We start from the raw sequence: 140,318 nt of genomic DNA on the forward strand, positions 1-140,318 counted from the left end.
TGTGGAGGCAGGCATGTGGTGGTACTTTTGTGCTCTTCTTGGGTAGTCCTTCGCAGCTGCTGTGTTCTTGGAACTCAGGGCTTTCAGGTTAAAAGAACACTAACCATAGGCCTAACTCAAAACTCAACGCTAGGAAGGAAAACCAGCCTAAGGTTGGGGATGGTCTCATGGAAATAGCAGTGGAGGCAGCCAAGTTGTGTCACTTTTGCGCTCCCGTTGGGATGCCTTGAACAGCTGCAGTGTGCCTGGAGCACAGGGCTTCCTGGTTTTAAAAGTCCTTGGCCCAAGCCTAACAGTAACCCTAGGAAGGTAAATCAGCCGGGTATTAGGGTTCTTCCTAAGGAAAAAGCTGTGAAAGCAGCCATGTTGTGGCACTTTTGCACTCCCTTTTGGATGCCTTTCACAGCTCCAGTGTGCCTGGAGGTCTGGGCTTCCTGATTTTAAAAATCCTAGCACAAGGCCTACCTAACCCCAACCCGACGACGAGAAAGGCAAATCAGCCAGGAATTAGGGATGTCCCCAAGGAAATAGCTGTGGAGGCAGGCATGTGGTGGTACTTTTGTGCTCTTCTTGGGTAGTCCTTCGCAGCTGCTGTATTCTTGGAACTCAGGGCTTTCAGGTTAAAAGAACACTAACCATAGGCCTAACTCAAAACTCAACGCTAGGAAGGAAAACCAGCCTAAGGTTGGGGATGGTCTCATGGAAATAGCAGTGGAGGCAGCCAAGTTGTGTCACTTTTGCGCTCCCGTTGGGATGCCTTGAACAGCTGCAGTGTGCCTGGAGCACAGGGCTTCCTGGTTTTAAAAGTCCTTGGCCCAAGCCTAACAGTAACCCTAGGAAGGTAAATCAGCCGGGTATTAGGGTTCTTCCTAAGGAAAAAGCTGTGAAAGCAGCCATGTTGTGGCACTTTTGCACTCCCTTTTGGATGCCTTTCACAGCTCCAGTGTGCCTGGAGGTCTGGGCTTCCTGATTTTAAAAATCCTAGCACAAGGCCTACCTAACCCCAACCCGACGACGAGAAAGGCAAATCAGCCAGGAATTAGGGATGTCCCCAAGGAAATAGCTGTGGAGGCAGGCATGTTGTGGTACTTTTGTGCTCTTCTTGGGTAGTCCTTCGCAGCTGCTGTGTTCTTGGAACTCAGGGCTTTCTGGTTAAAAAACTCTAACCCTAGGCCTAACTCAAACCTCAACGCTAGGAAGGAAAATCAGCCTAAGGTTGGGGATGGTCTCATGGAAATAGCAGTGGAGGCAGCCAAGTTGTGTCACTTTTGCACTCCCGTTGGGATGCCTTGAACAGCTGCAGTGTTCCTGGCGCCCAGGGCTTCCTGGTTTTAAAAGTCCTTGGCCCAAGCCTAACAGTAACCCTAGGAAGGTAAATCAGCCGGGTATTAGGGTTCTTCCTAAGGAAAAAGCTGTGAAAGCAGCCATGTTGTGGCACTTTTGCACTCCCTTTTGGATGCCTTTCACAGCTCCAGTGTGCCTGGAGGTCTGGGCTTCCTGATTTTAAAAATCCTAGCACAAGGCCTACCTAACCCCAACCCGACGACGAGAAAGGCAAATCAGCCAGGAACTAGGGATGTCCCCAAGGAAATAGCTGTGGAGGCAGGCATGTGGTGGTACTTTTGTGCTCTTCTTGGGTAGTCCTTCGCAGCTGCTGTGTTCTTGGAACTCAGGGCTATCTGGTTAAAAAACTCTAACCCTAGGCCTAACTCAAACCTCAACGCTAGGAAGGAAAATCAGCCTATGGTTCGGGATGGTCTCATGGAAATAGCAGTGGATGCAGCCAAGTTGTGTCACTTTTGCGCTCCCCTTGGGATGCCTTGAACAGCTGCAGTGTTCCTGGAGCACAGGGCTTCCTGGTTTTAAATGTCCTTGGCCCAAGCCTAACAGTAACCCTAGGAAGGTAAATCAGCCGGGTATTAGGGTTCTTCCTAAGGAAAAAGCTGTGAAAGCAGCCATGTTGTGGCACTTTTGCACTCCCTTTTGGATGCCTTTCACAGCTCCAGTGTGCCTGGAGGTCTGGGCTTCCTGATTTTAAAAATCCTAGCACAAGGCCTACCTAACCCCAACCCGACGACGAGAAAGGCAAATCAGCCAGGAATTAGGGATGTCCCCAAGGAAATAGCTGTGGAGGCAGGCATGTGGTGGTACTTTTGTGCTCTTCTTGGGTAGTCCTTCGCAGCTGCTGTGTTCTTGGAACTCAGGGCTTTCAGGTTAAAAGAACACTAACCATAGGCCTAACTCAAAACTCAACGCTAGGAAGGAAAACCAGCCTAAAATTGGGGATGGTCTCATGGAAATAGCAGTGGAGGCAGCCAAGTTGTGTCACTTTTGCACTCCCGTTGGGATGCCTTGAACAGCTGCAGTGTGCCTGGAGCACAGGGCTTCCTGGTTTTAAAAGTCCTTGGCCCAAGCCTAACAGTAACCCTAGGAAGGTAAATCAGCCGGGTATTAGGGTTCTTCCTAAGGAAAAAGCTGTGAAAGCAGCCATGTTGTGGCACTTTTGCACTCCCTTTTGGATGCCTTTCACAGCTCCAGTGTGCCTGGAGGTCTGGGCTTCCTGATTTTAAAAATCCTAGCACAAGGCCTACCTAACCCCAACCCGACGACGAGAAAGGCAAATCAGCCAGGAATTAGGGATGTCCCCAAGGAAATAGCTGTGGAGGCAGGCATGTGGTGGTACTTTTGTGCTCTTCTTGGGTAGTCCTTCGCAGCTGCTGTGTTCTTGGAACTCAGGGCTTTCAGGTTAAAAGAACACTAACCATAGGCCTAACTCAAAACTCAACGCTAGGAAGGAAAGCCAGCCTAAGGTTGGGGATGGTCTCATGGAAATAGCAGTGGAGGCAGCCAAGTTGTGTCACTTTTGCGCTCCCCTTGGGATGCCTTGAACAGCTGCAGTGTGCCTGGAGCACAGGGCTTCCTGGTTTTAAAAGTCCTTGGCCCAAGCCTAACAGTAACCCTAGGAAGGTAAATCAGCCGGGTATTAGGGTTCTTCCTAAGGAAAAAGCTGTGAAAGCAGCCATGTTGTGGCACTTTTGCACTCCCTTTTGGATGCCTTTCACAGCTCCAGTGTGCCTGGAGGTCTGGGCTTCCTGATTTTAAAAATCCTAGCACAAGGCCTACCTAACCCCAACCCGACGACGAGAAAGGCAAATCAGCCAGGAATTAGGGATGTCCCCAAGGAAATAGCAGTGGAGGCAGGCATGTGGTGGTACTTTTGTGCTCTTCTTGGGTAGTCCTTCGCAGCTGCTGTGTTCTTGGAACTCAGGGCTTTCTGGTTAAAAAACTCTAACCCTAGGCCTAACTCAAACCTCAACGCTAGGAAGGAAAATCAGCCTAAGGTTGGGGATGGTCTCATGGAAATAGCAGTGGAGGCAGCCAAGTTGTGTCACTTTTGCACTCCCCTTGGGATGCCTTGAACAGCTGCAGTGTTCCTGGAGCCCAGGGCTTCCTGGTTTTAAAAGTCCTTGGCCCAAGCCTAACAGTAACCCTAGGAAGGTAAATCAGCCGGGTATTAGGGTTCTTCCTAAGGAAAAAGCTGTGAAAGCAGCCATGTTGTGGCACTTTTGCACTCCCTTTTGGATGCCTTTCACAGCTCCAGTGTGCCTGGAGGTCTGGGCTTCCTGATTTTAAAAATCCTAGCACAAGGCCTACCTAACCCCAACCCGACGACGAGAAAGGCAAATCAGCCAGGAATTAGGGATGTCCCCAAGGAAATAGCTGTGGAGGCAGGCATGTGGTGGTACTTTTGTGCTCTTCTTGGGTAGTCCTTCGCAGCTGCTGTGTTCTTGGAACTCAGGGCTTTCAGGTTAAAAGAACACTAACCATAGGCCTAACTCAAAACTCAACGCTAGGAAGGAAAACCAGCCTAAAATTGGGGATGGTCTCATGGAAATAGCAGTGGAGGCAGCCAAGTTGTGTCACTTTTGCACTCCCGTGAGGATGCCTTGAACAGCTGCAGTGTGCCTGGAGCACAGGGCTTCCTGGTTTTAAAAGTCCTTGGCCCAAGCCTAACAGTAACCCTAGGAAGGTAAATCAGCCGGGTATTAGGGTTCTTCCTAAGGAAAAAGCTGTGAAAGCAGCCATGTTGTGGCACTTTTGCACTCCCTTTTGGATGCCTTTCACAGCTCCAGTGTGCCTGGAGGTCTGGGCTTCCTGATTTTAAAAATCCTAGCACAAGGCCTACCTAACCCCAACCCGACGACGAGAAAGGCAAATCAGCCAGGAATTAGGGATGTCCCCAAGGAAATAGCTGTGGAGGCAGGCATGTGGTGGTACTTTTGTGCTCTTCTTGGGTAGTCCTTCGCAGCTGCTGTGTTCTTGGAACTCAGGGCTTTCAGGTTAAAAGAACACTAACCATAGGCCTAACTCAAACCTCAACGCTAGGAAGGAAAACCAGCCTAAGGTTGGGGATGGTCTCATGGAAATAGCAGTGGAGGCAGCCAAGTTGTGTCACTTTTGCGCTCCCCTTGGGATGCGTGAACAGCTGCAGTATGCCTGGAGCACAGGGCTTCCTGGTTTTAAAAGTCCTTGGCCCAAGCCTAACAGTAACCCTAGGAAGGTAAATCAGCCGGGTATTAGGGTTCTTCCTAAGGAAAAAGCTGTGAAAGCAGCCATGTTGTGGCACTTTTGCACTCCCTTTTGGATGCCTTTCACAGCTCCAGTGTGCCTGGAGGTCTGGGCTTCCTGATTTTCAAAATCCTAGCACAAGGCCTACCTAACCCCAACCCGACGACGAGAAAGGCAAATCAGCCAGGAATTAGGGATGTCCCCAAGGAAATAGCTGTGGAGGCAGGCATGTGGTGGTACTTTTGTGCTCTTCTTGGGTAGTCCTTCGCAGCTGCTGTATTCTTGGAACTCAGGGCTTTCTGGTTAAAAACTCTAACCCTAGGCCTAACTCAAACCTCAACGCTAGGAAGGAAAATCAGCCTATGGTTGGAGATGGTCTCATGGAAATAGCAGTGGAGGCAGCCAAGTTGTGTCACTTTTGCACTCCCGTTGGGATGCCTTTGGCAGCTGCAGTGTGTCTGGAGCACAGGGCTTCCTGGTTTTAAAAGTCCTTGGCCCAAGCCTAACAGTAACCCTAGGAAGGTAAATCAGCCGGGTATTAGGGTTCTTCCTAAGGAAAAAGCTGTGAAAGCAGCCATGTTGTGGCACTTTTGCACTCCCTTTTGGATGCCTTTCACAGCTCCAGTGTGCCTGGAGGTCTGGGCTTCCTGATTTTCAAAATCCTAGCACAAGGCCTACCTAACCCCAACCCGACGACGAGAAAGGCAAATCAGCCAGGAATTAGGGATGTCCCCAAGGAAATAGCTGTGGAGGCAGGCATGTGGTGGTACTTTTGTGCTCTTCTTGGGTAGTCCTTCGCAGCTGCTGTGTTCTTGGAACTCAGGGCTTTCTGGTTAAAAGCTCTAACCCTAGGCCTAACTCAAAACTCAACGCGAGGAAGGAAAACCAGCCTATGGTTGGGGATGGTCTCATGGAAATAGCAGTGGAGGCAGCCAAGTTGTGTCACTTTTGCACTCCCGTTGGGATGCCTTGAACAGCTGCAGTGTGCCTGGAGCACAGGGCTTCCTGGTTTTAAAAGTCCTAGGCCTAAGCCTAACAGTAACTCTAGGAAGGTAAATCAGCCGGGTATTAGGGTTCTTCCTAAGGAAAAAGCTGTGAAAGCAGCCATGTTGTGGCACTTTTGCACTCCCTTTTGGATGCCTTTCACAGCTCCAGTGTGCCTGGAGGTCTGGGCTTCCTGATTTTCAAAATCCTAGCACAAGGCCTACCTAACCCCAACCCGACGACGAGAAAGGCAAATCAGCCAGGAATTAGGGATGTCCCCAAGGAAATAGCTGTGGAGGCAGGCATGTGGTGGTACTTTTGTGCTCTTCTTGGGTAGTCCTTCGCAGCTGCTGTGTTCTTGGAACTCAGGGCTTTCAGGTTAAAAGAACACTAACCATAGGCCTAACTCAAACCTCAACGCTAGGAAGGAAAACCAGCCTAAGGTTGGGGATGGTCTCATGGAAATAGCAGTGGAGGCAGCCAAGTTGTGTCACTTTTGCGCTCCCCTTGGGATGCCTTGAACAGCTGCAGTGTGCCTGGAGCACAGGGCTTCCTGGTTTTAAAAGTCCTTGGCCCAAGCCTAACAGTAACCCTAGGAAGGTAAATCAGCCGGGTATTAGGGTTCTTCCTAAGGAAAAAGCTGTGAAAGCAGCCATGTTGTGGCACTTTTGCACTCCCTTTTGGATGCCTTTCACAGCTCCAGTGTGCCTGGAGGTCTGGGCTTCCTGATTTTCAAAATCCTAGCACAAGGCCTACCTAACCCCAACCCGACGACGAGAAAGGCAAATCAGCCAGGAATTAGGGATGTCCCCAAGGAAATCGCTGTGGAGGCAGGCATGTGGTGGTACTTTTGTGCTCTTCTTGGGTAGTCCTTCGCAGCTGCTGTGTTCTTGGAACTCAGGGCTTTCAGGTTAAAAGAACACTAACCATAGGCCTAACTCAAAACTCAACGCTAGGAAGGAAAACCAGCCTAAGGTTGGGGATGGTCTCATGGAAATAGCAGTGGAGGCAGCCAAGTTGTGTCACTTTTGCACTCCCGTTGGGATGCCTTGAACAGCTGCAGTGTGCCTGGAGCACAGGGCTTCCTGGTTTTAAAAGTCCTTGGCCCAAGCCTAACAGTAACCCTAGGAAGGTAAATCAGCCGGGTATTAGGGTTCTTCCTAAGGAAAAAGCTGTGAAAGCAGCCATGTTGTGGCACTTTTGCACTCCCTTTTGGATGCCTTTCACAGCTCCAGTGTGCCTGGAGGTCTGGGCTTCCTGATTTTAAAAATCCTAGCACAAGGCCTACCTAACCCCAACCCGACGACGAGAAAGGCAAATCAGCCAGGAATTAGGGATGTCCCCAAGGAAATAGCTGTGGAGGCAGGCATGTGGTGGTACTTTTGTGCTCTTCTTGGGTAGTCCTTCGCAGCTGCTGTATTCTTGGAACTCAGGGCTTTCTGGTTAAAAACTCTAACCCTAGGCCTAACTCAAACCTCAACGCTAGGAAGGAAAATCAGCCTATGGTTGGAGATGGTCTCATGGAAATAGCAGTGGAGGCAGCCAAGTTGTGTCACTTTTGCACTCCCCTTGGGATGCCTTGAACAGCTGCAGTGTGCCTGGAGCACAGGGCTTCCTGGATTTAAATGTCCTAGGCCTAAGCCTAACAGTAACCCTAGGAAGGTAAATCAGCCGGGTATTAGGGTTCTTCCTAAGGAAAAAGCTGTGAAAGCAGCCATGTTGTGGCACTTTTGCACTCCCTTTTGGATGCCTTTCACAGCTCCAGTGTGCCTGGAGGTCTGGGCTTCCTGATTTTAAAAATCCTAGCACAAGGCCTACCTAACCCCAACCCGACGACGAGAAAGGCAAATCAGCCAGGAATTAGGGATGTCCCCAAGGAAATAGCTGTGGAGGCAGGCATGTGGTGGTACTTTTGTGCTCTTCTTGGGTAGTCCTTCGCAGCTGCTGTGTTCTTGGAACTCAGGGCTTTCAGGTTAAAAGAACACTAACCATAGGCCTAACTCAAAACTCAACGCTAGGAAGGAAAACCAGCCTAAGGTTGGGGATGGTCTCATGGAAATAGCAGTGGAGGCAGCCAAGTTGTGTCACTTTTGCGCTCCCGTTGGGATGCCTTGAACAGCTGCAGTGTGCCTGGAGCACAGGGCTTCCTGGTTTTAAAAGTCCTTGGCCCAAGCCTAACAGTAAACCTAGGAAGGTAAATCAGCCGGGTATTAGGGTTCTTCCTAAGGAAAAAGCTGTGAAAGCAGCCATGTTGTGGCTCTTTTGCACTCCCTTTTGGATGCCTTTCACAGCTCCAGTGTGCCTGGAGGTCTGGGCTTCCTGATTTTCAAAATCCTAGCACAAGGCCTACCTAACCCCAACCCGATGACGAGAAAGGCAAATCAGCCAGGAATTAGGGATGTCCCCAAGGAAATAGCTGTGGAGGCAGGCATGTTGTGGTACTTTTGTGCTCTTCTTGGGTGGTCCTTCGCAGCTGCTGTGTTCTTGGAACTCAGGGCTTTCTGGTTAAAAAACTCTAACCCTAGGCCTTACTGAAACCTCAACGCTAGGAAGGAAAATCAGCCTATGGTTGGGGATGGTCTCATGGAAATAGCAGTGGACGCAGCCTAGTTGTGTCACTTTTGCGCTCCCCTTGGGATGCCTTGAACAGCTGCAGTGTGCCTGGAGCACAGGGCTTCCTGGTTTTAAAAGTCCTTGGCCCAAGCCTAACAGTAACCCTAGGAAGGTAAATCAGCCGGGTATTAGGGTTCTTCCTAAGGAAAAAGCTGTGAAAGCAGCCATGTTGTGGCACTTTTGCACTCCCTTTTGGATGCCTTTCACAGCTCCAGTGTGCCTGGAGGTCTGGGCTTCCTGATTTTAAAAATCCTAGCACAAGGCCTACCTAACCCCAACCCGACGACGAGAAAGGCAAATCAGCCAGGAATTAGGGATGTCCCCAAGGAAATAGCTGTGGAGGCAGGCATGTGGTGGTACTTTTGTGCTCTTCTTGGGTAGTCCTTCGCAGCTGCTGTGTTCTTGGAACTCAGGGCTTTCTGGTTAAAAAACTCTAACCCTAGGCCTAACTCAAACCTCAACGCTAGGTAGGAAAATCAGCCTATGTTTGGGGATGGTCTCATGGAAATAGCAGTGGAGGCAGCCAAGTTGTGTCACTTTTGCGCTCCCGTTGGGATGCCTTGAACAGCTGCAGTGTGCCTGGAGCACAGGGCTTCCTGGTTTAAAAGTCCTAGGCCTAAGCCTAACAGTAACCCTAGGAAGGTAAATCAGCCGGGTATTAGGGTTCTTCCTAAGGAAAAAGCTGTGAAAGCAGCCATGTTGTGGCACTTTTGCACTCCCTTTTGGATGCCTTTCACAGCTCCAGTGTGCCTGGAGGTCTGGGCTTCCTGATTTTAAAAATCCTAGCACAAGGCCTACCTAACCCCAACCCGACGACGAGAAAGGCAAATCAGCCAGGAATTAGGGATGTCCCCAAGGAAATAGCTGTGGAGGCAGGCATGTGGTGGTACTTTTGTGCTCTTCTTGGGTAGTCCTTCGCAGCTGCTGTGTTCTTGGAACTCAGGGCTTTCTGGTTAAAAAACTCTAACCCTAGGCCTAACTCAAACCTCAACGCTAGGAAGGAAAATCAGCCTATGGTTCGGGATGGTCTCATGGAAATAGCAGTGGAGGCAGCCAAGTTGTGTCACTTTTGCGCTCCCGTTGGGATGCCTTGAACAGCTGCAGTGTTCCTGGAGCACAGGGCTTCCTGGTTTTAAAAGTCCTTGGCCCAAGCCTAACAGTAACCCTAGGAAGGTAAATCAGCCGGGTATTAGGGTTCTTCCTAAGGAAAAAGCTGTGAAAGCAGCCATGTTGTGGCACTTTTGCACTCCCTTTTGGATGCCTTTCACAGCTCCAGTGTGCCTGGAGGTCTGGGCTTCCTGATTTTAAAAATCCTAGCACACGGCCTACCTAACCCCAACCCGACGACGAGAAAGGCAAATCAGCCAGGAATTAGGGATGTCCCCAAGGAAATCGCTGTGGAGGCAGGCATGTGGTGGTACTTTTGTGCTCTTCTTGGGTAGTCCTTCGCAGCTGCTGTGTTCTTGGAACTCAGGGCTTTCAGGTTAAAAGAACACTAACCATAGGCCTAACTCAAACCTCAACGCTAGGAAGGAAAACCAGCCTAAAATTGGGGATGGTCTCATGGAAATAGCAGTGGAGGCAGCCAAGTTGTGTCACTTTTGCACTCCCGTTGGGATGCCTTGAACAGCTGCAGTGTGCCTGGAGCACAGGGCTTCCTGGTTTTAAAAGTCCTAGGCCTAAGCCTAACAGTAACCCTAGGAAGGTAAATCAGCCGGGTATTAGGGTTTTTCCTAAGGAAAAAGCTGTGAAAGCAGCCATGTTGTGGCACTTTTGCACTCCCTTTTGGATGCCATTCACAGCTCCAGTGTGCCTGGAGGTCTGGGCTTCCTGATTTTAAAAATCCTAGCACAAGGCCTACCTAACCCCAACCCGACGACGAGAAAGGCAAATCAGCCAGGAATTAGGGATGTCCCCAAGGAAATAGCTGTGGAGGCAGGCATGTGGTGGTACTTTTGTGCTCTTCTTGGGTAGTCCTTCGCAGCTGCTGTATTCTTGGAACTCAGGGCTTTCTGGTTAAAAACTCTAACCCTAGGCCTAACTCAAACCTCAACGCTAGGAAGGAAAATCAGCCTATGGTTGGAGATGGTCTCATGGAAATAGCAGTGGAGGCAGCCAAGTTGTGTCACTTTTGCACTCCCGTTGGGATGCCTTTGGCAGCTGCAGTGTGTCTGGAGCACAGGGCTTCCTGGTTTTAAAAGTCCTTGGCCCAAGCCTAACAGTAACCCTAGGAAGGTAAATCAGCCGGGTATTAGGGTTCTTCCTAAGGAAAAAGCTGTGAAAGCAGCCATGTTGTGGCACTTTTGCACTCCCTTTTGGATGCCTTTCACAGCTCCAGTGTGCCTGGAGGTCTGGGCTTCCTGATTTTAAAAATCCTAGCACAAGGCCTACCTAACCCCAACCCGACGACGAGAAAGGCAAATCAGCCAGGAATTAGGGATGTCCCCAAGGAAATAGCTGTGGAGGCAGGCATGTGGTGGTACTTTTGTGCTCTTCTTGGGTAGTCCTTCGCAGCTGCTGTATTCTTGGAACTCAGGGCTTTCTGGTTAAAAAACTCTAACCCTAGGCCTAACTCAAAACTCAACGCTAGGAAGGAAAACCAGCCTATGGTTGGGGATGGTCTCATGGAAATAGCAGTGGAGGCAGCCAAGTTGTGTCACTTTTGCGCTCCCGTTGGGATGCCTTGAACAGCTGCAGTGTGCCTGGAGCACAGGGCTTCCTGGTTTTAAAAGTCCTAGGCCTAAGCCTAACAGTAACCCTAGGAAGGTAAATCAGCCGGGTATTAGGGTTCTTCCTAAGGAAAAAGCTGTGAAAGCAGCCATGTTGTGGCACTTTTGCACTCCCTTTTGGATGCCTTTCACAGCTCCAGTGTGCCTGGAGGTCTGGGCTTCCTGATTTTAAAAATCCTAGCACAAGGCCTACCTAACCCCAACCCGACGACGAGAAAGGCAAATCAGCCAGGAATTAGGGATGTCCCCAAGGAAATAGCTGTGGAGGCAGGCATGTGGTGGTACTTTTGTGCTCTTCTTGGGTAGTCCTTCGCAGCTGCTGTGTTCTTGGAACTCAGGGCTTTCAGGTTAAAAGAACACTAACCATAGGCCTAACTCAAAACTCAACGCTAGGAAGGAAAACCAGCCTAAGGTTGGGGATGGTCTCATGGAAATAGCAGTGGAGGCAGCCAAGTTGTGTCACTTTTGCGCTCCCGTTGGGATGCCTTGAACAGCTGCAGTGTGCCTGGAGCACAGGGCTTCCTGGTTTTAAAAGTCCTTGGCCCAAGCCTAACAGTAACCCTAGGAAGGTAAATCAGCCGGGTATTAGGGTTCTTCCTAAGGAAAAAGCTGTGAAAGCAGCCATGTTGTGGCACTTTTGCACTCCCTTTTGGATGCCTTTCACAGCTCCAGTGTGCCTGGAGGTCTGGGCTTCCTGATTTTAAAAATCCTAGCACAAGGCCTACCTAACCCCAACCCGACGACGAGAAAGGCAAATCAGCCAGGAATTAGGGATGTCCCCAAGGAAATAGCTGTGGAGGCAGGCATGTGGTGGTACTTTTGTGCTCTTCTTGGGTAGTCCTTCGCAGCTGCTGTGTTCTTGGAACTCAGGGCTTTCAGGTTAAAAGAACACTAACCCTAGGCCTAACTCAAACCTCAACGCTAGGAAGGAAAATCAGCCTAAGTTTGGGGATGGTCTCATGGAAATAGCAGTGGAGGCAGCCAAGTTGTGTCACTTTTGCACTCCCGTTGGGATGCCTTGAACAGCTGCAGTGTTCCTGGAGCCCAGGGCTTCCTGGTTTTAAAAGTCCTTGGCCCAAGTCTAACAGTAACCCTAGGAAGGTAAATCAGCCGGGTATTAGGGTTCTTCCTAAGGAAAAAGCTGTGAAAGCAGCCATGTTGTGGCTCTTTTGCACTCCCTTTTGGATGCCATTCACAGCTCCAGTGTGCCTGGAGGTCTGGGCTTCCTGATTTTAAAAATCCTAGCACAAGGCCTACCTAACCCCAACCCGACGACGAGAAAGGCAAATCAGCCAGGAATTAGGGATGTCCCCAAGGAAATAGCTGTGGAGGCAGGCATGTTGTGGTACTTTTGTGCTCTTCTTGGGTAGTCCTTCGCAGCTGCTGTGTTCTTGGAACTCAGGGCTTTCTGGTTAAAAAACTCTAACCCTAGGCCTAACTCAAACCTCAACGCTAGGATGGAAAATCAGCCTATGGTTCGGGATGGTCTCATGGAAATAGCAGTGGAGGCAGCCAAGTTGTGTCACTTTTGCGCTCCCTTTCGGATGCCTTGAACAGCTGCAGTGTTCCTGGAGCACAGGGCTTCCTGGTTTTAAAAGTCCTTGGCCCAAGCCTAACAGTAACCCTAGGAAGGTAAATCAGCCGGGTATTAGGGTTCTTCCTAAGGAAAAAGCTGTGAAAGCAGCCATGTTGTGGCACTTCTGCGCTCCCTTTGGGATGCCTTTGGCAGCTGCAGTAAGCCTGGAACTCAGGGCTTCCTGATTCAAAAAATCCTAGCCCTAGGCTGAACCCTAACCCTAACCCTAGGCAGATAAATCAGCCTAGGTATAGGGATGGTGCCAAGGAAAAAGCTGTGAAAGCAGCCATGTTGTGGCACTTTTGCACTCCCTTTTGGATGCCTTTCACAGCTCCAGTGTGCCTGGAGGTCTGGGCTTCCTGATTTTAAAGCTCTAGGCCTAAGCCTAGCACTAACCCTGGGAAGGTAAATCAGCCGGGTATTAGGGTTCTTCCTAAGGAAAAAGCTGTGAAAGCAGCCATGTTGTGGCACTTCTGCGCTCCCTTTGGGATGCCTTTGGCAGCTGCAGTAAGCCTGGAACTCAGGGCTTCCTGGTTCAAAAAATCCTAGCCCTAGGCTGAAGCCTAACCCTAACCCTAGGCAGATAAATCAGCCTAGGTATAGGGATGGTGCAAAGGAAAAAGCTGTGAAAGCAGCCATGTGGTGGCACTTTTGCACTCCCTTTTGGATGCCTTTCACAGCTCCAGTGTGCCTGGAGGTCTGGGCTTCCTGATTTTAAAAATCCTAGCACAAGGCCTACCTAACCCCAACCTGACGACGAGAAAGGCAAATCAGCCAGGAATTAGGGATGTCCCCAAGGAAATAGCTGTGGAGGCAGGCATGTTGTGGTACTTTTGTGCTCTTCTTGGGTAGTCCTTCGCAGCTGCTGTGTTCTTGGAACTCAGGGCTTTCAGGTTAAAAGAACACTAACCCTCGGCCTAACTCAAACCTCAACGCTAGGAAGGAAAATCAGCCTATGGTTGGGGATGGTCTCATGGAAATAGCAGTGGAAGCAGCCAAGTTGTGTCACTTTTGCCCTCCCTTTCGGATGCCTTGAACAGCTGCAGTGTGCCTGGAGCACAGGGCTTCCTGGTTTTAAATGTCCTAGGCCTAAGCCTAACAGTAACCCTAGGAAGGTAAATCAGCCGGGTATGAGGGTTCTTCCTAAGGAAAAAGCTGTGAAAGCAGCCATGTTGTGGCACTTGTGCGCTCCCTTTGGGATGCCTTTGGCAGCTGCAGTAAGCCTGGAACTCAGGGCTTCCTGATTCAAAAAATCCTAGCCCTAGGCTGAAGCCTAACCCTAACCCTAGGCAGATAAATCAGCCTAGGTATAGGGATGGTGCAAAGGAAAAAGCTGTGAAAGCAGCCATGTGGTGGCACTTTTGCACTCCCTTTTGGATGCCTTTCACAGCTCCAGTGTGCCTGGATGTCTGGGCTTCCTGATTTTAAAAATCCTAGCACAAGTCCTACCTAACCCCAACCTGACGACGAGAAAGGCAAATCAGCCAGGAATTAGGGATGTCCCCAAGGAAATCGCTGTGGAGGCAGGCATGTTGTGGTACTTTTGTGCTCTTCTTGGGTGTACTTTCGCAGCTGCTGTGTTCTTGGAACTCAGGGCTTTCTGGTTAAAAGAACACTAACGCTAGGCCTAACTCAAACCTCAACGCTAGGAAGGAAAATCAGCCTATGGTTGGGGATGGTCTCATGGAAATAGCAGTGGAGGCAGCCAAGTTGTGTCACTTTTGCCCTCCCTTTCGGATGCCTTGAACAGCTGCAGTGTGCCTGGAGCACAGGGCTTCCTGGTTTGAAAAGTCCTAGGCCTAAGCCTAACAGTAACCCTAGGAAGGTAAATCAGCTGGGTATGAGGGTTCTTCCAAAGGAAAAAGCTGTGAAAGCAGCCATGTTGTGGCATTTCTGAGCTCCCTTTGGGATGCCTTTGGCAGCTGCAGTAAGCCTGGAACTCAGGGCTTCCTGGTTCAAAAAATCCTAGCCCTAGGCTGAACCCTAACCCTAGGCAGATAAATCAGCCTAGGTATAGGGATGGTGCCAAGGAAAAAGCTGTGAAAGCAGCCATGTTGTGGCACTTTTGCACTCCCTTTTGGATGCCTTTCACAGCTCCAGTGTGCCTGGAGGTCTGGGCTTCCTGATTTTAAAAATCCTAGCACAAGTCCTACCTAACCCCAACCTGACGACGAGAAAGGCAAATCAGCCAGGAATTAGGGATGTCCCCAAGGAAATCGCTGTGGAGGCAGGCATGTTGCGGTACTTTTGTGCTCTTCTTGGGTGTACTTTCGCAGCTGCTGTGTTCTTGGAACTCAGGGCTTTCTGGTTAAAAGAACACTAATCCTAGGCCTAACTCAAACCTCAACGCTAGGAAGGAAAATCAGCCTATGGTTGGGGATGGTCTCATGGAAATAGCAGTGGAGGCAGCCAAGTTGTGTCACTTTTGCCCTCCCTTTCGGATGCCTTGAACAGCTGCAGTGTGCCTGGAGCACAGGGCTTCCTGGTTTTAAAAGTCCTAGGCCTAAGCCTAACAGTAACCCTAGGAAGGTAAATCAGCCGGGTATGAGGGTTCTTCCAAAGGAAAAAGCTGTGAAAGCAGCCATGTTGTGGCATTTCTGAGCTCCCTTTGGGATGCCTTTGGCAGCTGCAGTAAGCCTGGAACTCAGGGCTTCCTGGTTCAAACAATCGTAGCCCTAGGCCGAACCCTAACCCTAACCCTAGGCAGATAAATCAGCCTAGGTATAGGGATGGTGCCAACGAAAAAGCTGTGAAAGCAGCCATGTTGTGGCACTTTTGCACTCCCTTTTGGATGCCTTTCACAGCTCCAGTGTGCCTGGAGGTCTGGGCTTCCTGATTTTAAAAATCCTAGGCCTAAGCCTAGCACTAACCCTGGGAAGGTAAATCAGCCGGGTATTAGGGTTCTTCCTAAGGAAAAAGTTGTGAAAGCAGCCATGTTGTGGCACTTTTGCACTCCCTTTTGGATGCCTTTCACAGCTCCAGTGTGCCTGGAGGTCTGGGCTTCCTGATTTTAAAAATCCTAGCACAAGGCCTACCTAACCCCAACCCGACGACGAGAAAGGCAAATCAGCCAGGAATTAGGGATGTCCCCAAGGAAATAGCTGTGGAGGCAGCCATGTTGTGGTACTTTTGTGCTCTTCTTGGGTAGTCCTTCACAGCTGCTGTGTTCTTGGAACTCGGGGCTTTCAGGTTAAAAGAACCCTAACCCTAGGCCTAACTCAAACCTCAACGCTAGGAAGGAAAATCAGCCTATGGTTCGGGATGGTCTCATGGAAATAGCAGTGGAGGCAGCCAAGTTGTGTCACTTTTGCGCTGCCCTTTCGGATGCCTTGAACAGCTGCAGTGTGCCTGGAGCACAGGGCTTCCTGGTTTTAAAAGTCCTAGGCCTAAGCCTAACAGTAACCCTAGGAAGGTAAATCAGCTGGGTATGAGGGTTCTTCCTAAGAAAAAAGCTGTGAAAGCAGCCATGTTGTGGAACTTGTGCGCTCCCTTTGGGATGCCTTTGGCAGCTGCAGTAAGCCTGGAACTCAGGGCTTCCTGGTTCAAAAAATCCTAGCCCTAGGCTGAAGCCTAACCCTAACCCTAGGCAGATAAATCAGCCTAGGTATAGGGATGGTGCCAAGGAAAAAGCTGTGAAAGCAGCCATGTGGTGGCACTTTTGCACTCCCTTTTGGATGCCTTTCACAGCTCCAGTGTGCCTGGAGGTCTGGGCTTCCTGATTTTAAAAATCCTAGCACAAGGCCTACCTAACCCCAACCCGACGACGAGAAAGGCAAATCAGCCAGGAATTAGGCATGTCCCCAAGGAAATAGCTGTGGAGGCAGGCATGTAGTGGTACTTTTGTGCTCTTCTTGGGTAGTCCTTCGCAGCTGCTGTATTCTTGGAACTCAGGGCTTTCAGGTTAAAAGAACCCTAACCCTAGGCTTAACTCAAACCTCAATGCTAGGAAGGAAAATTAGCCTATGGTTGGGGATGGTCTCATGGAAATAGCAGTGGAGGCAGCCAAGTTGTGTCACTTTTGCGCTCCCGTTGGGATGCCTTGAACAGCTGCAGTGTGCCTGGAGCACAGGGCTTCCTGGTTTGAAAAGTCCTAGGCCTAAGCCTAACAGTAACCCTAGGAAGGTAAATCAGGCAGGTATTAGGGTTCTTCCTAAGGAAAAAGCTGTGAAAGCAGCCATGTTGTGGAACTTCTGCGCTCCCTTTGGGATGCCTTTGGCAGCTGCAGTAAGCCTGGAACTCAGGGCTTCCTGGTTCCAAAAATCCTAGCCCTAGGCTGAAGCCTAACCCTAACCCTAGGCAGATAAATCAGCCTAGGTATAGGGATGGTGCAAAGGAAAAAGCTGTGAAAGCAGCCATGTGGTGGCACTTTTGCACTCCCTTTTGGATGCCTTTCACAGCTCCAGTGTGCCTGGAGGTCTGGGCTTCCTGATTTTAAAGTCCTAGGCCTAAGCCTAGCACTAACCCTGGGAAGGTAAATCAGCCGGGTATTAGGGTTCTTCCTAAGGAAAAAGTTGTGAAAGCAGCCATGTTGTGGCACTTCTGCGCTCCCTTTGGGATGCCTTTGGCAGCTGCAGTAAGCCTGGAACTCAGGGCTTCCTGGTTCAAAAAATCCTAGCCCTAGGCTGAACCCTAACCCTAACCATAACCCTAGGCAGATAAATCAGCCTAGGTATAGGGATGGTGCAAAGGAAAAAGCTGTGAAAGCAGCCATGTTGTGGCACTTTTGCACTCCCTTTTGGATGCCTTTCACAGCTCCAGTGTGCCTGGAGGTCTGGGCTTCCTGATTTTAAAAATCCTAGCACAAGGCCTACCTAACCCCAACCCGACAACGAGAAAGGCAAATCAGCCAGGAATTAGGGATGTCCCCAAGGAAATAGCTGTGGAGGCAGCCATGTTGTGGTACTTTTGTGCTCTTCTTGGGTAGTCCTTCGCAGCTGCTCTGTTCTTGGAACTCAGGGCTTTCTGGTTAAAAGAACCCTAACCCTAGGCCTAACTCAAACCTCAACGCTAGGAAGGAAAATTAGCCTATGGTTGGGGATGGTCTCATGGAAATAGCAGTGGAGGCAGCCAGATTGTGTCACTTTTGCGCTGCCCTTGGGATGCCTTGAACAGCTGCAGTGTGCCTGGAGCACAGGGCTTCCTGGTTTGAAAAGTCCTAGGCCTAAGCCTAACAGTAACCCTAGGAAGGTAAATCAGCCGGGTATGAGGGTTCTTCCTAAGGAAAAAGCTGTGAAAGCAGCCATGTTGTGGCACTTCTGTGCTCCCTTTGGGATGCCATTGGCAGCTGCTGTAAGCATGGAACTTAGGGCTTCCTGGTTCAAAAAATCCTAGCCCTAGGCTGAACCCTAAACCTAACCCTAGGCAGATAAATCAGCCTAGGTATAGGGATGGTGCCAAGGAAAAAGCTGTGAAAGCAGCCATGTTGTGGCACTTTTGCACTCCCTTTTGGATGCCTTTCCCAGCTCCAGTGTGCCTGGAAGTCTGGGCTTCCTGATTTTAAAAATCCTAGCACAAGGCCTACCTAACCCCAACCCGACGACGAGAAAGGCAAATCAGCCAGGAATTAGGGATGTCCCCAAGGAAATAGCTGTGGAGGCAGCCATGTTGTGGTACTTTTGTGCTCTTCTTGGGTAGTCCTTCGCAGCTGCTCTGTTCTTGGAACTCAGGGCTTTCTGCTTAAAAGAACCCTAACCCTAGGCCTAACTCAAACCTCAGCGCTAGGAAGGAAAATCAGCCTATGGTTGGGGATGGTCTCATGGAAATAGCAGTGGAGGCAGCCAGATTGTGTCACTTTTGCCCACCCCTTGGGATGCCTTGAACAGCTGCAGTGTGCCTGGAGCACAGGTCTTCCTGGTTTTAAAATTCCTAGGCCTAAGCCTAACAGTAAGCCTAGGAAGGCAAATCAGCAGGGTATTAGGGTTTTTCCTAGAGAAAAAGCTGTTAAAGCCGCCATGTTGTGGCACTTTTGCACTCCCTTTTGGATGCCTTTCACAGCTCCAGTGTGCCTGGAGGTCTGGGCTTCCTGATTTTAAAAATCCTAGCACAAGGCCTACCTAACCCCAACCTGACGACGAGAAAGGCAAATCAGCCAGGAATTAGGGATGTCCCCAAGGAAGTAGCTGTGGAGGCAGGCATGTTGTGGTACTTTTGTGCACTTCTTGGGTAGTCCTTCGCAGCTGCTGTGTTCTTGGAACTCAGGGCTTTCTGGTTAAAAGAACCCTAACCCTAGGCCTAACTCAAACCTCAACGCTAGGAAGGAAAATCAGCCTATGGTTCGGGATGGTCTCATGGAAATAGCAGTGGAGGCAGCCAAGTTGTGTCACTTTTGCGCTCCCCTTGGGATGCCTTGAACACCTGCAGTGTGCCTGGAGCACAGGGCTTCCTGGTTTTAAAAGTCCTAGGCCTAAGCCTAACAGTAACCCTAGGAAGGTAAATCAGCCGGGTATGAGGGTTCTTCCTAAGGAAAAAGCTGTGAAAGCAGCCATGTTGTGGCACTTCTGCGCTCCCTTTGGGATGCCTTTGGCAGCTGCAGTAAGCCTGGAACTCAGGGCTTCCTGGTTCAAAAAATACTAGCCCTAGGCTGAACCCTAACCCTAGCCCTAGGCAGATAAATCAGCCTAGGTATAGGGATGGTGCCAAGGAAAAAGCTGTGAAAGCAGCCATGTTGTGGCACTTTTGCACTCCCTTTTGGATGCCTTTCACAGCTCCAGTGTGCCTGGAGGTCTGGGCTTCCTGATTTTAAAAATCCTAGCACAATGCCTACCTAACCCCAACCCGACGACGAGAAAGGCAAATCAGCCAGGAATTAGGGATGTCCCCAAGGAAATAGCTGTGGAGGGAGCCATGTTGTGGTACTTTTGTGCACTTCTTGGGTAGTCCTTGGCAGCTGCTGTGTTCTTGGAACTCAGGGCTTTCAGGTTAAAAGAACCCTAACCCTAGGCTTAACTCAAACCTCAATGCTAGGAAGGAAAATTAGCCTATGGTTGGGGATGGTCTCATGGAAATAGCAGTGGAGGCAGCCAGATTGTGTCACTTTTGCCCACCCCTTGGGATGCCTTGAACAGCTGCAGTGTGCCTGGAGCACACTGCTTCCTGGTTTGAAAAGTCCTAGGCCTAAGCCTAACAGTAACCCTAGGAAGGTAAATCAGGCAGGTATTAGGGTTCTTCCTAAGGAAAAAGCTGTGAAAGCAGCCATGTTGTGGCACTTCTGCGCTCCCTTTGGGATGCCTTTGGCAGCTGCAGTAAGCCTGGAACTCAGGGCTTCCTGATTCAAAAAATCCTAGCCCTAGGCTGAACCCTAACCCTAACCCTAGGCAGATAAATCAGCCTAGGTATAGGGATGGTGCCAAGGAAAAAGCTGTGAAAGCAGCCATGTTGTGGCACTTTTTCACTCCCTTTGGGATGCCTTTCACAGCTCCAGTGTGCCTGGAGGTCTGGGCTTCTTGATTTTAAAAATCCTAGCACAAGGCCTACCTAACCCCAACCCGATGACGAGAAAGGCAAATCAGCCAGGAATTAGGGGTGTCCCCAAGGAAATAGCTGTGGAGGCAGGCATGTTGTGGTACTTTTGTGCACTTCTTGGGAGGTCCTACGCAGCTGCTGTATTCTTGGAACTCGGGGCTTTCTGGTTAAAAGAACCCTAACCCTAGGCTTAACTCAAACCTCAACGCTAGGAAGGAAAATCAGCCTATGGTTGGGGATGGTCTCATGGAAATAGCAGTGGAGGCAGCCAGATTGTGTCACTTTTGCCCACCCCTTGGGATGCCTTGAACAGCTGCAGTGTGCCTGGAGCACAGGGCTTCCTGGTTTTAAAAGTCCTAGGCCTAAACCTAACATTAACCTGAGGAAGGTAAATCAGCCGGGTATGAGGGTTCTTCCTAAGGAAAAAGCTGTGAAAGCAGCCATGTTGTGGCACTTCTGCGCTCCCTTTGGGATGCCTTTGGCAGCTGCAGTAAGCCTGGAACTCAGGGCTTCCTGGTTCAAAAAATCCTAGCCCTAGGCTGAACCCTAACCCTAACCATAACCCTAGGCAGATAAATCAGCCTAGGTATAGGGATGGTGCAAAGGAAAAAGCTGTGAAAGCAGCCATGTTGTGGCACTTTTGCACTCCCTTTTGGATGCCTTTCACATCTCCAGTGTGCCTGGAGGTCTGGGCTTCCTGATTTTAAAAATCCTAGCACAAGGCCTACCTAACCCCAACCCGGCGATGAGAACGGCAAATCAGCCAGGAATTAGGGATGTCCCCAAGGAAGTAGCTGTGGAGGCAGGCATGTTGTGGTACTTTTGTGCTCTTCTTGGGTAGTCCTTGGCAGCTGCTGTGTTCTTGGAACTCAGGGCTTCTTCGTTAAAAGAACACTAACCATAGGCCTAACTCAAACCTCAACGCTAGGAAGGAAAATCAGCCTATGGTTGGGGATGGTCTCATGGAAATAGCAGTGGAGGCAGCCAAGTTGTGTCACTTTTGCGCTCCCGTTGGGATGCCTTGAACAGCTGCAGTGTGCCTGGAGCACAGGGCTTCCTGGTTTTAAAATTCCTAGGCCTAAGCCTAACAGTAACCCTAGGAAGGCAAATCAGCAGGGTATTAGGGTTTTTCCTAGAGAAAAAGCTGTTAAAGCCACCATGTTGTGGCACTTTTGCACTCCCTTTTGGATGCCTTTCACAGCTCCAGTGTGCCTGGAGGTCTGGGCTTCCTGATTTTAAAAATCCTAGCACAAGGCCTACCTAACCCCAACCCGACAACGAGAAAGGCAAATCAGCCAGGAATTAGGGATGTCCCCAAGGAAATAGCTGTGGAGGCAGCCATGTTGTGGTACTTTTGTGCTCTTCTTGGGTAGTCCTTCGCAGCTGCTGTGTTCTTGGAACTCAGGGCTTTCTGGTTAAAAGAACCCTAACCCTAGGCCTAACTCAAACCTCAACGCTAGGAAGGAAAATCAGCCTATGGTTGGGGATGGTCTCATGGAAATAGCAGTTGAGGCAGCCAGATTGTGTCACTTTTGCCCACCCCTTGGGATGCCTTGAACAGCTGCAGTGTGCCTGGAGCACAGGGCTTCCTGGTTTTAAAAGTCCTAGGCCTAAGCCTAACATTAACCCTAGGAAGGTAAATCAGCCGGGTATGAGGGTTCTTCCTAAGGAAAAAGCTGTGAAAGCAGCCATGTTGTGGCACTTCTGCGCTCCCTTTGGGATGCCTTTGGCAGCTGCAGTAAGCCTGGAACTCAGGGCTTCCTGGTTCAAAAAATACTAGCCCTAGGCTGAACCCTAACCCTAGCCCTAGGCAGATAAATCAGCCTAGGTATAGGGATGGTGCCAAGGAAAAAGCTGTGAAAGCAGCCATGTTGTGGCACTTTTGCACTCCCTTTTGGATGCCTTTCACAGCTCCAGTGTGCCTGGAGGTCTGGGCTTCCTGATTTTAAAAATCCTAGCACAAGGCCTGCCTAACCCCAACCCGACGACGAGAAAGGCAAATCAGCCAGGAATTAGGGATGTCCCCAAGGAAATAGCTGTGGAGGCAGCCATGTTCTGGTACTTTTGTGCACTTCTTGGGTAGTCCTTGGCAGCTGCTGTGTTCTTGGAACTCAGGGCTTTCAGGTTAAAAGACCCCTAACCCTAGGCTTAACTCAAACCTCAATGCTAGGAACGAAAATTAGCCTATGGTTGGGGATGGTCTCATGGAAATAGCAGTGGAGGCAGCCAGATTGTGTCACTTTTGCGCTCCCCTTGGGATGCCTTGAACACCTGCAGTGTGCCTGGAGCACAGGGCTTCCTGGTTTTAAAAGTCCTAGGCCTAAGCCTAACAGTAACCCTAGGAAGGTAAATCAGCCGGGTATGAGGGTTCTTCCTAAGGAAAAAGATGTGAAAGCAGCCATGTTGTGGCACTTCTGCGCTCCCTTTGGGATGCCTTTGGCAGCTGCAGTAAGCCTGGAACTCAGGGCTTCCTGGTTCAAAAAATACTAGCCCTAGGCTGAACCCTAACCCTAGCCCTAGGCAGATAAATCAGCCTAGGTATAGGGATGGTGCCAAGGAAAAAGCGGTGAAAGCAGCCATGTTGTGGCACTTTTGCACTCCCTTTTGGATGCCTTTCACAGCTCCAGTGTGCCTGGAGGTCTGGGCTTCCTGATTTTAAAAATCCTAGCACAAGTCCTACCTAACCCCAACCCGACGACGAGAAAGGCAAATCAGCCAGGAATTAGGGATGTCCCCAAGGAAATCGCTGTGGAGGCAGGCATGTTGCGGTACTTTTGTGCTCTTCTTGGGTGTACTTTCGCAGCTGCTGTGTTCTTGGAACTCAGGGCTTTCTGGTTAAAAGAACACTAATCCTAGGCCTAACTCAAACCTCAACGCTAGGAAGGAAAATCAGCCTATGGTTGGGGATGGTCTCATGGAAATAGCAGTGGAGGCAGCCAAGTTGTGTCACTTTTGCCCTCCCTTTCGGATGCCTTGAACAGCTGCAGTGTGCCTGGAGCACAGGGCTTCCTGGTTTGAAAAGTCCTAGGCCTAAGCCTAACAGTAACCCTAGGAAGGTAAATCAGCCGGGTATTAGGGTTCTTCCAAAGGAAAAAGCTGTGAAAGCAGCCATGTTGTGGCATTTCTGAGCTCCCTTTGGGATGCCTTTGGCAGCTGCAGTAAGCCTGGAACTCAGGGCTTCCTGGTTCAAACAATCGTAGCCCTAGGCCGAACCCTAACCCTAACCCTAGGCAGATAAATCAGCCTAGGTATAGGGATGGTGCCAACGAAAAAGCTGTGAAAGCAGCCATGTTGTGGCACTTTTGCACTCCCTTTTGGATGCCTTTCACAGCTCCAGTGTGCCTGGAGGTCTGGGCTTCCTGATTTTAAAAATCCTAGGCCTAAGCCTAGCACTAACCCTGGGAAGGTAAATCAGCCGGGTATTAGGGTTCTTCCTAAGGAAAAAGTTGTGAAAGCAGCCATGTTGTGGCACTTTTGCACTCCCTTTTGGATGCCTTTCACAGCTCCAGTGTGCCTGGAGGTCTGGGCTTCCTGATTTTAAAAATCCTAGCACAAGGCCTACCTAACCCCAACCCGACGACGAGAAAGGCAAATCAGCCAGGAATTAGGGATGTCCCCAAGGAAATAGCTGTGGAGGCAGGCATGTTGTGGTACTTTTGTGCTCTTCTTGGGTAGTCCTTCGCAGCTGCTGTGTTCTTGGAACTCGGGGCTTTCAGGTTAAAAGAACCCTAACCCTAGGCCTAACTCAAACCTCAACGCTAGGAAGGAAAATCAGCCTATGGTTCGGGATGGTCTCATGGAAATAGCAGTGGAGGCAGCCAAGTTGTGTCACTTTTGCGCTGCCCTTTCGGATGCCTTGAACAGCTGCAGTGTGCCTGGAGCACAGGGCTTCCTGGTTTTAAAAGTCCTAGGCCTAAGCCTAACAGTAACCCTAGGAAGGTAAATCAGCTGGGTATGAGGGTTCTTCCTAAGAAAAAAGCTGTGAAAGCAGCCATGTTGTGGAACTTGTGCGCTCCCTTTGGGATGCCTTTGGCAGCTGCAGTAAGCCTGGAACTCAGGGCTTCCTGGTTCAAAAAATCCTAGCCCTAGGCTGAAGCCTAACCCTAACCCTAGGCAGATAAATCAGCCTAGGTATAGGGATGGTGCCAAGGAAAAAGCTGTGAAAGCAGCCATGTGGTGGCACTTTTGCACTCCCTTTTGGATGCCTTTCACAGCTCCAGTGTGCCTGGAGGTCTGGGCTTCCTGATTTTAAAAATCCTAGCACAAGGCCTACCTAACCCCAACCCGACGACGAGAAAGGCAAATCAGCCAGGAATTAGGCATGTCCCCAAGGAAATAGCTGTGGAGGCAGGCATGTAGTGGTACTTTTGTGCTCTTCTTGGGTAGTCCTTCGCAGCTGCTGTATTCTTGGAACTCAGGGCTTTCAGGTTAAAAGAACCCTAACCCTAGGCTTAACCCAAACTCAATGCTAGGAAGGAAAATTAGCCTATGGTTGGGGATGGTCTCATGGAAATAGCAGTGGAGGCAGCCAGATTTTGTCACTTTTGCGCTCCCGTTGGGATGCCTTGAACAGCTGCAGTGTGCCTGGAGCACAGGGCTTCCTGGTTTGAAAAGTCCTAGGCCTAAGCCTAACAGTAACCCTAGGAAGGTAAATCAGGCAGGTATTAGGGTTCTTCCTAAGGAAAAAGCTGTGAAAGCAGCCATGTTGTGGAACTTCTGCGCTCCCTTTGGGATGCCTTTGGCAGCTGCAGTAAGCCTGGAACTCAGGGCTTCCTGGTTCCAAAAATCCTAGCCCTAGGCTGAAGCCTAACCCTAACCCTAGGCAGATAAATCAGCCTAGGTATAGGGATGGTGCAAAGGAAAAAGCTGTGAAAGCAGCCATGTGGTGCCACTTTTGCACTCCCTTTTGGATGCCTTTCACAGCTCCAGTGTGCCTGGAGGTCTGGGCTTCCTGATTTTAAAGTCCTAGGCCTAAGCCTAGCACTAACCCTGGGAAGGTAAATCAGCCGGGTATTAGGGTTCTTCCTAAGGAAAAAGTTGTGAAAGCAGCCATGTTGTGGCACTTCTGCGCTCCCTTTGGGATGCCTTTGGCAGCTGCAGTAAGCCTGGAACTCAGGGCTTCCTGGTTCAAAAAATCCTAGCCCTAGGCTGAACCCTAACCCTAACCATAACCCTAGGCAGATAAATCAGCCTAGGTATAGGGATGGTGCAAAGGAAAAAGCTGTGAAAGCAGCCATGTTGTGGCACTTTTGCACTCCCTTTTGGATGCCTTTCACATCTCCAGTGTGCCTGGAGGTCTGGGCTTCCTGATTTTAAAAATCCTAGCACAAGGCCTACCTAACCCCAACCCGGCGATGAGAACGGCAAATCAGCCAGGAATTAGGGATGTCCCCAAGGAAGTAGCTGTGGAGGCAGGCATGTTGTGGTACTTTTGTGCTCTTCTTGGGTAGTCCTTGGCAGCTGCTGTGTTCTTGGAACTCAGGGCTTCTTCGTTAAAAGAACACTAACCATAGGCCTAACTCAAACCTCAACGCTAGGAAGGAAAATCAGCCTATGGTTGGGGATGGTCTCATGGAAATAGCAGTGGAGGCAGCCAAGTTGTGTCACTTTTGCGCTCCCGTTGGGATGCCTTGAACAGCTGCAGTGTGCCTGGAGCACAGGGCTTCCTGGTTTTAAAATTCCTAGGCCTAAGCCTAACAGTAACCCTAGGAAGGCAAATCAGCAGGGTATTAGGGTTTTTCCTAGAGAAAAAGCTGTTAAAGCCACCATGTTGTGGCACTTTTGCACTCCCTTTTGGATGCCTTTCACAGCTCCAGTGTGCCTGGAGGTCTGGGCTTCCTGATTTTAAAAATCCTAGCACAAGGCCTACCTAACCCCAACCCGACAACGAGAAAGGCAAATCAGCCAGGAATTAGGGATGTCCCCAAGGAAATAGCTGTAGAGGCAGCCATGTTGTGGTACTTTTGTGCTCTTCTTGGGTAGTCCTTCGCAGCTGCTGTGTTCTTGGAACTCAGGGCTTTCTGGTTAAAAGAACCCTAACCCTAGGCCTAACTCAAACCTCAGCGCTAGGAAGGAAAATCAGCCTATGGTTGGGGATGGTCTCATGGAAATAGCAGTGGAGGCAGCCAGATTGTGTCACTTTTGCCCACCCCTTGGGATGCCTTGAACAGCTGCAGTGTGCCTGGAGCACAGGTCTTCCTGGTTTTAAAATTCCTAGGCCTAAGCCTAACAGTAAGCCTAGGAAGGCAAATCAGCAGGGTATTAGGGTTTTTCCTAGAGAAAAAGCTGTTAAAGCCGCCATGTTGTGGCACTTTTGCACTCCCTTTTGGATGCCTTTCACAGCTCCAGTGTGCCTGGAGGTCTGGGCTTCCTGATTTTAAAAATCCTAGCACAAGGCCTACCTAACCCCAACCTGACGACGAGAAAGGCAAATCAGCCAGGAATTAGGGATGTCCCCAAGGAAGTAGCTGTGGAGGCAGGCATGTTGTGGTACTTTTGTGCACTTCTTGGGTAGTCCTTCGCAGCTGCTGTGTTCTTGGAACTCAGGGCTTTCTGGTTAAAAGAACCCTAACCCTAGGCCTAACTCAAACCTCAACGCTAGGAAGGAAAATCAGCCTATGGTTCGGGATGGTCTCATGGAAATAGCAGTGGAGGCAGCCAAGTTGTGTCACTTTTGCCCACCCCTTGGGATGCCTTGAACAGCTGCAGTGTGCCTGGAGCACAGGGCTTCCTGGTTTTAAAAGTCCTAGGCCTAAGCCTAACAGTAACCCTAGGAAGGTAAATCAGCCGGGTATGAGGGTTCTTCCTAAGGAAAAAGCTGTGAAAGCAGCCATGTTGTGGCACTTCTGCGCTCCCTTTGGGATGCCTTTGGCAGCTGCAGTAAGCCTGGAACTCAGGGCTTCCTGGTTCAAAAAATACTAGCCCTTGGCTGAACCCTAACCCTAGCCCTAGGCAGATAAATCAGCCTAGGTATAGGGATGGTGCCAAGGAAAAAGCTGTGAAAGCAGCCATGTTGTGGCACTTTTGCACTCCCTTTTGGATGCCTTTCACAGCTCCAGTGTGCCTGGAGGTCTGGGCTTCCTGATTTTAAAAATCCTAGCACAATGCCTACCTAACCCCAACCCGACGACGAGAAAGGCAAATCAGCCAGGAATTAGGGATGTCCCCAAGGAAATAGCTGTGGAGGCAGCCATGTTGTGGTACTTTTGTGCACTTCTTGGGTAGTCCTTGGCAGCTGCTGTGTTCTTGGAACTCAGGGCTTTCAGGTTAAAAGAACCCTAACCCTAGGCTTAACTCAAACCTCAATGCTAGGAAGGAAAATTAGCCTATGGTTGGGGATGGTCTCATGGAAATAGCAGTGGAGGCAGCCAGATTGTGTCACTTTTGCCCACCCCTTGGGATGCCTTGAACAGCTGCAGTGTGCCTGGAGCACACTGCTTCCTGGTTTGAAAAGTCCTAGGCCTAAGCCTAACAGTAACCCTAGGAAGGTAAATCAGGCAGGTATTAGGGTTCTTCCTAAGGAAAAAGCTGTGATAGCAGCCATGTTGTGGCACTTCTGCGCTCCCTTTGGGATGCCTTTGGCAGCTGCAGTAAGCCTGGAACTCAGGGCTTCCTGATTCAAAAAATCCTAGCCCTAGGCTGAACCCTAACCCTAACCCTAGGCAGATAAATCAGCCTAGGTATAGGGATGTTGCCAAGGAAAAAGCTGTGAAAGCAGCCATGTTGTGGCACTTTTTCACTCCCTTTGGGATGCCTTTCACAGCTCCAGTGTGCCTGGAGGTCTGGGCTTCTTGATTTTAAAAATCCTAGCACAAGGCCTACCTAACCCCAACCCGATGACGAGAAAGGCAAATCAGCCAGGAATTAGGGGTGTCCCCAAGGAAATAGCTGTGGAGGCAGGCATGTTGTGGTACTTTTGTGCACTTCTTGGGAGGTCCTACGCAGCTGCTGTATTCTTGGAACTCGGGGCTTTCTGGTTAAAAGAACCCTAACCCTAGGCCTAACTCAAACCTCAACGCTAGGAAGGAAAATCAGCCTATGGTTGGGGATGGTCTCATGGAAATAGCAGTGGAGGCAGCCAGATTGTGTCACTTTTGCCCACCCCTTGGGATGCCTTGAACAGCTGCAGTGTGCCTGGAGCACAGGGCTTCCTGGTTTTAAAAGTCCTAGGCCTAAACCTAACATTAACCTGAGGAAGGTAAATCAGCCGGGTATGAGGGTTCTTCCTAAGGAAAAAGCTGTGAAAGCAGCCATGTTGTGGCACTTCTGCGCTCCCTTTGGGATGCCTTTGGCAGCTGCAGTAAGCCTGGAACTCAGGGCTTCCTGGTTCAAAAAATCCTAGCCCTAGGCTGAACCCTAACCCTAACCATAACCCTAGGCAGATAAATCAGCCTAGGTATAGGGATGGTGCAAAGGAAAAAGCTGTGAAAGCAGCCATGTTGTGGCACTTTTGCACTCCCTTTTGGATGCCTTTCACATCTCCAGTGTGCCTGGAGGTCTGGGCTTCCTGATTTTAAAAATCCTAGCACAAGGCCTACCTAACCCCAACCCGGCGATGAGAACGGCAAATCAGCCAGGAATTAGGGATGTCCCCAAGGAAGTAGCTGTGGAGGCAGGCATGTTGTGGTACTTTTGTGCTCTTCTTGGGTAGTCCTTGGCAGCTGCTGTGTTCTTGGAACTCAGGGCTTCTTCGTTAAAAGAACACTAACCATAGGCCTAACTCAAACCTCAACGCTAGGAAGGAAAATCAGCCTATGGTTGGGGATGGTCTCATGGAAATAGCAGTGGAGGCAGCCAAGTTGTGTCACTTTTGCGCTCCCGTTGGGATGCCTTGAACAGCTGCAGTGTGCCTGGAGCACAGGGCTTCCTGGTTTTAAAATTCCTAGGCCTAAGCCTAACAGTAACCCTAGGAAGGCAAATCAGCAGGGTATTAGGGTTTTTCCTAGAGAAAAAGCTGATAAAGCCACCATGTTGTGGCACTTTTGCACTCCCTTTTGGATGCCTTTCACAGCTCCAGTGTGCCTGGAGGTCTGGGCTTCCTGATTTTAAAAATCCTAGCACAAGGCCTACCTAACCCCAACCCGACAACGAGAAAGGCAAATCAGCCAGGAATTAGGGATGTCCCCAAGGAAATAGCTGTGGAGGCAGCCATGTTGTGGTACTTTTGTGCTCTTCTTGGGTAGTCCTTCGCAGCTGCTCTGTTCTTGGAACTCAGGGCTTTCTGGTTAAAAGAACCCTAACCCTAGGCCTAACTCAAACCTCAACGCTAGGAAGGAAAATCAGCCTATGTTTGGGGATGGTCTCATGGAAATAGCAGTTGAGGCAGCCAGATTGTGTCACTTTTGCCCACCCCTTGGGATGCCTTGAACAGCTGCAGTGTGCCTGGAGCACAGGGCTTCCTGGTTTTAAAAGTCCTAGGCCTAAGCCTAACAGTAACCCTAGGAAGGTAAATCAGCCGGGTATGAGGGTTCTTCCTAAGGAAAAAGCTGTGAAAGCAGCCATGTTGTGGTACTTCTGCGCTCCCTTTGGGATGCCTTTGGCAGCTGCAGTAAGCCTGGAACTCAGGGCTTCCTGGTTCAAAAAATACTAGCCCTAGGCTGAACCCTAACCCTAGCCCTAGGCAGATAAATCAGCCTAGGTATAGGGATGGTGCCAAGGAAAAAGCTGTGAAAGCAGCCATGTTGTGGCACTTTTGCACTCCCTTTTGGATGCCTTTCACAGCTCCAGTGTGCCTGGAGGTCTGGGCTTCCTGATTTTAAAAATCCTAGCTCAAGGCCTGCCTAACCCCAACCCGACGACGAGAAAGGCAAATCAGCCAGGAATTAGGGATGTCCCCAAGGAAATAGCTGTGGAGGCAGCCATGTTGTGGTACTTTTGTGCACTTCTTGGGTAGTCCTTGGCAGCTGCTGTGTTCTTGGAACTCAGGGCTTTCAGGTTAAAAGACCCCTAACCCTAGGCTTAACTCAAACCTCAATGCTAGGAAGGAAAATTAGCCTATGGTTGGGGATGGTCTCATGGAAATAGCAGTGGAGGCAGCCAGATTGTGTCACTTTTGCGCTCCCCTTGGGATGCCTTGAACAGCTGCAGTGTGCCTGGAGCACACTGCTTCCTGGTTTGAAAAGTCCTAGGCCTAAGCCTAACAGTAACCCTAGGAAGGTAAATCAGGCAGGTATTAGGGTTCTTCCTAAGGAAAAAGCTGTGAAAGCAGCCATGTTGTGGCACTTCTGCGCTCCCTTTGGGATGCCTTTGGCAGCTGCAGTAAGCCTGGAACTCAGGGCTTCCTGATTCAAAAAATCCTAGCCCTAGGCTGAACCCTAACCCTAACCCTAGGCAGATAAATCAGCCTAGGTATAGGGATGTTGCCAAGGAAAAAGCTGTGAAAGCAGCCATGTTGTGGCACTTTTTCACTCCCTTTGGGATGCCTTTCACAGCTCCAGTGTGCCTGGAGGTCTGGGCTTCTTGATTTTAAAAATCCTAGCACAAGGCCTACCTAACCCCAACCCGATGACGAGAAAGGCAAATCAGCCAGGAATTAGGGGTGTCCCCAAGGAAATAGCTGTGGAGGCAGGCATGTTGTGGTACTTTTGTGCACTTCTTGGGAGGTCCTACGCAGCTGCTGTATTCTTGGAACTCGGGGATTTCTGGTTAAAAGAACCCTAACCCTAGGCCTAACTCAAACCTCAACGCTAGGAAGGAAAATCAGCCTATGATTGGGGATGGTCTCATGGAAATAGCAGTGGAGGCAGCCAGATTGTGTCACTTTTGCCCACCCCTTGGGATGCCTTGAACAGCTGAAGTGTGCCTGGAGCACAGGGTGTCGACGGAAGGGAACCAGGACATCATTTTGATCATCACAGGCTCGATTTTATTGATCAGTACGGCGGGTTAATTACAGTTAGTAATGAGCTTCATACATATTGCAAAAGTTGAGCTCAGGATTGGTCAGCTTGCATATCAGCATCTACGCCTACTTCTACATTCCTATGGTTCTACTTTTGATACTTTCTACATATTCTTAGGATGTATTCAGGGCTAATCTCAACTCCCTATCCTCATGTTGCAGCAAGGTCGCTGCTGACTCTTCCTTTTAGCTTGCTGACTGCTGACTTTTCTCCTTCAGTTTAACCAGCGGCATTATGTCAGTGTGGCCTTTCTCAGCTAACCAATTATTAATAATGCTCTCCACAACAGGGCTTCCTGGTTTTAAAAGTCCTAGGCCTAAACCTAACATTAACCCTAGGAAGGTAAATCAGCCGGGTATGAGGGTTCTTCCTAAGGAAAAAGCTGTGAAAGCAGCCATGTTGTGGCACTTCTGCGCTCCCTTTGGGATGCCTTTGGCAGCTGCAGTAAGCCTGGAACTCAGGGCTTCCTGGTTCAAAAAATCCTAGCCCTAGGCTGAACCCTAACCCTAACCATAACCCTAGGCAGATAAATCAGCCTAGGTATAGGGATGGTGCCAAGGAAAAAGCTGTGAAAGCAGCCATGTTGTGGCACTTTTGCACTCCCTTTTGGATGCCTTTCACAGCTCCAGTGTGCCTGGAGGTCTGGGCTTCCTGATTTTAAAAATCCTAGCACAAGGCCTACCTAACCCCAACCTGACGACGAGAAAGGCAAATCAGCCAGGAATTAGGCATGTCCCCAAGGAAATAGCTGTGGAGGCAGGCATGTTGTGGTACTTTTGTGCTCTTCTTGGGTAGTCCTTCGCAGCTGCTCTGTTCTTGGAACTCAGGGCTTTCTGGTTAAAAGAACCCTAACCCTAGGCCTAACTCAAACCTCAACGCTAGGAAGGAAAATCAGCCTATGGTTGGGGATGGTCTCATGGAAATAGCAGTGGAGGCAGCCAGATTGTGTCACTTTTGCCCACCCCTTGGGATGCCTTGAACAGCTGCAGTGTGCCTGGAGCACAGGGCTTCCTGGTTTTAAAAGTCCTAGTCCTAAGCCTAACATTAACCCTAGGAAGGTAAATCAGCCGGGTATGAGGGTTCTTCCTAAGGAAAAAGCTGTGAAAGCAGCCATGTTGTGGCACTTCTGCGCTCCCTTTGGGATGCCTTTGGCAGCTGCAGTAAGCCTGGAACTCAGGGCTTCCTGGTTCAAAAAATCCTAGCCCTAGGCTGAAGCCTAACCCTAAGCCTAGTCAGATAAATCAGCTTAGGTATAGGGATGTTGCCAAGGAAAAAGCTGTGAAAGCAGCCATGTTGTGGCACTTTTGCACTCCCTTTTGGATGCCTTTCACAGCTCCAGTGTGCCTGGAGGTCTGGGCTTCCTGATTTTAAAAATCCTAGCACAAGGCCTACCTAACCCCAACCCGACCACGAGAAAGGCAAATCAGCCAGGAATTAGGGATGTCCTCAAGGAAAAAGCTGTGGAGGCAGGCATGTTGTGGTACTTTTGTGCTCTTCTTTGGTAGTCCTTCGCAGCGGCTGTGTTCTTGGAACTCAGGGCTTTCTGGTTAAAAGAACACTAACCCTAGGCCTAACTCAAACCTCAACGCTAGGAAGGAAAATCAGCCTATGGTTGGGGATGGTCTCATGGAAATAGCAGTGGAGGCAGCCAAGTTGTGTCACTTTTGCGCTCCCCTTGAGATGCCTTGAAGAGCTGCAGTGTGCCTGGAGAACAGGTCTTCCTGGTTTTAAAATTCCTAGGCCTAAGCCTAACAGTAACCCTAGGAAGGCAAATCAGCGGGGTATTAGGGTTTTTCCTAAGGAAAAAGCTGTGAAAGCAGCCATGTTGTGGCACTTTTGCACTCCCTTTTGGATGCCTTTCACAGCTCCAGTGTGCCTGGAGGTCTGGGCTTCCTGATTTTAAAAATCCTAGCACAAGGCCTACCTAACCCCAACCCGACGACGAGAAAGGCAAATCAGCCAGGAATTAGGGGTGTCCCCAAGGAAATAGCTGTGGAGGCAGGCATGTTGTGGTACTTTTGTGCACTTCTTGGGTAGTCCTTCGCAGCTGCTGTATTCTTGGAACTCGGGGCTTTCTGGTTAAAAGAACCCTAACCCTAGGCGTAACTCAAACCTCAACGCTAGGAAGGAAAATCAGCCTATGGTTCGGGATGGTCTCATGGAAATAGCAGTGGAGGCAGCCAGATTGTGTCACTTTTGCCCACCCCTTGGGATGCCTTGAACAGCTGCAGTGTGCCTGGAGCACAGGGCTTCCTGGTTTTAAAAGTCCTAGGCCTAAACCTAACATTAACCCGAGGAAGGTAAATCAGCCGGGTATGAGGGTTCTTCCTAAGGAAAAAGCTGTGAAAGCAGCCATGTTGTGGCACTTCTGCGCTCCCTTTGGGATGCCTTTGGCAGCTGCAGTAAGCCTGGAACTCAGGGCTTCCTGGTTCAAAAAATCCTAGCCCTAGGCTGAACCCTAACCCTAACCATAACCCTAGGCAAATAAATCAGCCTAGGTATAGGGATGGTGCCAAGGAAAAAGCTGTGAAAGCAGCCATGTTGTGGCACTTTTGCAATCCCTTTTGGATGCCTTTCACAGCTCCAGTGTGCTTGGAGGTCTGGGCTTCCTGATTTTAAAAATCCTAGCACAAGGCCTACCTAACCCCAACCCGGCGATGAGAACGGCAAATCAGCCAGGATTTAGGGATGTCCCCAAGGAAGTAGCTGTGGAGGCAGGCATGTTGTGGTACTTTTGTGCTCTTCTTGGGTAGTCCTTGGCAGCTGCTGTGTTCTTGGAACTCAGGGCTTTTTCGTTAAAAGAACACTAACCATAGGCCTAACTCAAACCTCAACGCTAGGAAGGAAAATCAGCCTATGGTTGGGGATGGTCTCATGGAAATAGCAGTGGAGGCAGCCAAGTTGTGTCACTTTTGCGCTCCCCTTGGGATGCCTTGAACAGCTGCAGTGTGCCTGGAGCACAGGGCTTCCTGGTTTGAAAAGTCCTAGGCCTAAGCCTAACAGTAACCCTAGGAAGGTAAATCAGCCGGGTATGAGGGTTCTTCCTAAGGAAAAAGCTGTGAAAGCAGCCATGTTGTGGCACTTCTGCGCTCCCTTTGGGATGCCTTTGGCAGCTGCAGTAAGCCTGGAACTCAGGGCTTCCTGGTTCAAAAAATCCTAGCCCTAGGCTGAACCCTAACCCTAACCATAACCCTAGGCAGATAAATCAGCCTAGGTATAGGGATGGTGCCAAGGAAAAAGCTGTGAAAGCAGCCATGTTGTGGCACTTTTGCACTCCCTTTTGGATGCCTTTCACAGCTCCAGTGTGCCTGGAGGTCTGGGCTTCCTGATTTTAAAAATCCTAGCACAAGGCCTACCTAACCCCAACCCGACGACGAGAAAGGCAAATCAGCCAGGAATTAGGCATGTCCCCAAGGAAATAGCTGTGGAGGCAGGCATGTTGTGGTACTTTTGTGCTCTTCTTGGGTAGTCCTTCGCAGCTGCTGTATTCTTGGAACTCAGGGCTTTCTGGTTAAAAGAACCCTAAACCTAGGCCTAACTCAAACCTCAATGCTAGGAAGGAAAATCAGCCTATGGTTGGGGATGGTCTCATGGAAATAGCAGTGGAGGCAGCCAGATTGTGTCACTTTTGCCCACCCCTTGGGATGCCTTGAACAGCTGCAGTGTGCCTGGAGCACAGGGCTTCCTGGTTTTAAAAGTCCTAGTCCTAAGCCTAACATTAACCCTAGGAAGGTAAATCAGCCGGGTATGAGGGTTCTTCCTAAGGAAAAAGCTGTGAAAGCAGCCATGTTGTGGCACTTCTGCGCTCCCTTTGGGATGCCTTTGGCAGCTGCAGTAAGCCTGGAACTCAGGGCTTCCTGGTTCAAAAAATACTAGCCCTAGGCTGAACCCTAACCCTAGGCAGATAAATCAGCCTAGGTATAGGGATGGTGCGAAGGAAAAAGCTGTGAAAGCAGCCATGTTGTGGCACTTTTGCACTCCCTTTTGGATGCCTTTCACAGCTCCAGTGTGCCTGGAGGTCTGGGCTTCCTGATTTTCAAAATCCTAGCACAAGGCCTACCTAACCCCAACCCGACGACGAGAAAGGCAAATCAGCCAGGAATTAGGCATGTCCCCAAGGAAATAGCTGTGGAGGCAGGCATGTTGTGGTACTTTTGTGCTCTTCTTGGGTAGTCCTTCGCAGCTGCTCTGTTCTTGGAACTCAGGGCTTTCTGGTTAAAAGAACCCTAACCCTAGGCCTAACTCAAACCTCAACGCTAGGAAGGAAAATCAGCCTATGGTTGGGGATGGTCTCATGGAAATAGCAGTGGAGGCAGCCAGATTGTGTCACTTTCGCCCACCCCTTGGGATGCCTTGAAGAGCTGCAGTGTGCCTGGAGCACAGGTCTTCCTGGTTTTAAAATTCCTAGGCCTAAGCCTAACAGTAAGCCTAGGAAGGCAAATCAGCAGGGTATTAGGGTTTTTCCTAGAGAAAAAGCTGTTAAAGCCGCCATGTTGTGGCACTTTTGCACTCCCTTTTGGATGCCTTTCACAGCTCCAGTGTGCCTGGAGGTCTGGGCTTCCTGATTTTAAAAATCCTAGCACAAGGCCTACCTAACCCCAACCTGACGACGAGAAAGGCAAATCAGCCAGGAATTAGGGATGTCCCCAAGGAAGTAGCTGTGGAGGCAGGCATGTTGTGGTACTTTTGTGCACTTCTTGGGTAGTCCTTCGCAGCTGCTGTGTTCTTGGAACTCAGGGCTTTCTGGTTAAAAGAACCCTAACCCTAGGCCTAACTCAAACCTCAACGCTAGGAAGGAAAATCAGCCTATGGTTGGGGATGGTCTCATGGAAATAGCAGTGGAGGCAGCCAAGTTGTGTCACTTTTGCGCTCCCCTTGGGATGCCTTGAACAGCTGCAGTGTGCCTGGAGCACAGGGCTTCCTGGTTTTAAAAGTCCTAGGCCTAAGCCTAACAGTAACCCTAGGAAGGTAAATCAGCCGGGTATGAGGGTTCTTCCTAAGGAAAAAGCTGTGAAAGCAGCCATGTTGTGGCACTTCTGCGCTCCCTTTGGGATGCCTTTGGCAGCTGCAGTAAGCCTGGAACTCAGGGCTTCCTGGTTCAAAAAATACTAGCCCTAGGCTGAACCCTAACCCTAGCCCTAGGCAGATAAATCAGCCTAGGTATAGGGATGGTGCCAAGGAAAAAGCTGTGAAAGCAGCCATGTTGTGGCACTTTTGCACTCCCTTTTGGATGCCTTTCACAGCTCCAGTGTGCCTGGAGGTCTGGGCTTCCTGATTTTAAAAATCCTAGCACAAGGCCTACCTAACCCCAACCCGACGACGAGAAAGGCAAATCAGCCAGGAATTAGGGATGTCCCCAAGGAAATAGCTGTGGAGGCAGCCATGTTGTGGTACTTTTGTGCACTTCTTGGGTAGTCCTTGGCAGCTGCTGAGTTCTTGGAACTCAGGGCTTTCAGGTTAAAAGAACCCTAACCCTAGGCTTAACTCAAACCTCAACGCTAGGAAGGAAAATCAGCCTATGGTTGGGGATGGTCTCATGGAAATAGCAGTGGAGGCAGCCAGATTGTGTCACTTTTGCCCACCCCTTGGGATGCCTTGAACAGCTGCAGTGTGCCTGGAGCACACTGCTTCCTGGTTTGAAAAGTCCTAGGCCTAAGCCTAACAGTAACCCTAGGAAGGTAAATCAGGCAGGTATTAGGGTTCTTCCTAAGGAAAAAGCTGTGAAAGCAGCCATGTTGTGGCACTTCTGCGCTCCCTTTGGGATGCCTTTGGCAGCTGCAGTAAGCCTGGAACTCAGGGCTTCCTGATTCAAAAAATCCTAGCCCTAGGCTGAACCCTAACCCTAACCCTAGGCAGATAAATCAGCCTAGGTATAGGGATGTTGCCAAGGAAAAAGCTGTGAAAGCAGCCATGTTGTGGCACTTTTGCACTCCCTTTGGGATGCCTTTCACAGCTCCAGTGTGCCTGGAGGTCTGGGCTTCTTGATTTTAAAAATCCTAGCACAAGGCCTACCTAACCCCAACCCGATGACGAGAAAGGCAAATCAGCCAGGAATTAGGGGTGTCCCCAAGGAAATAGCTGTGGAGGCAGGCATGTTGTGGTACTTTTGTGCACTTCTTGGGAGGTCCTACGCAGCTGCTGTATTCTTGGAACTCGGGGCTTTCTGGTTAAAAGAACCCTAACCCTAGGCCTAACTCAAACCTCAACGCTAGGAAGGAAAATCAGCCTATGATTGGGGATGGTCTCATGGAAATAGCAGTGGAGGCAGCCAGATTGTGTCACTTTTGCCCACCCCTTGGGATGCCTTGAACAGCTGCAGTGTGCCTGGAGCACAGGGTGTCGACGGAAGGGAACCAGGACATCATTTTGATCATCACAGGCTCGATTTTATTGATCAGTACGGCGGGTTAAATACAGTTAGTAATGAGCTTCATACATATTGTAAAAGTTGAGCTCAGGATTGGTCAGCTTGCATATCAGCATCTACGCCTACTTCTACATTCCTATGGTTCTACTTTTGATACTTTCTACATATTCTTAGGATGTATTCAGGGCTAATCTCAACTCCCTATCCTCATGTTGCAGCAAGGTCGCTGCTGACTCTTCCTTTTAGCTTGCTGACTGCTGACTTTTCTCCTTCAGTTTAACCAGCGGCATTATGTCAGTGTGGCCTTTCTCAGCTAACCAATTATTAATAATGCTCTCCACAACAGGGCTTCCTGGTTTTAAAAGTCCTAGGCCTAAACCTAACATTAACCCGAGGAAGGTAAATCAGCCGGGTATGAGGGTTCTTCCTAAGGAAAAAGCTGTGAAAGCAGCCATGTTGTGGCACTTCTGCGCTCCCTTTGGGATGCCTTTGGCAGCTGCAGTAAGCCTGGAACTCAGGGCTTCCTGGTTCAAAAAATCCTAGCCCTAGGCTGAACCCTAACCCTAACCATAACCCTAGGCAGATAAATCAGCCTAGGTATAGGGATGGTGCCAAGGAAAAAGCTGTGAAAGCAGCCATGTTGTGGCACTTTTGCACTCCCTTTTGGATGCCTTTCACAGCTCCAGTGTGCCTGGAGGTCTGGGCTTCCTGATTTTAAAAATCCTAGCACAAGGCCTACCTAACCCCAACCCGACGACGAGAAAGGCAAATCAGCCAGGAATTAGGCATGTCCCCAAGGAAATAGCTGTGGAGGCAGGCATGTTGTGGTACTTTTGTGCTCTTCTTGGGTAGTCCTTCGCAGCTGCTCTGTTCTTGGAACTCAGGGCTTTCTGGTTAAAAGAACCCTAACCCTAGGCCTAACTCAAACCTCAACGCTAGGAAGGAAAATCAGCCTATGGTTGGGGATGGTCTCATGGAAATAGCAGTGGAGGCAGCCAGATTGTGTCACTTTTGCCCACCCCTTGGGATGCCTTGAACAGCTGCAGTGTGCCTGGAGCACAGGGCTTCCTGGTTTTAAAAGTCCTAGTCCTAAGCCTAACATTAACCCTAGGAAGGTAAATCAGCCGGGTATGAGGGTTCTTCCTAAGGAAAAAGCTGTGAAAGCAGCCATGTTGTGGCACTTCTGCGCTCCCTTTGGGATGCCTTTGGCAGCTGCAGTAAGCCTGGAACTCAGGGCTTCCTGGTTCAAAAAATCCTAGCCCTAGGCTGAAGCCTAACCCTAAGCCTAGTCAGATAAATCAGCTTAGGTATAGGGATGTTGCCAAGGAAAAAGCTGTGAAAGCAGCCATGTTGTGGCACTTTTGCACTCCCTTTTGGATGCCTTTCACAGCTCCAGTGTGCCTGGAGGTCTGGGCTTCCTGATTTTAAAAATCCTAGCACAAGGCCTACCTAACCCCAACCCGACCACGAGAAAGGCAAATCAGCCAGGAATTAGGGATGTCCCCAAGGAAATAGCTGTGGAGGCAGGCATGTTGTGGTACTTTTGTGCTCTTCTTGGGTAGTCCTTCGCAGCTGCTGTGTTCTTGGAACTCAGGGCTTTCTGGTTAAAAGAACACTAACCCTAGGCCTAACTCAAACCTCAACGCTAGGAAGGAAAATCAGCCTATGGTTGGGGATGGTCTCATGGAAATAGCAGTGGAGGCAGCCAAGTTGTGTCACTTTTGCGCTCCCCTTGAGATGCCTTGAAGAGCTGCAGTGTGCCTGGAGAACAGGTCTTCCTGGTTTTAAAATTCCTAGGCCTAAGCCTAACAGTAACCCTAGGAAGGCAAATCAGCGGGGTATTAGGGTTTTTCCTAAGGAAAAAGCTGTGAAAGCAGCCATGTTGTGGCACTTTTGCACTCCCTTTTGGATGCCTTTCACAGCTCCAGTGTGCCTGGAGGTCTGGGCTTCCTGATTTTAAAAATCCTAGCACAAGGCCTACCTAACCCCAACCCGACGACGAGAAAGGCAAATCAGCCAGGAATTAGGGGTGTCCCCAAGGAAATAGCTGTGGAGGCAGGCATGTTGTGGTACTTTTGTGCACTTCTTGGGTAGTCCTTCGCAGCTGCTGTATTCTTGGAACTCGGGGCTTTCTGGTTAAAAGAACCCTAACCCTAGGCGTAACTCAAACCTCAACGCTAGGAAGGAAAATCAGCCTATGGTTCGGGATGGTCTCATGGAAATAGCAGTGGAGGCAGCCAGATTGTGTCACTTTTGCCCACCCCTTGGGATGCCTTGAACAGCTGCAGTGTGCCTGGAGCACAGGGCTTCCTGGTTTGAAATGTCCTAGGCCTAAGCCTAACAGTAACCCTAGGAAGGTAAATCAGCCGGGTATGAGGGTTCTTCCTAAGGAAAAAGCTGTGAAAGCAGCCATGTTGTGGCACTTCTGCGCTCCCTTTGGGATGCCTTTGGCAGCTGCAGTAAGCCTGGAACTCAGGGCTTCCTGGTTCAAAAAATCCTAGCCCTAGGCTGAACCCTAACCCTAACCATAACCCTAGGCAGATAAATCAGCCTAGGTATAGGGATGGTGCCAAGGAAAAAGCTGTGAAAGCAGCCATGTTGTGGCACTTTTGCACTCCCTTTTGGATGCCTTTCACATCTCCAGTGTGCCTGGAGGTCTGGGCTTCCTGATTTTAAAAATCCTAGCACAAGGCCTACCTAACCCCAACCCGAAGACGAGAAAGGCAAATCAGCCAGGAATTAGGGATGTCCCCAAGGAAATAGCTGTGGAGGCAGGCATGTTGTGGTACTTTTGTGCTCTTCTTTGGTAGTCCTTCGCAGCGGCTGTGTTCTTGGAACTCAGGGCTTTCTGGTTAAAAGAACACTAACCATAGGCCTAACTCAAACCTCAACGCTAGGAAGGAAAACCAGCCTAAGGTTGGGGATGGTCTCATGGAAATCGCTGTGGAGGCAGCCAAGTTGTGTCACTTTTGCGCTCCCCTTGGGTTGCCTTGAAGAGCTGCAGTGTGCGGGAGCACAGGGCTTCCTGGTTTTAAAAGTCCTAGGCCTAAGCCTAACAGTAACCCTATGAAGATAAATCAGCTGGGTATGAGGGTTCTTCCTAAGGAAAAAGCTGTGAAAGCAGCCATGTTGTGGCACTTTTGCACTCCCTTTTGGATGCCTTTCACAGCTCCAGTGTGCCTGGAGGTCTGGGCTTTCTGATTTTAAAAATCCTAGCACAAGGCCTACCTAACCCCAACCCGAAGACGAGAAAGGCAAATCAGCCAGGAATTAGGGATGTCCCCAAGGAAATAGCTGTGGAGGCAGGCATGTTGTGGTACTTTTGTGCTCTTCTTGGGTAGTCCTTCGCAGCTGCTGTGTTCTTGGAACTCAGGGCTTTCTGGTTAAAAGAACCCTAACCCTAGGCCTAACTCATACCTCAACGCTAGGAAGGAAAATCAGCCTGTGGTTCGGGATGGTCTCATGGAAATAGCAGTGGAGGCAGCCAAGTTGTGTCACTTTTGCGCTCCCCTTGGGATGCCTTGAACAGCAGCAGTGTGCCTGGAGCACAGGGCTTCCTGGTTTGAAAAGTCCTAGGCCTAAGCCTAACAGTAACCCTAGGAAGGTAAATCAGCCAGGTATGAGGGTTCTTCCTAAGGAAAAAGCAGTGAAAGCAGCCATGTTGTGGCACTTCTGCGCTCCCTTTGGGATGCCTTTGGCAGCTGCAGTAAGCCTGGAACTCAGGGCTTCCTGGTTCAAAAAATCCTAGCCCTAGGCTGAAGCCTAACCATAACCCTAGGCAGATAAATCAGCCTAGGTATAGGGATGGTGCCAAGGAAAAAGCTGTGAAAGCAGCCATGTTGTGGCACTTTTGCACTCCCTTTTGGATGCCTTTCACAGCTCCAGTGTGCCTGGAGGTCTGGGCTTCCTGATTTTCAAAATCCTAGCACAAGACCTACCTAACCCCAACCCGACGACGAGAAAGGGAAATCAGCCAGGAATTAGGGATGTCCCCAAGGAAATAGCTGTGGAGGCAGGCATGTTGTAGTACTTTTGTGTAGGGGCCTGACTAAATGTATTTATTGTAAATATATGTATGGCAGTGAAAGATCTTTGTATTGTAGTAGTGACCCTGCCCTGACTCTAGTTATTGTAAATGGGCTGCAGTTGTGATGTCCTTGATTGGGCAGCAGCTGTAGCCCATGGAGGTAACTGAGATAAAAGGGGGCGGGGTGGTCAGGGAGAGCTTTGGAGAGGAGCCCTGACTGAGAAGCAACAACACCACTGCTGTGGAGATCTGCTGTGACAAAACCACCCAGAAGGTATGAGGCTCTGGAAATATGATATGCAACAATATGAATACAACACTTTTGTGCTCTTCTTGGGTAGTCCTTCGCAGCTGCTGTGTTCTTGGAACTCAGGGCTTTCAGGTTAAAAAAACACTAACCCTAGGCCTAACTCAAACCTCAACGCTAGGAAGGAAAATCAGCCTATGATTCGGGATGGTCTCATGGAAATAGCAGTGGAGGCAGCCAAGTTGTGTCACTTTTGCACTCCCGTTGGGATGCCTTGAACAGCTGCAGTGTGCCTGGAGCACAGGGCTTCCTGGTTTTAAAAGTCCTAGGCCTAAGCCTAACAGTAACCCTAGGAAGGTAAATCAGCCGGGTATTAGGGTTCTTCCTAAGGAAAAAGCTGTGAAAGCAGCCATGTTGTGGCACTTTTGCACTCCCTTTTGGATGCCTTTCACATTTCCAGTGTGCCTGGAGGTCTGGGCTTCCTGATTTTAAAAATCCTAGCACAAGGCCTACCTAACCTCAACCCTAAGACGAGAAAGGCATTTCAGCCTGGAATTAGGAATGTCCCCAAGGAAAAAGCGGTGGAGGCAGGCCTGTTGTAGTACTTTTGTGTAGGGGCCTGACTAAATGTATTTATTGTAAATATATGTGTCGACGGAAGGGAACCAGGACATCAGTTTGATCATCACAGGCTCGATTTTATTGATCAGTACGGCGGGTTAAATACAGTTGGTAATGAGCTTCATGCATATTGCAAAAGTTGAGCTCAGGATTGGTCAGCTTGCATATCAGCATCTACGCCTACTTCTACGTTCCTATGGTTCTACTTTTGATACTTTCTACATATTCTTAGGATGTATTCAGGGCTAATCTCAACTCCCTATCCTCATGTTGCAGCAAGGTCGCTGCTGACTCTTCCTTTTAGCTTGCTGACTGCTGACTTTTCTCCTTCAGTTTAACCAGTGGCATTATATCAGTGTGGCCTTTCTCAGCTAACCAATTATTAATAATGCTCTCCACATTTCCCCCGTTTTCTTCTTGTGCAAGGAGATTAGTTTGCCATGTTTTTGCTATTGTACGGCTGACCATGTTTTGGATACAGTTAAAGATACAAGGCAAAATAAGCAAAAACAGTAAAATTACACCCAGCAGTCCTATAGCATAGATCACAAGGTTCCTCAGCCACGGTCCGAGTCCCAGGCCTTTAAGCCATTCGTCAATTCCTAAACCGTCTTCTTCCTTAAGTTTGTGAAGTCCCTGTTGTAACTCTTTTATCTTAGTGTGAATGGACACTGAATGATCAGACAGATTCATGCAACACATTCCCTCGAACTCTTCACATCCATGCCCTTGTGCTAAGAGCAAAAAATCTACAGCAGCTCTATTTTGCAAAACAGCATGGTTAACACTTTGCACATCTGCAGTTAACATGTCTAGAATTTGTGATGTCTTGTTCAGCTCATTCTTTGCCCAGCATCCTAATTGTTTTGCTAAATTCATGGCTTTATTGGCAGATCCTCCTGGTAAGATAGTTGAAACCACCACCTGTTTGAATGTGCCCCAAAACCGTGGATCTCCTATCTTGCTGCAGTCTAAGTCATGTATGCTACGTTTTCTCCTGTTTGAATTTTGACTCAGCTGCATTAGCAAGGACACATTAGGATGAAACAGTGACAATTTTCCCAAAAAACAGGGTCCACCTTGTGGTTTAGCTGGTATACCATTCCATGCCCTGTCTCCACAAATCAAAAATATTCCTGTGGGTAATTTCATTGGTGCTGTGATATTTGTGCCGTTACATTGACTGTAATGCTGTGGAGAGAATTCACTCACATTCAGGGATGAATCTAGGGTGGCCCATGTTTCTTTAGGTTGGTTTAAATTCTGAGCACCCGAAAGTTTGAAGCTAAACCATCCACCAGCTGTAGTGTTAGATATGCTGGCATTTGTACTTCCAAAAAGATCCAATTCCTCAGGAGGAGAATGCAAAGAGGTGTTAAGTGATTGGATCAGTAAGCATTGACGATAGCCATCACTCTGACCTGCAGTATACCCCTGCTGCACTGGCAATGTGATGTTTGACATGTTAGACCTACATAAGGTTTGATTGTTTATCAAACTACAAAATTCTCCAGGAGACCACACCGGAAGTCCCACCAGGCATGTTCGAAATGGGTTAGTGACTCCTCCAAGGCTAAGACAAAGTGATGATTGGTTAGTTTGATTAGCAAGTGTTACCCATAAATTTTCCCTTGGTTGACTAAAGTGTGTTACTCCTACTGCTTCACTTGCTACAGCATTGAGCAGTATTACAAAAACAAACCTCATTTTTCTTTCTGCTTACTTTGCTTCTCCTTTTCTTCCTTCTGCTTACGTTGTTTTTTCTTTCTTCGCTGTCTTTTCCCTGGTTTGCTAGATTGACTATTGTAAGGCTGAGTCAACTCTTGAATATACTGATCTAATTCTAAATCAGCATCCTTGCTCACAAGTATAGCACGAGGTAAGTTTGAAGGCAAATCAGCTTTGCAGCGAGCTGCTATGATACGTGAGGCTCTAGTAATTTCAAATATTCTAAGGTTTTCCTGTAACTTCCACCTAAGATATGCTATAACCACTTGTTCTGCACTCTCAAAGAGCTGTAATCCTGTCCGTCCTGGCAGGCCAGTACTTTGTTCAAGAGCTCTAACCCAGATATGATTTCGAATCCACTTTCCAAAACAAGGGGCACACCATAAATATCCCAATGACTTCTGTGAATACCAATAAACCTGATTACAATCTGCACAATGCAAAGCTACCCATGCATAGCATTTATCTTTATCCTTTTTGCAAACATAACAAGGAAGCGAATGCAAGTAAGGACCAGTATAAAATTGTGTATCTTCAACCCAAAGCAACCAATTCAATGGTGGTGATCGCAAAGCCTCTTCAGCCTTTTTACTATATGAGGCTAACAGCTCAAGGTCCTTCTTTAACACAAGGTGTATCTTATTTCGTAATCGTAGTTCTTGTTCGTTATCCTCCTCAACAACTATATCCTCCCGAGGGTCCCACAACAGTAAAATTGTTCTAATCATAGAAAATTAATTAGCAATCACTGATACCCCTATTCAAATGAGTTCCCCTTTTTGCCTTCTTTTTCTTATCTGTCTTCAATCTTGCTGCTCCTAATTTCACTGGTCCTGCCACTTTCAAACTTAATTTTTTCAACTTATCAATGCAGCAATCTAGTGCTCTATCAGGATCCCCTTGGAAGGGTCCTACAACTGAATGCTGTGTTAAAGGCACTAATTTCCTACACCTTATAGAAACTATACGTGATTTACTTTGAACCTTAATTCTATTTACAATACATTGTATTTCCCATCGATAATAAGCAAGAACCTTCTGTTCAGGAGACTCATAAAGATTTAAAGCTATATGTGCGTTTTGCCCCGTTTGTCTCCTTAGTTCATCTTGCCAGCTTTTACCCCACGTGTGCTCGTGTTCACAAGTATGACACCACAAATCCCGTAATAATGATTGTTCTATCCAAAAAGTTCTTTTACAACCCCCACAACGTAGAGCTATCCAGGCAGCACAATGTGGATTGTGACAGTCAAGGCAATATAGTTTCGCTGGATCTGTCAAATGAAAAGTTGATAATGAGTCAATGAAACGAATCAACTCCTGGGCTGTCCGATAGTGACGTGTCAGTGCTCTGTCCACCGCTTCCGAGTACCCCTTCAATTGAAACAGTAGTGGTTGTAGGACTAGAAGCAGTTTCTTCCCCAGTCGCTCCTTGTCCTCCTCCGTAAGGCGATCCACCAGAGGCTGCATCAAAAACAGGTTTAGTCCACTTAGCAGGCACCCACAAAGGCCCTGTAGGTGAGGAAACACAAAGATACCCCCGACCCCAATATAATACTTTTGCAGGTTTTTCCCATTATCCTGTGCTTGGGTTCTTATACTTAACCCAGACCTCTGTTTCCTTAGTATTTTCCTGACCTGACCTTGGATGATGTTTCATTGCAGGGGGGGTATCATCTTCCCCAAAAATGCATAAATGATTAATCACATACAAAACCTTAGCCAAACATGCTTGTGGATCTGTCAAATCTTGATGTTTTTCAATATACTGCTTAAGGGTACCGTTTGCTCTTTCCACTATTGCCTGTCCAGTAGAAGAGTGTGGAATACCTGTCACGTGCTTAACAGACCACTGATTCAAAAATTTCCGGACCCTAGCACTTACATAACCTCGACCATTATCTGTTTTGATACTCTTTGGAACTCCCATAACAGCAAAACAACTTAACAGATGTCTGATAACCTGTATAGCTTTCTGTCCTGCCTGAGCCGTAGCCCATATATAATGACTGTATGTATCTATGGTGACGTGCACATGCTTGACTTTACCGAATCTAGCTACGTGTGTAACATCCATTTGCCATATCTCATTTATTTTTAAACCTCGAGGATTAACCCCGATGCCTAGACCTATCCCTCCATTATGATAACTACATGTTGGACATGCTCTGACAATGGCCTTGGCTTCTGACAAACTCAGCTCAAAGTGTTTTGCCAAACCTCTTGCATTTTGATGATATCTACTATGTGCTTCTCTGGCCAATGTGTGCTTGTCAATAGGACAAGAATTATCAATGGGTAGGGTAACCAATTTATCTGCACGTTCATTCCCTTCTCCTAAACCTTCAGACCACTTATGGCTCCTAATATGAATCACAGAATATGCTGCATTTCTTTCTCGTAAAGCCTTCCTTAACTGTATCAGTAACTCATACAATCGTTTATTATTCACTTCCTTAATTGCTGCTTCCTCTATTCGTTTGACTACTCCTGCAACATACATAGAGTCTGTGACCACATTTAAAGGCTCTTGTAAGTTGGACACCGCCCATACTACTGCTAACAATTCCAAAGTTTGTAAGCTATCTGCAGGGTCTGCGGTGAGGAGTTGATGCTTCCATTGTCCTTTTTCTTGCCAGGTAACAGCAGCACGCCTTGATTTCTTTCCTGCATCTGTAAAAACTGTAATAGCTCCTTCTATGGGGTTTTCTTCTCTCAAAGGTCGAGTAATCCAGTTCCATTCTGTCATCCATTGCAAATCTCTAGGCACTAATTTACTAGTCTCTACTTTAGCAGGTGACATCAATAATGCTTCTTGTAAATTCTTTGAATTTATCAAGTACCAGTCCAAGGTTTCTTTTTCCATAGGCAATCTAATAGTAGCAGGCTCTCTACCATCCACTTCAAGAATTCTGAGACGCCCCTTTTTGATTAATGCAGCCAATTGTTCAATTTTTGAAGATATTGTTTTCTTATGCTGTAGTGGTGGTGATAACCATTCCAACACCCGTATCTCCCCCGTTTTCTTTTGCAACTGAGAGAGAGCACCAAGCAAGTGGCAAGGGCTATTCCAAATAGTAAGGTCAATGGGGTGGTCGAGTTGTCGACGAGACACATACCCTTGCTGTACACAGTTACTAATTTGCTGCAAGGCAAGATGATGCTCCTTTGTCAGGTGTACAGGAGTAGTAGGGTCCACACCTTTTAACAAGGGCCGTAGGGCTTCTAATAAGTGATTTGGTATTCCCACAATAGGCTTCAGCCACTGTAAGTCTCCCAGCAACTTCTGTGCATCATGTAGTGTTTTAATGTCCAATTGTAATTCCAGTTTTTGTGGTATCACTATTTGATCCGTCAAAGTCCATCCCAAATATTTCCAGGGCTTTGTAGTCTGAATTTTCTCTGCAGCAATAACAAGTGAATATGCAGCAAGAGTATTTTTAATGGTGTTAATCTGTAAAGAGGAGAATGGCTGTTGCTGTGCAAACAAAATATCGTCCATATAATGATATATTATAGTTGCTGGCCATTTACGACGTAGTGGCTGTAATGCTGCATCAACATAAAGCTGACATAAAGTGGGGGAGTTGCGCATGCCCTGCGGAAGAGATGTCCATTCAAATCTTTTATCTGGTTCCCCACGATTTATTGCTGGTAAAGTAAAAGCAAATCTCTTCATGTCATCAGGATGCAGGCCAATAGTGAAAAAACAATCCTTTAGGTCAATAATTAAAAGTGGCCAGTGTTCTGGAATCATAGCTGGATTTGGAAGACCAGGCTGTAAGGCTCCCATTGGTTCCATTTGGTCATTTACAGCCCTCAAATCATGTATCAAACGATATTTCCCTGATTTCTTTTTGATTACAAAAATAGGTGTATTCCAAGGGCTTGTGGACAGTCGCAGGTGTCCCTTTGTATATTGTTCCTGTACCAATTCATGGGCATGCATAAGACTCTCCCCTTTTAATGGCCATTGCTTAACCATCACCGGTGTATCCGTTTTCCAGGTGAGTGGAATGGGGAAAGTCCAAGCAATGGCAATTACCCCAAAGGGTGCTGATTAGTTAACACCACTCCCAATTGTGTTAAAATGTCCCTTCCAATTAAACAGGAAACTGTAGGAGGCAGTTGAACAATTGAAAACACAGCAGATATTTGTTGATTCTCAATGCACACAGACAAAGACGGCGACCTGCTTGCCAATGTAAATCCTCCTACTCCTGTGAGCATGTTTGATGAAGGAAATAGAGGCCAATGTTGTGGCCAGGCTTCTGGAGAAATGATGCTAGTATCTGCTCCTGTGTCCAATAATCCATAAAGGGTTATGCTTTGATGCCCATAGGTAATTTCAACTTTTTGTTTTGGTCTATTTTGTAAATCCACAGTTAAAAGTGTAACACCAGTAGAGCCAAAACCTTTTTCATCCCGTGCTTGTCCAGTAAATGGTTGTATTCCTGATGTCATTTGTGACAGTGGCACCAATTGTGCAATGCGTTGTCCTTTTGTAATTTTAATTGGAGGATAAAGGGTGTAAGCCATAATTTGTATTTCCCCTGTAAAGTCCGCATCGATAACACCAGGCAAAACAAATAATCCCAACATAGTTATAGAGGAACGTCCCAGCAATAATGCTCCACATGTTTGTCCATTTAGTATAAGAGGACCCTTTATTCCAGTGGGTATCCTCTCAGGCCGGTTTGTCATTAGTGTGACGTCTACTGCTGCTGATAAGTCCAAGCCGAGGCTCCCGGTTGTTGCGGGTTGCAGACAGGAGGTGGCGGCGATGTCACGGCAGCTGCTGGTGTCTCCGATGTCACGGCGGCAACTTGTGTCTGGGCGCGGCCCCCATGATTCGCGCTCTGCAAATGGTTTCCCGACCGGCGCCTACAAGCCGTAGTGTTGTGGGAGCTGGATCGGCAGTGTTGACACCATACGCCAGTTGCTCGGCACGTTCGACGTGTATGTCCTTCGTTGCCGCATCGGTAACACTTGAGGAATGGCTTTGAACCCCCTTGAGTGAATGCCAGAGAGCCATTTCGGAGAGGAGCAAGAGCAGCTAGCACCTGATTTTGAGTGGACTCTGCTTGCTTTTGCAACCCCAATCCTAATTCCTTTAAGGCTTCTGCTATAAATGCCTGTGAAGCTGTTGGCATCAATGCCATTCGCTCTAATGCTTCCTCAATAGTCCAATTTGCCCCTAAAGTAGCTAACACTCTCTGGGTTGCTGGATTGCTATTTTGCAAGGCACACTGCTTCAATAGCGCCCCCTTCATGTAATCTGCCACACCAGCCCGATCTATAGCAGTAGCTGCTCTATCTATAAAATTTCCAAATGATTCCTCCCTTCCTTGCTTAATACCCATATAAGCCGGTAGCCCTCCTGGCTCTTTAACCATATCTATTGCAGCACGCACCAACCTCATAGACTCTCTAAGTTTATCAGCTCCCGATATCATCTGTGCCTCTGTACGCAAATATGCCCCTAAGCCCATCAGCTCCTCTACTGTCACCCCATGTAATGGGTCTCCCTGGGCTCGTTGTACAGCAACCGATTCATTTACCAACGCGTGCCAATGGGCATTAAACAATAACTGCTGATGCTGAGTGAATATCAACCGAACTATTCCTCTTAAATCATTAGGACATAAAACCTGAGTATTAAAAAGATAATCTAACATTTGCTTAACAGGTTCACTTTTTACTCCAAACTGACTAACCGTAGAACGTAGCTGAGTTAACAGCTTCCAATCTAAGGGAGTATATTCTGCTATATTATGCGTAAGGTTCCCCTGTGCATCATACTGTGGTGTGTATGTAACTGGACATGCAAGACTAGAAGCTATTTCCACCGCCTCACCATCCCCCATTTGCATTACTTCTTTCGCCAAAGCAGCCCAAGCTTCCCTCCTCTGTTTAGCCATCTCCCCCCATGGATCACGGTGTGCCCCTGGGATGGGATCTGGCCCTTTAAGGGTGCTATGCTGCTGGCGCTTCGGTGCAGACACCGAGGTTTCGCGCGGGGGGGGGCAGTGAAGCAGAGGCTGGCTCGTGCGGGGGAAGCGGGAGCCCCCCCTCCCCCGCTGGAGCTGACAGTGAAACCGGAGCCGGCTCACGCTGAGCCAACCTGCGGGGAGGAACCAGCCCCCCCGCTGGAGCCGCCTCGGGCGGGGAAATGGGCCCCTCCCCCACCGAAGCTGTAACCGGAGCCGGCTCATTGAGGGGAAGCGGCGGAGGCAAGGCTGGCGGCGGAGGCGAAGCTGGCTTGCCCCTCCCCCCACCATCCGACTCGCCCTCCCCCTCTGACAGGAAAGGTGCAGACGGTTCCACTGCGCCTATAGAGAAATCCTCCACACCACTTTGCTGGGGACTCTTAGGCATAAGTACCTTAGTTACAGAGGGTGCCAGGGGATCATCTTCACGACCATACCCTATATTCCTCTTATGAGCTTCTGTTGCCCTTTCTGCTGCCTTTCTCTCAGAGACCTGCTGAAGTAACGTGTTATACACCACCCGCCATAACTTCCCAAATTTCTTTGCTGACTTATCGTCGTCTAGCACTGTATCCCACAATATTTCCCCAAACTTTCTCCACTCTGATAACTCATGAACTGTATGAGGATTAGAAAAGATACCCTTAGAATGGCCATAAGCTAATAACCCTGGTAACTCCTTTTTTAAATCTATCCCTTTTATCCCACGCCGCTCTAAATAGGCGGTAAATAAATCATATGCCGCTTGCCTATCCATACCTATTAATCAGCGCGCGCTGTTGCAGCTCTCCAGGCTCCTGCGACACGTATTGGCTTAAGTCACGGTTGTGAACCTTAAGGGTGCTTCAAATTCCGGCACCGTCCCGGCTGCTGGGACCCAAACCCAACTTCCGGACCGTGGCGTAATCCCTTTTTCTTTTAATCCGAGAAAAAGGGCAGAGATTCGGTTATGCCCGCATTCTCCACCATTTGTCGACGGAAGGGAACCAGGACATCAGTTTGATCATCACAGGCTCGATTTTATTGATCAGTACGGCGGGTTAAATACAGTTGGTAATGAGCTTCATGCATATTGCAAAAGTTGAGCTCAGGATTGGTCAGCTTGCATATCAGCATCTACGCCTACTTCTACATTCCTATGGTTCTACTTTTGATACTTTCTACATATTCTTAGGATGTATTCAGGGCTAATCTCAACTCCCTATCCTCATGTTGCAGCAAGGTCGCTGCTGACTCTTCCTTTCAGCTTGCTGACTGCTGACTTTTCTCCTTCAGTTTAACCAGTGGCATTATATCAGTGTGGCCTTTCTCAGCTAACCAATTATTAATAATGCTCTCCACATATATGTATGGCAGTGAAAGATCTTTGTATTGTAGTAGTGACCCTGCCCAGATTCTAGTTATTGTAAATGGGCTGCAGTTGTGATGTCCTTGATTGGGCAGCAGCTGTAGCCAATGGAGGTAACTGAGATAAAAGGGGGCGGGGTGGTCAGGGAGAGCTTTGGAGAGGAGCCCTGACTGAGAAGCAACAGCACCACTGCTGTGGAGATCTGCTGTGACAAAACCACCCAGAAGGTATGAGGCTCTGGAAATATGATATGCAACAATATGAATACAAAACTTTTGTGCTCTTCTTGGGTAGTCCTTCGCAGCTGCTGTGTTCTTGGAACTCAGGGCTTTCAGGTTAAAAGAACACTAACCCTAGGCCTAACTCAAACCTCAACGCTAGGAAGGAAAATCAGCCTATGTTTGGGGATGGTCTCATGGAAATAGCAGTGGAGGCAGCCAAGTTGTGTCACTTTTGCGCTCCCCTTGGGATGCCTTGAACAGCTGCAGTGTGCCTGGAGCACAGGGCTTCCTGGTTTTAAAAGTCCTAGGCCTAAGCCTAACAGTAACCCTATGAAGGTAAATCAGCCGGGTATGAGGGTTCTTCCTAAGGAAAAAGCTGTGAAAGCTGCCAAGTTGGGGCACTTCTGCGCTCCCTTTGGGATGCCTTTGGCAGCTGCAGTAAGCCTGGAACTCAGGGCTTCCTGGTTCAAAAAATCCTAGCCCTAGGCTGAAGCCTAACCCTAACCCTAGGCAGATAAATCAGCCTAGGTATAGGGATGGTGCAAAGGAAAAAGCTGTGAAAGCAGCCATGTTGTGGCACTTTTGCACTCCCTTTTGGATGCCTTTCACAGCTCCAGTGTGCCTGGAGGTCTGGGCTTCCTGATTTTAAAAATCCTAGCACAAGGCCTACCTAACCCCAACCCGACGATGATAAAGGCAAATCACCCAGGAATTGGGGATGTCCCCAAGGAAATCGCTGTGGAGGCAGGCATGTTGTGGTACTTTTGTGCTCTTCTTGGGTATACTTTCGCAGCTGCTGTATTCTTGGAACTCAGGGCTTTCTGGTTAAAAGAACACTAACCCTAGGCCTAACTCAAACCTCAGCGCTAGGAAGGAAAATCAGCCTATGTTTGGGGATGGTCTCATGGAAATAGCAGTGGAGGCAGCCAAGTTGTGTCACTTTTGCGCTCCCCTTGGGATGCCTTGAACAGCTGCAGTGTGCCTGGAGCACAGGGCTTCCTGGTTTTAAAAGTCCTAGGCCTAAGCCCAACAGTAACCCTAGGAAGGTAAATCAGCCGGGTATGAGGGTTCTTCCTAAGGAAAAAGCTGTGAAAGCAGTCATGTTGTGGCACTTTTGCACTCCCTTTTGGATGCCTTTCACAGCTCCAGTGTGCCTGGAGGTCTGGGCTTCCTGATTTTCAAAATCCTAGCACAAGGCCTACCTAACCCTAACCCGAAGAGGAGAAAGGCAAATCAGCCAGGAATTAGGCATGTCCCCAAGGAAATAGCTGTGGAGGCAGGCATGTTGTGGTACTTTTGTGCACTTCTTGGGTAGTCCTTCGCAGCTGTTGTGTTCTTGGAACTCAGGGCTTTCTGGTTAAAAGAACCTTAACCCTAGGCCTAACTCAAACCTCAACGCTAGGAAGGAAAATCAGCCTATGGTTGGGGATGGTCTCATGGAAAGAGCAGTGGAGGCAGCCAAGTTGTGTCACTTTTGCCCACCCATTATGATGCCTTGAAGAGCTGCAGTGTGCCTGGAGCACAGGGCTTCCTGGTTTGAAAAGTCCTAGGCCTAAGCCTAACATTAACCCTAGGAAGGTAAATCAGCCGGGTATGAGGGTTCTTCCTAAGGAAAAAGCTGTGAAAGCAGCCATGTTGTGGCACTTTTGCACTCCCTTTTGGATGCCTTTCACAGCTCCAGTGTGCCTGGAGGTCTGGGCTTCCTGATTATAAAAATCCTAGCACAAGGCCTACCTAACCTCAACCCTAAGACGAGAAACGCATTTCAGCCTGGAATTATTAATATCCCCAAGGAAAAAGCGGTGGAGGCACGCCTGTTGTAGTACTTTTGTGTAGGGGCCTGACTAAATGTATTTATTGTAAATATATGTATGGCAGTGAAAGATCTTTGTATTGTAGTAGTGACCCTGCCCTGACTCTAGTTATTGTAAATGGGCTGCAGTTGTGATGTCCTTGATTGGGCAGCAGCTGTAGCCCATGGAGGTAACTGAGATAAAAGGGGGCGGGGTGGTCAGGGAGAGCTTTGGAGAGGAGCCCTGACTGAGAAGCAACAACACCACTGCTGTGGAGATCTGCTGTGACAAAACCACCCAGAAGGTATGAGGCTCTGGAAATATGATATGCAACAATATGAATACAACACTTTTGTGCTCTTCTTGGGTAGTCCTTCGCAGCTGCTGTGTTCTTGGAACTCAGGGCTTTCAGGTTAAAAAAACACTAACCCTAGGCCTAACTCAAACCTCAACGCTAGGAAGGAAAATCAGCCTATGATTCGGGATGGTCTCATGGAAATAGCAGTGGAGGCAGCCAAGTTGTGTCACTTTTGCACTCCCGTTGGGATGCCTTGAACAGCTGCAGTGTGCCTGGAGCACAGGGCTTCCTGGTTTTAAAAGTCCTAGGCCTAAGCCTAACAGTAACCCTAGGAAGGTAAATCAGCCGGGTATGAAGGTTCTTCCTAAGGAAAAAGCTGTGAAAGCTGCCAAGTTGTGGCACTTCTGCGCTCCCTTTGGGATGCCTTTGGCAGCTGCAGTAAGCCTGGAACTCAGGGCTTCCTGGTTCAAAAAATCCTAGCCCTAGGCTGAACCCTAACCCTAGGCAGATAAATCAGCCTAGGTATAGGGATGGTGCCAAGGAAAAAGCTGTGAAAGCAGCCATGTTGTGGCACTTTTGCACTCCCTTTTGGATGCCTTTCACAGCTCCAGTGTGCCTGGAGGTCTGGGCTTCCTGATTTTAAAAATCCTAGCACAAGTCCTACCTAACCCCAACCTGACGACGAGAAAGGCAAATCAGCCAGGAATTAGGGATGTCCCCAAGGAAATCGCTGTGGAGGCAGGCATGTTGTGGTACTTTTGTGCACTTCTTGGGTAGTCCTTCGCAGCTGCTGTGTTCTTGGAACTCAGGGCTTTCTGGTTAAAAGAACCTTAACCCTAGGCCTAACTCAAACCTCAACGCTAGGAAGGAAAATCAGCCTATGGTTGGGGATGGTCTCATGGAAAGAGCAGTGGAGGCAGCCAAGTTGTGTCACTTTTGCCCACCCATTATGATGCCTTGAAGAGCTGCAGTGTGCCTGGAGCACAGGGCTTCCTGGTTTGAAAAGTCCTAGGCCTAAGCCTAACATTAACCCTAGGAAGGTAAATCAGCCGGGTATGAGGGTTCTTCCTAAGGAAAAAGCTGTGAAAGCAGCCATGTTGTGGCACTTTTGCACTCCCTTTTGGATGCCTTTCACATTTCCAGTCTGCCTGGAGGTCTGGGCTTCCTGATTATAAAAATCCTAGCACAAGGCCTACCTAACCTCAACCCTAAGACGAGAAACGCATTTCAGCCTGGAATTATTAATATCCCCAAGGAAAAAGCGGTGGAGGCAGGCCTGTTGTAGTACTTTTGTGTAGGGGCCTGACTAAATGTATTTATTGTAAATATATGTATGGCAGTGAAAGATCTTTGTATTGTAGTAGTGACCCTGCCCTGACTCTAGTTATTGTAAATGGGCTGCAGTTGTGATGTCCTTGATTGGGCAGCAGCTGTAGCCCATGGAGGTAACTGAGATAAAAGGGGGCGGGGTGGTCAGGGAGAGCTTTGGAGAGGAGCCCTGACTGAGAAGCAACAACACCACTGCTGTGGAGATCTGCTGTGACAAAACCACCCAGAAGGTATGAGGCTCTGGAAATATGATATGCAACAATATGAATACAACACTTTTGTGCTCTTCTTGGGTAGTCCTTCGCAGCTGCTGTGTTCTTGGAACTCAGGGCTTTCAGGTTAAAAAAACACTAACCCTAGGCCTAACTCAAACCTCAACGCTAGGAAGGAAAATCAGCCTATGATTCGGGATGGTCTCATGGAAATAGCAGTGGAGGCAGCCAAGTTGTGTCACTTTTGCACTCCCGTTGGGATGCCTTGAACAGCTGCAGTGTGCCTGGAGCACAGGGCTTCCTGGTTTTAAAAGTCCTAGGCCTAAGCCTAACAGTAACCCTAGGAAGGTAAATCAGCCGGGTATGAAGGTTCTTCCTAAGGAAAAAGCTGTGAAAGCTGCCAAGTTGTGGCACTTCTGCGCTCCCTTTGGGATGCCTTTGGCAGCTGCAGTAAGCCTGGAACTCAGGGCTTCCTGGTTCAAAAAATCCTAGCCCTAGGCTGAACCCTAACCCTAGGCAGATAAATCAGCCTAGGTATAGGGATGGTGCCAAGGAAAAAGCTGTGAAAGCAGCCATGTTGTGGCACTTTTGCACTCCCTTTTGGATGCCTTTCACAGCTCCAGTGTGCCTGGAGGTCTGGGCTTCCTGATTTTAAAAATCCTAGCACAAGTCCTACCTAACCCCAACCTGACGACGAGAAAGGCAAATCAGCCAGGAATTAGGGATGTCCCCAAGGAAATCGCTGTGGAGGCAGGCATGTGGTGGTACTTTTGTGCTCTTCTTGGGTGTACTTTCGCAGCTGCTGTGTTCTTGGAACTCAGGGCTTTCTGGTTAAAAGAACACTAATCCTAGGCCTAACTCAAACCTCAACGCTAGGAAGGAAAATCAGCCTATGGTTGGGGATGGTCTCATGGAAATAGCAGTGGAGGCAGCCAAGTTGTGTCACTTTTGCCCTCCCTTTCGGATGCCTTGAACAGCTGCAGTGTGCCTGGAGCACAGGGCTTCCTGGTTTTAAAAGTCCTAGGCCTAAGCCTAACAGTAACCCTAGGAAGGTAAATCAGCCGGGTATGAGGGTTCTTCCAAAGGAAAAAGCTGTGAAAGCAGCCATGTTGTGGCATTTCTGAGCTCCCTTTGGGATGCCTTTGGCAGCTGCAGTAAGCCTGGAACTCAGGGCTTCCTGGTTCAAACAATCCTAGCCCTAGGCCGAACCCTAACCCTAACCCTAGGCAGATAAATCAGCCTAGGTATAGGGATGGTGCCAACGAAAAAGCTGTGAAAGCAGCCATGTTGTGGCACTTTTGCACTCCCTTTTGGATGCCTTTCACAGCTCCAGTGTGCCTGGAGGTCTGGGCTTCCTGATTTTAAAAATCCTAGGCCTAAGCCTAGCACTAACCCTGGGAAGGTAAATCAGCTGGGTATTAGGGTTCTTCCTAAGGAAAAAGTTGTGAAAGCAGCCATGTTGTGGCACTTTTGCACTCCCTTTTGGATGCCTTTCACAGCTCCAGTGTGCCTGGAGGTCTGGGCTTCCTGATTTTAAAAATCCTAGCACAAGGCCTACCTAACCCCAACCCGACGACGAGAAAGGCAAATCAGCCAGGAATTAGGGATGTCCCCAAGGAAATAGCTGTGGAGGCAGGCATGTTGTGGTACTTTTGTGCTCTTCTTGGGTAGTCCTTCACAGCTGCTGTGTTCTTGGAACTCGGGGCTTTCAGGTTAAAAGAACCCTAACCCTAGGCCTAACTCAAACCTCAACGCTAGGAAGGAAAATCAGCCTATGGTTCGGGATGGTCTCATGGAAATAGCAGTGGAGGCAGCCAAGTTGTGTCACTTTTGCACTCCCGCTGGGATGCCTTGAACAGCTGCAGTGTGCCTGGAGCACAGGGCTTCCTGGTTTTAAAAGTCCTAGGCCTAAGCCTAACAGTAACCCTAGGAAGGTAAATCAGGCAGGTATTAGGGTTCTTCCTAAGGAAAAAGCTGTGAAAGCAGCCATGTTGTGGCACTTCTGCGCTCCCTTTGGGATGCCTTTGGCAGCTGCAGTAAGCCTGGAACTCAGGGCTTCCTGGTTCCAAAAATCCTAGCCCTAGGCTGAAGCCTAACCCTAACCCTAGGCAGATAAATCAGCCTAGGTATAGGGATGTTGCCAAGGAAAAAGCTGTGAAAGCAGCCATGTTGTGGCACTTTTGCACTCCCTTTTGGATGCCTTTCACAGCTCCAGTGTGCCTGGAGGTCTGGGCTTCCTGATTTTAAAAATCCTAGCACAAGTCCTACCTAACCCCAACCTGACGACGAGAAAGGCAAATCAGCCAGGAATTAGGGATGTCCCCAAGGAAATCGCTGTGGAGGCAGGCATGTTGTGGTACTTTTGTGCTCTTCTTGGGTGTACTTTCGCAGCTGCTGTGTTCTTGGAACTCAGGGCTTTCTGGTTAAAAGAACACTAACCCTAGGCCTAACTCAAACCTCAACGCTAGGAAGGAAAATCAGCCTATGTTTGGGGATGGTCTCATGGAAATAGCAGTGGAGGCAGCCAAGTTGTGTCACTTTTGCGCTCCCCTTGGGATGCCTTGAACAGCTGCAGTGTGCCTGGAGCACAGGGCTTCCTGGTTTTAAAAGTCCTAGGCCTAAGCCCAACAGTAACCCTAGGAAGGTAAATCAGCCGGGTATGAGGGTTCTTCCTAAGGAAAAAGCTGTGAAAGCAGTCATGTTGTGGCACTTTTGCACTCCCTTTTGGATGCCTTTCACAGCTCCAGTGTGCCTGGAGGTCTGGGCTTCCTGATTTTAAAAATCCTAGCACAAGGCCTACCTAACCCTAACCCGAAGACGAGAAAGGCAAATCAGCCAGGAATTAGGCATGTCCCCAAGGAAATAGCTGTGGAGGCAGGCATGTTGTGGTACTTTTGTGCACTTCTTGGGTAGTCCTTCGCAGCTGTTGTGTTCTTGGAACTCAGGGCTTTCTGGTTAAAAGAACCTTAACCCTAGGCCTAACTCAAACCTCAACGCTAGGAAGGAAAATCAGCCTATGGTTGGGGATGGTCTCATGGAAAGAGCAGTGGAGGCAGCCAAGTTGTGTCACTTTTGCCCACCCATTATGATGCCTTGAAGAGCTGCAGTGTGCCTGGAGCACAGGGCTTCCTGGTTTGAAAAGTCCTAGGCCTAAGCCTAACATTAACCCTAGGAAGGTAAATCAGCCGGGTATGAGGGTTCTTCCTAAGGAAAAAGCTGTGAAAGCAGCCATGTTGTGGCACTTTTGCACTCCCTTTTGGATGCCTTTCACATTTCCAGTCTGCCTGGAGGTCTGGGCTTCCTGATTATAAAAATCCTAGCACAAGGCCTACCTAACCTCAACCCTAAGACGAGAAACGCATTTCAGCCTGGAATTATTAATATCCCCAAGGAAAAAGCGGTGGAGGCACGCCTGTTGTAGTACTTTTGTGTAGGGGCCTGACTAAATGTATTTATTGTAAATATATGTATGGCAGTGAAAGATCTTTGTATTGTAGTAGTGACCCTGCCCTGACTCTAGTTATTGTAAATGGGCTGCAGTTGTGATGTCCTTGATTGGGCAGCAGCTGTAGCCCATGGAGGTAACTGAGATAAAAGGGGGCGGGGTGGTCAGGGAGAGCTTTGGAGAGGAGCCCTGACTGAGAAGCAACAACACCACTGCTGTGGAGATCTGCTGTGACAAAACCACCCAGAAGGTATGAGGCTCTGGAAATATGATATGCAACAATATGAATACAACACTTTTGTGCTCTTCTTGGGTAGTCCTTCGCAGCTGCTGTGTTCTTGGAACTCAGGGCTTTCAGGTTAAAAAAACACTAACCCTAGGCCTAACTCAAACCTCAACGCTAGGAAGGAAAATCAGCCTATGATTCGGGATGGTCTCATGGAAATAGCAGTGGAGGCAGCCAAGTTGTGTCACTTTTGCACTCCCGTTGGGATGCCTTGAACAGCTGCAGTGTGCCTGGAGCACAGGGCTTCCTGGTTTTAAAAGTCCTAGGCCTAAGCCTAACATTAACCCTAGGAAGGTAAATCAGCCAGGTATGAAGGTTCTTCCTAAGGAAAAAGCTGTGAAAGCTGCCAAGTTGTGGCACTTCTGCGCTCCCTTTGGGATGCCTTTGGCAGCTGCAGTAAGCCTGGAACTCAGGGCTTCCTGGTTCAAAAAATCCTAGCCCTAGGCTGAAGCCTAACCCTAACCCTAGGCAGATAAATCAGCCTAGGTATAGGGATGGTGCAAAGGAAAAAGCTGTGAAAGCAGCCATGTTGTGGCACTTTTGCACTCCCTTTTGGATGCCTTTCACAGCTCCAGTGTGCCTGGAGGTCTGGGCTTCCTGATTTTAAAAATCCTAGCACAAGGCCTACCTAACCCCAACCCGACGATGATAAAGGCAAATCACCCAGGAATTGGGGATGTCCCCAAGGAAATCGCTGTGGAGGCAGGCATGTGGTGGTACTTTTGTGCTCTTCTTGGGTATACTTTCGCAGCTGCTGTGTTCTTTGAACTCAGGGCTTTCTGGTTAAAAGAACACTAACGCTAGGCCTAACTCAAACCTCAACGCTAGGAAGGAAAATCAGCCTATGGTTGGGGATGGTCTCATGGAAATAGCAGTGGAGGCAGCCAAGTTTTGTCACTTTTGCCCTTCCCTTGGGATGCCTGGAACAGCTGGAGTGTGCCTGGAGCACAGGGCTTCCTGGTTTTAACGGTCCTAGGCCTAAGCCTAACAGTAACCCTAGGAAGGTAAATCAGCCGGGTATGAGGGTTCTTCCTAAGGAAAAAGCTGTGAAAGCAGCCATGTTGTGGCACTTCTGCGCTCTCTTTGGGATGCCTTTGGCAGCTGCAGTAAGCCTGGAACTCAGGGCTTCCTGGTTCAAAAAATCCTAGCCCTAGGCTGAAGCCTAACCCTAACCCTAGGCAGATAAATCAGCCTAGGTATAGGGATGGTGCAAAGGAAAAAGCTGTGAAAGCAGCCATGTTGTGGCACTTTTGCACTCCCTTTTGGATGCCTTTCACATCTCCAGTGTGCCTGGAGGTCTGGGCTTCCTGATTTTAAAAATCCTAGCACAAGGCCTACCTAACCTCAACCCGAAGACGAGAAAGGCATTTCAGCCTGGAATTAGGGCTGTCCCCAAGGAAAAAGCGGTGGAGGCAGGCCTGTTGTAGTACTTCTGTGTAGGGGTCTGACTAAATGTATTTATTGTAAATATCTGTATGGCAGTTAACGATCACTTTATATTGTAGTAGTGACCCTGGACTGACTCTAGTTATTGTAAATGGGCTTCAGCTGTGATGTCCTTGATTGGGCAGCAGCTGCAGCCCATGGAGGTAACTGAGATAAAAGGGGGCGGGGTGGTCAGGGAGAGCTTGGGAGAGGAGCCCTGACTGAGAAGCAACAGCACCACTGCTGTGGAGATCTGCTGTGACAAAACCACCCAGAAGGTATGAGGCTCTGGAAATATGATATGCAACAATATGAATACAAAACTTTTGTGCTCTTCTTGGGTAGTCCTTCGCAGCTGCTGTGTTCTTGGAACTCAGGGCTTTCAGGTTAAAAGAACACTAACCATAGGCCTAACTCAAAACTCAACGCTAGGAAGGAAAACCAGCCTAAGGTTGGGGATGGTCTCATGGAAATAGCAGTGGAGGCAGCCAAGTTGTGTCACTTTTGCGCTCCCGTTGGGATGCCTTGAACAGCTGCAGTGTGCCTGGAGCACAGGGCTTCCTGGTTTTAAAAGTCCTTGGCCCAAGCCTAACAGTAACCCTAGGAAGGTAAATCAGCCGGGTATTAGGGTTCTTCCTAAGGAAAAAGCTGTGAAAGCAGCCATGTTGTGGCACTTTTGCACTCCCTTTTGGATGCCTTTCACAGCTCCAGTGTGCCTGGAGGTCTGGGCTTCCTGATTTTAAAAATCCTAGCACAAGGCCTACCAAACCCCAACCCGACGACGAGAAAGGCAAATGAGCCTGGAATTAGGGATGTCCCCAAGGAAATAGCTGTGGAGGCAGGCATGTGTGGTACTTTTGTGCACTTCTTGGGTAGTCCTTCGCAGCTGCTGTATTCTTGGAACTCAGGGCTTTCTGGTTAAAAGAACACTAACCCTACGCCTAACTCAAACCTCAGCGCTAGGAAGGAAAATCAGCCTATGGTTCGGGATGGTCTCATGGAAATAGCAGTGGAGGCAGCCAAGTTGTGTCACTTTTGCGCTCCCCTTGGGATGCCTTGAACAGCTGCAGTGTGCCTGGAGCACAGGGCTTCCTGGTTTTAAAAGTCCTAGGCCTAAGCCCAACAGCAACCCTAAGAAGGTAAATCAGCCGGGTATGAGGGTTCTTCCTAAGGAAAAAGCTGTGAAAGCTGCCAAGTTGTGGCACTTTTGCACTCCCTTTTGGATGCCTTTCACAGCTCCAGTGTGCCTGGAGGTCTGGGCTTCCTGATTTTAAAAATCCTAGCACAAGGCCTACCTAACCCTAACCCGAAGACGAGAAAGGCAAATCAGCCAGGAATTAGGCATGTCCCCAAGGAAATAGCTGTGGAGGCAGGCATGTTGTGGTACTTTTGTGCACTTCTTGGGTAGTCCTTCGCAGCTGCTGTGTTCTTGGAACTCAGGGCTTTCTGGTTAAAAGAACCCTAACCCTAGGCCTAACTCAAACCTCAACGCTAGGAAGGAAAATCAGCCTATGGTTGGGGATGGTCTCATGGAAATAGCAGTGGAGGCAGCCAAGTTGTGTCACTTTTGCCCACCCCTTATGATGCCTTGAAGAGCTGCAGTGTGCCTGGAGCACAGGGCTTCCTGGTTTTAAAAGTCCTAGGCCTAAGCCCAACAGTAACCCTAGGAAGGTAAATCAGCCGGGTATGAGGGTTCTTCCTAAGGAAAAAGCTGTGAAAGCAGCCATGTTGTGGCACTTTTGCACTCCCTTTTGGATGCCTTTCACAGCTCCAGTGTGCCTGGAGGTCTGGGCTTCCTGATTTTAAAAATCCTAGCACAAGGCCTACCTAACCCCAACCCGACGACGAGAAAGGCAAATCAGCCAGGAATTAGGGATGTCCCCAAGGAAGTAGCTGTGGAGGCAGGCATGTTGTGGTACTTTTGTGCACTTCTTGGGTAGTCCTTCGCAGCTGCTGTGTTCTTGGAACTCAGGGCTTTCTGGTTAAAAGAACCCTAACCCTAGGCCTAACTCATACCTCAATGCTAGGAAGGAAAATCAGCCTGTGGTTCGGGATGGTCTCATGGAAATAGCAGTGGAGGCAGCCAAGTTGTGTCACTTTTGCGCTCCCCTTGGGATGCCTTGAACAGCTGCAGCGTGCCTGGAGCACAGGGCTTCCTGGTTTGAAAAGTCCTAGGCCTAAGCCTAACAGTAACCCTAGGAAGGTAAATCAGCCGGGTGTGAGGGTTCTTCCTAAGGAAAAAGCAGTGAAAGCAGCCATGTTGTGGCACTTCTGCGCTCCCTTTGGGATGCCTTTTGCAGCTGCAGTAAGCCTGGAACTCAGGGCTTCCTGGTTCAAAAAACCCTAGCCCTAGGCTGAAGCCTAACCATAACCCTAGGCAGATAATTCAGCCTAGGTATAGGGACGGTGCCACGGAAAAAGCTGTGAAAGCAGCCATGTTGTGGCACTTTTGCACTCCCTTTTGGATGCCTTTCACAGCTCCAGTGTGCCTGGATGTCTGGTCTTCCTGATTTTAAAAATCCTAGCACAAGTCCTACCTAACCCCAACCCGACGACGAGAAAGGCAAATCAGCTGGGTATTAGGGTTCTTCCTAAGGAAAAAGTTGTGAAAGCAGCCATGTTGTGGCACTTTTGCACTCCCTTTTTGGATGCCTTTCACAGCTCCAGTGTGCCTGGAGGTCTGGGCTTCCTGATTTTTAAAATCCTAGCACAAGGCCTACCAAACCCAAACCCGACGACGAGAAAGGCAAATGAGCCTGGAATTAGGGATGTCCCCAAGGAAATAGCTGTGGAGGCAGGCATGTGTGGTAGTTTTGTGCACTTCTTGGGTAGTCCTTCGCAGCTGCTGTATTCTTGGAACTCAGGGCTTTCTGGTTAAAAGAACACTAACCCTAGGCCTAACTCAAACCTCAGCGCTAGGAAGGAAAATCAGCCTATGGTTCGGGATGGTCTCATGGAAATAGCAGTGGAGGCAGCCAAGTTGTGTCACTTTTGCGCTCCCCTTGGGATGCCTTGAACAGCTGCAGTGTGCCTGGAGCACAGGGCTTCCTGGTTTTAAAAGTCCTAGGCCTAAGCCCAACAGTAACCCTAGGAAGGTAAATCAGCCGGGTATTAGGGTTCTTCCTAAGGAAAAAGCTGTGAAAGCAGTCATGTTGTGGCACTTTTGCACTCCCTTTTGGATGCCTTTCACAGCTCCAGTGTGCCTGGAGGTCTGGGCTTCCTGATTTTAAAAATCCTAGCACAAGGCCTACCTAACCCTAACCCGAATAGGAGAAAGGCAAATCAGCCAGGAATTAGGCATGTCCCCAAGGAAATAGCTGTGGAGGCAGGCATGTTGTGGTACTTTTGTGCACTTCTTGGGTAGTCCTTCGCAGCTGCTGTGTTCTTGGAACTCAGGGCTTTCTGGTTAAAAGAACCTTAACCCTAGGCCTAACTCAAACCTAAACGCTAGGAAGGAAAATCAGCCTATGGTTGGGGATGGTCTCATGGAAATAGCAGTGGAGGCAGCCAAGTTGTGTCACTTTTGCCCACCCCTTATGATGCCTTGAAGAGCTGCAGTGTGCCTGGAGCACAGGGCTTCCTGGTTTTAAAAGTCCTAGGCCTAAGCCTAACATTAACCCTAGGAAGGTAAATCAGCCGGGTATGAGGGTTCTTCCTAAGGAAAAAGCTGTGAAAGCAGCCATGTTGTGGCACTTTTGCACTCCCTTTTGGATGCCTTTCACAGCTCCAGTGTGCCTGGGGGTCTGGGCTTCCTGATTTTAAAAATCCTAGCACAAGGCCTACCTAACCCCAACCCGACGACGAGAAAGGCAAATCAGCCAGGAATTAGGGATGTCCCCAAGGAAGTAGCTGTGGAGGCAGGCATGTTGTGGTACTTTTGTGCACTTCTTGGGTAGTCCTTCGCAGCTGCTGTGTTCTTGGAACTCAGGGCTTTCTGGTTAAAAGAACCCTAACCCTAGGCCTAACTCATACCTCAACGCTAGGAAGGAAAATCAGCCTGTGGTTCGGGATGGTCTCATGGAAATAGCAGTGGAGGCAGCCAAGTTGTGTCACTTTTGCGCTCCCCTTGGGATGCATTGAACAGCTGCAGTGTGCCTGGAGCACAGGGCTTCCTGGTTCAAAAAATCCTAGCCTAAGCCTAACAGTAACCCTATGAAGGTAAATCAGCCGGGTATGAGGGTTCTTCCTAAGGAAAAAGCTGTGAAAGCTGCCAAGTTGTGGCACTTCTGCGCTCCCTTTGGGATGCCTTTGGCAGCTGCAGTAAGCCTGGAACTCAGGGCTTCCTGGTTCAAAAAATCCTAGCCCTAGGCTGAAGCCTAACCCTAACCCTAGGCAGATAAATCAGCCTAGGTATAGGGATGGTGCAAAGGAAAAAGCTGTGAAAGCAGCCATGTTGTGGCACTTTTGCACTCCCTTTTGGATGCCTTTCACAGCTCCAGTGTGCCTGGAGGTCTGGGCTTCCTGATTTTAAAAATCCTAGCACAAGGCCTACCTAACCCTAACCCGAATACGAGAAAGGCAAATCAGCCAGGAATTAGGCATGTCCCCAAGGAAATAGCTGTGGAGGCAGGCATGTTGTGGTACTTTTTTGCACTTCTTGGGTAGTCCTTCGCAGCTGCTGTGTTCTTGGAACTCAGGGCTTTCTGGTTAAAAGAACCTTAACCCTAGGCCTAACTCAAACCTAAACGCTAGGAAGGAAAATCAGCCTATGGTTGGGGATGGTCTCATGGAAATAGCAGTGGAGGCAGCCAAGTTGTGTCACTTTTGCCCACCCCTTATTATGCCTTGAAGAGCTGCAGTGTGCCTGGAGCACAGGGCTTCCTGGTTTTAAAAGTCCTAGGCCTAAGCCTAACATTAACCCTAGGAAGGTAAATCAGCCGGGTATGAGGGTTCTTCCTAAGGAAAAAGCTGTGAAAGCAGCCATGTTGTGGCACTTTTGCACTCCCTTTTGGATGCCTTTCACAGCTCCAGTGTGCCTGGAGGTCTGGGCTTCCTGATTTTAAAAATCCTAGCACAAGGCCTACCTAACCCCAACCCGACGACGAGAAAGGCAAATCAGCCAGGAATTAGGGATGTCCCCAAGGAAGTAGCTGTGGAGGCAGGCATGTTGTGGTACTTTTGTGCACTTCTTGGGTAGTCCTTCGCAGCTGCTGTGTTCTTGGAACTCAGGGCTTTCTGGTTAAAAGAACCCTAACCCTAGGCCTAACTCATACCTCAACGCTAGGAAGGAAAATCAGCCTGTGGTTCGGGATGGTCTCATGGAAATAGCAGTGGAGGCAGCCAAGTTGTGTCACTTTTGCGCTCCCCTTGGGATGCATTGAACAGCTGCAGTGTGCCTGGAGCACAGGGCTTCCTGGTTTTAAAAGTCCTAGGCCTAAGCCTAACAGTAACCCTATGAAGGTAAATCAGCCGGGTATGAGGGTTCTTCCTAAGGAAAAAGCTGTGAAAGCTGCCAAGTTGTGGCACTTCTGCGCTCCCGTTGGGATGCCTTTGGCAGCTGCAGTAAGCCTGGAACTCAGGGCTTCCTGGTTCAAAAAATCCTAGCCCTAGGCTGAAGCCTAACCCTAACCCTAGGCAGATAAATCAGCCTAGGTATAGGGATGGTGCAAAGGAAAAAGCTGTGAAAGCAGCCATGTTGTGGCACTTTTGCACTCCCTTTTGGATGCCTTTCACAGCTCCAGTGTGCCTGGAGGTCTGGGCTTCCTGATTTTAAAAATCCTAGCACAAGGCCTACCTAACCTCAACCCTAAGACGAGAAACGCATTTCAGCCTGGAATTATGAATATCCCCAAGGAAAAAGCGGTGGAGGCACGCCTGTTGTAGTACTTTTGTGTAGGGGCCTGACTAAATGTATTTATTGTAAATATATGTATGGCAGTGAAAGATCTTTGTATTGTAGTAGTGACCCTGCCCTGACTCTAGTTATTGTAAATGGGCTGCAGTTGTGATGTCCTTGATTGGGCAGCAGCTGTAGCCCATGGAGGTAACTGAGATAAAAGGGGGCGGGGTGGTCAGGGAGAGCTTTGGAGAGGAGCCCTGACTGAGAAGCAACAGCACCACTGCTGTGGAGATCTGCTGTGACAAAACCACCCAGAAGGTATGAGGCTCTGGAAATATGATATGCAACAATATGAATACAACACTTTTGTGCTCTTCTTGGGTAGTCCTTCGCAGCTGCTGTGTTCTTGGAACTCAGGGCTTTCAGGTTAAAAAAACACTAACCCTAGGCCTAACTCAAACCTCAACGCTAGGAAGGAAAATCAGCCTATGATTCGGGATGGTCTCATGGAAATAGCAGTGGAGGCAGCCAAGTTGTGTCACTTTTGCACTCCCGTTGGGATGCCTTGAACAGCTGCAGTGTGCCTGGAGCACAGGGCTTCCTGGTTTTAAAAGTCCTAGGCCTAAGCCTAACATTAACCCTAGGAAGGTAAATCAGCCGGGTATTAGGGTTCTTCCTAAGGAAAAAGCTGTGAAAGCAGCCATGTTGTGGCACTTTTGCACTCCCTTTTGGATGCCTTTCACAGCTCCAGTGTGCCTGGAGGTCTGGGCTTCCTGATTTTAAAAATCCTAGCACAAGGCCTACCTAACCTCAACCCGACGACGAGAAAGGCATTTCAGCCTGGAATTAGGAATGTCCCCAAGGAAAAAGCGGTGGAGGCAGGCCTGTTGTAGTACTTTTGTGTAGGGGCCTGACTAAATGTATTTATTGTAAATATATGTATGGCAGTGAAAGATCTTTGTATTGTAGTAGTGACCCTGCCCTGACTCTAGTTATTGTAAATGGGCTGCAGTTGTGATGTACTTGATTGGGCAGCAGCTGTAGCCAATGGAGGTAACTGAGATAAAAGGGCGCGGGGTGGTCAGGGAGAGCTTTGGAGAGGAGCCCTGACTGAGAAGCAACAGCACCACTGCTGTGGAGATCTGCTGTGACAAAACCACCCAGAAGGTATGAGGCTCTGGAAATATGATATGCAACAATATGAATACAAAACTTTTGTGCTCTTCTTGGGTAGTCCTTCGCAGCTGCTGTGTTCTTGGAACTCAGGGCTTTCAGGTTAAAAGAACACTAACCCTAGGCCTAACTCAAACCTCAACGCTAGGAAGGAAAATCAGCCTATGTTTGGGGATGGTCTCATGGAAATAGCAGTGGAGGCAGCCAAGTTGTGTCACTTTTGCGCTCCCCTTGGGATGCCTTGAACAGCTGCAGTGTGCCTGGAGCACAGGGCTTCCTGGTTTTAAAAGTCCTAGGCCTAAGCCTAACAGTAACCCTATGAAGGTAAATCAGCCGGGTATGAGGGTTCTTCCTAAGGAAAAAGCTGTGAAAGCTGCCAAGTTGTGGCACTTCTGCGCTCCCTTTGGGATGCCTTTGGCAGCTGCAGTAAGCCTGGAACTCAGGGCTTCCTGGTTCAAAAAATCCTAGCCCTAGGCTGAAGCCTAACCCTAACCCTAGGCAGATAAATCAGCCTAGGTATAGGGATGGTGCAAAGGAAAAAGCTGTGAAAGCAGCCATGTTGTGGCACTTTTGCACTCCCTTTTGGATGCCTTTCACAGCTCCAGTGTGCCTGGAGGTCTGGGCTTCCTGATTTTAAAAATCCTAGCACAAGGCCTACCTAACCCCAACCCGACGATGATAAAGGCAAATCACCCAGGAATTGGGGATGTCCCCAAGGAAATAGCTGTGGAGGCAGGCATGTTGTGGTACTTTTGTGCTCTTCTTGGGTATACTTTCGCAGCTGCTGTATTCTTGGAACTCAGGGCTTTCTGGTTAAAAGAACACTAACCCTAGGCCTAACTCAAACCTCAGCGCTAGGAAGGAAAATCAGCCTATGGTTCGGGATGGTCTCATGGAAAGAGCAGTGGAGGCAGACAAGTTGTGTCACTTTTGCGCTCCCCTTGGGATGCCTTGAACAGCTGCAGTGTGCCTGGAGCACAGGGCTTCCTGGTTTTAAAAGTCCTAGGCCTACGCCTAACAGTAACCCTAGGAAGGTAAATCAGCCGGGTATGAGGGTTCTTCCTAAGGAAAAAGCTGTGAAAGCAGCCATGTTGTGTTACTTTTGCACTCCCTTTTGGATGCCTTTCACAGCTCCAGTGTGCCTGGAGGTCTGGGCTTCCTGATTTTAAAAATCCTAGCACAAGGCCTACCTAACCCTAACCCGAAGACGAGAAAGGCAAATCAGCCAGGAATTAGGCATGTCCCCAAGGAAATAGCTGTGGAGGCAGGAATGTTGTGGTACTTTTGTGCACTTCTTGGGTAGTCCTTCGCAGCTGTTGTGTTCTTGGAACTCAGGGCTTTCTGGTTAAAAGAACCTTAACCCTAGGCCTAACTCAAACCTCAACGCTAGGAAGGAAAATCAGCCTATGGTTGGGGATGGTCTCATGGAAAGAGCAGTGGAGGCAGCCAAGTTGTGTCACTTTTGCCCACCCCTTATTATGCCTTGAAGAGCTGCAGTGTGCCTGGAGCACAGGGCTTCCTGGTTTTAAAAGTCCTAGGCCTAAGCCTAACATTAACCCTAGGAAGGTAAATCAGCCGGGTATGAGGGTTCTTCCTAAGGAAAAAGCTGTGAAAGCAGCCATGTTGTGGCACTTTTGCACTCCCTTTTGGATGCCTTTCACAGCTCCAGTGTGCCTGGAGGTCTGGGCTTCCTGATTTTAAAAATCCTAGCACAAGGCCTACCTAACCCCAACCCGACGACGAGAAAGGCAAATCAGCCAGGAATTAGGGATGTCCCCAAGGAAGTAGCTGTGGAGGCAGGCATGTTGTGGTACTTTTGTGCACTTCTTGGGTAGTCCTTCGCAGCTGCTGTGTTCTTGGAACTCAGGGCTTTCTGGTTAAAAGAACCCTAACCCTAGGCCTAACTCATACCTCAACGCTAGGAAGGAAAATCAGCCTGTGGTTCGGGATGGTCTCATGGAAATAGCAGTGGAGGCAGCCAAGTTGTGTCACTTTTGCGCTCCCCTTGGGATGCATTGAACAGCTGCAGTGTGCCTGGAGCACAGGGCTTCCTGGTTTTAAAAGTCCTAGGCCTAAGCCTAACAGTAACCCTATGAAGGTAAATCAGCCGGGTATGAGGGTTCTTCCTAAGGAAAAAGCTGTGAAAGCTGCCAAGTTGTGGCACTTCTGCGCTCCCGTTGGGATGCCTTTGGCAGCTGCAGTAAGCCTGGAACTCAGGGCTTCCTGGTTCAAAAAATCCTAGCCCTAGGCTGAAGCCTAACCCTAACCCTAGGCAGATAAATCAGCCTAGGTATAGGGATGGTGCAAAGGAAAAAGCTGTGAAAGCAGCCATGTTGTGGCACTTTTGCACTCCCTTTTGGATGCCTTTCACAGCTCCAGTGTGCCTGGAGGTCTGGGCTTCCTGATTTTAAAAATCCTAGCACAAGGCCTACCTAACCTCAACCCTAAGACGAGAAACGCATTTCAGCCTGGAATTATGAATATCCCCAAGGAAAAAGCGGTGGAGGCACGCCTGTTGTAGTACTTTTGTGTAGGGGCCTGACTAAATGTATTTATTGTAAATATATGTATGGCAGTGAAAGATCTTTGTATTGTAGTAGTGACCCTGCCCTGACTCTAGTTATTGTAAATGGGCTGCAGTTGTGATGTCCTTGATTGGGCAGCAGCTGTAGCCCATGGAGGTAACTGAGATAAAAGGGGGCGGGGTGGTCAGGGAGAGCTTTGGAGAGGAGCCCTGACTGAGAAGCAACAGCACCACTGCTGTGGAGATCTGCTGTGACAAAACCACCCAGAAGGTATGAGGCTCTGGAAATATGATATGCAACAATATGAATACAACACTTTTGTGCTCTTCTTGGGTAGTCCTTCGCAGCTGCTGTGTTCTTGGAACTCAGGGCTTTCAGGTTAAAAAAACACTAACCCTAGGCCTAACTCAAACCTCAACGCTAGGAAGGAAAATCAGCCTATGATTCGGGATGGTCTCATGGAAATAGCAGTGGAGGCAGCCAAGTTGTGTCACTTTTGCACTCCCGTTGGGATGCCTTGAACAGCTGCAGTGTGCCTGGAGCACAGGGCTTCCTGGTTTTAAAAGTCCTAGGCCTAAGCCTAACATTAACCCTAGGAAGGTAAATCAGCCGGGTATTAGGGTTCTTCCTAAGGAAAAAGCTGTGAAAGCAGCCATGTTGTGGCACTTTTGCACTCCCTTTTGGATGCCTTTCACAGCTCCAGTGTGCCTGGAGGTCTGGGCTTCCTGATTTTAAAAATCCTAGCACAAGGCCTACCTAACCTCAACCCGACGACGAGAAAGGCATTTCAGCCTGGAATTAGGAATGTCCCCAAGGAAAAAGCGGTGGAGGCAGGCCTGTTGTAGTACTTTTGTGTAGGGGCCTGACTAAATGTATTTATTGTAAATATATGTATGGCAGTGAAAGATCTTTGTATTGTAGTAGTGACCCTGCCCTGACTCTAGTTATTGTAAATGGGCTGCAGTTGTGATGTACTTGATTGGGCAGCAGCTGTAGCCAATGGAGGTAACTGAGATAAAAGGGCGCGGGGTGGTCAGGGAGAGCTTTGGAGAGGAGCCCTGACTGAGAAGCAACAGCACCACTGCTGTGGAGATCTGCTGTGACAAAACCACCCAGAAGGTATGAGGCTCTGGAAATATGATATGCAACAATATGAATACAAAACTTTTGTGCTCTTCTTGGGTAGTCCTTCGCAGCTGCTGTGTTCTTGGAACTCAGGGCTTTCAGGTTAAAAGAACACTAACCCTAGGCCTAACTCAAACCTCAACGCTAGGAAGGAAAATCAGCCTATGTTTGGGGATGGTCTCATGGAAATAGCAGTGGAGGCAGCCAAGTTGTGTCACTTTTGCGCTCCCCTTGGGATGCCTTGAACAGCTGCAGTGTGCCTGGAGCACAGGGCTTCCTGGTTTTAAAAGTCCTAGGCCTAAGCCTAACAGTAACCCTATGAAGGTAAATCAGCCGGGTATGAGGGTTCTTCCTAAGGAAAAAGCTGTGAAAGCTGCCAAGTTGTGGCACTTCTGCGCTCCCTTTGGGATGCCTTTGGCAGCTGCAGTAAGCCTGGAACTCAGGGCTTCCTGGTTCAAAAAATCCTAGCCCTAGGCTGAAGCCTAACCCTAACCCTAGGCAGATAAATCAGCCTAGGTATAGGGATGGTGCAAAGGAAAAAGCTGTGAAAGCAGCCATGTTGTGGCACTTTTGCACTCCCTTTTGGATGCCTTTCACAGCTCCAGTGTGCCTGGAGGTCTGGGCTTCCTGATTTTAAAAATCCTAGCACAAGGCCTACCTAACCCCAACCCGACGATGATAAAGGCAAATCACCCAGGAATTGGGGATGTCCCCAAGGAAATAGCTGTGGAGGCAGGCATGTTGTGGTACTTTTGTGCTCTTCTTGGGTATACTTTCGCAGCTGCTGTATTCTTGGAACTCAGGGCTTTCTGGTTAAAAGAACACTAACCCTAGGCCTAACTCAAACCTCAGCGCTAGGAAGGAAAATCAGCCTATGGTTCGGGATGGTCTCATGGAAAGAGCAGTGGAGGCAGACAAGTTGTGTCACTTTTGCGCTCCCCTTGGGATGCCTTGAACAGCTGCAGTGTGCCTGGAGCACAGGGCTTCCTGGTTTTAAAAGTCCTAGGCCTACGCCTAACAGTAACCCTAGGAAGGTAAATCAGCCGGGTATGAGGGTTCTTCCTAAGGAAAAAGCTGTGAAAGCAGCCATGTTGTGTTACTTTTGCACTCCCTTTTGGATGCCTTTCACAGCTCCAGTGTGCCTGGAGGTCTGGGCTTCCTGATTTTAAAAATCCTAGCACAAGGCCTACCTAACCCTAACCCGAAGACGAGAAAGGCAAATCAGCCAGGAATTAGGCATGTCCCCAAGGAAATAGCTGTGGAGGCAGGAATGTTGTGGTACTTTTGTGCACTTCTTGGGTAGTCCTTCGCAGCTGTTGTGTTCTTGGAACTCAGGGCTTTCTGGTTAAAAGAACCTTAACCCTAGGCCTAACTCAAACCTCAACGCTAGGAAGGAAAATCAGCCTATGGTTGGGGATGGTCTCATGGAAAGAGCAGTGGAGGCAGCCAAGTTGTGTCACTTTTGCCCACCCATTATGATGCCTTGAACAGCTGCAGTGTGCCTGGAGCACAGGGCTTCCTGGTTTGAAAAGTCCTAGGCCTAAGCCTAACATTAACCCTAGGAAGGTAAATCAGCCGGGTATGAGGGTTCTTCCTAAGGAAAAAGCTGTGAAAGCAGCCATGTTGTGGCACTTTTGCACTCCCTTTTGGATGCCTTTCACAGCTCCAGTGTGCCTGGGGGTCTGGGCTTCCTGGTTGAAAAAATCCTAGCCCTAGGCTGAAGCGTAACCATAACCCTAGGCAGATAAATCAGCCTAGGTATACGGACGGTGCCACGGAAAAAGCTGTGAAAGCAGCCATGTTGTGGCACTTTTGCACTCCCTTTTGGATGCCTTTCACAGCTCCAGTGTGCCTGGATGTCTGGGCTTCCTGATTTTAAAAATCCTAGCACAAGGCCTACCTAACCCCAACCCGACGACGAGAAAGGCAAATCAGCCAGGAATTAGGGATGTCCCCAAGGAAATAGCTGTGGAGGCAGGCATGTGGTGGTACTTTTGTGCACTTCTTGGGTAGTCTTTCGCAGCTGCTGTATTCTTGGAACTCAGGGCTTTCCGGTTAAAAGAACACTAACCCTAGGCCTAACTCAAACCTCAACGCTAGGAAGGAAAATCAGCCTATGGTTCGGGATGGTCTCATGGAAAGAGCAGTGGAGGCAGACAAGTTGTGTCACTTTTGCGCTCCCCTTGGGATGCCTTGAACAGCTGCAGTGTGCCTGGAGCACAGGGCTTCCTGGTTTTAAAAGTCCTAGGCCTACGCCTAACAGTAACCCTAGGAAGGTAAATCAGCCGGGTATGAGGGTTCTTCCTAAGGAAAAAGCTGTGAAAGCAGCCATGTTGTGGCACTTTTGCACTCCCTTTTGGATGCCTTTCACATTTCCAGTCTGCCTGGAGGTCTGGGCTTTCTGATTTAAAAAATCCTAGCACAAGGCCTACCTAACCTCAACCCTAAGACGAGAAACGCATTTCAGCCTGGAATTATGAATATCCCCAAGGAAAAAGCGGTGGAGGCAGGCCTGTTGTAGTACTTTTGTGTAGGGGCCTGACTAAATGTATTTATTGTAAATATATGTATGGCAGTGAAAGATCTTTGTATTGTAGTAGTGACCCTGCCCTGACTCTAGTTATTGTAAATGGGCTGCAGTTGTGATGTCCTTGATTGGGCAGCAGCTGTAGCCCATGGAGGTAACTGAGATAAAAGGGGGCGGGGTGGTCAGGGAGAGCTTTGGAGAGGAGCCCTGACTGAGAAGCAACAACACCACTGCTGTGGAGATCTGCTGTGACAAAACCACCCAGAAGGTATGAGGCTCTGGAAATATGAAATGCAACGATATGAATACAACACTTTTGTGCTCTTCTTGGGTAGTCCTTCGCAGCTGCTGTGTTCTTGGAACTCAGGGCTTTCAGGTTAAAAGAACACTAACCCTAGGCCTAACTCAAACCTCAACGCTAGGAAGGAAAATCAGCCTATGTTTGGGGATGGTCTCATGGAAATAGCAGTGGAGGCAGCCAAGTTGTGTCACTTTTGCACTCCCGTTGGGATGCCTTGAACAGCTGCAGTGTGCCTGGAGCACAGGGCTTCCTGGTTTTAAAAGTCCTAGGCCTAAGCCTAACAGTAACCCTAGGAAGGTAAATCAGCCGGGTATTAGGGTTCTTCCTAAGGAAAAAGCTGTGAAAGCAGCCATGTTGTGGCACTTTTGCACTCCCTTTTGGATGCCTTTCACATTTCCAGTGTGCCTGGAGGTCTGGGCTTCCTGATTTTAAAAATCCTAGCACAAGGCCTACCTAACCTCAACCCTAAGACGAGAAAGGCATTTCAGCCTGGAATTAGGAATGTCCCCAAGGAAAAAGCGGTGGAGGCAGGCCTGTTGTAGTACTTTTGTGTAGGGGCCTGACTAAATGTATTTATTGTAAATATATGTATGGCAGTGAAAGATCTTTTTATTGTAGTAGTGACCCTGCCCAGATTCTAGTTATTGTAAATGGGCTGCAGTTGTGATGTCCTTGATTGGGCAGCAGCTGTAGCCAATGGAGGTAACTGAGATAAAAGGGGGCGGGGTGGTCAGGGAGAGCTTTGGAGAGGAGCCCTGACTGAGAAGCAACAGCACCACTGCTGTGGAGATCTGCTGTGACAAAACCACCCAGAAGGTATGAGGCTCTGGAAATATGATATGCAACAATATGAATACAAAACTTTTGTGCTCTTCTTGGGTAGTCCTTCGCAGCTGCTGTGTTCTTGGAACTCAGGGCTTTCTGGTTAAAAGAACACTAACCCTAGGCCTAACTCAAACCTCAACGCTAGGAAGGAAAATCAGCCTATGTTTGGGGATGGTCTCATGGAAATAGCAGTGGAGGCAGCCAAGTTGTGTCACTTTTGCGCTCCCCTTGGGATGCCTTGAACAGCTGCAGTGTGCCTGGAGCACAGGGCTTCCTGGTTTTAAAAGTCCTAGGCCTAAGCCTAACAGTAACCCTAGGAAGGTAAATCAGCCGGGTATGAGGGTTCTTCCTAAGGAAAAAGCTGTGAAAGCTGCCAAGTTGTGGCACTTCTGCGCTCCCTTTGGGATGCCTTTGGCAGCTGCAGTAAGCCTGGAACTCAGGGCTTCCTGGTTCAAAAAATCCTAGCCCTAGGCTGAAGCCTAACCCTAACCCTAGGCAGATAAATCAGCCTAGGTATAGGGATGGTGCAAAGGAAAAAGCTGTGAAAGCAGCCATGTTGTGGCACTTTTGCACTCCCTTTTGGATGCCTTTCACAGCTCCAGTGTGCCTGGAGGTCTGGGCTTCCTGATTTTGAAAATCCTAGCACAAGGCCTACCTAACCCCAACCCGACGATGATAAAGGCAAATCACCCAGGAATTGGGGATGTCCCCAAGGAAATCGCTGTGGAGGCAGGCATGTTGTGGTACTTTTGTGCTCTTCTTGGGTATACTTTCGCAGCTGCTGTGTTCTTGGAACTCAGGGCTTTCTGGTTAAAAGAACACTAACGCTAGGCCTAACTCAAACCTCAACGCTAGGAAGGAAAATCAGCCTATGGTTGGAGATGGTCTCATGGAAATAGCAGTGGAGGCAGCCAAGTTTTGTCACTTTTGCCCTCCCCTTGGGATGCCTGGAACAGCTGCAGTGTGCCTGGAGCACAGGGCTTCCTGGTTTTAAAGGTCCTAGGCCTAAGCCTAACAGTAACCCTAGGAAGGTAAATCACCCGGGTATGAGGGTTCTTCCTAAGGAAAAAGCTGTGAAAGCTGCCATGTTGTGGCACTTCTGCGCTCTCTTTGGGATGCCTTTGGCAGCTGCAGTGTGCCTGGAGGTCTGGGCTTCCTGATTTTAAAAATCCTAGCACAAGGCCTACCTAACCTCAACCCGAAGACGAGAAAGGCATTTCAGCCTGGAATTAGGGCTGTCCCCAAGGAAAAAGCGGTGGAGGCAGGCCTGTTGTAGTACTTCTGTGTAGGGGCCTGACTAAATGTATTTATTGTAAATATCTGTATGGCAGTTAACGATCACTTTATATTGTAGTAGTGACCCTGCCCTGACTCTAGTTATTGTAAATGGGCTTCAGCTGTGATGTCCTTGATTGGGCAGCAGCTGCAGCCCATGGAGGTAACTGAGATAAAAGGGGGCGGGGTGGTCAGGGAGAGCTTTGGAGAGGAGCCCTGACTGAGAAGCAACAACACCACTGCTCTGGAGATCTGCTGTGACAAAACCACCCAGAAGGTATGAGACTCTGGAAATATGATATGCAACAATATGAATACAACACTTTTGTGCTCTTCTTGGGTAGTCCATCGCAGCTGCTGTGTTCTTGGAACTCAGGGCTTTCAGGTTAAAAAAACACTAACCCTAGGCCTAACTCAAACCTCAACGCTAGGAAGGAAAATCAGCCTATGGTTGGGGATGGTCTCATGGAAATAGCAGTGGAGGCAGCCAAGTTGTGTCACTTTTGCACTCCCGTTGGGATGCCTTGAACAGCTGCAGTGTGCCTGGAGCACAGGGCTTCCTGGTTTTAAAAGTCCTTGGCCCAAGCCTAACAGTAACCCTTGGAAGGTAAATCAGCCGGGTATTAGGGTTCTTCCTAAGGAAAAAGCTGTGAAAGCAGCCATGTTCTGGCACTTTTGCACTCCCTTTTGGATGCCTTTCACAGCTCCAGTGTGCCTGGAGGTCTGGGCTTCCTGATTTTCAAAATCCTAGCACAAGGCCTACCTAACCCCAACCCGACGACGAGAAAGGCAAATCAGCCAGGAATTAGGGATGTCCCCAAGGAAATAGCTGTGGAGGCAGGCATGTGGTGGTACTTTTGTGCTCTTCTTGGGTAGTCCTTCGCAGCTGCTGTGTTCTTGGAACTCAGGGCTTTCTGGTTAAAAGAACACTAACCATAGGCCTAACTCAAAACTCAACGCTAGGAAGGAAAATCAGCCTAAGGTTGGGGATGGTCTCATGGAAATAGCAGTGGAGGCAGCCAAGTTGTGTTACTTTTGCACTCCCGCTGGGATGCCTTGAACAGCTGCAGTGTGCCTGGAGCACAGGGCTTCCTGGTTTTAAATGTCCTTGGCCCAAGCCTAACAGTAACCCTAGGAAGGTAAATCAGCCGGGTATTAGGGTTCTTCCTAAGGAAAAAGCTGTGAAAGCAGCCATGTTGTGGCACTTTTGCACTCCCTTTTGGATGCCTTTCACAGCTCCAGTGTGCCTGGAGGTCTGGGCTTCCTGATTTTAAAAATCCTAGCACAAGGCCTACCTAACCCCAACCCGACGACGAGAAAGGCAAATCAGCCAGGAATTAGGGATGTCCCCAAGGAAATAGCTGTGGAGGCAGGCATGTTGTGGTACTTTTGTGCTCTTCTTGGGTAGTCCTTCACAGCTGCTGTGTTCTTGGAACTCAGGGCTTTCAGGTTAAAAGAACACTAACCATAGGCCTAACTCAAAACTCAACGCTAGGAAGGAAAACCAGCCTAAGGTTGGGGATGGTCTCATGGAAATAGCAGTGGAGGCAGCCAAGTTGTGTCACTTTTGCACTCCCGTTGGGATGCCTTGAACAGCTGCAGTGTGCCTGGAGCACAGGGCTTCCTGGTTTTAAAAGTCCTTGGCCCAAGCCTAACAGTAACCCTAGGAAGGTAAATCAGCCGGGTATTAGGGTTCTTCCTAAGGAAAAAGCTGTGAAAGCAGCCATGTTGTGGCACTTTTGCACTCCCTTTTGGATGCCTTTCACAGCTCCAGTGTGCCTGGAGGTCTGGGCTTCCTGATTTTAAAAATCCTAGCACAAGGCCTACCTAACCCCAACCCGACGACGAGAAAGGCAAATCAGCCAGGAATTAGGGATGTCCCCAAGGAAATAGCTGTGGAGGCAGGCATGTGGTGGTACTTTTGTGCTCTTCTTGGGTGGTCCCTTGCAGCTGCTGTGTTCTTGGAACTCAGGGCTTTCTGGTCAAAATACTCTAACCCTACGCCTAACTCAAACCTCAACGCTAGGAAGGAAAATCAGCCTAAGGTTGGGGATGGTCTCATGGAAATAGCAGTGGAGGCAGCCAAGTTGTGTCACTTTTGCACTCCCGTTGGGATGTCTTGAACAGCTGCAGTGTGCCTGGAGCACAAGGCTTCCTGGTTTTAAAAGTCCTTGGCCCAAGCCTTACAGTAACCCTAGGAAGATAAATCAGCCGGGTATTAGGGTTCTTCCTAAGGAAAAAGCTGTGAAAGCAGCCATGTTGTGGCACTTTTGCACTCCCTTTTGGATGCCTTTCACAGCTCCAGTGTGCCTGGAGGTCTGGGCTTCCTGATTTTAAAAATCCTAGCACAAGGCCTACCTAACCCCAACCCGACGACGAGAAAGGCAAATCAGCCAGGAATTAGGGATGTCCCCAAGGAAATAGCTGTGGAGGCAGGCATGTGGTGGTACTTTTGTGCTCTTCTTGGGTAGTCCTTCGCAGCTGCTGTGTTCTTGGAACTCAGGGCTTTCAGGTTAAAAGAACACTAACCATAGGCCTAACTCAAACCTCAACGCTAGGAAGGAAAACCAGCCTAAGGTTGGGGATGGTCTCATGGAAATAGCAGTGAAGGCAGCCAAGTTTTGTCACTTTTGCCCTCCCCTTGGGATGCCTGGAACAGCTGGAGTGTGCCTGGAGCACAGGGCTTCCTGGTTTTAAAGGTCCTAGGCCTAAGCCTAACAGTAACCCTAGGAAGGTAAATCAGCCGGGTATGAGGGTTCTTCCTAAGGAAAAAGCTGTGAAAGCAGCCATGTTGTGGCACTTCTGCGCTCTCTTTGGGATGCCTTTGGCAGCTGCAGTAAGCCTGGAACTCAGGGCTTCCTGGTTCAAAAAATCCTAGCCCTAGGCTGAAGCCTAACTCTAACCCTAGGCAGATAAATCAGCCTAGGTATAGGGATGGTGCCAAGGAAAAAGCTGTGAAAGCAGCCATGTTGTGGCACTTTTGCACTCCCTTTTGGATGCCTTTCACATCTCCAGTGTGCCTGGAGGTCTGGGCTTCCTGATTTTAAAAATCCTAGCACAAGGCCTACTTAACCTCAACCCGAAGACGAGAAAGGCATTTCAGCCTGGAATTAGGGCTGTCCCCAAGGAAAAAGCGGTGGAGGCAGGCCTGTTGTAGTACTTCTGTGTAGGGGCCTGAATAAATGTATTTATTGTAAATATCTGTATGGCAGTTAAAGATCACTTTATATTGTAGTAGTGACCCTGCCCTGACTCTAGTTATTGTAAATGGGCTTCAGCTGTGATGTCCTTGATTGGGCAGCAGCTGCAGCCCATGGAGGTAACTGAGATAAAAGGGGGCGGGGTGGTCAGGGAGAGCTTTGGAGAGGAGCCCTGACTGAGAAGCAACAGCACCACTGCTCTGGAGATCTGCTGTGACAAAACCACCCAGAAGGTATGAGACTCTGGAAATATGATATGCAACAATATGAATACAACACTTTTGTGCTCTTCTTGGGTAGTCCATCGCAGCTGCTGTGTTCTTGGAACTCAGGGCTTTCAGGTTAAAAGAACACTTACCATAGGCCTAACTCAAAACTCAACGCTAGGAAGGAAAACCAGCCTAAGGTTGGGGATGGTCTCATGGAAATAGCAGTGGAGGCAGCCAAGTTGTGTCACTTTTGCACTCCCGTTGGGATGCCTTGAACAGCTGCAGTGTGCCTGGAGCACAGGGCTTCCTGGTTTTAAAAGTCCTTGGCCCAAGCCTAACAGTAACCCTAGGAAGGTAAATCAGCCGGGTATTAGGGTTCTTCCTAAGGAAAAAGCTGTGAAAGCAGCCATGTTGTGGCACTTTTGCACTCCCTTTTGGATGCCTTTCACAGCTCCAGTGTGCCTGGAGGTCTGGGCTTCCTGATTTTAAAAATCCTAGCACAAGGCCTACCTAACCCCAACCCGACGACGAGAAAGGCAAATCAGCCAGGAATTAGGGATGTCCCCAAGGAAATAGCTGTGGAGGCAGGCATGTGGTGGTACTTTTGTGCTCTTCTTGGGTAGTCCTTCGCAGCTGCTGTATTCTTGGAACTCAGGGCTTTCTGGTTAAAAAACTCTAACCCTAGGCCTAACTCAAACCTCAACGCTAGGAAGGAAAACCAGCCTAAGGTTGGGGATGGTCTCATGGAAATAGCAGTGGAGGCAGCCAAGTTGTGTCACTTTTGCGCTCCCGTTGGGATGCCTTGAACAGCTGCAGTGTGCCTGGAGCACAGGGCTTCCTGGTTTTCAAAGTCCTTGGCCCAAGCCTAACAGTAACCCTAGGAAGGTAAATCAGCCGGGTATTAGGGTTCTTCCTAAGGAAAAAGCTGTGAAAGCAGCCATGTTGTGGCACTTTTGCACTCCCTTTTGGATGCCTTTCACAGCTCCAGTGTGCCTGGAGGTCTGGGCTTCCTGATTTTAAAAATCCTAGCACAAGGCCTACCTAACCCCAACCCGACGACGAGAAAGGCAAATCAGCCTGGAATTAGGGATGTCCCCAAGGAAATAGCTGTGGAGGCAGGCATGTGGTGGTACTTTTGTGCTCTTCTTGGGTAGTCCTTCGCAGCTGCTGTGTTCTTGGAACTCAGGGCTTTCAGGTTAAAAGAACACTAACCATAGGCCTAACTCAAAACTCAACGCTAGGAAGGAAAATCAGCCTATGGTTGGGGATGGTCTCATGGAAATAGCAGTGGAGGCAGCCAAGTTGTGTCACTTTTGCACTCCCGTTGGGATGCCTTGAACAGCTGCAGTGTGCCTGGAGCACAGGGCTTCCTGGTTTTAAAAGTTCTTGGCCCAAGCCTAACAGTAACCCTAGGAAGGTAAATCAGCCGGGTATTAGGGTTCTTCCTAAGGAAAAAGCTGTGAAAGCAGCCATGTTGTGGCACTTTTGCACTCCCTTTTGGATGCCTTTCACAGCTCCAGTGTGCCTGGAGGTCTGGGCTTCCTGATTTTCAAAATCCTAGCACAAGGCCTACCTAACCCCAACCCGACGACGAGAAAGGCAAATCAGCCAGGAATTAGGGATGTCCCCAAGGAAATAGCTGTGGAGGCAGGCATGTGGTGGTACTTTTGTGCTCTTCTTGGGTAGTCCTTCGCAGCTGCTGTGTTCTTGGAACTCAGGGCTTTCAGGTTAAAAGAACACTAACCATAGGCCTAACTCAAAACTCAACGCTAGGAAGGAAAACCAGCCTAAGGTTGGGGATGGTCTCATGGAAATAGCAGTGGAGGCAGCCAAGTTGTGTCACTTTTGCGCTCCCCTTGGGATGCCTTGAACAGCTGCAGTGTGCCTGGAGCACAGGGCTTCCTGGTTTTAAAAGTCCTTGGCCCAAGCCTAACAGTAACCCTAGGAAGGTAAATCAGCCGGGTATTAGGGTTCTTCCTAAGGAAAAAGCTGTGAAAGCAGCCATGTTGTGGCACTTTTGCACTCCCTTTTGGATGCCTTTCACAGCTCCAGTGTGCCTGGAGGTCTGGGCTTCCTGATTTTCAAAATCCTAGCACAAGGCCTACCTAACCCCAACCCGACGACGAGAAAGGCAAATCAGCCAGGAATTAGGGATGTCCCCAAGGAAATAGCTGTGGAGGCAGGCATGTGGTGGTACTTTTGTGCTCTTCTTGGGTAGTCCTTCGCAGCTGCTGTGTTCTTGGAACTCAGGGCTTTCAGGTTAAAAGAACACTAACCATAGGCCTAACTCAAACCTCAACGCTAGGAAGGAAAACCAGCCTAAGGTTGGGGATGGTCTCATGGAAATAGCAGTGGAGGCAGCCAAGTTGTGTCACTTTTGCGCTCCCGTTGGGATGCCTTGAACAGCTGCAGTGTGCCTGGAGCACAGGGCTTCCTGGTTTTAAAAGTCCTTGGCCCAAGCCTAACAGTAACCCTAGGAAGGTAAATCAGCCGGGTATTAGGGTTCTTCCTAAGGAAAAAGCTGTGAAAGCAGCCATGTTGTGGCACTTTTGCACTCCCTTTTGGATGCCTTTCACAGCTCCAGTGTGCCTGGAGGTCTGGGCTTCCTGATTTTCAAAATCCTAGCACAAGGCCTACCTAACCCCAACCCGACGACGAGAAAGGCAAATCAGCCAGGAATTAGGGATGTCCCCAAGGAAATAGCTGTGGAGGCAGGCATGTTGTGGTACTTTTGTGCTCTTCTTGGGTAGTCCTTCGCAGCTGCTGTATTCTTGGAACTCAGGGCTTTCTGGTTAAAAAACTCTAACCCTAGGCCTGACTCAAACCTCAACGCTAGGAAGGAAAATCAGCCTATGGTTGGGGATGGTCTCATGGAAATAGCAGTGGAGGCAGCCAAGTTGTGTCACTTTTGCACTCCCGTTGGGATGCCTTGAACAGCTGCAGTGTGCCTGGAGCACAGGGCTTCCTGGTTTTAAAAGTCCTTGGCCCAAGCCTAACAGTAACCCTAGGAAGGTAAATCAGCCGGGTATTAGGGTTCTTCCTAAGGAAAAAGCTGTGAAAGCAGCCATGTTGTGGCACTTTTGCACTCCCTTTTGGATGCCTTTCCCAGCTCCAGTGTGCCTGGAGGTCTGGGCTTCCTGATTTTCAAAATCCTAGCACAAGGCCTACCTAACCCCAACCCGACGACGAGAAAGGCAAATCAGCCAGGAATTAGGGATGTCCCCAAGGAAATAGCTGTGGAGGAAGGCATGTTGTGGTACTTTTGTGCTCTTCTTGGGTGGTCCCTTGCAGCTGCTGTGTTCTTGGAACTCAGGGCTTTCTGGTCAAAATACTCTAACCCTACGCCTAACTCAAACCTCAACGCTAGGAAGGAAAATCAGCCTATGGTTGGGGATGGTCTCATGGAAATAGCAGTGGAGGCAGCCAAGTTGTGTCACTTTTGCGCTCCCGTTGGGATGTCTTGAACAGCTGCAGTGTGCCTGGAGCACAAGGCTTCCTGGTTTTAAAAGTCCTTGGCCCAAGCCTTACAGTAACCCTAGGAAGGTAAATCAGCCGGGTATTAGGGTTCTTCCTAAGGAAAAAGCTGTGAAAGCAGCCATGTTGTGGCACTTTTGCACTCCCTTTTGGATGCCTTTCACAGCTCCAGTGTGCCTGGAGGTCTGGGCTTCCTGATTTTAAAAATCCTAGCACAAGGCCTACCTAACCCCAACCCGACGACGAGAAAGGCAAATCAGCCAGGAATTAGGGATGTCCCCAAGGAAATAGCTGTGGAGGCAGGCATGTGGTGGTACTTTTGTGCTCTTCTTGGGTAGGCCTTCGCAGCTGCTGTGTTCTTGGAACTCAGGGCTTTCAGGTTAAAAGAACACTAACCATAGGCCTAACTCAAACCTCAACGCTAGGAAGGAAAACCAGCCTAAGGTTGGGGATGGTCTCATGGAAATAGCAGTGGAGGCAGCCAAGTTTTGTCACTTTTGCCCTCCCCTTGGGATGCCTGGAACAGCTGGAGTGTGCCTGGAGCACAGGGCTTCCTGGTTTTAAAGGTCCTAGGCCTAAGCCTAACAGTAACCCTAGGAAGGTAAATCAGCCGGGTATGAGGGTTCTTCCTAAGGAAAAAGCTGTGAAAGCAGCCATGTTGTGGCACTTCTGCGCTCTCTTTGGGATGCCTTTGGCAGCTGCAGTAAGCTTGGAACTCAGGGCTTCCTGGTTCAAAAAATCCTAGCCCTAGGCTGAAGCCTAACCCTAACCCTAGGCAGATAAATCAGCCTAGGTATAGGGATGGTGCCAAGGAAAAAGCTGTGAAAGCAGCCATGTTGTGGCACTTTTGCACTCCCTTTTGGATGCCTTTCACATCTCCAGTGTGCCTGGAGGTCTGGGCTTCCTGATTTTAAATATCCTGCACAAGGCCTACCTAACCTCAACCCGAAGACGAGAAAGGCATTTCAGCCTGGAATTAGGGCTGTCCCCAAGGAAAAAGCGGTGGAGGCAGGCCTGTTGTAGTACTTCTGTGTAGGGGCCTGACTAAATGTATGTATTGTAAATATCTGTATGGCAGTTAACGATCACTTTATATTGTAGTAGTGACCCTGCCCTGACTCTAGTTATTGTAAATGGGCTTCAGCTGTGATGTCCTTGATTGGGCAGCAGCTGCAGCCCATGGAGGTAACTGAGATAAAAGGGGGCGGGGTGGTCAGGGAGAGCTTTGGAGAGGAGCCCTGACTGAGAAGCAACAACACCACTGCTCTGGAGATCTGCTGTGACAAAACCACCCAGAAGGTATGAGACTCTGGAAATATGATATGCAACAATATGAATACAACACTTTTGTGCTCTTCTTGGGTAGTCCATCGCAGCTGCTGTGTTCTTGGAACTCAGGGCTTTCAGGTTAAAAAAACACTAACCCTAGGCCTAACTCAAACCTCAACGCTAGGAAGGAAAATCAGCCTATGTTTGGGGATGGTCTCATGGAAATAGCAGTGGAGGCAGCCAAGTTGTGTCACTTTTGCGCTCCCCTTGGGATGTCTTGAACAGCTACAGTGTGCCTGGAGCACAGGGCTTCCAGGTTTTAAAAGTCCTTGGCCGAAGCCTAACAGTAACCCTAGGAAGGTAAATCAGCCGGGTATTAGGGTTCTTCCTAAGGAAAAAGCTGTGAAAGCAGCCATGTTGTGGCACTTTTGCACTCCCTTTTGGATGCCTTTCACAGCTCCAGTGTGCCTGGAGGTCTGGGCTTCCTGATTTTCAAAATCCTAGCACAAGGCCTACCTAACCCCAACCCGACGACGAGAAAGGCAAATCAGCCAGGAATTAGGGATGTCCCCAAGGAAATAGCTGTGGAGGCAGGCATGTGGTGGTACTTTTGTGCTCTTCTTGGGTAGTCCTTCGCAGCTGCTGTGTTCTTGGAACTCAGGGCTTTCAGGTTAAAAGAACACTTACCATAGGCCTAACTCAAAACTCAACGCTAGGAAGGAAAACCAGCCTAAGTTTGGGGATGGTCTCATGGAAATAGCAGTGGAGGCAGCCAAGTTGTGTCACTTTTGCACTCCCCTTGGGATGCCTTGAACAGCTGCAGTGTGCCTGGAGCACAGGGCTTCCTGGTTTTAAAAGTCCTTGGCCCAAGCCTAACAGTAACCCTTGGAAGGTAAATCAGCCGGGTATTAGGGTTCTTCCTAAGGAAAAAGCTGTGAAAGCAGCCATGTTGTGGCACTTTTGCACTCCCTTTTGGATGCCTTTCACATTTCCAGTGTGCCTGGAGGTCTGGGCTTCCTGATTTTAAAAATCCTAGCACAAGGCCTACCTAACCCCAACCCGACGACGAGAAAGGCAAATCAGCCTGGAATTAGGGATGTCCCCAAGGAAATAGCTGTGGAGGCAGGCATGTGGTGGTACTTTTGTGCTCTTCTTGGGTAGTCCTTCGCAGCTGCTGTGTTCTTGGAACTCAGGGCTTTCTGGTTAAAAAACTCTAACCCTAGGCCTAACTCAAAACTCAACGCTAGGAAGGAAAACCAGCCTAAGGTTGGGGATGGTCTCATGGAAATAGCAGTGGAGGCAGCCAAGTTGTGTCACTTTTGCGCTCCCGTTGGGATGCCTTGAACAGCTGCAGTGTGCCTGGAGCACAGGGCTTCCTGGTTTTAAAAGTCCTTGGCCCAAGCCTAACAGTAACCCTAGGAAGGTAAATCAGCCGGGTATTAGGGTTCTTCCTAAGGAAAAAGCTGTGAAAGCAGCCATGTTGTGGCACTTTTGCACTCCCTTTTGGATGCCTTTCACAGCTCCAGTGTGCCTGGAATTCTGGGCTTCCTGATTTTCAAAATCCTAGCACAAGGCCTACCTAACCCCAACCCGACGACGAGAAAGGCAAATCAGCCAGGAATTAGGGATGTCCCCAAGGAAATAGCTGTGGAGGCAGGCATGTGGTGGTACTTTTGTGCTCTTCTTGGGTGGTCCCTCGCAGCTGCTGTGTTCTTGGAACTCAGGGCTTTCTGGTTAAAATACTCTAACCCTAGGCCTAACTCAAACCTCAACGCTAGGAAGGAAAATCAGCCTATGGTTCGGGATGGTCTCATGGAAATAGCAGTGGAGGCAGCCAAGTTGTGTCACTTTTGCGCTCCCGTTGGGATGCCTTGAACAGCTGCAGTGTGCCTGGAGCACAGGGCTTCCTGGTTTTAAAAGTCCTTGGCCCAAGCCTAACAGTAACCCTAGGAAGGTAAATCAGCCGGGTATTAGGGTTCTTCCTAAGGAAAAAGCTGTGAAAGCAGCCATGTTGTGGCACTTTTGCACTCCCTTTTGGATGCCTTTCACAGCTCCAGTGTGCCTGGAGGTCTGGGCTTCCTGATTTTAAAAATCCTAGCACAAGGCCTACCTAACCCCAACCCGACGACGAGAAAGGCAAATCAGCCAGGAATTAGGGATGTCCCCAAGGAAATAGCTGTGGAGGCAGGCATGTTGTGGTACTTTTGTGCTCTTCTTGGGTAGTCCTTCGCAGCTGCTGTGTTCTTGGAACTCAGGGCTTTCTGGTTAAAAGAACACTAAGCATAGGCCTAACTCAAAACTCAACGCTAGGAAGGAAAATCAGCTTTTGCTTGGGGATGGTCTCATGGAAATAGCAGTGGAGGCAGCCAAGTTGTGTCACTTTTGCGCTCCCGTTGGGATGCCTTGAACAGCTGCAGTGTGCCTGGAGCACAGGGCTTCCTGGTTTTAAAAGTCCTTGGCCCAAGCCTAACAGTAACCCTAGGAAGGTAAATCAGCCGGGTATTAGGGTTCTTCCTAAGGAAAAAGCTGTGAAAGCAGCCATGTTGTGGCACTTTTGCACTCCCTTTTGGATGCCATTCACAGCTCCAGTGTGCCTGGAGGTCTGGGCTTCCTGATTTTAAAAATCCTAGCACAAGGCCTACCTAACCCCAACCCGACGACGAGAAAGGCAAATCAGCCAGGAATTAGGGATGTCCCCAAGGAAATAGCTGTGGAGGCAGGCATGTGGTGGTACTTTTGTGCTCTTCTTGGGTAGTCCTTCGCAGCTGCTGTGTTCTTGGAACTCAGGGCTTTCAGGTTAAAAGAACACTAACCATAGGCCTAACTCAAAACTCAACGCTAGGAAGGAAAACCAGCCTAAGGTTCGGGATGGTCTCATGGAAATAGCAGTGGAGGCAGCCAAGTTGTGTCACTTTTGCACTCCCCTTGGGATGCCTTGAACAGCTGCAGTGTGCCTGGAGCACAGGGCTTCCTGGTTTTAAAAGTCCTTGGCCCAAGCCTAACAGTAACCCTAGGAAGGTAAATCAGCCGGGTATTAGGGTTCTTCCTAAGGAAAAAGCTGTGAAAGCAGCCATGTTGTGGCACTTTTGCACTCCCTTTTGGATGCCTTTCACAGCTCCAGTGTGCCTGGAGGTCTGGGCTTCCTGATTTTAAAAATCCTAGCACAAGGCCTACCTAACCCCAACCCGACGACGAGAAAGGCAAATCAGCCAGGAATTAGGGATGTCCCCAAGGAAATAGCTGTGGAGGCAGGCATGTGGTGGTACTTTTGTGCCCTTCTGGGGTGGTCCCTCGCAGGTGCTGTGTTCTTGGAACTCAGGGCTTTCTGGTTAAAAAACTCTAACCCTAGGCCTAACTCAAACCTCAACGCTAGGAAGGAAAATCAACCTAAGTTTGGGGATGGTCTCATGGAAATAGCAGTGGAGGCAGCCAAGTTGTGTCACTTTTGCGCTCCCCTTGGGATGCCTTGAACAGCTGCAGTGTTCCTGGAGCACAGGGCTTCCTGGTTTTAAAAGTCCTTGGCCCAAGCCTAACAGTAACCCTAGGAAGGTAAATCAGCCGGGTATTAGGGTTCTTCCTAAGGAAAAAGCTGTGAAAGCAGCCATGTTGTGGCACTATTGCACTCCCTTTTGGATGCCTTTCACAGCTCCAGTGTGCCTGGAGGTCTGGGCTTCCTGATTTTAAAAATCCTAGCACAAGGCCTACCTAACCCCAACCCGACGACGAGAAAGGCAAATCAGCCAGGAATTAGGGATGTCCCCAAGGAAATAGCTGTGGAGGCAGGCATGTGGTGGTACTTTTGTGCTCTTCTTGGGTAGTCCTTCGCAGCTGCTGTATTCTTGGAACTCAGGGCTTTCAGGTTAAAAGAACACTAACCATAGGCCTAACTCAAAACTCAACGCTAGGAAGGAAAACCAGCCTAAGGTTGGGGATGGTCTCATGGAAATAGCAGTGGAGGCAGCCAAGTTGTGTCACTTTTGCGCTCCCGTTGGGATGCCTTGAACAGCTGCAGTGTGCCTGGAGCACAGGGCTTCCTGGTTTTAAAAGTCCTTGGCCCAAGCCTAACAGTAACCCTAGGAAGGTAAATCAGCCGGGTATTAGGGTTCTTCCTAAGGAAAAAGCTGTGAAAGCAGCCATGTTGTGGCACTTTTGCACTCCCTTTTGGATGCCTTTCACAGCTCCAGTGTGCCTGGAGGTCTGGGCTTCCTGATTTTAAAAATCCTAGCACAAGGCCTACCTAACCCCAACCCGACGACGAGAAAGGCAAATCAGCCAGGAATTAGGGATGTCCCCAAGGAAATAGCTGTGGAGGCAGGCATGTGGTGGTACTTTTGTGCTCTTCTTGGGTGGTCCCTCGCAGCTGCTGTGTTCTTGGTACTCAGGGCTTTCTGGTTAAAATACTCTAACCCTAGGCCTAACTCAAACCTCAACGCTAGGAAGGAAAATCAGCCTATGGTTCGGGATGGTCTCATGGAAATAGCAGTGGAGGCAGCCAAGTTGTGTCACTTTTGCGCTCCCGTTGGGATGCCTTGAACAGCTGCAGTGTGCCTGGAGCACAGGGCTTCCTGGTTTTAAAAGTCCTTGGCCGAAGCCTAACAGTAACCCTAGGAAGGTAAATCAGCCGGGTATTAGGGTTCTTCCTAAGGAAAAAGCTGTGAAAGCAGCCATGTTGTGGCACTTTTGCACTCCCTTTTGGATGCCTTTCACAGCTCCAGTGTGCCTGGAGGTCTGGGCTTCCTGATTTTAAAAATCCTAGCACAAGGCCTACCTAACCCCAACCTGACGACGAGAAAGGCAAATCAGCCAGGAATTAGGGATGTCCCCAAGGAAATAGCTGTGGAGGCAGGCATGTTGTGGTACTTTTGTGCTCTTCTTGGGTAGTCCTTCGCAGCTGCTGTGTTCTTGGAACTCAGGGCTTTCAGGTTAAAAGAACACTAACCCTAGGCCTAACTCAAACCTCAACGCTAGGAAGGAAAATCAGCCTATGGTTGGGGATGGTCTCATGGAAATAGCAGTGGAGGCAGCCAAGTTGTGTCACTTTTGCGCTCCCCTTGGGATGCCTTGAACAGCTGCAGTGTGCCTGGAGCACAGGGCTTCCTGGTTTTAAAAGTCCTTGGCCCAAGCCTAACAGTAACCCTAGGAAGGTAAATCAGCCGGGTATTAGGGTTCTTCCTAAGGAAAAAGCTGTGAAAGCAGCCATGTTGTGGCACTTTTGCACTCCCTTTTGGATGCCATTCACAGCTCCAGTGTGCCTGGAGGTCTGGGCTTCCTGATTTTAAAAATCCTAGCACAAGGCCTACCTAACCCCAACCCGACGACGAGAAAGGCAAATCAGCCAGGAATTAGGGATGTCCCCAAGGAAATAGCTGTGGAGGCAGGCATGTTGTGGTACTTTTGTGCTCTTCTTGGGTGGTCCCTCGCAGCTGCTGTGTTCTTGGTACTCAGGGCTTTCTGGTTAAAATACTCTAACCCTAGGCCTAACTCAAACCTCAACGCTAGGAAGGAAAATCAGCCTATGGTTCGGGATGGTCTCATGGAAATAGCAGTGGAGGCAGCCAAGTTGTGTCACTTTTGCGCTCCCGTTGGGATGCCTTGAACAGCTGCAGTGTGCCTGGAGCACAGGGCTTCCTGGTTTTAAAAGTCCTTGGCCGAAGCCTAACAGTAACCCTAGGAAGGTAAATCAGCCGGGTATTAGGGTTCTTCCTAAGGAAAAAGCTGTGAAAGCAGCCATGTTGTGGCACTTTTGCACTCCCTTTTGGATGCCTTTCACAGCTCCAGTGTGCCTGGAGGTCTGGGCTTCCTGATTTTAAAAATCCTAGCACAAGGCCTACCTAACCCCAACCCGACGACGAGAAAGGCAAATCAGCCAGGAATTAGGGATGTCCCCAAGGAAATAGCTGTGGAGGCAGGCATGTTGTGGTACTTTTGTGCTCTTCTTGGGTAGTCCTTCGCAGCTGCTGTGTTCTTGGAACTCAGGGCTTTCAGGTTAAAAGAACACTAACCCTAGGCCTAACTCAAACCTCAACGCTAGGAAGGAAAATCAGCCTATGGTTGGGGATGGTCTCATGGAAATAGCAGTGGAGGCAGCCAAGTTGTGTCACTTTTGCGCTCCCCTTGGGATGCCTTGAACAGCTGCAGTGTGCCTGGAGCACAGGGCTTCCTGGTTTTAAAAGTCCTTGGCCCAAGCCTAACAGTAACCCTAGGAAGGTAAATCAGCCGGGTATTAGGGTTCTTCCTAAGGAAAAAGCTGTGAAAGCAGCCATGTTGTGGCACTTTTGCACTCCCTTTTGGATGCCATTCACAGCTCCAGTGTGCCTGGAGGTCTGGGCTTCCTGATTTTAAAAATCCTAGCACAAGGCCTACCTAACCCCAACCCGACGACGAGAAAGGAAAATCAGCCAGGAATTAGGGATGTCCCCAAGGAAATAGCTGTGGAGGCAGGCATGTTGTGGTACTTTTGTGCTCTTCTTGGGTAGTCCTTCGCAGCTGCTGTATTCTTGGAACTCAGGGCTTTCTGGTTAAAAAACTCTAACCCTAGGCCTAACTCAAACCTCAACGCTAGGAAGGAAAACCAGCCTAAGTTTGGGGATGGTCTCATGGAAATAGCAGTGGAGGCAGCCAAGTTGTGTCACTTTTGCGCTCCCCTTGGGATGCCTTGAACAGCTGCAGTGTGCCTGGAGCACAGGGCTTCCTGGTTTTAAAAGTCCTTGGCCCAAGCCTAACAGTAACCCTAGGAAGGTAAATCAGCCGGGTATTAGGGTTCTTCCTAAGGAAAAAGCTGTGAAAGCAGCCATGTTCTGGCACTTTTGCACTCCCTTTTGGATGCCTTTCACAGCTCCAGTGTGCCTGGAGGTCTGGGCTTCCTGATTTTAAAAATCCTAGCACAAGGCCTACCTAACCCCAACCCGACGACGAGAAAGGCAAATCAGCCAGGAATTAGGGATGTCCCCAAGGAAATAGCTGTGGAGGCAGGCATGTGGTGGTACTTTTGTGCTCTTCTTGGGTAGTCCTTCGCAGCTGCTGTGTTCTTGGACCTCAGGGCTTTCAGTTTAAAAGAACACTAACCATAGGCCTAACTCAAAACTCAACGCTAGGAAGGAAAACCAGCCTAAGGTTGGGGATGGTCTCATGGAAATAGCAGTGGAGGCAGCCAAGTTGTGTCACTTTTGCGCTCCCCTTGGGATGCCTTGAACAGCTGCAGTGTGCCTGGAGCACAGGGCTTCCTGGTTTTAAAAGTCCTTGGCCCAAGCCTAACAGTAACTCTAGGAAGGTAAATCAGCCGGGTATTAGGGTTCTTCCTAAGGAAAAAGCTGTGAAAGCAGCCATGTTGTGGCACTTTTGCACTCCCTTTTGGATGCCTTTCACAGCTCCAGTGTGCCTGGAGGTCTGGGCTTCCTGATTTTCAAAATCCTAGCACAAGGCCTACCTAACCCCAACCCGACGACGAGAAAGGCAAATCAGCCAGGAATTAGGGATGTCCCCAAGGAAATAGCTGTGGAGGCAGGCATGTTGTGGTACTTTTGTGCTCTTCTTGGGTGGTCCCTCGCAGCTGCTGTGTTCTTGGAACTCAGGGCTTTCTGGTTAAAAAACTCTAACCCTAGGCCTGACTCAAACCTCAACGCTAGGAAGGAAAATCAGCCTATGGTTGGGGATGGTCTCATGGAAATAGCAGTGGAGGCAGCCAAGTTGTGTCACTTTTGCACTCCCGTTGGGATGCCTTGAACAGCTGCAGTGTGCCTGGAGCACAGGGCTTCCTGGTTTTAAAAGTCCTTGGCCCAAGCCTAACAGTAACCCTAGGAAGGTAAATCAGCCGGGTATTAGGGTTCTTCCTAAGGAAAAAGCTGTGAAAGCAGCCATGTTGTGGCACTTTTGCACTCCCTTTTGGATGCCTTTCCCAGCTCCAGTGTGCCTGGAGGTCTGGGCTTCCTGATTTTCAAAATCCTAGCACAAGGCCTACCTAACCCCAACCCGACGACGAGAAAGGCAAATCAGCCAGGAATTAGGGATGTCCCCAAGGAAATAGCTGTGGAGGAAGGCATGTTGTGGTACTTTTGTGCTCTTCTTGGGTGGTCCCTTGCAGCTGCTGTGTTCTTGGAACTCAGGGCTTTCTGGTCAAAATACTCTAACCCTACGCCTAACTCAAACCTCAACGCTAGGAAGGAAAATCAGCCTATGGTTGGGGATGGTCTCATGGAAATAGCAGTGGAGGCAGCCAAGTTGTGTCACTTTTGCGCTCCCGTTGGGATGTCTTGAACAGCTGCAGTGTGCCTGGAGCACAAGGCTTCCTGGTTTTAAAAGTCCTTGGCCCAAGCCTTACAGTAACCCTAGGAAGGTAAATCAGCCGGGTATTAGGGTTCTTCCTAAGGAAAAAGCTGTGAAAGCAGCCATGTTGTGGCACTTTTGCACTCCCTTTTGGATGCCTTTCACAGCTCCAGTGTGCCTGGAGGTCTGGGCTTCCTGATTTTAAAAATCCTAGCACAAGGCCTACCTAACCCCAACCCGACGACGAGAAAGGCAAATCAGCCAGGAATTAGGGATGTCCCCAAGGAAATAGCTGTGGAGGCAGGCATGTGGTGGTACTTTTGTGCTCTTCTTGGGTAGGCCTTCGCAGCTGCTGTGTTCTTGGAACTCAGGGCTTTCAGGTTAAAAGAACACTAACCATAGGCCTAACTCAAACCTCAACGCTAGGAAGGAAAACCAGCCTAAGGTTGGGGATGGTCTCATGGAAATAGCAGTGGAGGCAGCCAAGTTTTGTCACTTTTGCCCTCCCCTTGGGATGCCTGGAACAGCTGGAGTGTGCCTGGAGCACAGGGCTTCCTGGTTTTAAAGGTCCTAGGCCTAAGCCTAACAGTAACCCTAGGAAGGTAAATCAGCCGGGTATGAGGGTTCTTCCTAAGGAAAAAGCTGTGAAAGCAGCCATGTTGTGGCACTTCTGCGCTCTCTTTGGGATGCCTTTGGCAGCTGCAGTAAGCTTGGAACTCAGGGCTTCCTGGTTCAAAAAATCCTAGCCCTAGGCTGAAGCCTAACCCTAACCCTAGGCAGATAAATCAGCCTAGGTATAGGGATGGTGCCAAGGAAAAAGCTGTGAAAGCAGCCATGTTGTGGCACTTTTGCACTCCCTTTTGGATGCCTTTCACATCTCCAGTGTGCCTGGAGGTCTGGGCTTCCTGATTTTAAAAATCCTGCACAAGGCCTACCTAACCTCAACCCGAAGACGAGAAAGGCATTTCAGCCTGGAATTAGGGCTGTCCCCAAGGAAAAAGCGGTGGAGGCAGGCCTGTTGTAGTACTTCTGTGTAGGGGCCTGACTAAATGTATTTATTGTAAATATCTGTATGGCAGTTAACGATCACTTTATATTGTAGTAGTGACCCTGCCCTGACTCTAGTTATTGTAAATGGGCTTCAGCTGTGATGTCCTTGATTGGGCAGCAGCTGCAGCCCATGGAGGTAACTGAGATAAAAGGGGGCGGGGTGGTCAGGGAGAGCTTTGGAGAGGAGCCCTGACTGAGAAGCAACAACACCACTGCTCTGGAGATCTGCTGTGACAAAACCACCCAGAAGGTATGAGACTCTGGAAATATGATATGCAACAATATGAATACAACACTTTTGTGCTCTTCTTGGGTAGTCCATCGCAGCTGCTGTGTTCTTGGAACTCAGGGCTTTCAGGTTAAAAAAACACTAACCCTAGGCCTAACTCAAAACTCAACGCTAGGAAGGAAAACCAGCCTAAGGTTCGGGATGGTCTCATGGAAATAGCAGTGGAGGCAGCCAAGTTGTGTCACTTTTGCGCTCCCCTTGGGATGTCTTGAACAGCTACAGTGTGCCTGGAGCACAGGGCTTCCAGGTTTTAAAAGTCCTTGGCCGAAGCCTAACAGTAACCCTAGGAAGGTAAATCAGCCGGGTATTAGGGTTCTTCCTAAGGAAAAAGCTGTGAAAGCAGCCATGTTGTGGCACTTTTGCACTCCCTTTTGGATGCCTTTCACAGCTCCAGTGTGCCTGGAGGTCTGGGCTTCCTGATTTTAAAAATCCTAGCACAAGGCCTACCTAACCCCAACCCGACGACGAGAAAGGCAAATCAGCCAGGAATTAGGGATGTCCCCAAGGAAATAGCTGTGGAGGCAGGCATGTGGTGGTACTTTTGTGCTCTTCTTGGGTAGTCCTTCGCAGCTGCTGTGTTCTTGGAACTCAGGGCTTTCAGGTTAAAAGAACACTTACCATAGGCCTAACTCAAAACTCAACGCTAGGAAGGAAAACCAGCCTAAGTTTGGGGATGGTCTCATGGAAATAGCAGTGGAGGCAGCCAAGTTGTGTCACTTTTGCACTCCCCTTGGGATGCCTTGAACAGCTGCAGTGTGCCTGGAGCACAGGGCTTCCTGGTTTTAAAAGTCCTTGGCCCAAGCCTAACAGTAACCCTTGGAAGGTAAATCAGCCGGGTATTAGGGTTCTTCCTAAGGAAAAAGCTGTGAAAGCAGCCATGTTGTGGCACTTTTGCACTCCCTTTTGGATGCCTTTCACATTTCCAGTGTGCCTGGAGGTCTGGGCTTCCTGATTTTAAAAATCCTAGCACAAGGCCTACCTAACCCCAACCCGACGACGAGAAAGGCAAATCAGCCTGGAATTAGGGATGTCCCCAAGGAAATAGCTGTGGAGGCAGGCATGTGGTGGTACTTTTGTGCTCTTCTTGGGTAGTCCTTCGCAGCTGCTGTGTTCTTGGAACTCAGGGCTTTCTGGTTAAAAAACTCTAACCCTAGGCCTAACTCAAAACTCAACGCTAGGAAGGAAAACCAGCCTAAGGTTGGGGATGGTCTCATGGAAATAGCAGTGGAGGCAGCCAAGTTGTGTCACTTTTGCGCTCCCCTTGGGATGCCTTGAACAGCTGCAGTGTGCCTGGAGCACAGGGCTTCCTGGTTTTAAAAGTCCTTGGCCCAAGCCTAACAGTAACCCTAGGAAGGTAAATCAGCCGGGTATTAGGGTTCTTCCTAAGGAAAAAGCTGTGAAAGCAGCCATGTTGTGGCACTTTTGCACTCCCTTTTGGATGCCTTTCACAGCTCCAGTGTGCCTGGAATTCTGGGCTTCCTGATTTTCAAAATCCTAGCACAAGGCCTACCTAACCCCAACCCGACGACGAGAAAGGCAAATCAGCCAGGAATTAGGGATGTCCCCAAGGAAATAGCTGTGGAGGCAGGCATGTGGTGGTACTTTTGTGCTCTTCTTGGGTGGTCCCTCGCAGCTGCTGTGTTCTTGGAACTCAGGGCTTTCTGGTTAAAATACTCTAACCCTAGGCCTAACTCAAACCTCAACGCTAGGAAGGAAAATCAGCCTATGGTTCGGGATGGTCTCATGGAAATAGCAGTGGAGGCAGCCAAGTTGTGTCACTTTTGCGCTCCCGTTGGGATGCCTTGAACAGCTGCAGTGTGCCTGGAGCACAGGGCTTCCTGGTTTTAAAAGTCCTTGGCCCAAGCCTAACAGTAACCCTAGGAAGGTAAATCAGCCGGGTATTAGGGTTCTTCCTAAGGAAAAAGCTGTGAAAGCAGCCATGTTGTGGCACTTTTGCACTCCCTTTTGGATGCCTTTCACAGCTCCAGTGTGCCTGGAGGTCTGGGCTTCCTGATTTTAAAAATCCTAGCACAAGGCCTACCTAACCCCAACCCGACGACGAGAAAGGCAAATCAGCCAGGAATTAGGGATGTCCCCAAGGAAATAGCTGTGGAGGCAGGCATGTTGTGGTACTTTTGTGCTCTTCTTGGGTAGTCCTTCGCAGCTGCTGTGTTCTTGGAACTCAGGGCTTTCTGGTTAAAAGAACACTAAGCATAGGCCTAACTCAAAACTCAACGCTAGGAAGGAAAATCAGCTTTTGCTTGGGGATGGTCTCATGGAAATAGCAGTGGAGGCAGCCAAGTTGTGTCACTTTTGCGCTCCCCTTGGGATGCCTTGAACAGCTGCAGTGTGCCTGGAGCACAGGGCTTCCTGGTTTTAAAAGTCCTTGGCCGAAGCCTAACAGTAACCCTAGGAAGGTAAATCAGCCGGGTATTAGGGTTCTTCCTAAGGAAAAAGCTGTGAAAGCAGCCATGTTGTGGCACTTTTGCACTCCCTTTTGGATGCCTTTCACAGCTCCAGTGTGCCTGGAGGTCTGGGCTTCCTGATTTTCAAAATCCTAGCACAAGGCCTACCTAACCCCAACCCGACGACGAGAAAGGCAAATCAGCCAGGAATTAGGGATGTCCCCAAGGAAATAGCTGTGGAGGCAGGCATGTGGTGGTACTTTTGTGCTCTTCTTGGGTAGTCCTTCGCAGCTGCTGTGTTCTTGGAACTCAGGGCTTTCAGGTTAAAAGAACACTAACCATAGGCCTAACTCAAAACTCAACGCTAGGAAGGAAAACCAGCCTAAGGTTGGGGATGGTCTCATGGAAATAGCAGTGGAGGCAGCCAAGTTGTGTCACTTTTGCACTCCCCTTGGGATGCCTTGAACAGCTGCAGTGTGCCTGGAGCACAGGGCTTCCTGGTTTTAAAAGTCCTTGGCCCAAGCCTAACAGTAACCCTAGGAAGGTAAATCAGCCGGGTATTAGGGTTCTTCCTAAGGAAAAAGCTGTGAAAGCAGCCATGTTGTGGCACTTTTGCACTCCCTTTTGGATGCCTTTGGCAGCTGCAGTGTGCCTGGAGGTCTGGGCTTCCTGATTTTAAAAATCCTAGCACAAGGCCTACCTAACCCCAACCCGACGACGAGAAAGGCAAATCAGCCAGGAATTAGGGATGTCCCCAAGGAAATAGCTGTGGAGGCAGGCATGTGGTGGTACTTTTGTGCCCTTCTGGGGTGGTCCCTCGCAGGTGCTGTGTTCTTGGAACTCAGGGCTTTCTGGTTAAAAAACTCTAACCCTAGGCCTAACTCAAACCTCAACGCTAGGAAGGAAAATCAACCTAAGTTTGGGGATGGTCTCATGGAAATAGCAGTGGAGGCAGCCAAGTTGTGTCACTTTTGCGCTCCCCTTGGGATGCCTTGAACAGCTGCAGTGTTCCTGGAGCACAGGGCTTCCTGGTTTTAAAAGTCCTTGGCCCAAGCCTAACAGTAACCCTAGGAAGGTAAATCAGCCGGGTATTAGGGTTCTTCCTAAGGAAAAAGCTGTGAAAGCAGCCATGTTGTGGCACTATTGCACTCCCTTTTGGATGCCTTTCACAGCTCCAGTGTGCCTGGAGGTCTGGGCTTCCTGATTTTAAAAATCCTAGCACAAGGCCTACCTAACCCCAACCCGACGACGAGAAAGGCAAATCAGCCAGGAATTAGGGATGTCCCCAAGGAAATAGCTGTGGAGGCAGGCATGTGGTGGTACTTTTGTGCTCTTCTTGGGTAGTCCTTCGCAGCTGCTGTATTCTTGGAACTCAGGGCTTTCAGGTTAAAAGAACACTAACCATAGGCCTAACTCAAAACTCAACGCTAGGAAGGAAAACCAGCCTAAGGTTGGGGATGGTCTCATGGAAATAGCAGTGGAGGCAGCCAAGTTGTGTCACTTTTGCGCTCCCCTTGGGATGCCTTGAACAGCTGCAGTGTGCCTGGAGCACAGGGCTTCCTGGTTTTAAAAGTCCTTGGCCCAAGCCTAACAGTAACCCTAGGAAGGTAAATCAGCCGGGTATTAGGGTTCTTCCTAAGGAAAAAGCTGTGAAAGCAGCCATGTTGTGGCACTTTTGCACTCCCTTTTGGATGCCTTTCACAGCTCCAGTGTGCCTGGAGGTCTGGGCTTCCTGATTTTAAAAATCCTAGCACAAGGCCTACCTAACCCCAACCCGACGACGAGAAAGGCAAATCAGCCAGGAATTAGGGATGTCCCCAAGGAAATAGCTGTGGAGGCAGGCATGTGGTGGTACTTTTGTGCTCTTCTTGGGTGGTCCCTCGCAGCTGCTGTGTTCTTGGTACTCAGGGCTTTCTGGTTAAAATACTCTAACCCTAGGCCTAACTCAAACCTCAACGCTAGGAAGGAAAATCAGCCTATGGTTGGGGATGGTCTCATGGAAATAGCAGTGGAGGCAGCCAAGTTGTGTCACTTTTGCGCTCCCGTTGGGATGCCTTGAACAGCTGCAGTGTGCCTGGAGCACAGGGCTTCCTGGTTTTAAAAGTCCTTGGCCGAAGCCTAACAGTAACCCTAGGAAGGTAAATCAGCCGGGTATTAGGGTTCTTCCTAAGGAAAAAGCTGTGAAAGCAGCCATGTTGTGGCACTTTTGCACTCCCTTTTGGATGCCTTTCACAGCTCCAGTGTGCCTGGAGGTCTGGGCTTCCTGATTTTAAAAATCCTAGCACAAGGCCTACCTAACCCCAACCCGACGACGAGAAAGGCAAATCAGCCAGGAATTAGGGATGTCCCCAAGGAAATAGCTGTGGAGGCAGGCATGTGGTGGTACTTTTGTGCTCTTCTTGGGTGGTCCCTCGCAGCTGCTGTGTTCTTGGTACTCAGGGCTTTCTGGTTAAAATACTCTAACCCTAGGCCTAACTCAAACCTCAACGCTAGGAAGGAAAATCAGCCTATGGTTCGGGATGGTCTCATGGAAATAGCAGTGGAGGCAGCCAAGTTGTGTCACTTTTGCGCTCCCGTTGGGATGCCTTGAACAGCTGCAGTGTGCCTGGAGCACAGGGCTTCCTGGTTTTAAAAGTCCTTGGCCGAAGCCTAACAGTAACCCTAGGAAGGTAAATCAGCCGGGTATTAGGGTTCTTCCTAAGGAAAAAGCTGTGAAAGCAGCCATGTTGTGGCACTTTTGCACTCCCTTTTGGATGCCTTTCACAGCTCCAGTGTGCCTGGAGGTCTGGGCTTCCTGATTTTAAAAATCCTAGCACAAGGCCTACCTAACCCCAACCCGACGACGAGAAAGGCAAATCAGCCAGGAATTAGGGATGTCCCCAAGGAAATAGCTGTGGAGGCAGGCATGTTGTGGTACTTTTGTGCTCTTCTTGGGTAGTCCTTCGCAGCTGCTGTGTTCTTGGAACTCAGGGCTTTCAGGTTAAAAGAACACTAACCCTAGGCCTAACTCAAACCTCAACGCTAGGAAGGAAAATCAGCCTATGGTTGGGGATGGTCTCATGGAAATAGCAGTGGAGGCAGCCAAGTTGTGTCACTTTTGCGCTCCCCTTGGGATGCCTTGAACAGCTGCAGTGTGCCTGGAGCACAGGGCTTCCTGGTTTTAAAAGTCCTTGGCCCAAGCCTAACAGTAACCCTAGGAAGGTAAATCAGCCGGGTATTAGGGTTCTTCCTAAGGAAAAAGCTGTGAAAGCAGCCATGTTGTGGCACTTTTGCACTCCCTTTTGGATGCCATTCACAGCTCCAGTGTGCCTGGAGGTCTGGGCTTCCTGATTTTAAAAATCCTAGCACAAGGCCTACCTAACCCCAACCCGACGACGAGAAAGGAAAATCAGCCAGGAATTAGGGATGTCCCCAAGGAAATAGCTGTGGAGGCAGGCATGTTGTGGTACTTTTGTGCTCTTCTTGGGTAGTCCTTCGCAGCTGCTGTATTCTTGGAACTCAGGGCTTTCTGGTTAAAAAACTCTAACCCTAGGCCTAACTCAAACCTCAACGCTAGGAAGGAAAACCAGCCTAAGTTTGGGGATGGTCTCATGGAAATAGCAGTGGAGGCAGCCAAGTTGTGTCACTTTTGCGCTCCCCTTGGGATGCCTTGAACAGCTGCAGTGTGCCTGGAGCACAGGGCTTCCTGGTTTTAAAAGTCCTTGGCCCAAGCCTAACAGTAACCCTAGGAAGGTAAATCAGCCGGGTATTAGGGTTCTTCCTAAGGAAAAAGCTGTGAAAGCAGCCATGTTGTGGCACTTTTGCACTCCCTTTTGGATGCCTTTCACAGCTCCAGTGTGCCTGGAGGTCTGGGCTTCCTGATTTTAAAAATCCTAGCACAAGGCCTACCTAACCCCAACCCGACGACGAGAAAGGCAAATCAGCCAGGAATTAGGGATGTCCCCAAGGAAATAGCTGTGGAGGCAGGCATGTGGTGGTACTTTTGTGCTCTTCTTGGGTAGTCCTTCGCAGCTGCTGTGTTCTTGGACCTCAGGGCTTTCAGTTTAAAAGAACACTAACCATAGGCCTAACTCAAAACTCAACGCTAGGAAGGAAAACCAGCCTAAGGTTGGGGATGGTCTCATGGAAATAGCAGTGGAGGCAGCCAAGTTGTGTCACTTTTGCGCTCCCCTTGGGATGCCTTGAACAGCTGCAGTGTGCCTGGAGCACAGGGCTTCCTGGTTTTAAAAGTCCTTGGCCCAAGCCTAACAGTAACTCTAGGAAGGTAAATCAGCCGGGTATTAGGGTTCTTCCTAAGGAAAAAGCTGTGAAAGCAGCCATGTTGTGGCACTTTTGCACTCCCTTTTGGATGCCTTTCACAGCTCCAGTGTGCCTGGAGGTCTGGGCTTCCTGATTTTCAAAATCCTAGCACAAGGCCTACCTAACCCCAACCCGACGACGAGAAAGGCAAATCAGCCAGGAATTAGGGATGTCCCCAAGGAAATAGCTGTGGAGGCAGGCATGTGGTGGTACTTTTGTGCTCTTCTTGGGTGGTCCCTCGCAGCTGCTGTGTTCTTGGAACTCAGGGCTTTCTGGTTAAAAAACTCTAACCATAGGCCTAACTCAAAACTCAACGCTAGGAAGGAAAATCAGCTTTTGCTTGGGGATGGTCTCATGGAAATAGCAGTGGAGGCAGCCAAGTTGTGTCACTTTTGCACTCCCCTTGGGATGCCTTGAACAGCTGCAGTGTGCCTGGAGCACAGGGCTTCCTGGTTTTAAAAGTCCTTGGCCCAAGCCTAACAGTAACCCTAGGAAGGTAAATCAGCCGGGTATTAGGGTTCTTCCTAAGGAAAAAGCTGTGAAAGCAGCCATGTTGTGGCACTTTTGCACTCCCTTTTGGATGCCTTTCACAGCTCCAGTGTGCCTGGAGGTCTGGGCTTCCTGATTTTAAAAATCCTAGCACAAGGCCTACCTAACCCCAACCCGACGACGAGAAAGGCAAATCAGCCAGGAATTAGGGATGTCCCCAAGGAAATAGCTGTGGAGGCAGGCATGTGGTGGTACTTTTTTGCTCTTCTTGGGTGGTCCCTCGCAGCTGCTGTGTTCTTGGTACTCAGGGCTTTCTGGTTAAAATACTCTAACCCTAGGCCTAACTCAAACCTCAACGCTAGGAAGGAAAATCAGCCTATGGTTCGGGATGGTCTCATGGAAATAGCAGTGGAGGCAGCCAAGTTGTGTCACTTTTGCGCTCCCGTTGGGATGCCTTGAACAGCTGCAGTGTGCCTGGAGCACAGGGCTTCCTGGTTTTAAAAGTCCTTGGCCGAAGCCTAACAGTAACCCTAGGAAGGTAAATCAGCCGGGTATTAGGGTTCTTCCTAAGGAAAAAGCTGTGAAAGCAGCCATGTTGTGGCACTTTTGCACTCCCTTTTGGATGCCTTTCACAGCTCCAGTGTGCCTGGAGGTCTGGGCTTCCTGATTTTAAAAATCCTAGCACAAGGCCTACCTAACCCCAACCCGACGACGAGAAAGGCAAATCAGCCAGGAATTAGGGATGTCCCCAAGGAAATAGCTGTGGAGGCAGGCATGTTGTGGTACTTTTGTGCTCTTCTTGGGTAGTCCTTCGCAGCTGCTGTGTTCTTGGAACTCAGGGCTTTCAGGTTAAAAGAACACTAACCCTAGGCCTAACTCAAACCTCAACGCTAGGAAGGAAAATCAGCCTATGGTTGGGGATGGTCTCATGGAAATAGCAGTGGAGGCAGCCAAGTTGTGTCACTTTTGCGCTCCCCTTGGGATGCCTTGAACAGCTGCAGTGTGCCTGGAGCACAGGGCTTCCTGGTTTTAAAAGTCCTTGGCCCAAGCCTAACAGTAACCCTAGGAAGGTAAATCAGCCGGGTATTAGGGTTCTTCCTAAGGAAAAAGCTGTGAAAGCAGCCATGTTGTGGCACTTTTGCACTCCCTTTTGGATGCCATTCACAGCTCCAGTGTGCCTGGAGGTCTGGGCTTCCTGATTTTAAAAATCCTAGCACAAGGCCTACCTAACCCCAACCCGACGACGAGAAAGGAAAATCAGCCAGGAATTAGGGATGTCCCCAAGGAAATAGCTGTGGAGGCAGGCATGTTGTGGTACTTTTGTGCTCTTCTTGGGTAGTCCTTCGCAGCTGCTGTATTCTTGGAACTCAGGGCTTTCTGGTTAAAAAACTCTAACCCTAGGCCTAACTCAAACCTCAACGCTAGGAAGGAAAACCAGCCTAAGTTTGGGGATGGTCTCATGGAAATAGCAGTGGAGGCAGCCAAGTTGTGTCACTTTTGCGCTCCCCTTGGGATGCCTTGAACAGCTGCAGTGTGCCTGGAGCACAGGGCTTCCTGGTTTTAAAAGTCCTTGGCCCAAGCCTAACAGTAACCCTAGGAAGGTAAATCAGCCGGGTATTAGGGTTCTTCCTAAGGAAAAAGCTGTGAAAGCAGCCATGTTCTGGCACTTTTGCACTCCCTTTTGGATGCCTTTCACAGCTCCAGTGTGCCTGGAGGTCTGGGCTTCCTGATTTTAAAAATCCTAGCACAAGGCCTACCTAACCCCAACCCGACGACGAGAAAGGCAAATCAGCCAGGAATTAGGGATGTCCCCAAGGAAATAGCTGTGGAGGCAGGCATGTGGTGGTACTTTTGTGCTCTTCTTGGGTAGTCCTTCGCAGCTGCTGTGTTCTTGGACCTCAGGGCTTTCAGTTTAAAAGAACACTAACCATAGGCCTAACTCAAAACTCAACGCTAGGAAGGAAAACCAGCCTAAGGTTGGGGATGGTCTCATGGAAATAGCAGTGGAGGCAGCCAAGTTGTGTCACTTTTGCGCTCCCCTTGGGATGCCTTGAACAGCTGCAGTGTGCCTGGAGCACAGGGCTTCCTGGTTTTAAAAGTCCTTGGCCCAAGCCTAACAGTAACCCTAGGAAGGTAAATCAGCCGGGTATTAGGGTTCTTCCTAAGGAAAAAGCTGTGAAAGCAGCCATGTTGTGGCACTTTTGCACTCCCTTTTGGATGCCTTTCACAGCTCCAGTGTGCCTGGAGGTCTGGGCTTCCTGATTTTCAAAATCCTAGCACAAGGCCTACCTAACCCCAACCCGACGACGAGAAAGGCAAATCAGCCAGGAATTAGGGATGTCCCCAAGGAAATAGCTGTGGAGGCAGGCATGTGGTGGTACTTTTGTGCTCTTCTTGGGTGGTCCCTCGCAGCTGCTGTGTTCTTGGAACTCAGGGCTTTCTGGTTAAAAAACTCTAACCATAGGCCTAACTCAAAACTCAACGCTAGGAAGGAAAATCAGCTTTTGCTTGGGGATGGTCTCATGGAAATAGCAGTGGAGGCAGCCAAGTTGTGTCACTTTTGCACTCCCCTTGGGATGCCTTGAACAGCTGCAGTGTGCCTGGAGCACAGGGCTTCCTGGTTTTAAAAGTCCTTGGCCCAAGCCTAACAGTAACCCTAGGAAGGTAAATCAGCCGGGTATTAGGGTTCTTCCTAAGGAAAAAGCTGTGAAAGCAGCCATGTTGTGGCACTTTTGCACTCCCTTTTGGATGCCTTTCACAGCTCCAGTGTGCCTGGAGGTCTGGGCTTCCTGATTTTAAAAATCCTAGCACAAGGCCTACCTAACCCCAACCCGACGACGAGAAAGGCAAATCAGCCAGGAATTAGGGATGTCCCCAAGGAAATAGCTGTGGAGGCAGGCATGTGGTGGTACTTTTGTGCTCTTCTTGGGTAGTCCTTCGCAGCTGCTGTGTTCTTGGAACTCAGGGCTTTCTGGTTAAAAAACTCTAACCCTAGGCCTAACTCAAACCTCAACGCTAGGAAGGAAAATCAGCCTATGGTTGGGGATGGTCTCATGGAAATAGCAGTGGAGGCAGCCAAGTTGTGTCACTTTTGCGCTCCCCTTGGGATGCCTTGAACAGCTGCAGTGTTCCTGGAGCACAGGGCTTCCTGGTTTTAAAAGTCCTTGGCCCAAGCCTAACAGTAACCCTAGGAATGTAAATCAGCCGGGTATGAGGGTTCTTCCTAAGGAAAAAGCTGTGAAAGCAGCCATGTTGTGGCACTTTTGCACTCCCTTTTGGATGCCTTTCACAGCTCCAGTGTGCCTGGAGGTCTGGGCTTCCTGATTTTAAAAATCCTAGCACAAGGCCTACCTAACCCCAACCCGACGACGAGAAAGGCAAATCAGCCAGGAATTAGGGATGTCCCCAAGGAAATAGCTGTGGAGGCAGGCATGTTGTGGTACTTTTGTGCTCTTCTTGGGTAGTCCTTCGCAGCTGCTGTGTTCTTGGAACTCAGGGCTTTCTGGTTAAAAGAACACTAACCATAGGCCTAACTCAAAACTCAACGCTAGGAAGGAAAATCAGCTTTTGCTTGGGGATGGTCTCATGGAAATAGCAGTGGAGGCAGCCAAGTTGTGTCACTTTTGCGCTCCCCTTGGGATGCCTTGAACAGCTGCAGTGTGCCTGGAGCACAGGGCTTCCTGGTTTTAAAAGTCCTTGGCCCAAGCCTAACAGTAACCCTAGGAAGGTAAATCAGCCGGGTATTAGGGTTCTTCCTAAGGAAAAAGCTGTGAAAGCAGCCATGTTGTGGCACTTTTGCACTCCCTTTTGGATGCCATTCACAGCTCCAGTGTGCCTGGAGGTCTGGGCTTCCTGATTTTAAAAATCCTAGCACAAGGCCTACCTAACCCCAACCCGACGACGAGAAAGGCAAATCAGCCAGGAATTAGGGATGTCCCCAAGGAAATAGCTGTGGAGGCAGGCATGTGGTGGTACTTTTGTGCTCTTCTTGGGTAGTCCTTCGCAGCTGCTGTGTTCTTGGAACTCAGGGCTTTCAGGTTAAAAGAACACTAACCATAGGCCTAACTCAAAACTCAACGCTAGGAAGGAAAACCAGCCTAAGGTTGGGGATGGTCTCATGGAAATAGCAGTGGAGGCAGCCAAGTTGTGTCACTTTTGCACTCCCCTTGGGATGCCTTGAACAGCTGCAGTGTGCCTGGAGCACAGGGCTTCCTGGTTTTAAAAGTCCTTGGCCCAAGCCTAACAGTAACCCTAGGAAGGTAAATCAGCCGGGTATTAGGGTTCTTCCTAAGGAAAAAGCTGTGAAAGCAGCCATGTTGTGGCACTTTTGCACTCCCTTTTGGATGCCTTTCACAGCTCCAGTGTGCCTGGAGCTCTGGGCTTCCTGATTTTAAAAATCCTAGCACAAGGCCTACCTAACCCCAACCCGACGACGAGAAAGGCAAATCAGCCAGGAATTAGGGATGTCCCCAAGGAAATAGCTGTGGAGGCAGGCATGTGGTGGTACTTTTGTGCTCTTCTGGGGTGGTCCCTCGCAGGTGCTGTGTTCTTGGAACTCAGGGCTTTCTGGTTAAAAAACTCTAACCCTAGGCCTAACTCAAACCTCAACGCTAGGAAGGAAAATCAACCTAAGTTTGGGGATGGTCTCATGGAAATAGCAGTGGAGGCAGCCAAGTTGTGTCACTTTTGCACTCCCGTTGGGATGCCTTGAACAGCTGCAGTGTTCCTGGAGCACAGGGCTTCCTGGTTTTAAAAGTCCTTGGCCCAAGCCTAACAGTAACCCTTGGAAGGTAAATCAGCCGGGTATGAGGGTTCTTCCTAAGGAAAAAGCTGTGAAAGCAGCCATGTTGTGGCACTTTTGCACTCCCTTTTGGATGCCTTTCACAGCTCCAGTGTGCCTGGAGGTCTGGGCTTCCTGATTTTAAAAATCCTAGCACAAGGCCTACCTAACCCCAACCCGACGACGAGAAAGGCAAATCAGCCAGGAATTAGGGATGTCCCCAAGGAAATAGCTGTGGAGGCAGGCATGTTGTGGTACTTTTGTGCTCTTCTTGGGTAGTCCTTCGCAGCTGCTGTGTTCTTGGAACTCAGGGCTTTCTGGTTAAAAGAACACTAAGCATAGGCCTAACTCAAAACTCAACGCTAGGAAGGAAAATCAGCTTTTGCTTGGGGATGGTCTCATGGAAATAGCAGTGGAGGCAGCCAAGTTGTGTCACTTTTGCGCTCCCCTTGGGATGCCTTGAACAGCTGCAGTGTGCCTGGAGCACAGGGCTTCCTGGTTTTAAAAGTCCTTGGCCCAAGCCTAACAGTAACCCTAGGAAGGTAAATCAGCCGGGTATTAGGGTTCTTCCTAAGGAAAAAGCTGTGAAAGCAGCCATGTTGTGGCACTTTTGCACTCCCTTTTGGATGCCTTTCACAGCTCCAGTGTGCCTGGAGGTCTGGGCTTCCTGATTTTAAAAATCCTAGCACAAGGCCTACCTAACCCCAACCCGACGACGAGAAAGGCAAATCAGCCAGGAATTAGGGATGTCCCCAAGGAAATAGCTGTGGAGGCAGGCATGTGGTGGTACTTTTGTGCTCTTCTTGGGTAGTCCTTCGCAGCTGCTGTGTTCTTGGAACTCAGGGCTTTCAGGTTAAAAGAACACTAACCATAGGCCTAACTCAAAACTCAACGCTAGGAAGGAAAACCAGCCTAAGGTTGGGGATGGTCTCATGGAAATAGCAGTGGAGGCAGCCAAGTTGTGTCACTTTTGCACTCCCCTTGGGATGCCTTGAACAGCTGCAGTGTGCCTGGAGCACAGGGCTTCCTGGTTTTAAAAGTCCTTGGCCCAAGCCTAACAGTAACCCTAGGAAGGTAAATCAGCCGGGTATTAGGGTTCTTCCTAAGGAAAAAGCTGTGAAAGCAGCCATGTTGTGGCACTTTTGCACTCCCTTTTGGATGCCTTTCACAGCTCCAGTGTGCCTGGAGGTCTGGGCTTCCTGATTTTAAAAATCCTAGCACAAGGCCTACCTAACCCCAACCCGACGACGAGAAAGGCAAATCAGCCAGGAATTAGGGATGTCCCCAAGGAAATAGCTGTGGAGGCAGGCATGTGGTGGTACTTTTGTGCTCTTCTGGGGTGGTCCCTCGCAGGTGCTGTGTTCTTGGAACTCAGGGCTTTCTGGTTAAAAAACTCTAACCCTAGGCCTAACTCAAACCTCAACGCTAGGAAGGAAAATCAACCTAAGTTTGGGGATGGTCTCATGGAAATAGCAGTGGAGGCAGCCAAGTTGTGTCACTTTTGCGCTCCCCTTGGGATGCCTTGAACAGCTGCAGTGTTCCTGGAGCACAGGGCTTCCTGGTTTTAAAAGTCCTTGGCCCAAGCCTAACAGTAACCCTAGGAAGGTAAATCAGCCGGGTATTAGGGTTCTTCCTAAGGAAAAAGCTGTGAAAGCAGCCATGTTGTGGCACTATTGCACTCCCTTTTGGATGCCTTTCACAGCTCCAGTGTGCCTGGAGGTCTGGGCTTCCTGATTTTAAAAATCCTAGCACAAGGCCTACCTAACCCCAACCCAACGACGAGAAAGGCAAATCAGCCAGGAATTAGGGATGTCCCCAAAGAAATAGCTGTGGAGGCAGGCATGTGGTGGTACTTTTGTGCTCTTCTTGGGTAGTCCTTCGCAGCTGCTGTGTTCTTGGAACTCAGGGCTTTCAGGTTAAAAGAACACTAACCATAGGCCTAACTCAAAACTCAACACTAGGAAGGAAAACCAGCCTAAGGTTGGGGATGGTCTCATGGAAATAGCAGTGGAGGCAGCCAAGTTGTGTCACTTTTGCGCTCCCCTTGGGATGCCTTGAACAGCTGCAGTGTGCCTGGAGCACAGGGCTTCCTGGTTTTAAAAGTCCTTGGCCCAAGCCTAACAGTAACCCTAGGAAGGTAAATCAGCCGGGTATTAGGGTTCTTCCTAAGGAAAAAGCTGTGAAAGCAGCCATGTTGTGGCACTTTTGCACTCCCTTTTGGATGCCTTTCACAGCTCCAGTGTGCCTGGAGGTCTGGGCTTCCTGATTTTAAAAATCCTAGCACAAGGCCTACCTAACCCCAACCCGACGACGAGAAAGGCAAATCAGCCAGGAATTAGGGATGTCCCCAAGGAAATAGCTGTGGAGGCAGGCATGTTGTGGTACTTTTGTGCTCTTCTTGGGTAGTCCTTCGCAGCTGCTGTGTTCTTGGAACTCAGGGCTTTCAGGTTAAAAGAACACTAACCATAGGCCTAACTCAAAACTCAACGCTAGGAAGGAAAATCAGCCTATGGTTGGGGATGGTCTCATGGAAATAGCAGTGGAGGCAGCCAAGTTGTGTCACTTTTGCGCTCCCCTTGGGATGCCTTGAACAGCTGCAGTGTGCCTGGAGCACAGGGCTTCCTGGTTTTAAAAGTCCTTGGCCCAAGCCTAACAGTAACCCTAGGAAGGTAAATCAGCCGGGTATTAGGGTTCTTCCTAAGGAAAAAGCTGTGAAAGCAGCCATGTTGTGGCACTTTTGCACTCCCTTTTGGATGCCTTTCACAGCTCCAGTGTGCCTGGAGGTCTGGGCTTCCTGATTTTAAAAATCCTAGCACAAGGCCTACCTAACCCCAACCCGACGACGAGAAAGGCAAATCAGCCAGGAATTAGGGATGTCCCCAAGGAAATAGCTGTGGAGGCAGGCATGTTGTGGTACTTTTGTGCTCTTCTTGGGTAGTCCTTCGCAGCTGCTGTGTTCTTGGAACTCAGGGCTTTCAGGTTAAAAGAACACTAACCATAGGGCTAACTCAAAACTCAACGCTAGGAAGGAAAACCAGCCTATGGTTGGGGATGGTCTCATGGAAATAGCAGTGGAGGCAGCCAAGTTGTGTCACTTTTGCACTCCCCTTGGGATGCCTTGAACAGCTGCAGTGTGCCTGGAGCACAGGGCTTCCTGGTTTTAAAAGTCCTTGGCCCAAGCCTAACAGTAACCCTAGGAAGGTAAATCAGCCGGGTATTAGGGTTCTTCCTAAGGAAAAAGCTGTGAAAGCAGCCATGTTGTGGCACTTTTGCACTCCCTTTTGGATGCCTTTCACAGCTCCAGTGTGCCTGGAGGTCTGGGCTTCCTGATTTTAAAAATCCTAGCACAAGGCCTACCTAACCCCAACCCGACGACGAGAAAGGCAAATCAGCCAGGAATTAGGGATGTCCCCAAGGAAATAGCTGTGGAGGCAGGCATGTTGTGGTACTTTTGTGCTCTTCTTGGGTAGTCCTTCGCAGCTGCTGTGTTCTTGGAACTCAGGGCTTTCAGGTTAAAAGAACACTAACCATAGGCCTAACTCAAAACTCAACGCTAGGAAGGAAAATCAGCCTATGGTTGGGGATGGTCTCATGGAAATAGCAGTGGAGGCAGCCAAGTTGTGTCACTTTTGCGCTCCCCTTGGGATGCCTTGAACAGCTGCAGTGTGCCTGGAGCACAGGGCTTCCTGGTTTTAAAAGTCCTTGGCCCAAGCCTAACAGTAACCCTAGGAAGGTAAATCAGCCGGGTATTAGGGTTCTTCCTAAGGAAAAAGCTGTGAAAGCAGCCATGTTGTGGCACTTTTGCACTCCCTTTTGGATGCCTTTCACAGCTCCAGTGTGCCTGGAGGTCTGGGCTTCCTGATTTTAAAAATCCTAGCACAAGGCCTACCTAACCCCAACCCGACGACGAGAAAGGCAAATCAGCCAGGAATTAGGGATGTCCCCAAGGAAATAGCTGTGGAGGCAGGCATGTTGTGGTACTTTTGTGCTCTTCTTGGGTAGTCCTTCGCAGCTGCTGTGTTCTTGGAACTCAGGGCTTTCAGGTTAAAAGAACACTAACCATAGGGCTAACTCAAAACTCAACGCTAGGAAGGAAAACCAGCCTAAGGTTGGGGATGGTCTCATGGAAATAGCAGTGGAGGCAGCCAAGTTGTGTCACTTTTGCACTCCCCTTGGGATGCCTTGAACAGCTGCAGTGTGCCTGGAGCCCAGGGCTTCCTGGTTTTAAAAGTCCTTGGCCCAAGCCTAACAGTAACCCTAGGAAGGTAAATCAGCTGGGTATTAGGGTTCTTCCTAAGGAAAAAGCTGTGAAAGCAGCCATGTTGTGGCACTTTTGCACTCCCTTTTGGATGCCTTTCACAGCTCCAGTGTGCCTGGAGGTCTGGGCTTCCTGATTTTAAAAATCCTAGCACAAGGCCTACCTAACCCCAACCCGACGACGAGAAAGGCAAATCAGCCAGGAATTAGGGATGTCCCCAAGGAAATAGCTGTGGAGGCAGGCATGTGGTGGTACTTTTGTGCTCTTCTGGGGTGGTCCCTCGCAGGTGCTGTGTTCTTGGAACTCAGGGCTTTCTGGTTAAAAAACTCTAACCCTAGGCCTAACTCAAACCTCAACGCTAGGAAGGAAAATCAGCCTAAGTTTGGGGATGGTCTCATGGAAATAGCAGTGGAGGCAGCCAAGTTGTGTCACTTTTGCGCTCCCGTTGGGATGCCTTGAACAGCTGCAGTGTGCCTGGAGCACAGGGCTTCCTGGTTTTAAAAGTCCTTGGCCCAAGCCTAACAGTAACCCTAGGAAGGTAAATCAGCCGGGTATTAGGGTTCTTCCTAAGGAAAAAGCTGTGAAAGCAGCCATGTTGTGGCACTTTTGCACTCCCTTTTGGATGCCTTTCACAGCTCCAGTGTGCCTGGAGGTCTGGGCTTCCTGATTTTAAAAATCCTAGCACAAGGCCTACCTAACCCCAACCCGACGACGAGAAAGGCAAATCAGCCAGGAATTAGGGATGTCCCCAAGGAAATAGCTGTGGAGGCAGGCATGTGGTGGTACTTTTGTGCTCTTCTTGGGTAGTCCTTCGCAGCTGCTGTGTTCTTGGAACTCAGGGCTTTCTGGTTAAAAGAACACTAAGCATAGGCCTAACTCAAAACTCAACGCTAGGAAGGAAAATCAGCTTTTGCTTGGGGATGGTCTCATGGAAATAGCAGTGGAGGCAGCCAAGTTGTGTCACTTTTGCGCTCCCCTTGGGATGCCTTGAACAGCTGCAGTGTGCCTGGAGCACAGGGCTTCCTGGTTTTAAAAGTCCTTGGCCCAAGCCTAACAGTAACCCTAGGAAGGTAAATCAGCCGGGTATTAGGGTTCTTCCTAAGGAAAAAGCTGTGAAAGCAGCCATGTTGTGGCACTTTTGCACTCCCTTTTGGATGCCTTTCACAGCTCCAGTGTGCCTGGAGGTCTGGGCTTCCTGATTTTCAAAATCCTAGCACAAGGCCTACCTAACCCCAACCCGACGACGAGAAAGGCAAATCAGCCAGGAATTAGGGATGTCCCCAAGGAAATAGCTGTGGAGGCAGGCATGTGGTGGTACTTTTGTGCTCTTCTTGGGTGGTCCCTCGCAGCTGCTGTGTTCTTGGAACTCAGGGCTTTCTGGTTAAAATACTCTAACCCTAGGCCTAACTCAAACCTCAACGCTAGGAAGGAAAATCAGCCTATGGTTCGGGATGGTCTCATGGAAATAGCAGTGGAGGCAGCCAAGTTGTGTCACTTTTGCACTCCCCTTGGGATGCCTTGAACAGCTGCAGTGTGCCTGGAGCACAGGGCTTCCTGGTTTTAAAAGTCCTTGGCCCAAGCCTAACAGTAACCCTAGGAAGGTAAATCAGCCGGGTATTAGGGTTCTTCCTAAGGAAAAAGCTGTGAAAGCAGCCATGTTGTGGCACTTTTGCACTCCCTTTTGGATGCCTTTCACAGCTCCAGTGTGCCTGGAGGTCTGGGCTTCCTGATTTTAAAAATCCTAGCACAAGGCCTACCTAACCCCAACCCGACGACGAGAAAGGCAAATCAGCCAGGAATTAGGGATGTCCCCAAGGAAATAGCTGTGGAGGCAGGCATGTGGTGGTACTTTTGTGCCCTTCTGGGGTGGTCCCTCGCAGGTGCTGTGTTCTTGGAACTCAGGGCTTTCTGGTTAATAAACTCTAACCCTAGGCCTAACTGAAACCTCAACGCTAGGAAGGAAAATCAACCTAAGTTTGGGGATGGTCTCATGGAAATAGCAGTGGAGGCAGCCAAGTTGTGTCACTTTTGCGCTCCCGTTGGGATGTCTTGAACAGCTGCAGTGTGCCTGGAGCACAGGGCTTCCTGGTTTTAAAAGTCCTTGGCCGAAGCCTAACAGTAACCCTAGGAAGGTAAATCAGCCGGGTATTAGGGTTCTTCCTAAGGAAAAAGCTGTGAAAGCAGCCATGTTGTGGCACTTTTGCACTCCCTTTTGGATGCCATTCCCAGCTCCAGTGTGCCTGGAGGTCTGGGCTTACTGATTTTAAAAATCCTAACACAAGGCCTACCTAACCCCAACCTGACAACGAGAAAGGCAAATCAGCCAGGAATTAGGGATGTCCCCAAGGAAATAGCTGTGGAGGCAGGCATGTGGTGGTACTTTTGTGCCCTTCTTGGGTAGTCCTTCGCAGCTGCTGTGTTCTTGGAACTCAGGGCTTTCAGGTTAAAAGAACACTAACCATAGGCCTAACTCAAAACTCAACGCTAGGAAGGAAAACCAGCCTAAGGTTGGGGATGGTCTCATGGAAATAGCAGTGGAGGCAGCCAAGTTGTGTCACTTTTGCGCTCCCCTTGGGATGCCTTGAACAGCTGCAGTGTGCCTGGAGCACAGGGCTTCCTGGTTTTAAAAGTCCTTGGCCGAAGCCTAACAGTAACCCTAGGAAGGTAAATCAGCCGGGTATTAGGGTTCTTCCTAAGGAAAAAGCTGTGAAAGCAGCCATGTTGTGGCACTTTTGCACTCCCTTTTGGATGCCTTTCACAGCTCCAGTGTGCCTGGAGGTCTGGGCTTCCTGATTTTAGAAATCCTAGCACAAGGCCTACCTAACCCCAACCCGACGACGAGAAAGGCAAATCAGCCAGGAATTAGGGATGTCCCCAAGGAAATAGCTGTGGAGGCAGGCATGTTGTGGTACTTTTGTGCTCTTCTTGGGTAGTCCTTCGCAGCTGCTGTGTTCTTGGACCTCAGGGCTTTCTGGTTAAAGAACACTTACCATAGGCCTAACTCAAACCTCAACGCTAGGAAGGAAAATCAGCCTAAGGTTGGGGATGGTCTCATGGAAATAGCAGTGGAGGCAGCCAAGTTGTGTCACTTTTGCCCTCCCGCTGGGATGCCTTGAACAGCTGCAGTGTGCCTGGAGCACAGGGCTTCCTGGTTTTAAAAGTCCTTGGCCCAAGCCTAACAGTAACCCTAGGAAGGTAAATCAGCCGGGTATGAAGGTTCTTCCTAAGGAAAAAGCTGTGAAAGCAGCCATGTTGTGGCACTTTTGCACTCCCTTTTGGATGCCTTTCACAGCTCCAGTGTGCCTGGAGGTCTGGGCTTTCTGATTTTAAAAATCCTAGCACAAGGCCTACCTAACCCCAACCCGACGACGAGAAAGGCAAATCAGCCAGGAATTAGGGATGCCCCCAAGGAAATAGCTGTGGAGGCAGGCATGTTGTGGTACTTTTGTGCTCTTCTTGGGTAGTCCTTCGCAGCTGCTGTGTTCTTGGAACTCAGGGCTTTCAGGTTAAAAGAACACTAACCCTAGGCCTAACTCAAAACTCAACGCTAGGAAGGAAAACCAGCCTAAGGTTGGGGATGGTCTCATGGAAATAGCAGTGGAGGCAGCCAAGTTGTGTCACTTTTGCGCTCCCCTTGGGATGCCTTGAACAGCTGTAGTGTGCCTGGAGCACAGGGCTTCCTGGTTTTAAAAGTCCTTGGCCCAAGCCTAACAGTAACCCTAGGAAGGTAAATCAGCCAGGTATTAGGGTTCTTCCTAAGGAAAAAGCTGTGAAAGCAGCCATGTTGTGGCACTTTTGCACTCCCTTTTGGATGCCTTTCACAGCTCCAGTGTGCCTGGAGGTCTGGGCTTCCTGATTTTAAAAATCCTAGCACAAGGCCTACCTAACCCCAACCCGACGACGAGAAAGGCAAATCAGCCAGGAATTAGGGATGTCCCCAAGGAAATAGCTGTGGAGGCAGGCATGTTGTGGTACTTTTGTGCTCCCCTTGGGATGCCTTGAACAGCTGCAGTGTGCCTGGAGCACAGGGCTTCCTGGTTTTAAAAGTCCTAGGCCCAAGCCTAACAGTAACCCTAGGAAGGTAAATCAGCTGGGTATTAGGGTTCTTCCTAAGGAAAAAGCTGTGAAAGCAGCCATGTTGTGGCACTTTTGCACTCCCTTTTGGATGCCTTTCACAGCTCCAGTGTGCCTGGAGGTCTGGGCTTCCTGATTTTAAAAATCCTAGCACAAGGCCTACCTAACCCCAACCCGACGATGAGAAAGGCAAATCAGCCAGGAATTAGGGATGTCCCCAAGGAAATAGCTGTGGAGGCAGGCATGTTGTGGTACTTTTGTGCTCTTCTTGGGTAGTCCTTCGCAGCTGCTGTGTTCTTGGAACTCAGGGCTTTCAGGTTAAAAGAACACTAACCATAGGCCTAACTCAAACCTCAACGCTAGGAAGGAAAACCAGCCTAAGGTTGGGGATGGTCTCATGGAAATAGCAGTGGAGGCAGCCAAGTTGTGTCACTTTTGCGCTCCCGTTGGGATGCCTTGAACAGCTGCAGTGTGCCTGGAGCACAGGGCTTCCTGGTTTTAAAAGTCCTTGGCCCAAGCCTTACAGTAACCCTAGGAAGGTAAATCAGCCGGGTATTAGGGTTCTTCCTAAGGAAAAAGCTGTGAAAGCAGCCATGTTGTGGCACTTTTGCACTCCCTTTTGGATGCCTTTCACAGCTCCAGTGTGCCTGGAGGTCTGGGCTTCCTGATTTTAAAAATCCTAGCACAAGGCCTACCTAACCCCAACCCGACGATGAGAAAGGCAAATCAGCCAGGAATTAGGGATGTCCCCAAGGAAATAGCTGTGGAGGCAGGCATGTTGTGGTACTTTTGTGCTCTTCTTGGGTAGTCCTTCGCAGCTGCTGTGTTCTTGGAACTCAGGGCTTTCAGGTTAAAAGAACACTAACCATAGGCCTAACTCAAACCTCAACGCTAGGAAGGAAAACCAGCCTAAGGTTGGGGATGGTCTCATGGAAATAGCAGTGGAGGCAGCCAAGTTGTGTCACTTTTGCGCTCCCGTTGGGATGCCTTGAACAGCTGCAGTGTGCCTGGAGCACAGGGCTTCCTGGTTTTAAAAGTCCTTGGCCCAAGCCTTACAGTAACCCTAGGAAGGTAAATCAGCCGGGTATTAGGGTTCTTCCTAAGGAAAAAGCTGTGAAAGCAGCCATGTTGTGGCACTTTTGCACTCCCTTTTGGATGCCTTTCACAGCTCCAGTATTCCTGGAGGTCTGGGCTTCCTGATTTTAAAAATCCTAGCACAAGGCCTACCTAACCCCAACCCGACGACGAGAAAGGCAAATCAGCCAGGAATTAGGGATGTCCCCAAGGAAATAGCTGTGGAGGCAGGCATGTGGTGGTACTTTTGTGCTCTTCTTGGGTGGTCCCTCGCATGTGCTCTGTTCTTGGAACACAGGGCTTTCTGGTTAAAAGAACACTAACCATAGGCCTAACTCAAAACTCAACGCTAGGAAGGAAAATCAGCCTAAGTTTGGGGATGGTCTCATGGAAATAGCAGTGGAGGCAGCCAAGTTGTGTCACTTTTGCACTCCCATTGGGATGCCTTGAACAGCTGCAGTGTGCCTGGAGCACAGGGCTTCCTGGTTTTAAAAGTCCTTGGCCCAAGCCTAACAGTAACCCTAGGAAGGTAAATCAGCCGGGTATTAGGGTTCTTCCTAAGGAAAAAGCTGTGAAAGCAGCCATGTTGTGGCACTTTTGCACTCCCTTTTGGATGCCTTTCACAGCTCCAGTGTGCCTGGAGGTCTGGGCTTCCTGATTTTAGAAATCCTAGCACAAGGCCTACCTAACCCCAACCCGACGACGAGAAAGGCAAATCAGCCAGGAATTAGGGATGTCCCCAAGGAAATAGCTGTGGAGGCAGGCATGTTGTGGTACTTTTGTGCTCTTCTTGGGTAGTCCTTCGCAGCTGCTGTGTTCTTGGACCTCAGGGCTTTCTGGTTAAAGAACACTTACCATAGGCCTAACTCAAACCTCAACGCTAGGAAGGAAAATCAGCCTAAGGTTGGGGATGGTCTCATGGAAATAGCAGTGGAGGCAGCCAAGTTGTGTCACTTTTGCCCTCCCGCTGGGATGCCTTGAACAGCTGCAGTGTGCCTGGAGCACAGGGCTTCCTGGTTTTAAAAGTCCTTGGCCCAAGCCTAACAGTAACCCTAGGAAGGTAAATCAGCCGGGTATGAAGGTTCTTCCTAAGGAAAAAGCTGTGAAAGCAGCCATGTTGTGGCACTTTTGCACTCCCTTTTGGATGCCTTTCACAGCTCCAGTGTGCCTGGAGGTCTGGGCTTCCTGATTTTAAAAATCCTAGCACAAGGCCTACCTAACCCCAACCCGACGACGAGAAAGGCAAATCAGCCAGGAATTAGGGATGCCCCCAAGGAAATAGCTGTGGAGGCAGGCATGTTGTGGTACTTTTGTGCTCTTCTTGGGTAGTCCTTCGCAGCTGCTGTGTTCTTGGAACTCAGGGCTTTCAGGTTAAAAGAACACTAACCCTAGGCCTAACTCAAAACTCAACGCTAGGAAGGAAAACCAGCCTAAGGTTGGGGATGGTCTCATGGAAATAGCAGTGGAGGCAGCCAAGTTGTGTCACTTTTGCGCTCCCCTTGGGATGCCTTGAACATCTGTAGTGTGCCTGGAGCACAGGGCTTCCTGGTTTTAAAAGTCCTTGGCCCAAGCCTAACAGTAACCCTAGGAAGGTAAATCAGCCACGTATTAGGGTTCTTCCTAAGGAAAAAGCTGTGAAAGCAGCCATGTTGTGGCACTTTTGCACTCCCTTTTGGATGCCTTTCACAGCTCCAGTGTGCCTGGAGGTCTGGGCTTCCTGATTTTCAAAATCCTAGCACAAGGCCTACCTAACCCCAACCCGACGATGAGAAAGGCAAATCAGCCAGGAATTAGGGATGTCCCCAAGGAAATAGCTGTGGAGGCAGGCATGTTGTGGTACTTTTGTGCTCTTCTTGGGTAGTCCTTCGCAGCTGCTGTGTTCTTGGAACTCAGGGCTTTCAGGTTAAAAGAACACTAACCATAGGCCTAACTCAAACCTCAACGCTAGGAAGGAAAACCAGCCTAAGGTTGGGGATGGTCTCATGGAAATAGCAGTGGAGGCAGCCAAGTTGTGTCACTTTTGCGCTCCCGTTGGGATGCCTTGAACAGCTGCAGTGTGCCTGGAGCACAGGGCTTCCTGGTTTTAAAAGTCCTTGGCCCAAGCCTTACAGTAACCCTAGGAAGGTAAATCAGCCGGGTATTAGGGTTCTTCCTAAGGAAAAAGCTGTGAAAGCAGCCATGTTGTGGCACTTTTGCACTCCCTTTTGGATGCCTTTCACAGCTCCAGTGTGCCTGGAGGTCTGGGCTTCCTGATTTTAAAAATCCTAGCACAAGGCCTACCTAACCCCAACCCGACGACGAGAAAGGCAAATCAGCCAGGAATTAGGGATGTCCCCAAGGAAATAGCTGTGGAGGCAGGCATGTGGTGGTACTTTTGTGCCCTTCTTGGGTAGTCCTTCGCAGCTGCTGTGTTCTTGGAACTCAGGGCTTTCAGGTTAAAAGAACACTAACCATAGGCCTAACTCAAAACTCAACGCTAGGAAGGAAAACCAGCCTAAGGTTGGGGATGGTCTCATGGAAATAGCAGTGGAGGCAGCCAAGTTGTGTCACTTTTGCGCTCCCCTTGGGATGCCTTGAACAGCTGCAGTGTGCCTGGAGCACAGGGCTTCCTGGTTTTAAAAGTCCTTGGCCCAAGCCTAACAGTAACCCTAGGAAGGTAAATCAGCCGGGTATTAGGGTTCTTCCTAAGGAAAAAGCTGTGAAAGCAGCCATGTTGTGGCACTTTTGCACTCCCTTTTGGATGCCTTTCACAGCTCCAGTGTGCCTGGAGGTCTGGGCTTCCTGATTTTAGAAATCCTAGCACAAGGCCTACCTAACCCCAACCCGACGACGAGAAAGGCAAATCAGCCAGGAATTAGGGATGTCCCCAAGGAAATAGCTGTGGAGGCAGGCATGTTGTGGTACTTTTGTGCTCCCCTTGGGATGCCTTGAACAGCTGCAGTGTGCCTGGAGCACAGGGCTTCCTGGTTTTAAAAGTCCTTGGCCCAAGCCTAACAGTAACCCTAGGAAGGTAAATCAGCTGGGTATTAGGGTTCTTCCTAAGGAAAAAGCTGTGAAAGCAGCCATGTTGTGGCACTTTTGCACTCCCTTTTGGATGCCTTTCACAGCTCCAGTGTGCCTGGAGGTCTGGGCTTCCTGATTTTAAAAATCCTAGCACAAGGCCTACCTAACCCCAACCCGACGATGAGAAAGGCAAATCAGCCAGGAATTAGGGATGTCCCCAAGGAAATAGCTGTGGAGGCAGGCATGTTGTGGTACTTTTGTGCTCTTCTTGGGTAGTCCTTCGCAGCTGCTGTGTTCTTGGAACTCAGGGCTTTCAGGTTAAAAGAACACTAACCATAGGCCTAACTCAAACCTCAACGCTAGGAAGGAAAACCAGCCTAAGGTTGGGGATGGTCTCATGGAAATAGCAGTGGAGGCAGCCAAGTTGTGTCACTTTTGCGCTCCCGTTGGGATGCCTTGAACAGCTGCAGTGTTCCTGGAGCACAGGGCTTCCTGGTTTTAAAAGTCCTTGGCCCAAGCCTTACAGTAACCCTAGGAAGGTAAATCAGCCGGGTATTAGGGTTCTTCCTAAGGAAAAAGCTGTGAAAGCAGCCATGTTGTGGCACTTTTGCACTCCCTTTTGGATGCCTTTCACAGCTCCAGTATTCCTGGAGGTCTGGGCTTCCTGATTTTAAAAATCCTAGCACAAGGCCTACCTAACCCCAACCCGACGACGAGAAAGGCAAATCAGCCAGGAATTAGGGATGTCCCCAAGGAAATAGCTGTGGAGGCAGGCATGTGGTGGTACTTTTGTGCTCTTCTTGGGTGGTCCCTCGCAGGTGCTCTGTTCTTGGAACACAGGGCTTTCTGGTTAAAAGAACACTAACCATAGGCCTAACTCAAAACTCAACGCTAGGAAGGAAAATCAGCCTAAGTTTGGGGATGGTCTCATGGAAATAGCAGTGGAGGCAGCCAAGTTGTGTCACTTTTGCACTCCCATTGGGATGCCTTGAACAGCTGCAGTGTGCCTGGAGCACAGGGCTTCCTGGTTTTAAAAGTCCTTGGCCCAAGCCTAACAGTAACCCTAGGAAGGTAAATCAGCCGGGTATTAGGGTTCTTCCTAAGGAAAAAGCTGTGAAAGCAGCCATGTTGTGGCACTTTTGCACTCCCTTTTGGATGCCTTTCACAGCTCCAGTGTGCCTGGAGGTCTGGGCTTCCTGATTTTAGAAATCCTAGCACAAGGCCTACCTAACCCCAACCCGACGACGAGAAAGGCAAATCAGCCAGGAATTAGGGATGTCCCCAAGGAAATAGCTGTGGAGGCAGGCATGTTGTGGTACTTTTGTGCTCTTCTTGGGTAGTCCTTCGCAGCTGCTGTGTTCTTGGACCTCAGGGCTTTCTGGTTAAAGAACACTTACCATAGGCCTAACTCAAACCTCAACGCTAGGAAGGAAAATCAGCCTAAGGTTGGGGATGGTCTCATGGAAATAGCAGTGGAGGCAGCCAAGTTGTGTCACTTTTGCCCTCCCGCTGGGATGCCTTGAACAGCTGCAGTGTGCCTGGAGCACAGGGCTTCCTGGTTTTAAAAGTCCTTGGCCCAAGCCTAACAGTAACCCTAGGAAGGTAAATCAGCCGGGTATGAAGGTTCTTCCTAAGGAAAAAGCTGTGAAAGCAGCCATGTTGTGGCACTTTTGCACTCCCTTTTGGATGCCTTTCACAGCTCCAGTGTGCCTGGAGGTCTGGGCTTTCTGATTTTAAAAATCCTAGCACAAGGCCTACCTAACCCCAACCCGACGACGAGAAAGGCAAATCAGCCAGGAATTAGGGATGCCCCCAAGGAAATAGCTGTGGAGGCAGGCATGTTGTGGTACTTTTGTGCTCTTCTTGGGTAGTCCTTCGCAGCTGCTGTGTTCTTGGAACTCAGGGCTTTCAGGTTAAAAGAACACTAACCCTAGGCCTAACTCAAAACTCAACGCTAGGAAGGAAAACCAGCCTAAGGTTGGGGATGGTCTCATGGAAATAGCAGTGGAGGCAGCCAAGTTGTGTCACTTTTGCGCTCCCCTTGGGATGCCTTGAACATCTGTAGTGTGCCTGGAGCACAGGGCTTCCTGGTTTTAAAAGTCCTTGGCCCAAGCCTAACAGTAACCCTAGGAAGGTAAATCAGCCACGTATTAGGGTTCTTCCTAAGGAAAAAGCTGTGAAAGCAGCCATGTTGTGGCACTTTTGCACTCCCTTTTGGATGCCTTTCACAGCTCCAGTGTGCCTGGAGGTCTGGGCTTCCTGATTTTCAAAATCCTAGCACAAGGCCTACCTAACCCCAACCCGACGATGAGAAAGGCAAATCAGCCAGGAATTAGGGATGTCCCCAAGGAAATAGCTGTGGAGGCAGGCATGTTGTGGTACTTTTGTGCTCTTCTTGGGTAGTCCTTCGCAGCTGCTGTGTTCTTGGAACTCAGGGCTTTCAGGTTAAAAGAACACTAACCATAGGCCTAACTCAAACCTCAACGCTAGGAAGGAAAACCAGCCTAAGGTTGGGGATGGTCTCATGGAAATAGCAGTGGAGGCAGCCAAGTTGTGTCACTTTTGCGCTCCCGTTGGGATGCCTTGAACAGCTGCAGTGTGCCTGGAGCACAGGGCTTCCTGGTTTTAAAAGTCCTTGGCCCAAGCCTTACAGTAACCCTAGGAAGGTAAATCAGCCGGGTATTAGGGTTCTTCCTAAGGAAAAAGCTGTGAAAGCAGCCATGTTGTGGCACTTTTGCACTCCCTTTTGGATGCCTTTCACAGCTCCAGTGTGCCTGGAGGTCTGGGCTTCCTGATTTTAAAAATCCTAGCACAAGGCCTACCTAACCCCAACCCGACGACGAGAAAGGCAAATCAGCCAGGAATTAGGGATGTCCCCAAGGAAATAGCTGTGGAGGCAGGCATGTGGTGGTACTTTTGTGCCCTTCTTGGGTAGTCCTTCGCAGCTGCTGTGTTCTTGGAACTCAGGGCTTTCAGGTTAAAAGAACACTAACCATAGGCCTAACTCAAAACTCAACGCTAGGAAGGAAAACCAGCCTAAGGTTGGGGATGGTCTCATGGAAATAGCAGTGGAGGCAGCCAAGTTGTGTCACTTTTGCGCTCCCCTTGGGATGCCTTGAACAGCTGCAGTGTGCCTGGAGCACAGGGCTTCCTGGTTTTAAAAGTCCTTGGCCCAAGCCTAACAGTAACCCTAGGAAGGTAAATCAGCCGGGTATTAGGGTTCTTCCTAAGGAAAAAGCTGTGAAAGCAGCCATGTTGTGGCACTTTTGCACTCCCTTTTGGATGCCTTTCACAGCTCCAGTGTGCCTGGAGGTCTGGGCTTCCTGATTTTAGAAATCCTAGCACAAGGCCTACCTAACCCCAACCCGACGACGAGAAAGGCAAATCAGCCAGGAATTAGGGATGTCCCCAAGGAAATAGCTGTGGAGGCAGGCATGTTGTGGTACTTTTGTGCTCCCCTTGGGATGCCTTGAACAGCTGCAGTGTGCCTGGAGCACAGGGCTTCCTGGTTTTAAAAGTCCTAGGCCCAAGCCTAACAGTAACCCTAGGAAGGTAAATCAGCTGGGTATTAGGGTTCTTCCTAAGGAAAAAGCTGTGAAAGCAGCCATGTTGTGGCACTTTTGCACTCCCTTTTGGATGCCTTTCACAGCTCCAGTGTGCCTGGAGGTCTGGGCTTCCTGATTTTAAAAATCCTAGCACAAGGCCTACCTAACCCCAACCCGACGATGAGAAAGGCAAATCAGCCAGGAATTAGGGATGTCCCCAAGGAAATAGCTGTGGAGGCAGGCATGTTGTGGTACTTTTGTGCTCTTCTTGGGTAGTCCTTCGCAGCTGCTGTGTTCTTGGAACTCAGGGCTTTCAGGTTAAAAGAACACTAACCATAGGCCTAACTCAAACCTCAACGCTAGGAAGGAAAACCAGCCTAAGGTTGGGGATGGTCTCATGGAAATAGCAGTGGAGGCAGCCAAGTTGTGTCACTTTTGCGCTCCCGTTGGGATGCCTTGAACAGCTGCAGTGTGCCTGGAGCACAGGGCTTCCTGGTTTTAAAAGTCCTTGGCCCAAGCCTTACAGTAACCCTAGGAAGGTAAATCAGCCGGGTATTAGGGTTCTTCCTAAGGAAAAAGCTGTGAAAGCAGCCATGTTGTGGCACTTTTGCACTCCCTTTTGGATGCCTTTCACAGCTCCAGTATTCCTGGAGGTCTGGGCTTCCTGATTTTAAAAATCCTAGCACAAGGCCTACCTAACCCCAACCCGACGACGAGAAAGGCAAATCAGCCAGGAATTAGGGATGTCCCCAAGGAAATAGCTGTGGAGGCAGGCATGTGGTGGTACTTTTGTGCTCTTCTTGGGTGGTCCCTCGCAGGTGCTCTGTTCTTGGAACACAGGGCTTTCTGGTTAAAAGAACACTAACCATAGGCCTAACTCAAAACTCAACGCTAGGAAGGAAAATCAGCCTAAGTTTGGGGATGGTCTCATGGAAATAGCAGTGGAGGCAGCCAAGTTGTGTCACTTTTGCACTCCCATTGGGATGCCTTGAACAGCTGCAGTGTGCCTGGAGCACAGGGCTTCCTGGTTTTAAAAGTCCTTGGCCCAAGCCTAACAGTAACCCTAGGAAGGTAAATCAGCCGGGTATTAGGGTTCTTCCTAAGGAAAAAGCTGTGAAAGCAGCCATGTTGTGGCACTTTTGCACTCCCTTTTGGATGCCTTTCACAGCTCCAGTGTGCCTGGAGGTCTGGGCTTCCTGATTTTAGAAATCCTAGCACAAGGCCTACCTAACCCCAACCCGACGACGAGAAAGGCAAATCAGCCAGGAATTAGGGATGTCCCCAAGGAAATAGCTGTGGAGGCAGGCATGTTGTGGTACTTTTGTGCTCTTCTTGGGTAGTCCTTCGCAGCTGCTGTGTTCTTGGACCTCAGGGCTTTCTGGTTAAAGAACACTTACCATAGGCCTAACTCAAACCTCAACGCTAGGAAGGAAAATCAGCCTAAGGTTGGGGATGGTCTCATGGAAATAGCAGTGGAGGCAGCCAAGTTGTGTCACTTTTGCCCTCCCGCTGGGATGCCTTGAACAGCTGCAGTGTGCCTGGAGCACAGGGCTTCCTGGTTTTAAAAGTCCTTGGCCCAAGCCTAACAGTAACCCTAGGAAGGTAAATCAGCCGGGTATGAAGGTTCTTCCTAAGGAAAAAGCTGTGAAAGCAGCCATGTTGTGGCACTTTTGCACTCCCTTTTGGATGCCTTTCACAGCTCCAGTGTGCCTGGAGGTCTGGGCTTTCTGATTTTAAAAATCCTAGCACAAGGCCTACCTAACCCCAACCCGACGACGAGAAAGGCAAATCAGCCAGGAATTAGGGATGCCCCCAAGGAAATAGCTGTGGAGGCAGGCATGTTGTGGTACTTTTGTGCTCTTCTTGGGTAGTCCTTCGCAGCTGCTGTGTTCTTGGAACTCAGGGCTTTCAGGTTAAAAGAACACTAACCCTAGGCCTAACTCAAAACTCAACGCTAGGAAGGAAAACCAGCCTAAGGTTGGGGATGGTCTCATGGAAATAGCAGTGGAGGCAGCCAAGTTGTGTCACTTTTGCGCTCCCCTTGGGATGCCTTGAACATCTGTAGTGTGCCTGGAGCACAGGGCTTCCTGGTTTTAAAAGTCCTTGGCCCAAGCCTAACAGTAACCCTAGGAAGGTAAATCAGCCAGGTATTAGGGTTCTTCCTAAGGAAAAAGCTGTGAAAGCAGCCATGTTGTGGCACTTTTGCACTCCCTTTTGGATGCCTTTCACAGCTCCAGTGTGCCTGGAGGTCTGGGCTTCCTGATTTTAAAAATCCTAGCACAAGGCCTACCTAACCCCAACCCGACGATGAGAAAGGCAAATCAGCCAGGAATTAGGGATGTCCCCAAGGAAATAGCTGTGGAGGCAGGCATGTTGTGGTACTTTTGTGCTCTTCTTGGGTAGTCCTTCGCAGCTGCTGTGTTCTTGGAACTCAGGGCTTTCAGGTTAAAAGAACACTAACCATAGGCCTAACTCAAACCTCAACGCTAGGAAGGAAAACCAGCCTAAGGTTGGGGATGGTCTCATGGAAATAGCAGTGGAGGCAGCCAAGTTGTGTCACTTTTGCGCTCCCGTTGGGATGCCTTGAACAGCTGCAGTGTGCCTGGAGCACAGGGCTTCCTGGTTTTAAAAGTCCTTGGCCCAAGCCTTACAGTAACCCTAGGAAGGTAAATCAGCCGGGTATTAGGGTTCTTCCTAAGGAAAAAGCTGTGAAAGCAGCCATGTTGTGGCACTTTTGCACTCCCTTTTGGATGCCTTTCACAGCTCCAGTGTGCCTGGAGGTCTGGGCTTCCTGATTTTAAAAATCCTAGCACAAGGCCTACCTAACCCCAACCCGACGACGAGAAAGGCAAATCAGCCAGGAATTAGGGATGTCCCCAAGGAAATAGCTGTGGAGGCAGGCATGTGGTGGTACTTTTGTGCTCTTCTTGGGTGGTCCCTCGCAGGTGCTCTGTTCTTGGAACACAGGGCTTTCTGGTTAAAAGAACACTAACCATAGGCCTAACTCAAAACTCAACGCTAGGAAGGAAAATCAGCCTAAGTTTGGGGATGGTCTCATGGAAATAGCAGTGGAGGCAGCCAAGTTGTGTCACTTTTGCACTCCCATTGGGATGCCTTGAACAGCTGCAGTGTGCCTGGAGCACAGGGCTTCCTGGTTTTAAAAGTCCTTGGCCCAAGCCTAACAGTAACCCTAGGAAGATAAATCAGCCGGGTATTAGGGTTCTTCCTAAGGAAAAAGCTGTGAAAGCAGCCATGTTGTGGCACTTTTGCACTCCCTTTTGGATGCCTTTCACAGCTCCAGTGTGCCTGGAGGTCTGGGCTTCCTGATTTTAAAAATCCTAGCACAAGGCCTACCTAACCCCAACCCGACGACGAGAAAGGGAAACCAGCCAGGAATTAGGGATGTCCCCAAGGAAATAGCTGTGGAGGCAGGCATGTTGTGGTACTTTTGTGCTCTTCTTGGGTGGTCCCTCGCAGCTGCTGTGTTCTTGGAACTCAGGGCTTTCTGGTTAATATACTCTAACCCTAGGCCTAACTGAAACCTCAACGCTAGGAAGGAAAATCAGCCTATGGTTCGGGATGGTCTCATGGAAATAGCAGTGGAGGCAGCCAAGTTGTGTCACTTTTGCGCTCCCGTTGGCATGTCTTGAACAGCTGCAGTGTGCCTGGAGCACAGGGCTTCCTGGTTTTAAAAGTCCTTGGCCGAAGCCTAACAGTAACCCTAGGAAGGTAAATCAGCCGGGTATTAGGGTTCTTCCTAAGGAAAAAGCTGTGAAAGCAGCCATGTTGTGGCACTTTTGCACTCCCTTTTGGATGCCATTCCCAGCTCCAGTGTGCCTGGAGGTCTGGGCTTACTGATTTTAAAAATCCTAACACAAGGCCTACCTAACCCCAACCTGACAACGAGAAAGGCAAATCAGCCAGGAATTAGGGATGTCCCCAAGGAAATAGCTGTGGAGGCAGGCATGTGGTGGTACTTTTGTGCCCTTCTTGGGTAGTCCTTCGCAGCTGCTGTGTTCTTGGAACTCAGGGCTTTCAGGTTAAAAGAACACTAACCATAGGCCTAACTCAAAACTCAACGCTAGGAAGGAAAACCAGCCTAAGGTTGGGGATGGTCTCATGGAAATAGCAGTGGAGGCAGCCAAGTTGTGTCACTTTTGCGCTCCCGTTGGGATGCCTTGAACAGCTGCAGTGTGCCTGGAGCACAGGGCTTCCTGGTTTTAAAAGTCCTTGGCCCAAGCCTAACAGTAACCCTAGGAAGGTAAATCAGCCGGGTATTAGGGTTCTTCCTAAGGAAAAAGCTGTGAAAGCAGCCATGTTGTGGCACTTTTGCACTCCCTTTTGGATGCCTTTCACAGCTCCAGTGTGCCTGGAGGTCTGGGCTTCCTGATTTTAGAAATCCTAGCACAAGGCCTACCTAACCCCAACCCGACAACGAGAAAGGCAAATCAGCCAGGAATTAGGGATGTCCCCAAGGAAATAGCTGTGGAGGCAGGCATGTGGTGGTACTTTTGTGCTCTTCTTGGGTAGTCCTTCGCAGCTGCTGTGTTCTTGGAACTCAGGGCTTTCAGGTTAAAAGAACACTAACCATAGGCCTAACTCAAAACTCAACGGTAGGAAGGAAAATCAGCCTAAGGTTGGGGATGGTCTCATGGAAATAGCAGTGGAGGCAGCCAAGTTGTGTCACTTTTGCACTCCCGTTGGGATGCCTTGAACAGCTGCAGTGTGCCTGGAGCACAGTGCTTCCTGGTTTTAAAAGTCCTTGGCCCAAGCCTAACAGTAACCCTAGGAAGGTAAATCAGCCGGGTATTAGGGTTCTTCCTAAGGAAAAAGCTGTGAAAGCAGCCATGTTGTGGCACTTTTGCACTCCCTTTTGGATGCCTTTCACAGCTCCAGTGTGCCTGGAGGTCTGGGCTTCCTGATTTTAAAAATCCTAGCACAAGGCCTACCTAACCCCAACCCGACGACGAGAAAGGCAAATCAGCCAGGAATTAGGGATGTCCCCAAGGAAATAGCTGTGGAGGCAGGCATGTGGGGGTACTTTTGTGCTCTTCTTGGGTAGTCCTTCGCAGCTGCTGTGTTCTTGGAACTCAGGGCTTTCTGGTTAAAAAACTCTAACCCTAGGCCTAACTCAAAACTCAACGCTAGGAAGGAAAATCAGCCTAAGGTTGGGGATGGTCTCATGGAAATAGCAGTGGAGGCAGCCAAGTTGTGTCACTTTTGCGCTCCTGTTGGGATGCCTTGAACAGCTGCAGTGTGCCTGGAGCACAGGGCTTCCTGGTTTTAAAAGTCCTTGGCCCAAGCCTAACAGTAACCCTAGGAAGGTAAATCAGCCGGGTATTAGGGTTCTTCCTAAGGAAAAAGCTGTGAAAGCAGCCATGTTGTGGCACTTTTGCACTCCCTTTTGGATGCCTTTCACAGCTCCAGTGTGCCTGGAGGTCTGGGCTTCCTGATTTTAAAAATCCTAGCACAAGGCCTACCTAACCCCAACCCAACGACGAGAAAGGCAAATCAGCCAGGAATTAGGGATGTCCCCAAGGAAATAGCTGTGGAGGCAGGCATGTGGTGGTACTTTTGTGCTCTTCTTGGGTAGTCCTTCGCAGCTGCTGTGTTCTTGGAACTCAGGGCTTTCTGGTTAAAAAACTCTAACCCTAGGCCTAACTCAAAACTCAACGCTAGGAAGGAAAATCAGCCTAAGGTTGGGGATGGTCTCATGGAAATAGCAGTGGAGGCAGCCAAGTTGTGTCACTTTTGCACTCCCGTTGGGATGCCTTGAACAGCTGCAGTGTGCCTGGAGCACAGGGCTTCCTGGTTTTCAAAGTCCTTGGCCCAAGCCTAACAGTAACCCTAGGAAGGTAAATCAGCCGGGTATTAGGGTTCTTCCTAAGGAAAAAGCTGTGAAAGCAGCCATGTTGTGGCACTTTTGCACTCCCTTTTGGATGCCTTTCACAGCTCCAGTGTGCCTGGAGGTCTGGGCTTCCTGATTTTCAAAATCCTAGCACAAGGCCTACCTAACCCCAACCCGACGACGAGAAAGGCAAATCAGCCAGGAATTAGGGATGTCCCCAAGGAAATAGCTGTGGAGGCAGGCATGTGGGGGTACTTTTGTGCTCTTCTTGGGTAGTCCTTCGCAGCTGCTGTGTTCTTGGAACTCAGGGCTTTCTGGTTAAAAAACTCTAACCCTAGGCCTAACTCAAAACTCAACGCTAGGAAGGAAAATCAACCTAAGTTTGGGGATGGTCTCATGGAAATAGCAGTGGAGGCAGCCAAGTTGTGTCACTTTTGCGCTCCCGTTGGGATGCCTTGAACAGCTGCAGTGTGCCTGGAGCACAGGGCTTCCTGGTTTTAAAAGTCCTTGGCCCAAGCCTAACAGTAACCCTAGGAAGGTAAATCAGCCGGGTATTAGGGTTCTTCCTAAGGAAAAAGCTGTGAAAGCAGCCATGTTGTGGCACTTTTGCACTCCCTTTTGGATGCCTTTCACAGCTCCAGTGTGCCTGGAGGTCTGGGCTTCCTGATTTTCAAAATCCTAGCACAAGGCCTACCTAACCCCAACCCGACGACGAGAAAGGCAAATCAGCCAGGAATTAGGGATGTCCCCAAGGAAATAGCTGTGGAGGCAGGCATGTGGTGGTACTTTTGTGCTCTTCTTGGGTAGTCCTTCGCAGCTGCTGTGTTCTTGGAACTCAGGGCTTTCTGGTTAAAAAACTCCAACCCTAGGCCTAACTCAAAACTCAACGCTAGGAAGGAAAACCAGCCTATGGTTGGGGATGGTCTCATGGAAATAGCAGTGGAGGCAGCCAAGTTGTGTCACTTTTGCGCTCCCGTTGGGATGCCTTGAACAGCTGCAGTGTGCCTGGAGCACAGGGCTTCCTGGTTTTAAAAGTCCTAGGCCTAAGCCTAACAGTAACCCTAGGAAGGTAAATCAGCCGGGTATTAGGGTTCTTCCTAAGGAAAAAGCTGTGAAAGCAGCCATGTTGTGGCACTTTTGCACTCCCTTTTGGATGCCTTTCACAGCTCCAGTGTGCCTGGAGGTCTGGGCTTCCTGATTTTAAAAATCCTAGCACAAGGCCTACCTAACCCCAACCCGACAACGAGAAAGGCAAATCAGCCAGGAATTAGGGATGTCCCCAAGGAAATAGCTGTGGAGGCAGGCATGTGGTGGTACTTTTGTGCTCTTCTTGGGTAGTCCTTCGCAGCTGCTGTGTTCTTGGAACTCAGGGCTTTCAGGTTAAAAGAACACTAACCATAGGCCTAACTCAAACCTCAACGCTAGGAAGGAAAACCAGCTTCAGGTTGGGGATGGTCTCATGGAAATAGCAGTGGAGGCAGCCAAGTTGTGTCACTTTTGCACTCCCCTTGGGATGCCTTGAACAGCTGCAGTGTGCCTGGAGCACAGGGCTTCCTGGTTTTAAAAGTCCTTGGCCTAAGCCTAACAGTAACCCTAGGAAGGTAAATCAGCCAGGTATTAGGGTTCTTCCTAAGGAAAAAGCTGTGAAAGCAGCCATGTTGTGGCACTTTTGCACTCCCTTTTGGATGCCTTTCACAGCTCCAGTGTGCCTGGAGGTCTGGGCTTCCTGATTTTAAAAATCCTAGCACAAGGCCTACCTAACCCCAACCCGACGACGAGAAAGGCAAATCAGCCAGGAATTAGGGATGTCCCCAAGGAAATAGCTGTGGAGGCAGGCATGTGGTGGTACTTTTGTGCTCTTCTTGGGTAGTCCTTCGCAGCTGCTGTGTTCTTGGAACTCAGGGCTTTCAGGTTAAAAGAACACTAACCATAGGCCTAACTCAAAACTCAACGCTAGGAAGGAAAACCAGCCTAAGGTTGGGGATGGTCTCATGGAAATAGCAGTGGAGGCAGCCAAGTTGTGTCACTTTTGCACTCCCCTTGGGATGCCTTGAACAGCTGCAGTGTGCCTGGAGCACAGGGCTTCCTGGTTTTAAAAGTCCTTGGCCCAAGCCTAACAGTAACCCTAGGAAGGTAAATCAGCCGGGTATTAGGGTTCTTCCTAAGGAAAAAGCTGTGAAAGCAGCCATGTTGTGGCACTTTTGCACTCCCTTTTGGATGCCTTTCACAGCTCCAGTGTGCCTGGAGGTCTGGGCTTCCTGATTTTAAAAATCCTAGCACAAGGCCTACCTAACCCCAACCCGACGACGAGAAAGGCAAATCAGCCAGGAATTAGGGATGTCCCCAAGGAAATAGCTGTGGAGGCAGGCATGTGGTGGTACTTTTGTGCTCTTCTTGGGTAGTCCTTCGCAGCTGCTGTGTTCTTGGAACTCAGGGCTTTCTGGTTAAAAAACTCCAACCCTAGGCCTAACTCAAAACTCAACGCTAGGAAGGAAAACCAGCCTATGGTTGGGGATGGTCTCATGGAAATAGCAGTGGAGGCAGCCAAGTTGTGTCACTTTTGCGCTCCCGTTGGGATGCCTTGAACAGCTGCAGTGTGCCTGGAGCACAGGGCTTCCTGGTTTTAAAAGTCCTAGGCCTAAGCCTAACAGTAACCCTAGGAAGGTAAGTCAGCCGGGTATTAGGGTTCTTCCTAAGGAAAAAGCTGTGAAAGCAGCCATGTTGTGGCACTTTTGCACTCCCTTTTGGATGCCTTTCACAGCTCCAGTGTGCCTGGAGGTCTGGGCTTCCTGATTTTCAAAATCCTAGCACAAGGCCTACCTAACCCCAACCCGACGACGAGAAAGGCAAATCAGCCAGGAATTAGGGATGTCCCCAAGGAAATAGCTGTGGAGGCAGGCATGTGGTGGTACTTTTGTGCTCTTCTTGGGTAGTCCTTCGCAGCTGCTGTGTTCTTGGAACTCAGGGCTTTCAGGTTAAAAGAACACTAACCATAGGCCTAACTCAAAACTCAACGCTAGGAAGGAAAACCAGCCTAAGGTTGGGGATGGTCTCATGGAAATAGCAGTGGAGGCAGCCAAGTTGTGTCACTTTTGCACTCCCCTTGGGATGCCTTGAACAGCTGCAGTGTGCCTGGAGCACAGGGCTTCCTGGTTTTAAAAGTCCTTGGCCCAAGCCTAACAGTAACCCTAGGAAGGTAAATCAGCCGGGTATTAGGGTTCTTCCTAAGGAAAAAGCTGTGAAAGCAGCCATGTTGTGGCACTTTTGCACTCCCTTTTGGATGCCTTTCACAGCTCCAGTGTGCCTGGAGGTCTGGGCTTCCTGATTTTAAAAATCCTAGCACAAGGCCTACCTAACCCCAACCCGACGACGAGAAAGGCAAATCAGCCAGGAATTAGGGATGTCCCCAAGGAAATAGCTGTGGAGGCAGGCATGTGGTGGTACTTTTGTGCTCTTCTTGGGTAGTCCTTCGCAGCTGCTGTGTTCTTGGAACTCAGGGCTTTCTGGTTAAAAAACTCCAACCCTAGGCCTAACTCAAAACTCAACGCTAGGAAGGAAAACCAGCCTATGGTTGGGGATGGTCTCATGGAAATAGCAGTGGAGGCAGCCAAGTTGTGTCACTTTTGCGCTCCCGTTGGGATGCCTTGAACAGCTGCAGTGTGCCTGGAGCACAGGGCTTCCTGGTTTTAAAAGTCCTAGGCCTAAGCCTAACAGTAACCCTAGGAAGGTAAATCAGCCGGGTATTAGGGTTCTTCCTAAGGAAAAAGCTGTGAAAGCAGCCATGTTGTGGCACTTTTGCACTCCCTTTTGGATGCCTTTCACAGCTCCAGTGTGCCTGGAGGTCTGGGCTTCCTGATTTTAAAAATCCTAGCACAAGGCCTACCTAACCCCAACCCGACAACGAGAAAGGCAAATCAGCCAGGAATTAGGGATGTCCCCAAGGAAATAGCTGTGGAGGCAGGCATGTGGTGGTACTTTTGTGCTCTTCTTGGGTAGTCCTTCGCAGCTGCTGTGTTCTTGGAACTCAGGGCTTTCAGGTTAAAAGAACACTAACCATAGGCCTAACTCAAAACTCAACGCTAGGAAGGAAAACCAGCTTCAGGTTGGGGATGGTCTCATGGAAATAGCAGTGGAGGCAGCCAAGTTGTGTCACTTTTGCACTCCCCTTGGGATGCCTTGAACAGCTGCAGTGTGCCTGGAGCACAGGGCTTCCTGGTTTTAAAAGTCCTTGGCCTAAGCCTAACAGTAACCCTAGGAAGGTAAATCAGCCGGGTATTAGGGTTCTTCCTAAGGAAAAAGCTGTGAAAGCAGCCATGTTGTGGCACTTTTGCACTCCCTTTTGGATGCCTTTCACAGCTCCAGTGTGCCTGGAGGTCTGGGCTTCCTGATTTTAAAAATCCTAGCACAAGGCCTACCTAACCCCAACCCGACGACGAGAAAGGCAAATCAGCCAGGAATTAGGGATGTCCCCAAGGAAATAGCTGTGGAGGCAGGCATGTGGTGGTACTTTTGTGCTCTTCTTGGGTAGTCCTTCGCAGCTGCTGTGTTCTTGGAACTCAGGGCTTTCAGGTTAAAAGAACACTAACCATAGGCCTAACTCAAAACTCAACGCTAGGAAGGAAAACCAGCCTAAGGTTGGGGATGGTCTCATGGAAATAGCAGTGGAGGCAGCCAAGTTGTGTCACTTTTGCACTCCCCTTGGGATGCCTTGAACAGCTGCAGTGTGCCTGGAGCACAGGGCTTCCTGGTTTTAAAAGTCCTTGGCCCAAGCCTAACAGTAACCCTAGGAAGGTAAATCAGCCGGGTATTAGGGTTCTTCCTAAGGAAAAAGCTGTGAAAGCAGCCATGTTGTGGCACTTTTGCACTCCCTTTTGGATGCCTTTCACAGCTCCAGTGTGCCTGGAGGTCTGGGCTTCCTGATTTTCAAAATCCTAGCACAAGGCCTACCTAACCCCAACCCGACGACGAGAAAGGCAAATCAGCCAGGAATTAGGGATGTCCCCAAGGAAATAGCTGTGGAGGCAGGCATGTGGTGGTACTTTTGTGCTCTTCTTGGGTAGTCCTTCGCAGCTGCTGTGTTCTTGGAACTCAGGGCTTTCTGGTTAAAAAACTCCAACCCTAGGCCTAACTCAAAACTCAACGCTAGGAAGGAAAACCAGCCTATGGTTGGGGATGGTCTCATGGAAATAGCAGTGGAGGCAGCCAAGTTGTGTCACTTTTGCGCTCCCGTTGGGATGCCTTGAACAGCTGCAGTGTGCCTGGAGCACAGGGCTTCCTGGTTTTAAAAGTCCTAGGCCTAAGCCTAACAGTAACCCTAGGAAGGTAAGTCAGCCGGGTATTAGGGTTCTTCCTAAGGAAAAAGCTGTGAAAGCAGCCATGTTGTGGCACTTTTGCACTCCCTTTTGGATGCCTTTCACAGCTCCAGTGTGCCTGGAGGTCTGGGCTTCCTGATTTTAAAAATCCTAGCACAAGGCCTACCTAACCCCAACCCGACGACGAGAAAGGCAAATCAGCCAGGAATTAGGGATGTCCCCAAGGAAATAGCTGTGGAGGCAGGCATGTGGTGGTACTTTTGTGCTCTTCTTGGGTAGTCCTTCGCAGCTGCTGTGTTCTTGGAACTCAGGGCTTTCAGGTTAAAAGAACACTAACCATAGGCCTAACTCAAAACTCAACGCTAGGAAGGAAAACCAGCCTAAGGTTGGGGATGGTCTCATGGAAATAGCAGTGGAGGCAGCCAAGTTGTGTCACTTTTGCGCTCCCGTTGGGATGCCTTGAACAGCTGCAGTGTGCCTGGAGCACAGGGCTTCCTGGTTTTAAAAGTCCTTGGCCCAAGCCTAACAGTAACCCTAGGAAGGTAAATCAGCCGGGTATTAGGGTTCTTCCTAAGGAAAAAGCTGTGAAAGCAGCCATGTTGTGGCACTTTTGCACTCCCTTTTGGATGCCTTTCACAGCTCCAGTGTGCCTGGAGGTCTGGGCTTCCTGATTTTAAAAATCCTAGCACAAGGCCTACCTAACCCCAACCCGACGACGAGAAAGGCAAATCAGCCAGGAATTAGGGATGTCCCCAAGGAAATAGCTGTGGAGGCAGGCATGTTGTGGTACTTTTGTGCTCTTCTTGGGTAGTCCTTCGCAGCTGCTGTGTTCTTGGAACTCAGGGCTTTCTGGTTAAAAAACTCTAACCCTAGGCCTAACTCAAACCTCAACGCTAGGAAGGAAAATCAGCCTAAGGTTGGGGATGGTCTCATGGAAATAGCAGTGGAGGCAGCCAAGTTGTGTCACTTTTGCACTCCCGTTGGGATGCCTTGAACAGCTGCAGTGTTCCTGGAGCCCAGGGCTTCCTGGTTTTAAAAGTCCTTGGCCCAAGCCTAACAGTAACCCTAGGAAGGTAAATCAGCCGGGTATTAGGGTTCTTCCTAAGGAAAAAGCTGTGAAAGCAGCCATGTTGTGGCTCTTTTGCACTCCCTTTTGGATGCCATTCACAGCTCCAGTGTGTCTGGAGGTCTGGGCTTCCTGATTTTCAAAATCCTAGCACAAGGCCTACCTAACCCCAACCCGACGACGAGAAAGGCAAATCAGCCAGGAATTAGGGATGTCCCCAAGGAAATAGCTGTGGAGGCAGGCATGTGGTGGTACTTTTGTGCTCTTCTTGGGTAGTCCTTCGCAGCTGCTGTGTTCTTGGAACTCAGGGCTTTCTGGTTAAAAAACTCTAACCCTAGGCCTAACTCAAACCTCAAAGCTAGGAAGGAAAATCTGCCTATGGTTCGGGATGGTCTCATGGAAATAGCAGTGGAGGCAGCCAAGTTGTGTCACTTTTGCGCTCCCCTTGGGATGCGTTGAACAGCTGCAGTGTTCCTGGAGCACAGGGCTTCCTGGTTTTAAATGTCCTTGGCCCAAGCCTAACAGTAACCCTAGGAAGGTAAATCAGCCGGGTATTAGGGTTCTTCCTAAGGAAAAAGCTGTGAAAGCAGCCATGTTGTGGCACTTTTGCACTCCCTTTTGGATGCCTTTCACAGCTCCAGTGTGCCTGGAGGTCTGGGCTTCCTGATTTTAAAAATCCTAGCACAAGGCCTACCTAACCCCAACCCGACGACGAGAAAGGCAAATCAGCCAGGAATTAGGGATGTCCCCAAGGAAATAGCTGTGGAGGCAGGCATGTGGTGGTACTTTTGTGCTCTTCTTGGGTAGTCCTTCGCAGCTGCTGTGTTCTTGGAACTCAGGGCTTTCTGGTTAAAAAACTCCAACCCTAGGCCTAACTCAAAACTCAACGCTAGGAAGGAAAACCAGCCTATGGTTGGGGATGGTCTCATGGAAATAGCAGTGGAGGCAGCCAAGTTGTGTCCCTTTTGCGCTCCCGTTGGGATGCCTTGAACAGCTGCAGTGTGCCTGGAGCACAGGGCTTCCTGGTTTTAAAAGTCCTAGGCCTAAGCCTAACAGTAACCCTAGGAAGGTAAGTCAGCCGGGTATTAGGGTTCTTCCTAAGGAAAAAGCTGTGAAAGCAGCCATGTTGTGGCACTTTTGCACTCCCTTTTGGATGCCTTTCACAGCTCCAGTGTGCCTGGAGGTCTGGGCTTCCTGATTTTAAAAATCCTAGCACAAGGCCTACCTAACCCCAACCCGACAACGAGAAAGGCAAATCAGCCAGGAATTAGGGATGTCCCCAAGGAAATAGCTGTGGAGGCAGGCATGTGGTGGTACTTTTGTGCTCTTCTTGGGTAGTCCTTTGCAGCTGCTGTGTTCTTGGAACTCAGGGCTTTCAGGTTAAAAGAACACTAACCATAGGCCTAACTCAAAACTCAACGCTAGGAAGGAAAACCAGCCTAAGGTTGGGTATGGTCTCATGGAAATAGCAGTGGAGGCAGCCAAGTTGTGTCACTTTTGCGCTCCCCTTGGGATGCCTTGAACAGCTGCAGTGTGCCTGGAGCCCAGGGCTTCCTGGTTTTAAAAGTCCTTGGCCCAAGCCTAACAGTAACCCTAGGAAGGTAAATCAGCCGGGTATTAGGGTTCTTCCTAAGGAAAAAGCTGTGAAAGCAGCCATGTTATGGCACTTTTGCACTCCCTTTTGGATGCCTTTCACAGCTCCAGTGTGCCTGGAGGTCTGGGCTTTCTGATTTTCAAAATCCTAGCACAAGGCCTACCTAACCCCAACCCGACGACGAGAAAGGCAAATCAGCCAGGAATTAGGGATGTCCCCAAGGAAATAGCTGTGGAGGCAGGCATGTGGTGGTACTTTTGTGCTCTTCTTGGGTAGTCCTTCGCAGCTGCTGTGTTCTTGGAACTCAGGGCTTTCAGGTTAAAAGAACACTAACCATAGGCCTAACTCAAAACTCAACGCTAGGAAGGAAAACCAGCCTAAGGTTGGGGATGGTCTCATGGAAATAGCAGTGGAGGCAGCCAAGTTGTGTCACTTTTGCACTCCCGTTGGGATGCCTTGAACAGCTGCAGTGTTCCTGGAGCCCAGGGCTTCCTGGTTTTAAAAGTCCTTGGCCCAAGCCTAACAGTAACCCTAGGAAGGTAAATCAGCCGGGTATTAGGGTTCTTCCTAAGGAAAAAGCTGTGAAAGCAGCCATGTTGTGGCTCTTTTGCACTCCCTTTTGGATGCCATTCACAGCTCCAGTGTGTCTGGAGGTCTGGGCTTCCTGATTTTCAAAATCCTAGCACAAGGCCTACCTAACCCCAACCCGACGACGAGAAAGGCAAATCAGCCAGGAATTAGGGATGTCCCCAAGGAAATAGCTGTGGAGGCAGGCATGTGGTGGTACTTTTGTGCTCTTCTTGGGTAGTCCTTCGCAGCTGCTGTGTTCTTGGAACTCAGGGCTTTCTGGTTAAAAAACTCTAACCCTAGGCCTAACTCAAACCTCAAAGCTAGGAAGGAAAATCTGCCTATGGTTCGGGATGGTCTCATGGAAATAGCAGTGGAGGCAGCCAAGTTGTGTCACTTTTGCGCTCCCCTTGGGATGCGTTGAACAGCTGCAGTGTTCCTGGAGCACAGGGCTTCCTGGTTTTAAATGTCCTTGGCCCAAGCCTAACAGTAACCCTAGGAAGGTAAATCAGCCGGGTATTAGGGTTCTTCCTAAGGAAAAAGCTGTGAAAGCAGCCATGTTGTGGCACTTTTGCACTCCCTTTTGGATGCCTTTCACAGCTCCAGTGTGCCTGGAGGTCTGGGCTTCCTGATTTTAAAAATCCTAGCACAAGGCCTACCTAACCCCAACCCGACGACGAGAAAGGCAAATCAGCCAGGAATTAGGGATGTCCCCAAGGAAATAGCTGTGGAGGCAGGCATGTGGTGGTACTTTTGTGCTCTTCTTGGGTAGTCCTTCGCAGCTGCTGTGTTCTTGGAACTCAGGGCTTTCTGGTTAAAAAACTCCAACCCTAGGCCTAACTCAAAACTCAACGCTAGGAAGGAAAACCAGCCTATGGTTGGGGATGGTCTCATGGAAATAGCAGTGGAGGCAGCCAAGTTGTGTCACTTTTGCGCTCCCGTTGGGATGCCTTGAACAGCTGCAGTGTGCCTGGAGCACAGGGCTTCCTGGTTTTAAAAGTCCTAGGCCTAAGCCTAACAGTAACCCTAGGAAGGTAAATCAGCCGGGTATTAGGGTTCTTCCTAAGGAAAAAGCTGTGAAAGCAGCCATGTTGTGGCACTTTTGCACTCCCTTTTGGATGCCTTTCACAGCTCCAGTGTGCCTGGAGGTCTGGGCTTCCTGATTTTAAAAATCCTAGCACAAGGCCTACCTAACCCCAACCCGACAACGAGAAAGGCAAATCAGCCAGGAATTAGGGATGTCCCCAAGGAAATAGCTGTGGAGGCAGGCATGTGGTGGTACTTTTGTGCTCTTCTTGGGTAGTCCTTCGCAGCTGCTGTGTTCTTGGAACTCAGGGCTTTCAGGTTAAAAGAACACTAACCATAGGCCTAACTCAAAACTCAACGCTAGGAAGGAAAACCAGCCTATGGTTGGGTATGGTCTCATGGAAATAGCAGTGGAGGCAGCCAAGTTGTGTCACTTTTGCGCTCCCGTTGGGATGCCTTGAACAGCTGCAGTGTGCCTGGAGCACAGGGCTTCCTGGTTTTAAAAGTCCTTGGCCCAAGCCTAACAGTAACCCTAGGAAGGTAAATCAGCCGGGTATTAGGGTTCTTCCTAAGGAAAAAGCTGTGAAAGCAGCCATGTTATGGCACTTTTGCACTCCCTTTTGGATGCCTTTCACAGCTCCAGTGTGCCTGGAGGTCTGGGCTTTCTGATTTTCAAAATCCTAGCACAAGGCCTACCTAACCCCAACCCGACGACGAGAAAGGCAAATCAGCCAGGAATTAGGGATGTCCCCAAGGAAATAGTTGTGGAGGCAGGCATGTTGTGGTACTTTTGTGCTCTTCTTGGGTAGTCCTTCGCAGCTGCTGTGTTCTTGGAACTCAGGGCTTTCAGGTTAAAAGAACACTAACCATAGGCCTAACTCAAAACTCAACGCTAGGAAGGAAAACCAGCCTAAGGTTGGGGATGGTCTCATGGAAATAGCAGTGGAGGCAGCCAAGTTGTGTCACTTTTGCGCTCCCGTTGGGATGCCTTGAACAGCTGCAGTGTGCCTGGAGCACAGGGCTTCCTGGTTTTAAAAGTCCTAGGCCTAAGCCTAACAGTAACCCTAGGAAGGTAAATCAGCCGGGTATTAGGGTTCTTCCTAAGGAAAAAGCTGTGAAAGCAGCCATGTTGTGGCACTTTTGCACTCCCTTTTGGATGCCTTTCACAGCTCCAGTGTGCCTGGAGGTCTGGGCTTCCTGATTTTAAAAATCCTAGCACAAGGCCTACCTAACCCCAACCCGACGACGAGAAAGGCAAATCAGCCAGGAATTAGGGATGTCCCCAAGGAAATAGCTGTGGAGGCAGGCATGTTGTGGTACTTTTGTGCTCTTCTTGGGTAGTCCTTCGCAGCTGCTGTGTTCTTGGAACTCAGGGCTTTCTGGTTAAAAAACTCTAACCCTAGGCCTAACTCAAAACTCAACGGTAGGAAGGAAAATCAGCCTAAGGTTGGGGATGGTCTCATGGAAATAGCAGTGGAGGCAGCCAAGTTGTGTCACTTTTGCACTCCCGTTGGGATGCCTTGAACAGCTGCAGTGTTCCTGGAGCCCAGGGCTTCCTGGTTTTAAAAGTCCTTGGCCCAAGCCTAACAGTAACCCTAGGAAGGTAAATCAGCCGGGTATTAGGGTTCTTCCTAAGGAAAAAGCTGTGAAAGCAGCCATGTTGTGGCTCTTTTGCACTCCCTTTTGGATGCCATTCACAGCTCCAGTGTGTCTGGAGGTCTGGGCTTCCTGATTTTAAAAATCCTAGCACAAGGCCTACCTAACCCCAACCTGACGACGAGAAAGGCAAATCAGCCAGGAATTAGGGATGTCCCCAAGGAAATAGCTGTGGAGGCAGGCATGTGGTGGTACTTTTGTGCTCTTCTTGGGTAGTCCTTCGCAGCTGCTGTGTTCTTGGAACTCAGGGCTTTCAGGTTAAAAGAACACTAACCATAGGCCTAACTCAAACCTCAACGCTAGGAAGGAAAACCAGCCTAAAATTGGGGATGGTCTCATGGAAATAGCAGTGGAGGCAGCCAAGTTGTGTCACTTTTGCGCTCCCCTTGGGATGCCTTGAACAGCTGCAGTGTGCCTGGAGCACAGGGCTTCCTGGTTTTAAAAGTCCTTGGCCCAAGCCTAACAGTAACCCTAGGAAGGTAAATCAGCCGGGTATTAGGGTTCTTCCTAAGGAAAAAGCTGTGAAAGCAGCCATGTTGTGGCACTTTTGCACTCCCTTTTGGATGCCTTTCACAGCTCCAGTGTGCCTGGAGGTCTGGGCTTTCTGATTTTAAAAATCCTAGCACTAGGCCTACCTAACCCCAACCCGACGACGAGAAAGGCAAATCAGCCAGGAATTAGGGATGTCCCCAAGGAAATAGCTGTGGAGGCAGGCATGTTGTGGTACTTTTGTGCTCTTCTTGGGTAGTCCTTCGCAGCTGCTGTGTTCTTGGAACTCAGGGCTTTCTGGTTAAAAGAACACTAAGCATAGGCCTAACTCAAACCTCAACGCTAGGAAGGAAAACCAGCCTAAGTTTGGGGATGGTCTCATGGAAATAGCAGTGGAGGCAGCCAAGTTGTGTCACTTTTGCACTCCCGTTGGGATGCCTTGAACAGCTGCACTGTGCCTGGAGCACAGGGCTTCCTGGTTTTAAATGTCCTAGGCCTAAGCCTAACAGTAACCCTAGGAAGGTAAATCAGCCGGGTATTAGGGTTCTTCCTAAGGAAAAAGCTGTGAAAGCAGCCATGTTGTGGCACTTTTGCACTCCCTTTTGGATGCCTTTCACAGCTCCAGTGTGCCTGGAGGTCTGGGCTTCCTGATTTTAAAAATCCTAGCACAAGGCCTACCTAACCCCAACCCGACGACGAGAAAGGCAAATCAGCCAGGAATTAGGGATGTCCCCAAGGAAATAGCTGTGGAGGCAGGCATGTGGTGGTACTTTTGTGCTCTTCTTGGGTAGTCCTTCGCAGCTGCTGTGTTCTTGGAACTCAGGGCTTTCTGGTTAAAAAACTCTAACCCTAGGCCTAACTCTAACCTCAACGCTAGGAAGGAAAATCAGCCTAAGGTTGGGGATGGTCTCATGGAAATAGCAGTGGAGGCTGCCAAGTTGTGTCACTTTTGGACTCCCGTTGGGATGCCTTGAACAGCTGCAGTGTGCCTGGAGCACAGGGCTTCCTGGTTTTAAAAGTCCTTGGCCCAAGCCTAACAGTAACCCTAGGAAGGTAAATCAGCCGGGTATTAGGGTTCTTCCTAAGGAAAAAGCTGTGAAAGCAGCCATGTTGTGGCACTTTTGCACTCCCTTTTGGATGCCTTTCACAGCTCCAGTGTGCCTGGAGGTCTGGGCTTCCTGATTTTCAAAATCCTAGCACAAGGCCTACCTAACCCCAACCCGACGACGAGAAAGGCAAATCAGCCAGGAATTAGGGATGTCCCCAAGGAAATAGCTGTGGAGGCAGGCATGTTGTGGTACTTTTGTGCTCTTCTTTGGTGGTCCTTCGCCGCTGCTGTGTTCTTGGAACTCAGGGCTTTCTGGTTAAAAAACTCTAACC

Source organism: Melospiza georgiana, chromosome 12 (genome assembly GCF_028018845.1).
Source record: "Melospiza georgiana isolate bMelGeo1 chromosome 12, bMelGeo1.pri, whole genome shotgun sequence".
Classification (NCBI taxonomy): domain Eukaryota; kingdom Metazoa; phylum Chordata; class Aves; order Passeriformes; family Passerellidae; genus Melospiza; species Melospiza georgiana.